General features: G+C 44.0%; 4 protein-coding genes across 4 annotated transcripts in view; 2 read left to right on the top strand and 2 right to left on the bottom strand.

Moving 5' to 3' along the window:
* Nucleotides 1-5,739, bottom strand: part of LOC311148777 (fibroblast growth factor 22-like) — a gene marked incomplete at both ends in the record, with an annotated part of 42,041 nt that extends 36,302 nt beyond the window's left edge. Inside the window, one exon of the mRNA XM_084185738.1 lies at nt 5,382-5,739. Coding sequence (XP_084041864.1) covers nt 5,382-5,739 — 358 coding nt within the window. The remainder of the gene's footprint in view (nt 1-5,381) is intronic.
* A 15,257-nt stretch (nt 5,740-20,996) lies between these two features.
* Nucleotides 20,997-74,175, top strand: LOC311148382 (DNA-directed RNA polymerase, mitochondrial-like). The gene is made up of 21 exons (XM_084185337.1): nt 20,997-21,151; nt 25,079-25,177; nt 25,289-26,124; nt 26,232-26,365; nt 31,624-31,810; nt 38,053-38,202; nt 41,050-41,217; nt 42,474-42,644; nt 43,109-43,348; nt 44,926-45,720; nt 45,877-45,999; nt 46,578-46,700; nt 47,699-47,878; nt 49,860-49,946; nt 51,233-51,346; nt 52,928-52,980; nt 54,631-54,729; nt 55,029-55,101; nt 65,485-65,576; nt 69,985-70,058; nt 73,600-74,175. The coding sequence occupies exons 1-21, from the start codon at nt 21,010-21,012 to the stop codon at nt 73,647-73,649; spliced, it is 3,990 nt and encodes a 1,329-aa protein (XP_084041463.1). The 5' UTR covers nt 20,997-21,009; the 3' UTR covers nt 73,650-74,175.
* A 12,951-nt stretch (nt 74,176-87,126) lies between these two features.
* LOC311148775 (homeobox protein DBX2-like) lies at nt 87,127-93,861 on the top strand (the record flags this gene model as incomplete). The annotated part of the gene is made up of 4 exons (XM_084185736.1): nt 87,127-87,436; nt 89,856-89,945; nt 92,772-92,956; nt 93,577-93,861. 4 exons carry the CDS (start codon nt 87,127-87,129, stop codon nt 93,859-93,861), a joined length of 870 nt encoding a protein of 289 aa, XP_084041862.1.
* A 1,447-nt stretch (nt 93,862-95,308) lies between these two features.
* Nucleotides 95,309-96,993, bottom strand: LOC311148514 (secreted frizzled-related protein 5-like; the record flags this gene model as incomplete). The annotated part of the gene is made up of 3 exons (XM_084185495.1): nt 95,309-95,897; nt 96,047-96,312; nt 96,710-96,993. The coding sequence occupies 3 exons, from the start codon at nt 96,991-96,993 to the stop codon at nt 95,587-95,589; spliced, it is 861 nt and encodes a 286-aa protein (XP_084041621.1). The 3' UTR covers nt 95,309-95,586.
* Nucleotides 96,994-139,117: the final 42,124 nt, after the last annotated feature.

The raw sequence follows: 139,117 nt of genomic DNA, 5'->3' as shown, positions 1-139,117 counted from the left end.
CACACCTCCAGGCTTTGTAAGGGCTATTTGACCAAGAAGCAGAGTGATGGAGTGCTGCATCAGATGACCTGGCCTCCATAATCCCCCGACCTCAATCCAATTGAGATGGTTTGGGATGAGTCGAACGGCAGAGTGAATGAAAAGCAGCAAACAAGTTTTCAGCATATGTGGGAACTCCTTCAAGAATGTTGGAAAAGCATTCCAGGTGAAGCTGGTTGAGAGAATGCCAAGAGTGTGCAAAGCTGTCATCAAGGCAAAGGGTGACTACTTTGAAGAATCTCAAATATAAAATATATTATGATTTGTTTAACACTTTTTTGGTTAATACATGATTCCTTATGTGTTATGTCATAGTTTTGATGTCTTCACTATTATTCTACAATGCAGAAAATAGTAAAAATAAAGAAAAAAAAACCTTGAATGAGTAGGTGTGTCCAAACTTTTGACTGGTACTGTATATATTTCTCTCTCTTTCTCTTTCTCTTTGTCTTTCTCTTTCTCTCTTGCTCTCTTTCTCTCTCTTTCTAAAAAGGTCACTATCTTATAGCTACAATAAACAGAAATAAACTGGTATTTTAGATACTAAACATGAAAGATTGTTAAGGTCTTTACAAGCAGCTATGTAGATGCCTGCAAAATATTTATCCTGTCCATTCAAATGTGCCCAATTCAAGTTCAACCCAGTCATTCTCTGGTCGGTGCGTGACAGTTTCCCCTCTCTCAAACGGGTTTAAATCATTTCCACATCATATTCTAAAGGGGTGGAAGATTTTCTTCCCGTGGGCCAGGTCCAAGTCAAATACTCATGAACTCATTGCAAAGGAAAAGTCTTACAACAAACAGCGAGATGTTGCAAAGCTAAACTCAAGGGAAATATGGTAAACAGGACACACCTCCTCCCAGTGAAAACGGCACAGATGAAGAAAGGTAAAACAGCAAATTGGCACATAGCGAAGCAGGCATATTTTAATGTAAGTGATTTCTCGGATTATACTTGTCACGTGGCCTTATTTCCTCAGGTTGAACGCGGTGTCATAGCCTGGAGGCCGCTCAACTGTTTGATGCCCTTAGCCACACACACCCTTAATTTCAACAGTGCATCCTTTTCAAGTGAGACGTGAAAATGGCTCATACATTGGCGTGCCTGCCAACTATATTTCATGGGGACCTGACCTGAGAAAAAAGGAAAAAGGAAGAAAACAAGGTTGGCCAAGCATAATCATCATATATGTATTTTCAACTGGACTAAGGCTGTCCGAGGGACATCAAACATCGTGTTGGGATTTTATTGGTCCCTAACAGCGATTTTATAAATGTATTCTTTAGGGGGTAGATCAGCTTTAATGTTGCAGATAGATTGTAACTTCCATCAATGTAATTACATTTACATACATTTTAGTCATTTAGCAGACGCTCTTATCCAGAGCGACTTACAGTTAGTGAATACATATTTTTTTTATTTTTTTTTATACTGGCCCCCCGTGGGATTGTCTGCATCACTTCCAATCTGGTGGGTCGGTTCTTGGCAGCTTTTGTTTGACTGCTGTGGTTTATAGTGTGGAGGAGGGTCCGGCCTCGACAGCTGTTGTGCTCTGCTTAATTATTATTATTATATATTTTTTTAACTAGGCAAGTCAGTTAAGAACAAATTCTTATTTACAATGACGGCCTACACCGGCCAAACCCGGACGACGCTGGGCCAATCCTGCGCCGCCCTATGGGACTCCCAATCACGGCCGGTTGTGGAATCGAACCAGGGGGTCTGTAGTGACACCTCAAGCACTGAGATGCAGTGCCTTAGACCGCTGCGCCACTCGGGAGCCCAATTAGTAAGATATGACCCATGACCTGGGACAGGATATGATGTGTAACAACTTTTAGAGCTTTTGTAAACACCTTGATTTGTTTGTCCCTTCGATCATTGTACCTCCACCATTTGCTAAAAAGAAAAACATGTTGAACCCCAATCAGTCAAAAATAAATCTCTCTCTTCTCATTATTAGTACAACATGCAAATGTTTGTGCCTTGGTGACACGGCAGTTTGTAATCATATGAAGGCCTACTTTGCCATTGTGGTTTTTGCAAGCTATCCGCCATTGGCTTGGTTTGGCAGGCACTTTATTCATGGCTGATGGGTATCTAGATAATTTGTTTTAGAAATACTTTAAAGAGCTGTGGCCTGTGGGGATTAGGTCTGGCTGCGACAATAACACGTTTCAGGAATTGATACATGACCTGTGTGCTCAGAAGCAACAGGACAGAACAGGATGCTACTGTATCAGACAGAACTCACCTTTGAAATTATTTAATAAAAATAGGCAATTGACATCTGGCCACAAATCGTGTCCAGACCAGTACAAAGTGTTACATTTTCACATATTCCACTGCGGACTCTCTCCTCCTCTCTCTCTCTCGCTATCCCTCTCTCTCTCTCTCTCTCTCTCTCTCTCTCTCTCTCTCTCTCCTCTGCTATCTCTCTCTCTCTCTCGTCTCTCTCTCTCTCTCTCTCCTCTCTCTCTCTCTCTCTCTCTCTCCCTCTCTCTCTCTCTCCTCTCTCTCTCTCTCTCTCTCTCTCTCTCTCTCTCTCTCTCTCGCTCTCTCTCTCTCTCTCTCTCTCTCTCTCTCTCTCTCTCTCTCTCTCTCTCTCTCTCTCTCTCTCTCTCTCTCTCTCTCTCTCTCTCTCTCTCTCTCTCTCTCTCTCTCTCTCTCTCTCTCTCTCTCTCTCTCTCTCTCTCTCTCTCTCTCTCTCTCTCTCTCTCTCTCTCTCTCTCTCTCTCCCTCAGTACCTTCCATCTCTCTGAGTCCCTGCCTCTTCCTTCAGCTGTTCCATACTCTGGTCCACTGGGATTGATACAATATTTTCCAACCTCAATTAGCAGACTAATTCCAACTGTTTTTACACCTGAGAGGTTGGGAGCAGGGGCTGGAAAAACTGAGTGAGGCGAGGGCGTAGCAGGGCTGTCGGGGCAACGTAGCCGTGTTGACAGACCGCAACACAGAGAACAAGGAGGTTTCTCGCACTGGACAGCATTCAGGGCCCTGCTGAGCTGTGCTTCCCCACTCACACCAGCAACATTAAAACATGTGGGAAGGAGAAAGGGGTCTGCTACGGGTGAGAGGTGTGAATGTGTGTGTGTGAATGTGTGTGTGTGTGTGTGTGTGTGTCTGTTTGTGTGTGTGCGTGTGCGTGTGCTCATGTGTGATGTGCTCATGTGTGATGTGCTCATGTGTGATGTGTTCATAGAATTTGGTTACATTACATCTATGTTTGGATAATAAAGTAATTGCTGTTTCTTTATGTTTTATTAGACACTTGAGACATTTTTGTAAACTCAAGACAAAAATCTACTGTGCCTGCCAAGCCACTTAAAGATATGTACTCTCTTTTCACCGAGACAGTCGTACTGCGGCTGCAGTCTTGTATCTGTGTCAATGGAAACTCATTAAAAATGCAGAGCTTCCGCCCAGTCATCCTTCTCCAATCTATAGCTTAGTGACCGTATCAATATCAAGGAATTCTCTAGGTGCAATGACCTGTGGTAACGTAGAACCCAAACTGGACCTGAGAATAGACCAGGCCAGATCGTCTCATTGTGAGGTATGACCACATCACGACCATAAGGTCCATTTCACTAATTTCAAGGCCGAATGACCACTGGTTTGGCAGGGTGCAGCTTTAGGGGTGCAGGCAGGTACACACCCTCACTGTGCTGTAGTGTTCATAGAGAACCGTTCTTTCCAGGGCAGGAAATGAGAGGATGGTGGTTAAAGAGTATGAGAGCATTGCATTTGGGGGCTGCACATTTTCATGGGGAACCACTCTGTACAACTGACTAAGCACTTCTGACAAGACCATGGAAAGCCACACATCTCCCAATCCAGATGCATCACTTTTGCTGCTTTCCTGCATGAAACAGTTTCATGTAGCTGCAGTCCTCTTAATAACTTCCATTGCGAAGCCAATTCCTTATTTCCACTCCTGCTCCAATCTGAATTTAAAGTGTCAAACATAAGCATGGCCTGAGAGAGTAACATTTTATGATTATGTCTGACATCTAAACCACCTACATGAAAACAAACACCAGCACAATTTAGAATTGTGATAATTCAAGTCAATGTGAATTTATGTTGTGTGTGTGTGAGGTATAAAACTGTCTGCCAGATGAGTAGTCTAGTAGCCCCGGCAGGTTCACAAATGTCAGCCGACTGTTATAAGGCTGTACACAGTGGCAGACTGACTGGGCAGTCCCTGCTGTTACCTCGGTAGCATGGAAAAACCCTGACTCACCCACTTGCGTAAAAAGGCATTAACGACTAAATACATAAATATAACCGTCAAAGGCATAAACCTCTCAAGGCTGTCCAGTGGCCACTGGGAGGTCAGTTCATGACCAGAGACAACACGTCTGTCCTGGTCAACAGTCTGAAAGACACCATTGATGGAGATCATGGAGTGAGTGACACCTATGCCCAGTGCACTGCCCTCCTCTCAAGTGTCCCTATTACTACATTTACATTTACATTTACATTTACATTTACGTCATTTAGCAGACGCTCTTATCCAGAGCGACTTACAAATTGGTGCATTCACCTTATAGACTAACATCAGATACAGTGCAATCTAATCTGGGGAAATTTAACATACTGAGATGAGATAATAACAGCTGTTGAAAGATCTGATCTGTTCAAGGCATTTTTTTGAAGATCCTTGATTGATATGTATGTGTAAGAAGACTTTACACTTTGCATGGGTATGTAGAAATTCTCTGAGTATCTAGTGTAAATTATACAGCGCTGGCGACCCCAATGCACCTGCTGTATGTGTAAGTGAAGCCAGCTCTCTGGTCTGAAGTTTTCACACACACGTGATCTTTGTTAGCGGCTGATTCCGGTTCTGTACTTAACAGTTTATATCACAGAGGCTCCTAATTATCCTGACAATTCCCCTAACAAGCACTCAACAAAATCGGTGAGAAAACTTTGAGAAATAGAATATTGCTTCCCCTTGAACCAGAGGACTTTCAACACAGTTTCGACAAGTTAATCCCCTGTGATATTGAAGCTTTTTTCCCAAGCCCAGTTTGCATGACCAACTGACGCACAAAGTCTGCCTTGCTGTAAACACAGTGCCGGGTTTCCCATGAGGTGGTTTAATCCACACTGGGTATTCCCAGTTTACCTAGCAACGCCTCCCGCTCCAAACACAACATAAATAGAAGCGACAGGCAGATACAAACCAGTGAAACTCCTATAAACCACTATAAAAGTAGCAAGATGAGAGTTCACACCACCATAAAATATAGTACAGTGTCATGGGCATCCCACCCCTTCTCCGTCACATAGGAGAGATAGAAAGAGGAGATAGTGCCAGCTTACTCACTTTCAGCGTAGTTTTTCCGTCTGGTGCCGTCCACCTTGCCCGTTTTGTCGATACAGAGAAAGAACTTGTTGGCGGAATAGAGACGCCGTAGTCGGACGTCGCCCTCTAGGTGATTGTAACTGCGTGTGTGCCGCTCCAGTGTCCATGAGCAGTTAATGCCCCTCGCCAGTACTTGGAGGGGCTCATGCCCTACCCCAGGTGGGCAGCCCCCCAGAGCCGTGCCAGCCACCAGCAGCAGGGTGAGGCACACCAGGCGGAGGGAGGCAGCGCTGGGCAGGGGCGGAAGCCCGGTGTGGGCAGTGCCAATGGCAGCGAGGTCAGGACTGAGTCCGGCGACGGGTGGCTTCCATCTGCACATGGTGGGTCAGACTCCCAAGGTGCACCTTGCACAGGCAGTAAGCATGCTGGCTGGCTGGAGACCCAGGCTGTGTGGTCCCGTCGAGTGGTCTCTCTCTCTGAAGGTGGGAAGGGGTGATGATCAAGGAAGTAGCAGACCCTGTCACTGAGGACCAGTCAACAGAGCAGAGAGGAACCTGGGCTTCCAACCAGCCCTCTGTCACAGATGAGTTGGCCTCTTTACTTGTCTGTCTAATGATAAACTCCTCTTCTTTCTCTCTCAGCCTCTATTTACTCACTATGTCCCCAAAAACTATTTATTTTGTAATTCCATTGCCAAAAGTCATCTGTTATTTTCTGTTGTTTTCCTTGTTCTGTTCCTTTTGGCTTGTGTCCTTCTTTCCAGCTGCAGAGTCAGCCAGTGTCCTGTCCTGCGATGTGTGCACCTTGCGATGCTTCTCTCTCCAGCTGGACTGGAACACGGTGCTTGTCTGTACTTGTGGCTGAGAATGACTTGAGTGAGAGAGAGTGAGTGACTGTGTGTAAGTGTGTGTAGGAGTGCAATAGGGAGAGAGAGTCACAGACAGAATGTGTGTGTGTAGAGCGAGAGAGAGAAACAGAGAGAGAGACAGAGAGGGAGAGAGTGTGTGTGTATGTCTGTGTATATGTGAGTGAGAGAGGCAGAGTGAGAGGAAGGGAGAGTGAGAGAGACAGAGTATGTATGAGGAAGAGAGAAAGAGGCAACAGCTAGTGAGTGTGAGAGAGTAAGTGAGTGAGAGAGGCAGTCAGTGAGTGAGTGTCTGGTCTGTCTGCCTGTATGAAGCAGTGAAGCAGTAAATGAATGTCCCCACTCTCTCCTGTGCAGTCCGTCCCTTCTCCTGTGTGGAATAGGAGGCTTGGGCTTGTCCTGCATTTTATCCTGGGCAGGGCTTGCATCTGGGGAGTTGAAAGGAGAGGGGTGGGGCCACAATCATTGATAACTATTTGAAATAAACGAGAGAGGCTTTGCACCATCTCCCTTTTATCATTTCTTAATGTAGCCTTTTTCTCCTAATCGTGGTTCCTAGAAAGCCATTAGGGGTTCCTAGAAAGCCATTAGGGGTTCCTAGATAGCCATTAGCCAGCTACCTGTAGGTTTTATTGCTCCATGGAAAGTGTCAACTGGAAAGTGTTAAGTCAAACACCTTTGTTGTCCCAGCGCTTGAAGATGATGAGGAATTATCCTAGGTCAGCAGTGAGAAGGTAACTCCATTATTGTAAAGTGACATGGAAGGGGGCCTTTTGTGACACCTGTGACTGGACTGTTTGTAGACACATGGGACAGATTAAAGAGGGCTTTAGTTTTTGCCGTTTTGCATCAAGATGTCGGAAACAACGTTAGAGGAGTCTTTCTGATCCCTGTGTTAATATTTCTATGAGGTGGTTTCTGATGTTCACCTCTGATTTGTGAGACCAGGGTGGTAATGGTGAACACCTTTTTAACAACTTCACACTCTGTCTGTCTGTTGTCATAATCAGGCTGTAAATCAGGACTGAGTCATTGGGTTCAAAGAAATGAATATGTCACCTCAGGGCCGGCCCTAGCTTTTGGGGCCCCTAAGCTAGATTTGGTTGCGGGGTGCCCCCACCGCGCAGGCAAACAATTTTGGTGGCCCGCCTCTTAACGGCGGAGAGAAATATTTAAGTTTTAAAATTAATTTCCTGCAATTCTACACATTTTGCCATGGGTCGTAGAGAAAAAATGTATTCCGTTCTACACACATGGGGCAGAGAGAACATTTTGCAATGTTATAATACATTTCATGCAATTCTACTTCTTTTGCAATGGGACAGAGAGAGGAAAATTGCAGTTTTACAGCTTTTTCCTGTAATTCTACACATTTTGCCATGGGGTGGAAATAAAGTTTTACAGTGTTAAAGCTAATTTCCTGCAATTCTACACATTTTGCCATGACTTATGCCATGTTAATGATATCTGAGTGGCTAACAAAATCAATGGGGGCCCCCTTGAGGTCAGAGCCCCTGGGAACGTGCCCTGTGAGCCTGTCGGTATACAGCCATGATTAGATAGCTGGCTAGACTAACTTACCAATCTAAAAATAGTTAGTTGACATGGCTAATTGAGTGGCTGTTACTGACTGACATAACAAGAGAAAAACTGCTGATGCACAACCACATTTCGAACTTGCACCTTGTGTATTCTACTAGTCTAACTGTCAACAGTAAGTTTTGAGTTCCAAAAAATATGTATATATACCTGTATATACACTGAGCGTACACAAAATTAGGAACACCTGCTCTTTCCATGACATAGACTGACCAGGTGAATCCAGGTGGAAGCTATGATCCCTCATTGATGTCACCTGTTAAATCCACTTCAATCAGTGTAGCTGAAGGGGAGGCCACGGCTGGGGGCCCTAAGCAACTGTTTATTCCTGGGGCCGGCCCTGCTGTTACCTAATGTATTCCATTCAAATTTGTCAAAACTGTCCATATACTGTCCTGTCCTCACTCCTTCAGTTTATTCCTGATGGTTTTTGAAAAGTGGCTCAAGTTTACTGTATGCTAATAATTAATAATGAAACGAGGACAAAACTGTAACTGGCTATGTGTTGACCTTTTTTTTTTACACCAAAGTAAAACCAAATGAAATATTCACTATCATCTGATTCCGCCAGCCGAGGGTGCTAGGAGCATCTGCTGTGAGAACAGCCGCAGCGCTCCACAGCACAAGTTTTAAAGTGAGTCTATCCAGTTAGTGCAGCACTTACTTCCTTTTAAAAGGGTCATGATTTCAATGATGTGTACCGCCCCAGGGCGACCACGGTGTCCAGGGGTGGAAGTGTGTTTGAGGGGTGCGTGCACAGAGAGGACAACAGTGACTTCCCAGAAGCTTGGCTGTCCCTTTACCCCCCCCTCTCCCCGTCTCTCTTCATAAAGTCCCCTGTAGCTCAGTTGGTAGAGCATGGTGCTTGCAACACCAGGGTTGTGGGTTCGTTTCCCATGGGGGGCCAGTATGAAAATGTATGCACTCACTAACTGTAAGTCGCTCTGGATAAGAGCATCTGCTAAATGACTAAAATGTAAATAAAAGACCAGTCAGACAGAGGCCAGCTGCCCTCTCTCTCCCCCCCCAGCCCTCAACCCCCTAACCCCTGGCAGCCATTCCTGTCTACCTGCTTGTTCTGGCCATTAGATACTGTGGAGTTCCTCGTCAAAACGTCTCTCTCTATTTATCTGCATGGGCCCCAGTAAAAATCTGTATTTCACCCCCAATTAAACCACTCTGCAGTGTCTCTTGACTTCCAGTAGGTTTATTCCTTCTTTCCTTCAAACTCTCTTTCTTTCCACCCTGTGGAATCCATTGTCGCTGCCTGCCTGTGCTGTTGCCAGACTGGAGGAGCCTGGGCTGGGAGAGCACAGCACACATTGGGGATGTGTTTTTTGTTAGCATTGTATGAAACTGTTTCCCCATCTTCAAAAATGTTTTAACAGTTATCAGGACAGATGAATGTTCGTAGACTTGCCTGTGTAATTGTTGTAGGGTGCTCCAGCTTTCTCTATCAGCACTGTAATGGAAAACAATATTCTTCAATGTCCTCTAAAGTGCTAGAAGACCTTCTATCACAGCTGGCTTTGCTTATGGCTGTTCAATTATGTGTGAATCTAAATACAAATATGCTAATCTAATTGTAATCAGTGAAGCTTATACATCTACAGTTGAAGTCGGAAGTTTACATACACCTTAGCCAAATACATTTAAACTCAGTTTTTCACAAATCCTGATATTTAATCCTAGTAAAAATGTCCTGTCTTAGGTCAGTTAGGATCACCACTTTATTTTAAGAATGTGAAATGTCAGAATAATAGTAGAGAGAATTATTTCTTTCAGCTTTATTTCTTTCATCACATTCCGAGAGGGTCAGAAGTTTACATACACTCAATTAGTATTTGGTAGCATTGCCTTTAAATTGTTTAACTTGGGTCAAACGTTTCAGGTAGCCTTCCACAAGCTTCCCACAATAAATTGGGTGAATTTTGGCCCATTCCTCCTGACAGAGCTGGTGTAACTGAGTCAGGTTTGTAGGCCTCCTTGCTCGCACAGCTTTTTCAGTTCTGCCCACAAATGTTCTATAGGATTGAGGTCAGGGCTTTGTGATGGCCACTCCAATACCTTGACTTTGTTGTCCTTAAGCCATTTTGCCACAACTTTGGAAGTATGCTTGGGGTCATATTCCATTTGGAAGACCCATTTGCGACCAAGCTTTAACTTCCTGACTGATGTCTTGAGATGTTGCTTCAATATATCCACATAATTTTCCTTCCTCATGATGCCATCTATTTTGTGAAGTGCACCAGTCCCTCCTGCAGCAAAGCACCCCCACAGCATGATGCTGCCACCCCCGTGCTTCACGGTTGGGATGGTGTACTTCGGCTTGCAAGCATTCCCCTTTTTCCTCCAAACATAACAATGGTCATTATGGCAAAACAGTTCTATTTGTGTTTCATCAGACCAGAGGACATTTCTCCAAAAAGTACGATCTTTGTCCACATGTGCAGTTGCAAACCGTAGTCCGGCTTTTTTATGGGGGTTTTGGAGTTGTGGCTTCTTCCTTGCTGAGCGGCCTTTCAGGTTATGTCGTTATAGAACTCGTTTTACTGTGGATATAGATACTTTTGTACTTGTTTCCTCCAGCATCTTCACAAGGTCCTTTGCTGTTGTTCTGGGATTGATTTGCACTTTTCGCACCAAAGTACGTTCATCTCTAGAAGACAGAACGCGTCTCCTTCCTCAGCGGTATGACGGCTGCGTGGTCTCATGGTGTTTATACTTGCGTAGTATTGTTTGTACAGATGAACATGGTACCTTCAGGCATTTGGAAATTGCTCGCAAGGATGAACCAGACTTGTGGAGGTCTACCATTTTTTGTCTGAGGTCTTGGCTGATTTCTTTTGATTTTCCCATGATGTCAAGCAAAGAGGCACTGAGTTTGAAGGTAGGCCTTGAAATACATCCACAGGTACACCTCCAATTGACTAAAATCATGTCAATTAGCCTATCAGAAGCTTCTAAAGCCATGACATAATTTTCAGGAATTTTCCAAGCTGTTTAAAGGCACAGTCAATTTAGTGTGTAAAGTGAATTATAAGTGAAATAATCTGTCTGTAAACAGTTGTTGGAAAAATTACTTGTGTCATGCACAAAGTCGATGTCCTAACCGACTTGCCAAAACTGTCGTTTATTAACAAGAAATTTGTGGAGTGGTTGAAAAACGTGTTTTAATGACTCCAACCTAAGTGTATGTAAACTTCCGACTTCAACTGTACCTTCAGCTGTGGCTGGTAGACTTTGCATCATGCTGTGGGTGTGTAGGCCTACATACCTTTATTTGAAACAAATGCTAAAATAACTGGGGTAAGGGGTCTTTCTATTTGATTTTAATGCATCTTTAAGCTAATTTCTATGATAACTCTTCTATTTCCACTTCATTCGTATGCCAGCTGCTTGGTCGTCCCTATTTCCACTTCATGGAGAGGGAACTCTTTCATGCGGCCTGCACCCCCAGGAAGCTCCAGTTGCCCTTCCTCTCTGAAAATTACCCATAATTAAAATCATACAATCATGCTATGTACTGTATAACTTCTTACTTAAAAGTAAGTCTGCCCTGGAGGTCAAGAACAACATTTCTGTCCGCATCTGAATGTCAGATGTGGCAGTAGATTGCTTTGTGGTGTCCTGGATCCAAGCGAGACACACACTCATGTATTGCTGTCTGTGGCTTGACTATAGACCTACAGTATCCTTAGCTATTGATACATTATTGTAGAGGTAGAATATGAATGCCCCTAAATAAAGTTGTCTTGATATTTCCATGAGGATATGGTGCTTGAAAGAATGTTGCATTGTTCAATTATTTTGTCATATTTAACCAGAACCCTGTATATTTATCACTGTGCTTTATTCTCAGTTACCAGTGCAAGACATTCTAGAATGACACATGCAGTATAACATTAAAAACAGCACGCCTATATGACAGAATCCAAGTCCATTCAAGACTTTAGTCAATGTGATGATCGTTAAGAAACAAAGCTCATTGGTTCCCTATCCTAAATTACAAGGCAAATGCTAAACTCAGAGATCAGTAGCAGGTGGGGGGCCTTCTGGTGTGACGCAGCTCTCTCTCCAAATGAGAAAGGGCTTGCTTTTTGGTAGTTTGAGCCCTCCCCTCTCCCCTCTCCCCTCTCCCCTCTCCCCTGCATAAGGCTTTCAGTCAGCTCCCACGTTGCGTCTCCAGGCCAGGGTGCGCCCTGAGCTGAGAAAGCTCTGCAGCCTGGGCACCAGAGGTGGATGTTCACAAGCAAAGGAACCTAATCTTTCCCAGCAGGGATCCAAGCGGCTCTGTAAGTGTATGAATGGAGATAATATCTCTGTAATGAGTCCTGTTTTGTACCCTCAAAGTCTTCAAAAAGGCCTGAAACTCGACCTCCCTCTTAGCACTGACAATCCCTCAGTAACAGATCCTATTATTAATTGTTTTCTCTCTCTTGCTAACTCCACTGACTCACTTCACTCCCTGTTTTTGGACTCTCTCTCTCTCTCTCTCTCTGATCTCCTTTCAGTTGATCACCCCTGACCTCTTGCTTTTTAAGTATATGATCATTCTGCTCTTTTGTTATTTATCCAAATATTAAAAGACAGATTTACATTCGTAGTATATAAGTCCCTTCACATTGCTCTAGTTAGCCTCTTTTTGTAGGCCTACCAGCTTTAGGGAAATGTACAGTTGGTAGAGCAAGGCGCTTGCAAAGCCAGGGTTGTGGGTTCGATTTCCACAGGGGGGCAGTATGAAAAAAAATAATGTATGCACTCACTAACTGTAAGTCGCTCTGGATAAGAGCGTCTGCTAAATGACTAAAATGTAAATGTACTAAATTCACAAAAGGGAAATACTGTTAAAATACAATGCCATGCTAATACATTATTACAACTTCTGTGTTTATGCAATTCGTCTGTCGTCACTTGTCGACTTCCTGCCAGTTTGGACCAATGCAGATGTTCTTGATATCTCTGTGCTGCGCACTGTGGGTGACTGAGTAAACATCCGGGACTCATTCAGGAACTGATCAGACCACCACCTCACTGTGCCCTAGTCAGAGCACGGTTCATTTGCATATCCTGCTTCATGACTATTGTCTATTGTTGGTGGCCTGGTGATAAATGGGGCACCTATCTGATGGACTGAACTGTTCTGAGAGATCCAGAAGCCATCCTCATCCTCCCAGGATGGCAGGAGCAGATCCCGAGCGATAGCACAAACTGTGGCTTTTTGAAGAAGAAGAAAATAGACATGTCAGGTGTGATTAAGTAGCCATGATTTTGCACATCTGTGATACCAAATCAGATAATCAGAGCACTGATAAAGTGAGAGACAGAGATAGCGGTATGTCGACGTAGTTACTGTAAAGACCTGTGCTGGCTCAGCATTTTACTACCCTTCAGAGGGTTTGGACAAGAACCAAAAGGATACTTTGAGTCTAACATTAAGTACGGTGATGGAAATAACTAAGCATCACAAAGGCAAACTGCTACCTGTGCCTCTGTAGTCAGAGCCATTATTCCATTAAGTAGCACTTGTAAATACCAGCATAGATGACTCCATAATTCAAACCGTCTGAATGTACCTCCCCCTCTCTGTGTGGGAAACCCTGTGAGAGTGGTATGAGTCAGTCAGAATGGTCAATATGTTTGTATTAATTCCCTGTTGACACTCTTACTTTAAATATTTGCTCAATCTGTGTGGCAAACAACAAATAAAAGAAAGTTATGTCATTAAAACATTATTTATGGCAGTATTGGCAAAAATAATATAATATAATATGCCATTTAGCAGATGCTTTTATCCAAAGCGACTTACAGTCACGTGCGCATACATTTTTACGTATGGGTGGTCCCGGGGATCGAACCGACTACCCTGGCGTTACAAGCGCCATGCTCCACCAATTGAGCTACAGAGGACCAAAAATCATGCAAGACCAGAGGTTAGGTAGAAATACTGATGTAATGTGACCAACGAAAACATAATTCCTACTGTATGTGGCCATGCATATACTGTACATATACTGTCCAGTACACACGCAATCATTTCCTAAATATGTTTTCTTGACCATTTCAACATGATGACTAATATCTGACATGTCCAAGAACGACTCCTCTAGGATGTCATGCAGTCGGACAGCCGAAAGCATGCAGCCGTCTAGAAAAACCCTAGTTTCTTTCCACAGGGGGAATGTCACTTGTTCCATCTGAGAGGCACACACACACATGCCAAAAGCATTTACCAACACAAGCCTTTCACAAAGCACCTCCGTCAAGTTTCCTGGGCCAGGTGAACTTTCAAAACAGCGTCCATCTGTAAAACAAAAAGGGAGCCCCTACAAAGGTGTGCAAAGAATCCATATGATCAAAGTGTGTGAGAATGACAGCCTTGTCCTGGCCTGGCTATTATCAGGACCATGAATGGCTGTCTTCTCCCCTTTTGTTGGCCCAGGCATTGACAGTCACTCACCCGGCAATGACTGTCACACCAGCGCAAAGAGCCAGCCGCTGACAGAGGCCGACCACATCAAACGAGCCTGTCGAGGGGCCCTTCTTGTGAACCATAGCAACAAACACCTCCTCATCCTCACCTACATCTCAGCAGCAGACACCAACCGATGTGACTGTGATCCCAGCCACCACCTCATTGCCTGGACCTCATTTCCCAGCCTGGCCTCTCAAGTAGTACTTATGTTAACTTCCAGCGCCTTACACAAAAGGCTGTACAAGTCTTAAAGAATGCTTTAGAGGTGACAAGAGGAATCTGACACTTGTTAGGTCAAACGGAATGCATGCTATTAGAAAGATGTAGAATTTATGTTCTGCATTACTTCGATTTAAGATACAATGAAAAGGGCCTATGAAAAAAGATACCATTCAGATGGAGTGTGTATCATTTTAATTGTATTGTACTGCAGAAAGCACTGTGCATTTGTTTAAAATGGTATGCTGAGCATGATATTGAATAAACAATATTCCATTTTCCAAAGATGATATCTTGTAGACTTCTAAAAATGACAAGACTCACAATAGTATTTTGCAGTGCATAGTAGAGACTGGACTGTTTATATGAATCTCAAAAGACCAGACAATGTCTCTTATTGGTTCCCTAACTAATTAGGAAGCTCAAATGAGTCAGGTAAGGTTCAGGTGCATCATTCATAACTTGAAGTTATTTACCAACATAAATTATATGATTATTTTCCATAGTATCAGGTCAACATGGTAGCCCTATTAATTGGTGTCAGAGGAAGACCCTAAAAATGTTCAGACTCCAGCCACTCAAGTCATAGACTGTTCTCTCTGTTACTGCATGGGAAGCGGTACTTATGCACCAAGTCTGGAACCAACAGGACCTGAACAGTTTTTACCCCCAAGCTATAAGACTGCTAAATAGTTAGTTAAATAGTTAACCAAATAGCTACCCGGACTATATGCATTTACCCTTTTTGCACTAACTTTTTTGAGTTATCACAGACACTGCTGCTACTGTTTACTATCTGTTGCTTTATTCCTAGTTATATGTACATATCTACCTTAATTACCTCGTACCACTGCACATCGACTCAGTACTGGTACCCCTTGTAAATAGCCAAGTTATCGTTACTAATATCTATTATTACTTTTATAATTACGTGTTTTACTTTTCAATTATTTCTCTATTTTCTTTCTCTCTGCAATGTTGGGAAGGGCCCTTTAAGTAAGCATTTCACTGTTGGTCCACACCTGTTGTTTACGAAGTACATGACAAATACATATATTATTTATTACATTGTAATTACACACTGACAACATGGAGAGTCAGTTCAAATGTGTTTTAGAAGTTGACCAGTGGTGGTTGGAAGCCATCCAAAGGTTGTGGGTCTTTATATGATGTGGCAATTTCTCACTCAAACGAAGACATGATAGTACCCGCAAGACCACTTATGTATGACCTCTAGTTTGACCTTTGTTCAACTTATTTTATGGTAAGGCTGCCACCTATAGGTGATATAGGTCACACACATGTTTGAAACCCCTTGTCCTCGCTCAATACGGAAGTGGTCAGATGACGCGGATGCTACGCTACAGGACTGTTTTGCTAGTACAGACTGGAATATGTTCCGGGATTCATCCAATGGCATTGAGGAGTATACCACCTCAGTCACCGGCTTCATCAATAAGTGCATCGACGATGTCGTCCACATAGTGACCGTGCGAACATATCACAACCAGAAGCCATGGATTATAGGCCACAAACGCACTGAGCTAAAGGCTAGAGCGTCCGCTTTCAAGGAGCGGGACACTAATCCGGAATCTTATAAGAAGTCCCGCTATGCCCTCAGATGAACCATCAAACAGGCAAAGCATCAATACAGGACTAAGATTGAATCCTACTACACGCTCGTCAGATGTGGTAGGGCTTGCAAACTATTAAGGACTACAAAGGGAAACCCAGCCACGAGCTGCCCAGTGACGCGAGCCTACCAGACGAGCTAAATGCCTTTTATGCTTGCGTCAAGGAAAGCAACACTGAAGCGTGCATGAGAGCACAGCTGTTCCGGACGACTGTGTGATCACACTCTCCGTAGCTGACGTGAGCAAGACCTTTAAACAGGTCAACATTCAAAAGGCTGCGGGGCCAGACGGGTTACCAGGACGTGTACTCAGAGAATGCGCGGACCAAATGGCAAGTGTCTTCACTGACATTTTCAACCTCTCCCTGACCGAGTCTGTAATACCTACATGTTTCAAGCAGATCACCATAGTCCTTGTGCCCAAGAAAGCGAAGGTAACCTGCTTAAATGACTACCGCCCCGTAGCACTCACGTCGGTAGCCATGAAGTACTTTGAAAGGCTGGTCATGACTCACATCAACACCATCATCCCGGAAACCCTAGACTCACTCCAATTCGCATACCGCCCCAACAGATACTCAGATGGCGCAATCTCAATCGCACTCCACACTGCCCTTGCCCACCTGGACAAAAGGAACACCTATGTGAGAATGCTGTTCATTGACTACAGCTCAGCGTTCAACACCATAGTGTCCTCAAAGCTCATCACTACGCTAAGGACCTTGGGACTAAACACCTCCCTCTGCAACTGGCCCCCAGGTAGTAAGGGTAGGCAACAACACATCTGCCACGCTGATCCTCAACACTGGGGCCCCTCAGGGGTGCGTGCATAGTCTCCTCCTGTACTCCCTGTTCACCCACGACTGCGTAGCCAAGCACGACTCCAACACCATCATTAAGTTTGCTGACGACACAACAGTGGTAGGCCTGATCACCGACAACGATGAGACTGCCAATAGGGAGGAGGTCAGAGACCTGGCAATGTGGTGCCAGGACAACAACCTCTCCCTCAATATGAGCAAGACAAACGAGCTGATTGTGGACTACAGGAAATGGAGGGCTGAACAGGCCCCCAATAACATTGACGGGGCTGTAGTGGAGCGGGTCGAGAGTTTCAAGTTCCTTGGTGTCCACATCACCAACAAACTATCATGGTCCAAATACACCAAGACAGTCGTGAAGAGGGTACGACAACCCCTTTCCCCCTCAGGAGACTGAAAAGATTTGGCATGGGTATGAAAAATTGATGCACTCACTAACTGTAAGTCGCTCTGGATAAGAGCGTCTGCTAAATGACTAAAATGTAATGCAAATGTCTCCAGATCCTCAAAAAGTTATACAGCTGCACCATCGAGAGCATCCTGACCGGTTGCATCACCGCCTGGTATGGCAACTGCTAGGCATCCGACCGTAAGACGCTACAGAGGGTAGTGCGTACGGCCCAGTACATCACTGAGGCCAAGCTTCCTGCCGTCCAGGACCTATATACTAGGCGGTGTCAGAGGAAGGTCCAAAAAATGGTCAAAGACCAGTCACCCAAGTCATAGACTGTTCTCTCTGCTACCGCACGGCAAGCGATACCGGCGCGCCAAGTCTAGGTCCAAAAGTCTCTTTAACAGCTTCTACCCCAAAGCCATAAGACTGCTGAACAATTAATGAAATGGCCACCCGGACAATTTACATTGACACTCACCCCCCCTTTGATTTTACACTGCTGCTACTTGCTGTTTATTATCTATGCATTGACACTTTACCCCTACCTACATGTACAAATTACTTTGACTAACCTGTACCCCCGCACATTGACTTAGTACCGGTACCCCCTGTATATAGCCTCATTATTGTTATTTTATTGTTTTACTTTTTATCTTATTTTTTACTTTAGTTTATTTAGTAAATATTTTCTTAACTCTATTCCTTGAACTTCATTGTTGGTTAAGGGCTTGTAAGTAAGCATTTCACGGTAAGGTCTACTGCACCTGTTGTATTCGGAGCATGTGACGAATACAATTATATATATTTTTTGACTCCACTGAGCCTTTAAACACATGTTTCATATACACTGAGTATAGAAAACATTACGAACACCTGCTCTTTCCATGACATAGTGGCCAGGTGAATCCAGGTGAAAGCTCTGATCCATTATTGATGTCACCTGTTAAAACCACTTCAATCAGTATAGTTGAAGGGGAGGAGACAGGTTAAATAATTATTTTTAAGCCTTGAGACATTTTTTTATTTAACTAGGCAAGACAAATTCTTATATACAATGACGGCCTACACCGGCCAAACCCGGACGACGCTGGGCCAATTGTGCACCGCCCTATGGGACTCCCAATCATGGCCGGTTGTGATACAGCCTGGAATCGAACCAGGGGGTCTGTAGTGATACCTCAAGCACTGAGATGCAGTGCCTTAGACCGCTGAGCCACTCGGGAGCCCAAGTGACATGGATTGTGTATGTGTACCATTCCTACGGTGACTGGGCAAGACAAAATATTTAAGTGACTTTGAACTGAGTATGGTAGTAGGTGCCAGGAGCACCGGTTTGTGTGTGTCAAGAACTGTAACGCTGCCGGGTTTTCACCCTCAACAGTTCCCCATGTGTATCAAGAATGGTCCACCACCCAAAGGACATCCAGCCAACTTGACACAACTGTTTCGACACCTTGTAGAGTCCATGCCCCAATGAATTGAGGCTGTTCTGCGGGCCAAAGGGTGTTCAACGCAATATTAGAAAGCAGTGGCGGCTCCTGAAAAAATTCTCAGGGGGGGCAATTTTTCTGATGATTTAGGTGACCTACACACATTTAAAAAAAGATATGTCCAGCAACAACATGAAGACAGGGGCAGCATATAAGTCAATGCCAGAAGCATTTATTGACTGATCTCAAAAGTGTTGGCTTACAAAAGCAAAATAAGTTATCACAGTAAAAATAATCAAGGGTGTTCTTTCACATTCCTCAACACTGCATAAACAATATGCATTTCCATAAACAAATGAAATATCAGCTGAAAATACAGCATCTTGGTATTTGTTCAGATTGCAGGATCAACAAGAGCTTTTACCAAATTTTTTGCCTCATGGTTGAATTGGAAATATGTGCACCTGAGCATAATTCACAACAAGCAAGCAGGAGCTTTTGATGGAGGCTACTGAAAACATTGATGCAAGTTATTGGTAATAAGAAATTTTTATAGACTTCCATATTCTGCCCTCTTGTATAGATTTGTGAAAATGAACAGTGATAGACATTTTGCCTGAAAACAGAATTTGAAAATAATTTCTAGAAAAAGGTAAACACAGCTATCTGTATGGCTTTGTAAAAATGAACAACCATATTCTGGCCAATTGTATAGATTTGTAAATATGAACAACCATATTCTGGCCAATTGTATAGATTTGTAAAAATGAACATGAACAGATTATTATTATTTTTTTACTTTTTTTAAAATGAAAAATAACTATTTTAAACAACATCAACTGTGAACTGATTTGGGCGTGTGTGTGTTAAAGAGACAGACAGGGAGGGACAAAGAGAGAGAGAGGCTACATTACTTGTACTGAAACTGTTCTCTTCTCTCTTTCAATGCAGCAAAGCGGTCAATGACTTTCTCATTGAAATCAGGCATGCTGAGGACTAGTTCCCTCTCCATGGAAAGCATGGCCAGTGCATTCAGACGTTCCTGGCCCATTGAATTTCGCAGGAATGTCTTAACTCGTGTCAAAGTTGAGAAACATCTCTCAGCTTCAGCTGTTGTCATGGGAGTAGTTATGAGGATGTTCAACAGAGTCACAGTCTCAGAGAACGTCTCCTGGAGGTTGTAGCTCATGAGAACCTGGTACAGTGCCAGTGCACCACAGTTTGACTTTCACGTCGTCGGCAAAAAGACCGTTCAGTCTCTCCAAAAGCACACTGGCGATTGAGACTGAGGTTGATTCCGAGATGGGAAGGAACTCAAAAAAGCGCTCCTGCACTTTGTGGTTGCTATCTATGTACCTCAGCACAAGCACCAGCTGTGTCTGTGTAGAAACGTCCGTGGTCTCGTCAGCTTGGATAGCTACGAAGTTCGCCGACTTCACCTCCTCCACAATATGTTCCCTCATGACCGCTAGCATACACTCCAGTAGCTCGTTTTGAATGGTCTTTGATGTGAACTTCTTTCAAAGAGACAATCGAGTTGCACTGAACGCTAGCCATGTTGATAGTAGTACGTGAATTGATTGACGCTGCTACCCGCTCTTTTCTTAGTTACGTTCATGGTTATGTTACGTATGACGAAAGCGCGTAAGTGCAAGCCCTCAGAAACCCATAGAGATTGTATTGAAAGCTCTGATATTTGAAAAAAATTGATTTTACATGATAGTCTATGAGAGACCCCTGGGCGATTTTCAACCTGACTGAAATCGCCCCAAAAGGGGCGGGGCCATTTGAAGCACGACTTTAGCCTGATTGGACATTTAGTGGCAGATCAGACGTCTAGATTAGAACACTGATAACTACTGTTGCCGTGATATAATGGATTAGAAAAAAATCCCTTCCTTTTCCCGTTTGGCAGTGCGTCGCCCATATCGCCCTAATGAACACACCGCCCCTGTTAGAAAGGTGTTCCTAATGTTTTGTACACTCAGTACAAATTGCACAAATTGAATATTTACATTTATATTTCTTTAACAAATAATATTCTACACTCCTTTCAATACATAAACATCACTGTCTTGTTTCAAAATCTACACTTCGATATATTAGTAGTCTTCTATCTGTGCCTGTACTCTGCGCCTTTGTGTTCGATTAGCTTTGTCTAATTCAAGATGGCAGCCTAGTGTGGAGAAGTGTAATGCGGTTATTATGTAAACATGTCACTTTTGAGACTGTGTGCCTTACCAAAGTGTCTGAGTGGTCGAATACTGTTGGAAAGAAGTGTTCGTCGTGTGTCAAATGCTGACCGTTGCCACTACTTTCTTACACACCGGAATAACGTTGAAAGACGAATATCAGGTATATCTTGTGTTGTCCCTCGCTCTAGCTAAGTTAAGTCAACGGGACGGGTGCTCAAACATGCAGAATTCATAATTCAGACAGTGCTGTCAGACCTGGAACGCGCACTGAATATCACTTGTGATATATCTCAATGTATACAGCTTGTTTGTAACGTTAGCTAAATTAACTGACCAGCCACCCCCTCAATCCTGTCGTGGTTTTTGTAGCCATGTAGCTAGCTAGTTAACTTTGAAACAGTTGTTAGCTAGCGATCATATCATGGGTGACGTTACATTACTTACATCAGAGGTCGTTGGCTGATGAAAATGCCAATATATACATTTATTTTCAAGACTTTGCTAATCCGTACTAAATGGCAAATTACTTGACTCAAGTCAACCATCTACCTATGAGTTGGAATGTTTTGAAATAGCACATTTTGTCCATGAGCCAGACCCCCACATTTGGGCTGTCATGTCTCATAGTGATTTGTTTTGAAGGTCCATGTCCCTATAGTTGGAAAATGTGTCATAGCAGTGCAGCAATGGCAGCTTTCTCTGTGTTATCAGTCTTTATTTCATTCCTCCATCACATTCATTTTCCCCCCACCTTTATTTAACCAGGTAAGCCTATGACAAACTATGGCAGTATACAACAAGCTATTGCTCGCTTATATCCTTTAATCATTGGACATTTTAGATTCACAATTATCCATCAGACACATTTTCAGAAAGTTCAGGTTAACAGAATTGTTTTACCTCTAGGGTATATATCAGAATTACCCGTTTAAATGGCTTTAAAACAGAAACCCTGATACATTTAAAACTTTGTATGACAAGTGGTTCTGAAAGGTCATGAAATTACCTTTCAAATGATATGTAATATAACCAACTTTGAAAGCACCAGCTACAGCTATTGTTTAAAAATCGCCAATATTGTGCCATTGACATAAGAATGTTGGGAGCTTAGCCATAGAAATCCATGTAATAGGGCAGCTATGTTTTTGGATTGTAACTTTGGTGAAATAGGCACCAAATTGCACATACAGAGCAAGAACAGGGTTTAAAAAGATGTGTAGATACAGGTCTATCACAGAATTCACTCATTAGCCCCACAGAAGCCCTTTCCAATATGGCTGCCAAACAACTCAATGGGCTCTTATTTCACAATTTCGCATGACTGTACCTGTATGAAATATAATTGTAGTATGCCCAAAAATATATTGAAATGTTAATAGTGATGTATAATACACAACCACATGAGCCAGGTGTGCTATATATATAAGGATGTTAAATAATTATACATTGCTTTGAACATTTCAATATATTTCTGGGCATACTACAATTGTATTTCATACAGGTATGATCATGTGGCGTTGTCCAATAAGACCCCATTGAATTGTATGGTGGACATATTGGAAAAAGGCTTCTGTGGGGTTAATGGGTGAATTCTGTGATGGCCCTGTATCTACAAATCTATTAAAAACCCTGTTCTAGCTGTGTGTGTGCAATTTGGTGCCTCTGCCACCAAAGTTAAAATCCCCAAACATTGCTGCCACATTACATGGAACTTTATGGCTACGCTTCCAACATTCTAATGGCAATGGCACAATATGGTCAATTTTTAAACAGTAGTTGTAGCTGGTGCTTTCAAAGTTGGCTATATTATATATAATTTGAAAGGTAGTTTCATGATCTTTCAGAACCACTTGTCAAACAAAGTTTAAAATGTATCAGGGTTTCATTTTAAAAGCCATTTATACAGGTACTTTTGATATGTATGAGGTCAAAGATCAAATTACTGTTGACCTGAACATTCCAAAAATATGTTTGATGGATAACTGTGAATGCAAGCTTTCCAATAATATTTGATTAAAGGGTATACGTGAGCAATAGCTTGTTGCAAACTGACATTGTTGTCATAGGGTAAAATCCCTGACCGACCACCCCTGGTTCATGTACTAATTGACGTCCACATGCTTCTGCCTAAGGAGCCTGGGCCCACCCTAAAATATTGCCTGCAAAAAATGTTTTTGCACATATACAGTACCAGTCAAAAGTTTGGACACACTTACTCATTCAAGGGTTTTTCTTTATTTTTTACTATTTTCTACATTGTAGAATAATAGTGAAGACATCAAAACTATGAAATAACACATATGGAATAATGTAGTAACCAAAAAAGTGTTAAACAAATCAAAATATATTTTATATGTGAGATTCTTCAAAGTAGCCACCCTTTGCCTTGATGACAGCTTTGCACACTCTTGGCATTCTCTCAACCAGCTTCATGAGGAATGCTTCTCCAACAGTCATGAAGGAGTTCCCACATATGCTGAGTACTTGTGGGCTACTTTTCCTTCACTCCGGTCCAACTTATCTCAATTGGGTTGAGGTTGGGTGATTGTGGAGGCCATGTCATCTGATGCAGCACTCCATCACTCTCCTTCTTGGTCAAATAGCCCTTACACAGCCTGGAGGTGTGTTTTGGGTCATTGTCCTGTTGAAAAACAAATGATAGTCCCACTAAGCGCAAACCAGATGGGATGGCGTATCGCTGCAGAATGCTGTGGTAACCATGCTGGTTAAGTGTGCCTTGAATTCTAAAAAAAATCACAGACAGTGTTACCAGCAAAGCATCCCCACACCATCACACCTCCTCCTCCATGCTTCACGGTGGGAACCACACATGTGGAGATCATCTGTTCACCTACTATGCGTCTCACAAAGACACGGCGGTTGGAACCAAAAATCTCACATTTCGACTCATCAGACCAAAGGACAGATTTCCACCTGTCTAATGTCCATTGCTCATGTTTCTTGGCCCAAGCAAGTCAATCAATCAATCAATCAAATTTGATTTATAAAGCCCTTTTTACATCAGCAGATGTCACAAAGTGCTATACAGATACCCAGCCTAACACCCCAAACAGCAAGCAATGCAGATGTAGAAGCAAGTCTCTTATTCTTATTGGTGTCCTTTAGCAGTGGTTTCTTTGCAGCAATTCGACCACGAAGGCCTGATTCACGCAGTCTCCTCTGAACAGTTGATGTTGAGATGTGTCTGTTACTTGAACTCTGTGAAGCATTTAATTGGGCTGCAATCTGAAGTGCAGTTAACTCTAATTAAGTTATCCTCTGCAGCAGAGGTAACTCTGGGTCTTCCTTTCCTGTGGTGGTCCTCATGAGAGCCAGTTTCATCATAGCACTTGATGGTTTTTGCGACTGCACTTGAAGAAACTTTTAAAATTCTTGAAATGTTCCGTACTGACTGATCTTCATGTCTTAAAGTTCCTCTTTGCTTATTTGAGCTGTTCTTGCTATAATATGGACTTGGTTTTTTACCCAATAGGGATATCTTCTGTAAACCACCCCTACCTTGTCACAACACAACTGATTGGCAGAAACGCATTAAGAAGGAAAGAAATTCCACAAATTAACTTTTAACAAGGCACACCTGTTAATTGAAATGCATTCCAGGTGACTACCTCATGAAGCTGGTTGAGAGAATGCAAAGGTGTCATCAAGGCAAAGGGTGGCTACTTTGAAGAATCTCAAATATAAAATATATTTTGGTTTGTTAAACACTTTGTTGCTTACTACATAATATAATATAATATGCCATTTAGCAGACACTTTTATCTAAAGCGACTTACAGTCATGCGCGCATAAAAACATTTTTGTGTGTGGGTGGTCCCGGGGATCGAACCCACTACCTTGGCGTTACAAGCGCCGTGCTCTACCAGCAGAGCTACAGAGGACCACATGATTCCATATGTGTTATTTCATAGTTTTGATGTCTTCACTATTATTCTAGAATGTAGAAAATAGTAAAAATAAAGAAAAACCCTTGAATGAGTAGGTGTGTCCAAACTTTTGACTGGTACTGTATATATAGTAATTCTCTGTTTTTGTCAAAGTAATGCTCACAACCGTCTTCTAACAGAGCCACCATGGACATCACAACGAAGACATGTCTCAGCTCTGATCCCAAAGAAAGAGGATGGTAAAAAACGAGTATGGGAACAATCTCAGCTGTTAGATGGTTTGTAATGAATTCCTTTTATCATGTATGTGATCCCTCAAATGCTTTTATATGTTTGTTTTCTATTATATCACAATGCTAGTATTTTCTCTCTCCCATTTTGTTTTGCAGTGCTTGAAGCCAGAATCCAGCAACTCCAATCTGACATCATTCTAGATGTCCAACATGCAAAGGTACAATTTGTCAAAGCTACCAAGTCAGGGAGAGGGGCTTCTTCAGGGAAGAGTCACAAAAAATGTTCTGGGGAGAGGACTGAGGTGCCCACGGTGGGACAGACTATTAGTAAGGGAGGGGGCAAAGATGCTTCAGCCTCCAAATCCCGCTGGATGGAGAAACTGAGTCAGGAGAAGAAGACTAAAACAAAGAAACTGAAGCAGAAGCTAGGCATAGAGAATAAACCTGTGAAAAGCAGAAAAGGCAAACTAATGCTACCAGGTACCTCACAAAAAAACATATTGACAAAAGCAGGAAAAAAGACTGCATCAACCTCTAAAAAGAGCAAGACTCTGAAAAACCAAGAGCCAACTGTGGCAGCTGCACCGGTTGCTGCTGCAACTGTGCTTATTAGAAAAGCCAAACGAAAGGGGAAAGCCTCAAAGGAGCCAGCTCCTGAGTTGTCTGAGGCTGAGGCCAGGGACCAGGAGCTGGCTGAGCTGGAGAGGAAGGCAGAGGCCAAGGCCCAGGAGATGGCTGAGGTGGAGAAGTTAGAGAGGAAGCTTAACCAGTGGGCTATGTCAGCCAGCCCGAAGCTCGTGCAGGATAACAGCGAGGACGGGGTGTACAGGGACGTCCAGACTAGTGTGCAGTGCTACCTGGAGGCCTGTGTGTTCTGTGGCGACATCGACCGAGCCCACCACCTCCTGCTCACTCACCACCGCATGATCAGCCGGCGCAACCTGCTCAACATAGGACTCTACAACATCATGATGAGGGTCTGGGCCAAAAAGGTAAGTGCTGCTCACTCTTGTATTAGAATTGTAGAATTCTAATACATTTTAGAGACTTGTGTAGAAATTCTGCATTACCTCCTTATTCTCCATGTGGACAACTACAGGGCTCTTTGAACCAGATTGGGCGTATGTTCATTCTGGTAGAAGAGGCAGGTCTGAAGCCTAACCTCAGCTCCTACTGTGCTGCATTGGAGTGTATGGGCCGAACCCCTAACTGTTCTCCAAAGGTCATCAACAGGTAGGCTAACCCACAGACACAGCCATTTACAGACCTTAACTCATTACTGTAACTCTAGGTTCATCTGGAACTTTTTGACATTAGGTAAATATGATAGTATTTGACTGTAAAACAAAACAATGCCCAGACCTTCAAGACTGCATTGGAAAGTGGGCTTAGAATGTGTAAGAGAATTGGTTGTTGTCTTGGATGATCATTACTAGATGGCCAGTGCATGTGTAGCCAGAGTTTCCCACTAGATGTCAGACTCTCCTATTAGCTTTGCGGTTCATGTTTCTCTTTATTCTAGCTTCCTCTGTGATCCAGTGTTAACGAGCGTGTCTAGACATACTGGGATTTCAACACTGTTTAAATATGAGATCATCAACATTTCTGGCCTTATTTTTTTCTACCGCTCTACCCTGGCTAGCACCTGGCCACTCAATACCCTCTAGTCTAGAGGAAGCTGCCATTATAGTTCCTGTAATACGTTGTTGACTGGGGCATTGTTGAGGGCTGAGCACGTGGGCCAGCTGTGTGTGGAGAGGTGTTATGGGTGCCAGCGAAGCGTCTTTCCTGGAAGTGAGGAGGCACTGGGCAGGACAAGTGTTGTAGTCCAGCCTCCCTGACCCCTCATTTCCTGCTCTCCTCCATCACTATCTATGGGCCTATTGTGGTCTCCACAGTAACCAAGTGGAGGAAAGTGTTTTCAAGTGGACTGGTTATTATCTGCACATCCTTCACCATGTTGTTTTATCAATGGTCAATTCAACCTTCTGGCATATCTTTCTATGCTCCTGCTATGTAGTGTTTTCAACTGTCTCGACTCTTGACCAACTGAACGGAAGCTTGGGAAGTTGTGAATACTGTAGCAGAGTAGTTGATGAGTGTCAGGATAGCAGCTACTGTCTCATCCAGGTGACTCATTCAATCTAGCCTTTTCTCCTCAAGGACAGCAGAATGGATGGTGGTCAGTACGTAAGGCATTCTGAATGAGAAGTCTCCAATGATGAGTGATATTGAGTTTAGGCCAGTAGCAGTGTCAGTGACTGCATGCTTCCTCCAGACAGATTTATTGCATAAAATTTAGAATGGAGGCACACATTACCTCAATTACCTCGACTAACTGGTGCCCCCGCACATTGACTCGGTACCGGTACCCCCTGTATATAACCTCGCTACTGTTATTTTACTGCTGCTCTTTAATTATTTGTTACTTTTATTTCTTATGTTTTTTTTATCTAATGTTATTTTTTTTACATTTGATTTGATTCAATTTTTGGATGTGTGTATATTGATGTGTATTGATGTGAATACACGGCTCATCTGTGAAAGAGACCCTAGTCTCAGTATGACTCCCTGTCAAAATATATTATGTATTTATTTTTGTTATTATACTTTTTTTATTATGAAGCATCGCCATATGTAACTTCTAGCTCTCCCAGGACTTGGTCTATCTTAATGAATGTCCCTATCTGATGTTGGCCAATCTGCTGACTGACTATACAGAGACGGGGCCAAATGGATTTCAGTCAGCCCAAATGGATTGTGATTGATACTGTATGTGTTTGGCTGTTAACAGCCTGCTGTCAGTAATTTGATGATGCTTATTGGACAAGGAAATAACACAGACTATTTGGAGGCTTGGTGAAACTCAATTTGTCAATGTCAATGTGCTGACTAGGACGTTAGGCTAATTCATTCAAAAGGACATTTAAGAAATGTATCTGCAAAAACTGGCTGGTAAAATTATTGGAATTCATAACACAAAGACTGTTCTATCAGATTTGGTTTCTAGCCTTGTTGTGTAGAACTGCAGTTTGTTTGAATACAGAGTCACTGCAGAGAATCCTGAGTTGACCCTTGGTCAGTCTGTGGTTGTGGTGAAAGTTATGTTTTCCTTTCAAGTGGTCTTTCAGACTATCATGATGCTGACCCTCTTGTCTCCAGCTATCCCTCCCTACTCTACTGTTCCCCCTGAGGATATCACCCTATGCAGCGTGGCCCAATGACAGAGCAGGTTGCAGAGCAGTAGGGGTGGATAGGGCCAGCTGGTTGGTCCATCGATCACTGTATGGTGATACCAATGACATTTGTTGTTTTGCGGTGGTGCTTTCTTGCTCACTCTTCAGCCCAGCCATTACATCTTTCTCTCACGCTGTTCTTCCTCCCCTTCCCCTGTCCGTCTCCAGTTCCCCCTCTCTCTTTCTGTCTCTGGCCGTACTGTATCTCCTGGCCTGATATGGTTGCCATTGTCCACAGTGGCACTGTGCCTGGCGACTAGCGTCCTTTTAAAGCAAATCTCATTCCTACACAACTAAAGTTTAGCTTCAGCTAGCTCAATTCAGCTTCCTCTCTCTCTCTCTATATATATATATATATACAGTGGGGAGAACAAGTATTTGATACACTGCCGATTTTGCAGGTTTTCCTACTTACAAAGCATGTAGAGGTCTGTAATTTTTATCATAGGTACACTTCAACTGTGAGAGACGGAATCTAAAACAAAAATCCAGAAAATCACATTTTATGATTTTTAAGTAATTCAATTGCATTTTATTGCATTGCAAAAATCCCAGAACCACACGGGGGGACCTAGTGAATGACCTGCAGAGAGCTGGGACCAAAGTAACAAAGCCTACCATCAGTAACACACTACGCCACCAGGGAGTGCCAGACGTGTCCCCCTGCTTAAGCCAGTACATGTCCAGGCCCGTCTGAAGTTTGCTAGAGTGCATTTGGATGATCCAGAAGAGGATTGGGAGAATGTCATATGGTCAGATGAAACCAAAATATAACTTTTTGGTAAAAACTCAACTTGTCGTGTTTGGAGGACAAAGAATGCTGAGTTGCATCCAAAGAACACCATACCTACTGTGAAGCATGGGGGTGGAAACATCATGCTTTGTGGCTGTTTTTCTGCAAAGGGACCAGGACGACTGATCCGTGTAAAGGAAAGAATGAATGGGGCCATGTATCGTGAGATTTTGAGTGAAAACCTCCTTCCATCAGCAAGGGCATTGCAGATGAAACGTGGCTGGGTTTTTCAGCATGACAATGATCCCAAACACACCGCCCGGGCAACGAAGGAGTGGCTTCGTAAGAAGCATTTCAAGGTCCTGGAGTGGCCTAGCCAGTCTCCAGATCTCAACCCCATAGAAAATCTTTGGAGGGAGTTGAAAGTCCGTGTTGCCCAGCGACAGCCCCAAAACATCACTGCTCTAGAGGAGATCTGCATGGAGGAATGGGCCAAAATAGCAGCAACAGTGTGTGAAAACCTTGTGAAGACTTACAGAAAACGTTTGACCTGTGTCATTGCCAACAAAGGGTATATAACAAAATATTGAGAAACTTTTGTTATTGACCAAATACTTATTTTCCACCATAATTTGCAAATAAATTCATTAAAAATCCTACAATGTGATTTTCTGGAAATAAAATTCTAATTTTGTCTGTCATAGTTGACGTGTACCTATGATGGAAATTACAGGCCTCTCTCATCTTTTTAAGTGGGAGAACTTGCACAATTGGTGGCTGACTAAATACTTTTTCCCCCACTGTATATATATCTCCATCATCATCATCGTTTTCTTGGTGTACACTTGTCAGCTCCCTGTGCTGATCTACACTGCGTGGGCTGATAGCAGTGTTATCCCCGCCTCTCTCTCCAGTCTCTTTGTTCCTCCAGACAACACTGAGAGAACAAGGCTGAGAAAATGACATATTAAACAGTACAGGGAGAAGACTTTAAAAGCCAATTCAATCTGTCGCTCCTGACCAGAAGTATTTTAACGATACCCAAAACATGCAAAGAAATCAGGGTGACACAAAAATGTTTGGTTCTGTTTGGTTCTGTGAATGCCTGGAGAATTTAACTGGAGTGGTGGCTGTGTGGATGGACGCTGCTAATTGTGTTAGTCTGATGAGGGGCTGATGGGTGTTTTTTTAATTATTTTTTTATAGTCATTTAGCAGACGCTCTTATCCAGAGCGACTTACATGAGCAATTAGGGTTAAGTGCCTTGCTCAAGGGCACATTTAAGCAGGATTTCCAGCACAAGGTAATTAAGGTCTTGTTATTTAATTACTGTCTTGCAGAAAGGTGTGGAGGGCAAAGGAATATTCTCTCATTGATGACAAATCTTCCCCCCTCCAATACCCCATCCGTTTGTCTGTCACAGTGTCGCAGTGTTCTCTCTTACTCCACTAGAGGGCAGTGCTAACACATAAGCCCACCATGGCCCTCTGTCTCTGGGTTACATCGAGGTGTTACACATCACATGCCACAACCTAACTTTTCCTACCTATTGACAGATGGCAGATATGTTAAGCATCCATACAGTGCTCTGAAACAGTCACATATAGGATACGTTTACCCAAGAGTAGAATAGGGTAGACACCTCATCCCATGAGTAGAGGAAAATAGAATCATTCTTGAATCTATAGTAACTCGACTAGAATGAAATAGAATAGAACATTATTTCCATTATTGGAGACAGCAATGTGTCTCTTTGGCCCCCTCCCTGCCATGCTGTCTGACACATAACATGCTTCTTCTCAGACATTCAGGTTGACTTAGCTTAGTAGTACACTTCAACTTTGTCTCTTGTTTTGTTCACAAAGGCTCCATCGGTTATCCAACGGTCCGCTTTGAATTAGCCTCCCTCCCTTTTCAGCTTCAGTTGTTGCTCCATACACTACATTCTGTATTCCACTGGCTGTGTGCACATTGCTATCTCCTGAATTGAACAGTCCATTCATGGCAGGTGTGGAGTCTCTGGATGACATCATTTGAATAAGCATGACATCGACGTTCTCCATGACCATCTGTCTGTGGACTGCCTAATATTTCCAATACTTCTGGGGCAAATATTATGTTTGTTATGCTGACATTGTCATTCAGCGTAATAAAGCCATGCATAATGATATCGGAGGTGTTTTAAATATAATGAAGTCACCATGGGGCCTCAGTAAACTAGATCAGATATTAGGGCCCATTCACCTTATGAAGACCAAGGTCAAAAAGTTTACTTCTATGTTTTTTTATGCGGATGAAAGTGCATTCCTAACTTTTTACTTCAAGCAATTAAGATAATATTACCTAAAGATTATCAACACTTGTAATCCATCCATTGCCTTTATCCATCCCCAAGGCTCTTGTGTCATCTGTAAGTAATGGATATTTGAAAGAAATAGGCCTATGGCAAAATGCAACTCTGTAGGAAATACTGAGGTTTGCTATCTTGTCTCTGACATTGTGGTTCCTGTCTTTGTCCTCAGGGTTCTGCGTCAGATGAAAGAGGATGGCCTGCGTGTGGAAGAGCTGTTCAGTCTCTGTGTGTTCAGGCAGGATGAGAGGGACATGGTGCTTAGGGCCATCAACACCGTGGAACCAGACTTTCAACCCAGCATCAACACTGTCCTGCACACCTGCTCCTCACCGCTGGTCAAAGACTTCTACACAGAGGTAGGACACATGTCAACATATGAGTAGAGTAGACGCCTCAACCCATCTGCAGAGGATGCAGCATTCAGAGACTTGGCATCTATTGCTTGACCAGACCTGTCCTTTAAAATTTTTTTTTGCTTGTGAAGCATTTTGAGATTTCTATTATGAAAGCACTATATAAATGTAATAAATTATTATTATGTATTATTATGAGTAGAGTAAAATATAATAGTTATTGAATCTATAGTGACTGGACTAGAATGAAATAGAATAGAACACCATTTCCATTGGTGGAGACAGAAATGTTTCTCTGTCCCCCTCGCTGTCATGCGGCCATGCTGTCTGACACATAACGGGCTTTTTCTCAGTCCATGGGTGTATTAATCAAATCAAATCAAGTTGTGTTGGTCACATACACATTTTTTAATTATGTCGTGCAGCAGAAACCATTTACCGTTTATGAACCAAACGGAAGCAAACAGAGCAAATTGAATGAAACCTGAATTTGACCAAATTCGTTGCAAAACGGTTTCCGTTTGGAGTAAACGGTTTGCAACAGACAAAACATTTTGCAACAGAATCAGTGTAAGGGAGAGTTGTTTTTAACTCAGTGCCAAGTTTTCACAACACCATCTCATGAGAAGTCTCAAAACTGACTGTCAGCACAAGCGCATTAGAAGAATATACACTGCTCAAAAAAATTAAGGGAACACTAAAATAACACATCCTAGATCTGAATGAATTAAATAATTGTATTAAATACTTTTTTCTTTACATAGTTGAATGTGCTGACAACAAAATCACACAAAAATGATCAATGGAAATCAAATTTATCAACCCATGGAGGTCTGGATTTGGAGTCAACCTCAAAATTTAAGTGGAAAACCACACTACAGGCTGATCCAACTTTGATGTAATGTCTTTAAAACAAGTCAAAATGAGGCTCAGTAGTGTGTGTGACCTCCACGTGCCTGTATGACCTCCCTACAACGCCTGGGCATGCTCCTGATGAGGTGGCGGATGGTCTCCTGAGGGATCTCCTCCCAGACCTGGACTAAAGCATCCGCCAACTCCTGGACAGTCTGTGGTGCAACCTGCCGTTGGTGGATGGAGCGAGACATGATGTCCCAGATGTGCTCAATTGGATTCAGGTCTGGGGAACGGGCGGGCCAGTCCATAGCATCAATGCCTTCCTCTTGCAGGAACTGCTGACACACTCCAGCCACATGAGGTCTAGCATTGTCTTGCATTAGGAGGAACCCAGGGCCAACCGCACCAGCATATGGTCTCACAATGGTCTGAGGATCTCATCTCGGTACCTAATGGCAGTCAGGCTACCTCTGGCGAGCACATGGTGGGCTGTGCGGCCCCCCCAAAGAAATGCCACCCCACACCATGACTGACGCACCGCCAAACCGGTCATGCTGGAGGATGTTGCAGGCAGCAGAACGTTCTCCACGGCGTCTCCAGAGTCTGTCACGTCTGTCACATGTGCTCAGTGTGAACCTGCTTTCATCTGTGAAGAGCACAGGGCGCCAGTGGCGAATTTGCCAATCTTGGTGTTCTCTGGCAAATGCCAAACGTCCTGCACGGTGTTGGGCTGTAAGCACAACCCCCACCTGTGGACGTCGGGCCCTCATACCACCCTCATGGAGTCTGTTTCTGACCGTTTGAGCAGACACATGCACATTTGTGGCCTGCTGGAGGTCATTTTGCAGGGCTCTGGCAGTGCTCCTCCTGCTCCTCCTTGCACAAAGGCGGAGGTAGCAGTCCTGCTGCTGGGTTGTTGCCCTCCTACGGCCTCCTCCACGTCTCCTGATGTACTGGCCTGTCTCCTGGTAGCGCCTCCATGCTCTGGACACTACGCTGACAGACACAGCAAACCTTCTTGCCACAGCTCGCATTGATGTGCCATCCTGGATGAGCTGCACTACCTGAGCCACTTGTGTGGGTTGTAGACTCCGTCTCATGCTACCACTAGAGTGAAAGCACCGCCAGCATTCAAAAGTGACCAAAACATCAGCCAGGAAGCATAGGAACTGAGAAGTGGTCTGTGGTCACCACATGCAAAACCAGTCCTTTATTGGGGGTGTCTTGCTAATTGCCTATAATTTCCACCTGTTGTCTATTCCATTTGCACAACAGCATGTGAAATGTATTGTCAATCAGTGTTGCTTCCTAAGTGGACAGTTTGATTTCACAGAAGTGTGATTACCTTGGAGCTACATTGTGTTGTTTAAGTGTTCCCTTTATTTTTTTGAGCAGTGTATATACACTAGATACTATTTGGAAATTTGATGAAGTTGTAAGAAATGCAGTTTGATCTAGTGTTTGGAGATTGTCATTGATTGGAGATACTGTGTTCTCCTGTGAGGGGGATATTTCATTTATATTATTATGCGCACACTCAGTAATGTTGGTGCCCTCTCCTGCCCTGAGCTACGGTTTAGCTGACAGTTCTGCCTTTGCCAGGGGCCCTAGCTAGAAGACAGAGATAGTGAGGAGAGGAGGAGAAGGAAAGGGAGGAGGTAGTTGTCCCATTCTGGTCCACGCTGATAGCCGGGCATCGCATGGCACTGCTCCCTGTCTGGACAATCTCTGCCCTGGGCAGCAACAACAATATGACACAATTCAAAACATGCAAAGAACAATGCACATGAACAAATACTTATTATTCAGTTCTGTCTCATGGCCCAGCATGAACTGCCATAGACACACTGAAACAGATAAGAGCGTGTGATAAATGACTAAAATGTAAATGTATGCGTCCTAATACATCAGTGTATATACTGTAGTTCCTCAGCAGCAAAGCTTGCTCTTAAAAAAAGACTTAAGAGCCCATCTACTCAACAGAGAAGGTAGTATTGTGCCATGCTTTAGTGCAATACAGCCGATGACCAAGTGATTTATCTCCTGCGTAACCTTTAGCTTTGTTTTTGCTGCTGTCCAATAGTGTCTAAGCAGCCTCTCCTTTGAGGACAGATTTACTGTGTCTCTTCCTGTGTCTCCCGGGTTAATAAAGAGACACCGTACATCAACCCCTCTATGATGTGTTAACTGATAATACCCAGATGGCCTCTTTCAATAATAAATGACAACATGTAAAAGCACACAGGCCCTCTCAGTATGTTGGCCTACTCAGTACCATTCTAGCTGGACCACTAAGCCAGCTGTGTATTTATATAATGAGATATATGCGCTGCCACTTTCTATGAGCGTTTTAATTGGGTGCCAGCCAGACCTTTGGTGCGGGTTAAGCTTAAAGCAACAGCATGTAAAGATGCAGTATAAGCATATTTCTTTTTTAATTGGCCACGGGAGGGTGATGGGATGGAAGTTAATCTGCATAGCTACTGGCTGTTAATTGAGGCTGTGTGGGTTTGGTCAGCGTTAGTTTGTGCCCTCCTTTTTTCTCTCTGTCAGGTGACTGCAGGCACAGGGGGAATGGTGGCGTGGGCCTGCCTTAGTCCATTTAGTGCCTTCACTCCAAGCACCACACACACACACACACACACACACACACACACACACACACACACACACACACACACACACACACACACAGAGAGCACTACACTGACCTTAAATGTGTTACCACCCAATTATAGATATAGAAAATGAATATCCATACTCCTTTGTAAATGCATATCATTTGATTTTCAGTTTGATCTCGGAAATTAAATGCCAATGGGTCAAGGTACCAGCCCACAGTAATTGATGGAGCACACAGGACGCGACTACACCTTATTACACTGAGTATAATGAGCCATCTGTTTGCTTTATAGTCTTGTGGAGCTGAGTGTCTAGTGATTAAGACTGGGTAATGCTCTGTGTGTTGCAGCAGACTGAGTGTCTAGTGATTAAGACTGGGTAATGCTCTGTGTGTTGACAGCAGACTGTGAGTGTCTAGTGATTAAGACTGGGTAATGCTCTGTGTGTTGCAGCAGACTGAGTGTCTAGTGATTAAGACTGGGTAATGCTCTGTGTGTTGGCAGCAGACTGAGTGTCTAGTGATTTAAGACTGGGTAATGATCTGTGTGTTGGCAGCAGACTGAGCGTCTAGTGATTAAGACTGGGTAATGCTCTGTGTGTTGACAGCAGACTGTGAGTGTCTAGTGATTAAGACTGGGTAATGCTCTGTGTGTTGCAGCAGACTGAGTGTCTAGTGATTAAGACTGGGTAATGCTCTGTGTGTTGGCAGCAGACTGAGCGTCTAGTGAAGGGTTCCCCAACTGGCCAAATTTGGACCGCGGGGGATTTGATTTGGCCCCCCAAGATTTATAAGCAATTGTTTGGGGTGTAAATACACCAGAAAATCAGCTCCAAGTGATTTTAATTATGGAAATCTGTTCCAAAGTATTCCCACGCATAATAGAGAGGTGTACACTCAGTGGCCAGTTTATCTAGTACTGGGTCGGACCCCCCTTTGCATGGAAACGTTCCTCAATTGGTATCAAGGGACCTAACGTGTGCCAGGAAAACATTCCCCACACCAGGCAGGATGAGTCCATGGACTCATGCTGCTTACGCCAAATCCTGACTCTGCCATCAGCATGACGCAACAGGAATTGGGTTTCGTCAGACCAGGTGTTGGTGATGGCGTGTCCACTGGAGCAGCTTCTTCTTGTTTTTTTTACATTTACATTTTTGTCATTTAGCAGACGCTCTTATCCAGAGCAACTTACAGTAGTGAGTCCCCCATGGGAATCGAACCCACAACCCTGGCGTTGCAAGTGCCATGTTCTACCAACTGACCCACAGGACTGACTTACCGACTTAGCAGATAGGAGTGGAACACGGTGTGGTTATCTGCTGCAATAGCCCATCCGTGACAAGGACCAACGAGTTTTGCATTCCGAGATGCCTTTCTGCACACCACTGTTGCACTGCGCCGTTATTTGCCTGTTTGTGGCCCGCCTGTTAGCTTGCACGATTCTTGCCATTCTCCTTCGACCTCTTATCGACGAGCTGTTTTCGCCCACAGGACTGCCGCTTACTGGATGTTTTTTGTTGGTTGCACCATTCTCTGTAAACCCTAGACACTGTTGTGCGTGAAAAGCCCAGGAAGCCGGCCGTTTCTAAGATACTGGAACCGGCGCGCCTGGTACCGACGATCATACCACGCTCAAAGTCGCTTAGGTCACTCGTTTTGCCCATTCTAACGTTGTCAAACAGTAACTGAATGCCTCGATGCCTGTCTGCCTGCTTTATATAGCAAGCCATGGGCACGTGACTCACTGTCTGTAGGAGCAAACCATTTTCGTGAACGGGGGAGGTGTACCTAATAAACTGGCAACCGAGAGTATGTGATCATATACATATGTAAGCAAGGTTTGAGATTATTATGTTTTAGTCAAATATTATGTATGTTTGGGCTTCTTGAAGTCAATTTGCAGTCTACAAATTATTTGTAATTATGTTCCGGCCCCATCTGCTCAATAAAAATCTGCGTTGATGTTCCCTGGTCTAGTAATTAAGTGTCACCACTTCCTCCGAAGCTGCCTCCCCTCCTTGTTCGGGCAGGCTTCGGCGTTCGTCGTCACCGGCTTACTAGCTACTGCCGCTTCATATATCATCATTCCATTTGTCTTGTCTTGTCAATTACACACCTGGTTCATATCCCCTCATTAGTACGTGTTTAAGTGTTCCCTCTGCCCCCCTTGTCCTTGTGGGTGGTTGTTCATTGTGAGGATTAGTAGCTCGGTTGAGCTCAGTATTTTGTATTGCCGGGGAATTTTCCCTGTGTGCATGTTTGTTCCAGTGCGCCTGTTTTGCGCACTGGACTGGTTACGCTGGATTACGGAATAAACTCTGTATACTGTGATTTACCCTCCTGCGCCTGACTCCTTCAAATCACGCATCACATTAAGGCTGGGTAATGCTCTGTGTGTTGGCAGCCGACTGAGATCTGTCTGCTTCTCCCTACCTCAGCTAAGGACTCTGACCTGACAGAACCCTCCCCATCACCACACACTCATATTATTTAGAACACACACACCCTCTCTTTGGCCAGGACTGTACACACACACACAGCCTGGACACACGCTCGAATGTGCACGCACACACACGCATTCCAAAATAGCTATGTGAGTGTTCTCTAAATGTATCTAATATTGACTCTAATAATAGACATTAGGTTTAATGTATGCTCCCTTCCATTGTCTCTCTCCTGTGATGTAGTATGCAAGGTAATAGTCTCTCCCTGGAAAACCCAGTCTGTATATGGCCTCTCTGAATCCTCTGACCTGTGTGTGTTTCAGAGGGCGGATGCTAAATACCCCAAGCTGGCCTTCAACCTGGAGGAGCTGCGGGAGAGGTTCAGCCGTCAGCTGAGCATGGAGCAGGCCAGCACCATCACCATTCACTCTGTGGAGGCCATGAAGCCTGTTACCCCACACATGGCCAAGATGGTAAACAAACTGCCCCACCCACCTACACGTACAGTGGGGAAAAAAAGTATTTAGTCAGCCACCAATTGTGCAAGTTCTCCCACTTAAAAAGATGAGAGAGGCCTGTAATTTTCATCATAGGTACACGTCAACTATGATTTTTAATGAATTTATTTGCAAATTATAGTGGAAAATAAGTATTTGGTCACCTACAAACAAGGAAGATTTCTGGCTCTCACAGACCTGTAACTTCTTCTTTAAGAGGCTCCTCTGTCCTCCACTCGTTACCTGTATTAATGGCACCTGTTTGAACTTGTTATCAGTATAAAAGACACCTGTCCACAACCTCAAACAGTCACACTCCAAACTCCACTATGGCCAAGACCAAAGAGCTGTCAAAGGACACCAGAAACAAAATTGTAGACCTGCACCAGGCTGGGAAGACTGAATCTGCAATAGGTAAGCAGCTTGGTTTGAAGAAATCAACTGTGGGAGCAATTATTAGGAAATGGAAGACATACAAGACCACTGATAATCTCCCTCGATCTGGGGCTCCACGCAAGATCTCACCCCGTGGGGTCAAAATGATCACTTCAGCTAGCTCAATTCAGCTTCCTCTCTCTCTCTCTCTCTCTATATATATATATACAGTGGGGAGAACAAGTATTTGATACACTGCCGATTTTGCAGGTTTTCCTACTTACAAAGCATGTAGAGGTCTGTAATTTTTATCATAGGTACACTTCAACTGTGAGAGACGGAATCTAAAACAAAAATCCAGAAAATCACATTTTATGATTTTTAAGTAATTAAATTGCATTTTATTGCATTGCAAAAATCCCAGAACCACACGGGGGGACCTAGTGAATGACCTGCAGAGAGCTGGGACCAAAGTAACAAAGCCTACCATCAGTAACACACTACGCCGCCAGGGACTCAAATCCTGCAGTGCCAGACGTGACCCCCTGCTTAAGCCAGTACATTTACATTTACATTTTAGTTATTTAGCAGACGCTCTTTTCCAGAGCGACTTACAGGAGCAATTAGGGTTAAGTGCCTTGCTCAAGGGCACATCGACAGTTTTTTCACCTAGTCGGCTCGGGGATTAGAACCAGCGACCTTTCGGTTACTGGCACTACGCTCTTAACCACTAAGCTACCTGCCGCCCAGTACATGTCCAGGCCCGTCTGAAGTTTGCTAGAGTGCATTTGGATGATCCAGAAGAGGATTGGGAGAATGTCATATGGTCAGATGAAACCAAAATAGAACTTTTTGGTAAAAACTCAACTGGATTGGAGGACAAAGAATGCTGAGTTGCATCCAAAGAACACCATACCTACTGTGAAGCATGGGGGTGGAAACATCATGCTTTGGGGCTGTTATTCTGCAAAGGGTCCAGGACGACTGATCCGTGTAAAGGAAAGAATGAATGGGGCCATGTATCGTGAGATTTTGAGTGAAAACCTCCTTCCATCAGCAAGGGCATTGAAGATGAAACGTGGCTGGGTCTTTCAGCATGACAATGATCCCAAACACACCGCCCGGGCAACGAAGGAGTGGCTTCGTAAGAAGCATTTCAAGGTCCTGGAGTGGCCTAGCCAGTCTCCAGATCTCAACCCCATAGAAAATCTTTGGAGGGAGTTGAAAGTCTGTGTTGCCCAGCGACAGCCCCAAAACATCACTGCTCTAGAGGAGATCTGCATGGAGGAATGGGCCAAAATACCAGCAACAGTGTGTGAAAACCTTGTGAAGACTTACAGAAAACGTTTGACCTGTGTCATTGCCAACAAAGGGTATATAACAAAGTATTGAGAAACGTTTGTTATTGACCAAATACTTATTTTCCACCATCATTTGCAAATAAATTCCTTAAAAATCCTACAATGTGATTTTCTGGAGAAAAAAAATCTCATTTTGTCTGTCATAGTTGACTTGTACCTATGATGAAAATTACAGGCCTCTCTCATCTTTTTAAGTGGGAGAACTTGCACAATTGGTGGCTGACTAAATACTTTTTTTCCCCACTGTATAGTCTGGCCAAACACTGAAATATATTGCTGTAGTTATACAGTATGGAATAGTGACACACTGAAATATACTATGCTTTATTTTGTATTTAATGATCCTGAAATGAACAATTATTGGATTTGTATAGGATCTCAAATCGCTTTACATTGAAGGGGTGGAATTGTATTTAATCCATTGCCAATGAGAAAATCATATATTTTCATTATGTTGATTTTTTAAATGTTCAGTCAGTGTCAGCAGTGAGAAAAGTTTTTCTCCAGACAGCAGTCAAAACTTTAAACCTTATGCGTTGAGGCCTCTCCCCTTATCTCAGTGATCTGGGGCCAGGCATTTACAGTTTAAACTCTCTCTGCATCTCCAGACAGTGTTTCAGACTGGGACGAGGGTCCCTGGTGGTTCTGCAACATTTACAGCAGAATGATAATGTATTTTAATGGGGCTGTCCTGAGGAGAGGGTGGTCATCTAGAGGCCAGGCCAGCCTATCTGCTCTGTGTCATCTGGGCTCTCTCCTCCTGGCATGGACAGGCAATATGACAGTCCCCTGGATGGAGGGGTGACCCAGTTTCACAACATGGCTGGAGACCGCTTCTGTTTGCTCACCATATCTGAATCTGAACACATGCTGAATACCACAGATGATTATTGGCTAGCTAGTGGAGTCCAAATGAAAGATCTAATGTGTTTGTTGTTTAACCTTATGTCAACTTTGAACTCATGTCCAAAGTGGATATAAGGCAGAACTTGCTTATGGAACATAGTTCGTCATGTTTTCATCCACCAGAACCACACAGTACCATGCAGTATTACCTTGCTGATGGTGGTGTATGTGACTCTTTCAGAGGGATCTGCTGGCGGAGAAGCGGATAGTGTGGCACAAAGCCCTGGTTGGGGCCCTGAGGGAGAGCAAGATGATCCTGGCCAGCAGCACCCCGAAGGCCGTCAGACTCAGCCTCTACCCCTACCTCTGTCTGCTGGACCAAAAGGACTATGTGGACATCATGATCCAGGTATAAAGCTACATTATTATTATTTTTATTATTATTATATAACCCATAATCCTCCTTAATCCTCTCAACTATCTCTGACCTTGGGTCAAATACACTGAGTGTACAAAACATGACATAGACTGACTAGGTGAAAGCTATGATCCCTTATTGATGTCACTTGTTAAATCCACTTCAATCAGTGTAGATGAAGGGGAGTGTCACAATTGTTGAGAGACGGGTCATACCAAGGTGCAGCGTGAAAAGCATACATGTTTATTAACTAAATAAACATACAACAAAACAAGAAACGACGTAACGTGAAGTCCTCCGGCTATACACATACCAGCCTAACAGGAACAACATCCCACAATACACAGTAGGCAATGGGCTACTTAAGTATGAACCCCAATCAGAGACAATGAGCGACAGCTGCCTCTGATTGGGAATCATACCCGGCCAGACATAGAAATAGACTAACTATAACCTAAACATAGAATATATAACATAGATTTCCACACCCTGACTAAACAAACAAGAGTTCTATAGGTCAGGGCGTGACAGGGAGGGGACAGGTTAAAGAAGGATTTTTAAGCCTTGAGACAATTGAGACATGGATTGTGTATGTGTGCCATTCAGAGGGTGAATGGGCAAGACAAAATATTTAAGTGCCTTTGAACGGGGTATGGTAGTAGGTGCCAGGTGCACCGTTTTGTGTCAAGAACTGCAACGCTGCTGGACTTTTCACACTCAACAGTTTCCCTGTGTGTATCAAGAATGGTCCACCACCCAAAGGACATCCAGCCAACTTGACACAACTGTGGGAAGCATTGGAGTTAACATGGGCCAGCCTCCCTGTGGAACGCTTTCGACACCTTGTGTAGAGTCCATGCCCTGATGAATTGAGGCTGTTCTGATGGCAAACGGGGGTGCAACTCAATATTTGGAAGGTGTTCCTAATGTTTTGTACACTCAATGCATATACTGTATCTCTGTTGGTTCAATTCTTACTTTTCTGAGTGGTATCAAATTGTCTGAGCTGGTTGACAAATTATATGAACGTTCTAACGTTTCATTTGGCGTTCCGCAAGGTTCTGTGTTTGGACCCTTCAGGTAAAGCCCACTGCATCCCAGCAGTATGTTGGACCTTGACTCCTTTAGACCGCTGATGTATCTAGAGTTCAGAGTTCAGGTTTATTTAGCATCTTTGTAGTTTGACATAAAATGTAATTCTATAAAATACAGATGATCCTAATAATGTTGATATTTGTCTTTGTCAGAGTCTGTCTAACTTGCCACCCAGTGGGGAGTCTCTCCACATCCTGGCCAAGGAGCTGGGCAACAGGGTCCACAACAAGTTCTGCATCCGCATGAAGAGCCACAACCAGATGGTGGAAAAGCTCAGCCATATCTACAATGAATATGCTGAGCTGCTAGCCAAAGACTCTCAGGTATGACACTCCATAGACATAGGATGAATAGAACAGGCGTCCCCATTCAAGTCAATGATGGCATAATGGGTGGACTGGTGGCCATTGCAAGAGTACCCATAGGAGCAAAGCAGGAAGTAAAAGCAGGAAGTGTACCCATCAATATGTGCTGTGATTTGTTGATTAAACTCAACTGACATTACAAACAATACATTCCATTGCATGAGCCACATCAGTTAACATAATTTGAATTAACATTCTACATTACCATGGAAACGTTGCATCAAAGGCAGGCAGCCATTGCGAGTTTACTAGTCAAATTGTCAGGGTTAGAGATTCCAAGCCTGTTCTATTCTATTTCTATGTGACACTCTTCCACCAACATCTGGTCTTTATCTGGTTTTTGTCTGCATGCAATTAGAAGATGTATTAAATAATTGACCTACTGTTTGACTTAAAGAAAACTTCCTTACTGTGCGGTGCAGGAGTTTGACGTATTGCCTAGGGAGCGATGGTGGAAGCTGGAGGCGGAGCATAGCTCTGGCCCCTCTCTGCTGGGGGACAAGACCCAATGGCCCCACACGGTGGTGGTGGAGCTGGGCACCTACCTGGTGGACCTCATGGTCAAGCACATGAAGGTGAACAGCGACATCCTCAATCCTGCCTATGACAGGAAGTTCATCCCCGTCCTCTACCACATGTACACCTTCCGCAGTAACAAACAGGTAAATCATATACTACATTTGAAGTGATTTATGCAAGTTATTTTCTCCCAATTCTTTCACCAGATTTCCCAGGTTTAGGGTCATTTTCGTGTCATGGCTTATTCTTCATATCGACATTTATGAGCGAAATCAGTCAGTAGTGCAGCAGTCAGAAGGAGCCATAACATAACATGCCGTCTGTCATAGCTGCTACGTCTGTCTTAAGCTCTCCTCTCACAGCCAGCTCCCTCATATTATTCTGTCTGCCTGCACGGTCCGGGCTCATAAGCATATGAATAATAAAACCGCTTTCCCTGCAAGAGTGGACAGCGGTGCAGTTGAGTAAAAGCCAATTCATGCTTCATCCGAAAATGTGGTCGGAGGCTATGTATGGAGGGTGTGACGCAATTGCTCCGTACCACATCGCCGTGCGCCTCCCAAATTGTTTTATAATGCGGAGGGCTCCGTATTGCTCCGCATTGACTTGATTGGTTGATGGTAGGTGGGGGCGGGAGGTCCTGTATACACACAAAATCTTTCTTCACAACAGCTCTGCTCAACAGCTCTGCGCTGCTCCGCGAAGCACAAGAAGGATGATTGCCCTGACTCCTGCAAAAACTAACTAATCATTTTTTTACTGTACCCTTAATTGGCTGGCTGATTGACTGCACTGGGATAGCTGACAAGGAAATGAAGACGCTTTCTATTTTGTCCTCTGAGCCTCGTTCCTGGTGGAAAAGAAGCGCCTGCCGGCATCTCAATCCGGTGGATTCGGTGTGCTTTGACAGTGGAGTCCGCTGTGGGGTTCAAAGCTGGTCTCTGGCCACTCCTCCCTCTGCTGTGTTGGCTCAGGGGGGTAGAGGGTAGGCCAGCAGGGGTGCAGCCTAATGATTTTACAGCATGCAGAGTTGTTAGGCTGCACAATGCTTCTCTGGTATTTTTCATGGAATCTCTGCCTGGTTGATGGACTGGACTGAATCTGTTATGATATCTCTCTGGTTGATGGACTGAATCTGTTATGATATCTCTCTCTGGTTGATGGACTGGACTGAATCTGTTATGATATATCTCTGGTTGATGGACTGGACTGAATCTGTTATGATATCTCTCTCTCTGTCTATCTGTCTATCTCTCTCTCTCTCTCTCTGTTTCTGTGTGTGTGTGTGTGTGTGTGTGTGTGTGTGTGTGTGTGTGTGTATGTGTTAGACTGCACTGTTGGTTTATACTGTATGTTTTCTACAATGCTGTGTCTGTCTGTGAGTTTGGTTGGTGAAGCCTTTCAGGTAGTAGCTAATTAATCTCCGGCTGTCACACGTGATTAATACTGCTATGAACCAGATGCCTTAGCTGGTAGCCACAGTATTTACATCATCACAATTACACGTAGTCAGGCAATAAATCAGCCACACGCGCCCTCCACCAGAAGCCATGATTAATGTGGTGGTGTTGTCACAGCAAATAAGGCTGCCTGTTCTACTGAAGCTTAATTGAAACGTTCAGCTCTGTTTTTGAGCAGACCTTTGATTGGACTGGTACTGTACCTGTGTTTTCGTATTTCATATATTTAATTGGATCTCTCATGTTGTGATTGGCTGCAGGTCGGCTTCATCAAGCCGCACCCCATCCTGACGCAGATGCAGCAGGACGCCATGGAGACCACGCTGACCTTTGACTCCTACGTGATGCCCATGCTGTGCCCGCCCGTGCCCTGGACCTCGGCCAAGTTCGGCGCCTACCTCCTCACCCCCACCAAGATGATGCGCACGGTGGTTGGCGCCAACCAGCACGAGATCCTGCTAGAGAAGTGCCATGACGCGGACCTCCACGCCGTGCTGGACTCCCTCAACCAGCTGGGCAACGCGGCCTGGAGGATCAACCAGCCCCTGCTGGACATCATCATCTCCATCTTCAACGATAAGGGCAGTGAGAAGCTGGACGTCCCGCCGCCCAACTCCGAGGCCCCCAAGATCCCCCGCTACAACCAGCAGGACTCGGCCACCTATTCCTTGGCCGAGAAGGCCCACCTGAAGAGGGAGGTGGTCAAGGCCAAGAAGAAGTGCAGTGAGATGCACAGCCTCAGGATGGACGCCCTCTATAAACTCTCCATCGCCAACCACATGAGGGACGAGGTCTTCTGGTTCCCCCACAACATGGACTTCCGCGGGCGGACGTACCCGTGCCCGCCCTACTTCAACCACCTGGGCAGCGATGTGACCAGGGCCGTCCTGGTGTTTGCGGAGGGGAAGCCCCTGGGGCCTGGCGGTCTGGACTGGCTGAAGATCCACCTGGTCAACCTGACAGGTTTGAAGAAACGCAGCTCGCTGGCAGGCAGGCTGGAGTACGCCAACACCATCATGGACGACATCCTGGACTCTGCAGACAACCCCCTCAACGTCAGTCTGCTAACAATGTGTCCTGTTTGTTATCATACTGTTACAGCGCATAGATTGTGATTGTATTATTCTACCCACTGGGAGATAATCTAACCATTGATATGTTGTATCTGATACTCTATTGTCTATGTGGTTGTGTGTGTGTTTCCACGGCAGGGTAAGAAGTGGTGGCAGAATGCAGATGAACCCTGGCAAGCCTTGGCCTGCTGTATGGAGATAGCCAACGCTGTCAGATCACCTGACCCCACACACTTCATCTCCCACTTTCCTGTGCATCAGGTAATGACAGTGACCTCTAACCCCTGCCCCTTGACCCTCCATTTAGATCTGAAAGGATTAGATGGGTATATGCAATACGGTCATAGCTCCATATTACCCTCTGAAAGAATAGGTGTACTTTTTGCTATATTGCTTACTCCTAGGGTCTAGGGGTCCATTTTGTTTTGCACGCCTCTATAGCTGCTGCCATTTACAACCTCTTAACAGGAGGTGTCTCACTTATCCGCTATACTGTTATTTTAGAGGCCTCATCAAAGTTAACAAGGCAACAGCTCCTCTGACACCATTTTGGGGAAATTGTTGTTTTTATGTCACTTTACTTTGTGCTCAGTCACTGCCCTGGCTGATCCAGGCTAAATGGTGTGTTCAGACATCAGTTAGCCTCTGTCTGTTGGCTGGGCTCTGGCTCTGTAGAGAGCTGAGCAGCCCATCGACCTTGTCTGTCTGTGCTTCTTCAGGACTCCATCCATGGCCTCGGTTAAGCTTTTATTTGCCACCCCAATAATATTTCTCTCTTCTTTTTCTCTCTCTCTCTCTCTCTCTCCAATTCTCTCCACACCCTCCTTCCTCCCCCTCAGGATGGTTCGTGTAATGGTCTCCAGCACTACGCAGCCCTGGGTCGGGATGTGATCGGTGCCACCTCTGTGAACCTGATTCCCTGCGAGGTGCCCCAGGATGTCTACAGCGGGGTGGCACAGCAGGTCAGTCAGCCTGGTCACCAGTGAGCAGTGGCGGGGTGGTTATATTGCCCTGCCCCTACCACCTATAATGTTGAAATCCATTGTGTTTTATCAATGAATAAATAATGATGTACTTGAAGAGTGTCTCACATTATCGAGCTTGCTCCTTTATTTACCTGGGGAACGAGTGTACTTTTTCCTTTGCACTTAGCACAGTCTACAATAACAGCACCTGCTCTCCTCAGACTAGTCAGAGCAGGCTTTACTTTACCTCTCACCCCAGGGCTCCCTTAGCCCCAGTCCCTGCAGCACAGAAGTCACAGCCCAAGGATTTTGCTCTGACCAAGCTACATATTTTAGAGGGGAGACAATTTGAGCCTATTGATTTTAGCACCGGTGAGAGCGGAGAGTATTTACAAAGCACAGTGTGGCCGTGCCAAAAACATCAAGTCGCATTTAGCTGGAGCATAGTACACTGCAGAGTTCTCAATGAGCTGGGCTGCTTTCAGAATGGTGCTGTGGCAGCACTTCCTGCTCCCTTCTCCTACCTCATCGTCCAGCAACTCCTAAGGAACGCTGATTAGAAAGCAGCTGATGTATTCAGCTCCGCTTCGAGTCTTGGGGAGGACAAACACCTCCAGTACATACAGAGGACCAATCATCAAGGCAACAATGTTTACAGGAACGATACACCCAGTGTATATTTAAGGTGATTGCAGTTAATTGATTCAGACTGTTCACTTCTATAACTAGTACAGTAGGTTCTGTACAGGCTATACAGCAAACTGCTGCTAATTTAAAGCGACTGGCCTATTGAGTCAGATTTGTGATAACTGTGTCAGTCACTGACAGTCTAAATCAATGTACTGTCTGCAGCACAATGTGGTGCTCTTATGCTCCCATATTATGCTATGCGACTGTCAGAGTTAATGTATGATACTCTTTTGAGTCTGTGCGGTTCCCTTTGGACAAGATGACAATCAGACTGTGTGTTTGGTGCTCTCTGTGTGTTTTTATAGGTGGAGGAGTTCCGTGCGCGGGACTCGGAGAAGGGTCTGAAGATCGCCCAGGTGCTGGAGGGCTTCATCAGCAGGAAGGTGGTGAAGCAGACGGTGATGACGGTGGTGTACGGGGTGACACGCTATGGAGGACGCCTCCAGATAGAGAAGAGGCTCAAGGAGATTGATGACTTCCCCAAGGTACGGCCTACCAGTCATCTATATAATAGAACTGCCCCATGTTTTAGCTTTATTGCTTCAATCATTTTTCCATTCCCCAATCGACCCATTGTTGGTTTTTGATGTCGCTAGCTGTGGACTTTCTGGATGAACAGTATCACATAATCATCTCCTATACCATGCGACTGTGTTACGAGAAATGTCACACATAGACCTCACTCAGACAATGACATGTGTCATACTGACGACTGTGATATGTCTTTAACTGTATCTGTCTATATTAGCCATTTAACTGTATCTGTCTATATTAGCCATTTAACTGTATCTGTCTATATTAACCATTTAACTGTATCTGTCTATATTAGCCATTTAACTGTATCTGTCTATATTAGCCATTTAACTGTATCTGTCTATATTAGCCATTGATTTTATAATTTTTTAGCTACTTCACACAAGCACATAGACCTATTATAATACGGTAGTAACCTAATCTTACACAAGCACATAGACCTATTATAATACGGTAGTAACCTAATCTTACACAAGCACATAGACCTATTATAATAGGGTAGTAACCTAATCTTACACAAGCACATAGACCTATTATAATACGGTAGTAACCTAATCTTACACAAGCACATAGACCTATTATAATACGGTAGTAACCTAATCTTACACAAGCACATAGACCTTTTATAATACGGTAGTAACCTAATCTTACACAAGCACATAAACCTATTATAATAGGGTAGTAACCTAATCTTCTTTTTTCTTGTGTGTTTCCCGTCTAACAGCCAGGGAAATGTGGGAAATTGTCTCATTAGTTCAACAGGGAATCTGGGAACAATGTAATGGGAAATTATTATTACTGTGGAATGGCTGGGGAAAACCGCCTTATCACACTGAAATGCATATAGCACTGTAATGTGACAATCATACTTATGATAGCCATTTAGTTGAGCGCAGCAATGTCATCATGAATTTATACCACTCTTTTCAGTCAAACTGCAAATTTTACTCCAAAATCGTTGATACCTATAAAAATGGTGATTGTCATAACCTACTGCAGCCATGCTCAATAGGCGGACCGCAGGCCGGATCCAGACCCAGAACGGGGTCAATACGATTCGGTCGGGATTCGACTCCTGGTATCATATGAACACACACGTAAAACTGCAGGAAATTAGCTTTAAAGCTGCAATATGTACCTTTTTGGGGGACCTGACCAAATTCACATATAAATGTGTGTTATAGATCTTTCATTCTCATTGAAAGCAAGTCTAAGAAGCGGTAGATCTGTTCTATGTGCGCAATTTCTATGCTTCCCATTCTTAAGTTTCATTTTTGCGTCTTTTACTTTCGGTTTTCTACACCAGCTTCAAACAGCTGAAAATACAATATTTTTCGTTATGGAAAATATATTTCACAGCAGTTTAGATGGTACAATGATTATATACACTATACTTGCTTGTTTTGTCACATAAGCTGAAATTAGGCGAACTATTAGAACTTTTGCAACCAGGAAATGGCGTAGCGATTTCTGCCTAGTGCATCTTTAAAACTGCAGATCTTTTCTCTTTGCCAACAAGAGGGGTGTGAACAGTTTGGGGTTCCGAGGTGGGGGTTTGTTACTTTGCCAATACATTACAATATCCATCCGGGCCTTTGCCACCTAGGAAATGTGTGTGACCGGACCTTCTGAAATAGTACTTGAGTACCCCTGACCTACTGTATTATGATAATTGCTAACAGTGGAGAAAGCCTCCCTCTATTGTCCCCCCTGGGTGTGTATAGTACAGTAGAGAAACCCCCCCCCTTTTCAAATCAACCCAGGAATGATTTTATGGAACAGCACATAATTTACCCTGTAGCGTTCCTCAGGGTTCTGTGCTTGGTCCTTTACTCGTTTTGATTATGTGCCTATAAATAAATATACTGTAAATGTGTTGGATTTGGATATATGTATTGTCGAGCCATTGAGATGTGTGTGTTGTTATTGCAGGAGTATGTATGGGACGCCTCTCACTACCTGGTCCAACAGGTGTTTAGCAGTCTGAAGGAGATGTTCACCGGCACCAGAGAGATCCAGGTACCCTGCATGACACAAATTACTAATATATCAATTTACCTGCTGCATATACCAGCTCCACAGTTGACCAGTGTACACAAATAGAGTGTGAACTTATTATTACGGACTATAGTTTACTCTACTATTAGCACAGTAGCCGTGCTCGTTCATCATATGCATTCACTTTATAGTTCACACACATTAAGGACGACATGCACCAGCACCTGGCACGGGCTCATGCATTAAAACCATTAGAGAAAGAATGATCAGGGTAGCTTAAGGTGAGGGCACACAGCCCCAGCTCATATTAAATATTCTCCCCTCATCTCGCTCCTGCTCCCAGTTCATCTCTAAATGGGTCAGGTCCTGCAGGGTCTACACAGCAGAGTCTCAAGGAGAGAGCAGCGGTGGCTAGTTACAGTACATGATCAATCCCTCTCTCTTCCCCTCCTCCCTTTACCTGGCTGGGAGTTCCTGGATGAAGGAGGGAGAGAGGAGAGGTGGGATGATTAGGAGGAAAACAGAGAGAGAGGAGGAGAGTAGAGAGGAAGAAGAGGGAGGTAGAAAGAGGGCCAGAAGGCAGGCAGATTAATGGGCCAGCTTTGGGCCTGGCTGCTGCCTGCTAGCTGGGTCCCGTGTGGCTCAGTTGGTAGAGCATGGCACTTGTAATGCCAGAGTTGTGGGTTCGATTGCCACGGGACCAGTATAAAAATATATGCACTCACTACTTTAAGTCGCTCTGGATAAGAGCGTCTGATAAATGACTAAAATGTCAAATGTAAATATTAGTCTCCTACACTGAGGCTGTGGATGAGGACCTCTAGGACCATAATAGCGCTACCATTCAAGAGCGAGCATCTGTCACCGACTCAGCAACAGCGAGGCCAGCACTGTTGCTCTGTTATGTCTAGACTAGTGTTCTATTGTCTGCAAGCAACAACGTTCCACCTGTTTCTATGACAACTCTCCATCTCCATCTGTTTTCATGGATAGATATAATCACGGAAGAAACTGCATCTAAGTTTAAACTGATCATACTTCCAAGCTGCTGAGTGAATGTAATGTGTCTGTTTTCTCACATTTTCCTCAATTTCACGAACATCCTAATTTGAACACAAATGTACTCACCAGACAACAGTGGGTGATGGAAGTTAATTGAATCCCCTAGCTCTGATGTGTATCTACAGTAGCTGGCAGCAGAGGAGTAGAATGCTGTGACCTGTGAGTGGTGTTTCAAGTCTCCTACTTTCACTCAGTGGCCACCTCTCCTTCCATTGGCTGACCTGTGGCGGTGCCCTCTGTTTCAGGACTGGCTGACGGAGAGCGCCAGGCTCATCGCCAAGTCGGGCAACACGGTGGAGTGGGTGACACCCCTGGGCCTGCCCATCATTCAGCCCTACCACCGGACCCGGACGCAGATGGTAAGACTAAATGTATCTTACTCTAGATGTTGCTTAGTTAGAGCTCAGAGAAGCATTAAAGTAACTGTCCAGTGTTTCCAGATATATATGAAATATGACCTAAATGAATGACAATACATATATTTTTTTAAAGGTAATTAAGTATGTTCAAAAGCAGCTTTTCTGTGTTGGAATGGTGTGGGCGTACTCCAACAACAGAATGGTATAGGCGTATACCGGTCATTAAAAATATTAATGTGAGTAGGCCGTTGATTGGCCAGCACATCTTCCATGAGGAAATAGTAAACATTTTTGGAACAGTCTGTTTGAGATACAAGTTTGAGGTGCGGTTTTTGAAGTGTTTTTATTTTTCTCCAATGTATGCTTTGGCCACAAATACGAGTATAGGATGAGTCGACAACATTATTTGGGTATGAGTTAACAGAATATGAACTTTTAAAAGTACGATTTTCACTGTATACAAGCTCAGACATGTCAAACGTAGTCCTTTTCAAAGGGAAATATAAGCGTATTTATACAATATATGCAAATGCATATATGTTCTATAGCTTAATCAATCTGGCTGTGGTCACCATTAATGCCAGTCACATGTCCACTGCAGAGATCATGAAAATAACAAGCAGACTAGGGTCCCTCATAAGGTCCCTTTTTCCCCCTAATTGGCCCACCTGGCAGACAGCTTGTTGTTTGGCTATTAGTGTGTCTTGAGCTGGTAGAGGGGCCTAAAAGCAGTAGCAAATTACAGGGCTCTCTTCACCTCACTTGACCTCTGCTGACCTCACTGACAGACAGGGGGAGGCAACCTCTGAAAGCTCCATCTCTCAAGTTATCCTCAGCACTTCAGGTGTCTCTATCAGCTGTGTACTGGCCTGTCTCTAACATGTATTTCTGTCTTTGTCCCGGCTCAGTGCACTGCCACCTTGAGCAGGGCACCTCGCTCCTCTACTGCGCTGCGTGTGTGTGCAGTTGTGTGTGCGTGCATGTGAGTGCGTGTGCAAACTGTGTGTGGGTTTCTGTATAAGCACTTTGTGACATCTGCTGATGTAAAAAGGGCTTTATAAATACATTTGATTTGATTTGAAAGTGATGGGCTACATTTTTCACCTCAGCCTGGTCAAACACCTCTCTTCTGTCACAGCGCCTACAGTAGCTAGCTGTGTGTTAGATGTTGTAGAGCTATTGAGCACTAGTTAGTATCATTCCTAGGGAACAAACTCTTTGTTAACATGTCTCAGTAGGCTCGTATTTAGCATGCTAGCTCAAGTCAGGTTTTATCAGTCATTCATGTCTTGTGTCCTATTATAATTTCTGTCACCTCTGTGTGGTGGGTGGGCTGGGAATCAATGGGGAGAACTTGTAGTTCAATCATGGATTCCACATTAATTTGATCTTCCATCAATTTGTTAGAAATGTCAAACATAAGAACTGACTTGGGTGGTGGAAGTCTACCCTGTTTTATTAGTGTGTTTGTTTACAGAATGTCTAATACTAATCCAGTGTCCCCTCCCCAACCAAATTACATCATCAAACCTACCTGACTCAATCATGTCCTCTTGCCTTTTCCCCTCATGTCTCCTGCAGCTGAAGTGTACCATCCAGGACCTGAGTCTCCAGATCACCCACGACTCTAAACAGTAAGTTCTTCTTCCTCCCAGTGTTTTCGACTAGCGGCCTGGTCTGTTTGGTCTGTTTCGCAAGCGTTCCCGGAAGTGTCGCAATGTTGCACCTCTGGGTTTAGAAACTCTGTGGCATGATGCTCCTTCATCGTCTCTGTGAGTGAATTTCAGGGCTCTAAAGTGCAACCATTTTACTCACATATGTGCCTAAAAATAGATGTGTGCGAACTGAAACAGTAAAGTGTGAGCACATGTGCGAGTTGTGATATATAGCAATAAAAAATCCTGCAGTAGCTATTTTCAAAGTATTTCTGCCTTTTGTTTCGTAGCTGGTAGCTAATCACACACAAAAATAAAAAATACGAATAATGTCTTATTTCTATGTGAAGAACTACGTAGAGCCCCATATATCCCACCTCGCACAGCAACAGTGCCTGGACCGCAGCAACATGCCTAGGGCACTGTGAGTGAAATGCTGAAAGATACATTTTTAGGAGCGCACAGGTATAGAAGTTGATCGAATTTACCCAAAAGTCTACTAAAGTGTGACTTTGTCCTTGTGTTTTTTGGCTATTTACATCGTTTTGTTCACACACTAGGTTGTTGTTCAATGTTAGTTTGAGCTTGCTCAACTACTACTAGCAAAGATAGGTCGGAAAATCTCTGACAGACATGTGAATCCCACGTTACCAAGGTAAAGGCCCGCCCCTTAAAGGGGCAGCTGAACATTTTTGTCTCACCCAAGTGACTCAAATATTTGAGGGTACGTTGTACTTTATTGAGCATGGAACACCCCAAAAAACATTTATTCATGAATTGTTTGTCATTTCTTGAAAACGCTTTTCCTCAAATACCTTCATTGTGCTCCTAAATGTGATCCTTGTAAAAAATAAAATAAATAATAAAGGCAGTGTAGAGCCCTGAATTTGCACATCCCATGTCATGTAGCCTAAGCGTTAACGATGAGTCAAAATCCACTTAGCCTTATTATTGTTTTCTGGTACATTCATTGATTTTATTTCGCGTTTCGTATAGCAGCCAACAGGGGCTTTCATCCAAGACTCAGTGTTATTTTCCTCGACCCGAGCATAAAGGGCATTTAGCTCGTTTAGGATTCCACCTCGTCGGAGGTCCTAGCGGGCTTTTTTGTATGCGTCCATGTCCGTGTCCCCTTGTAAGCGGTAGCTCTAGCCTTTAGCCCATGGCGGATACTGCCTGTAATCCATGGTTTTTGGTTTGGATACGTTCGTCACTGTGGGGACGACGTCATCTATGCACTTATTGATGAAGCCCGTGACTGATGTGATAAACTCCTCAATGGACATTTATATTTGTCCAACCTTTCAGTTGGAAGACAGTAGCCAAAACAGCTGCAAGCCAGCAATATGTTTAACTTTCTAGCCAACACCCAATTAGCTGCGAGCTTACACAGGACATCTAAAGGAAGTGGAAGTATAGAGTGCAGTTGTGTTGGCGAGTTACCCTGTTTTTTCTTTGTTATTAATTCATAATTCATTCTGACCTACCTGTGCGCTGATTCATGGACTAAGACACTGGCTTTTCAGATGCTTGCGTCATCATGGCCTTAATTGTGTGTGGGTGCACAAGAGAGACACACTGTCTGTGTGTGTCTTCTCTGTGAACAACTGTTCTGTTTTCTGTCCACAGGAAGCCAGACACTGTGAAACAGAAGAATGCCTTCCCTCCTAACTTTATCCACTCTCTGGACTCCACACACATGATGCTGACCGCTCTCTACTGCTACAGGTACACTAAGGACTGACCTCTAACCTCTGACCCCCACCACACAGGACTGACCTCTGATCACATTCGCTACAACACTCTTATCACCATTCAGCTGATACACTGTCTGCTCTCAAGACCCATCTGAATAACAGTTTCTGTTTGATCCCATAAACTGTTGTCATAGTATGTCACGTTGATTCAAATCTCAGTATGTCTCACAGGCTGTGTAACCTCATATTACGGTGTACAGTTTCCACCACGATTTCCTTCCACGGCGTCTAGCCCTATGTCTCATGTCTCTACTCTGTGTGCTCCTCCAGCGCCGGCCTGACGTTCGTCTCCGTCCACGACTGCTTCTGGACCCACGCCCTTACAGTCGACACTATGAACAAGGTACTGTAGTACAGTACAATCTTCACCTTCATCACTGTAACTTTTAAGATCTTAGCACACAGCTCTCCTGTATCCTACCCTTTATAGGCCTTCCTTGGTGGCCAGTCAATTACTTTACACCACTGGCTGCCTGGCCATTAATACATGCCGTTACAGCTGTTGGCAGCTGGCAGCGCCATATGTCCTGGAGTTTCGTCCTGTCACAGAGTGTCATTACGGAGTATTTATACAACGGGTGGTTCTAATCCTGAATGCTGATTGGTTAAAACCGCATTCCAGCCGGTGTCTATTCCACAAGTTAACACCGGCTAAATCTATGACGTTAAAATGCCTATTTACTCTGTTCTCCAGCTGTCCCATAGTAATGGACGTGTCAGGAGTCGGGATGAGACAGACAGGCAGGCAGCTTTTCTCAGCCAGTCGAAATCATGAATCAGCTGGCATCATTTTTATGGATATATACAAAGAACTATCAATAGAAAACAGGTAAAACGAAACGAAGTGCAGCTAGTTTGCAGTCTGTCCAACTTCAGTTTGAAGTGATTGTGCTAGCTGTGTTGTTGTCTAGCTCCTCTGAACAATAGTGTCCTGACGAGAAAGCACATTTTCTATGCCAGGCGAAATCACGCCTCATTAGCTCATTGTTATGGATCTATCCAAATAAATGTCACTAGAAAACAACTTAAACAAATGCAAATGCAGCTACTGTTGCTATTCTGGCTGCACTGTTTGACATGACAGTTAGTTAGCCGTAGTTGGCTAGCTAGCAAGCAAGGGATAAGAACGTTGCCAGCCAGTATGGCAATGGAAAATGTATAACAAAAAGACTGAATGACTGGGTCGCGTGTGTCTCTGGCAACCGAACCGATAGAACGAATGACCAGCCGGCTTGTATAGCAACCCTAGATTTGTGTCGGGACTATATCTTGTGGAAGGATGAATTAGTATGAATAAATTAATCAAAATAACGTTTTTTATTAAAATATGTAAATCATTATTTGAATATGTTGGTAACCCGTTGTATAAAAGTGATAATGCCCTCGAGACCGGTGTTTGGAGGATATATTGGCACGGTTTGCTAACAACACCCGTGCCAATATATCCTCTAAACACTGGCTTCTCGGGCATTATCACTTAAATATGGCTGTGTTGCCCTGTCCGTCAGGACTTCGAGGTGTCAACAAGACTAAATGGTTTCCACTAGATAACACAGCCACAAAGTCAAAATGTACTATATCGTAAAACATGTATTTAAGCTTAGAGTTAGGCATAAGGTTAGCAGTGTGGTTAAAGTTAGGTAAAAAAAAAAAAAAATTAGAAGATAAATTGTACGAATAGGCGCGGTTTATGACTTTGTGGCTGTGTTAACTAGTGATGACCAGACTAAATTGAGATGCTCCGGTTCTATAAAGTGGCCGAATTACCATAATGGAATTTCTGTGTGAATTATGTGAAGAAAAGAGCATCCAACTGTTATTTCTTCAGCCAATCTCCAATGATTAGCATTGAAGCGGTTATTTCACAGTATGGTTATTTCTTGTCATGTTTAAATATCAGTGCTCTTCCGTCATTACATAGCCAATTGAACACAAAGGCAAGGGGCAGCACTCTAAATAACTAGGTCAGCGCCTCAACACAGGGCCGGCCCTGGACGTTCTGCCGCCCTAGGCGAGACAAAAAACTGCCGCCCCCCTCCTATCTCCGCAAAAGTATGTACCCATCTTAATCTTTTCTTTTTATTGGCCAGTCTGAGATATGGCTTTTTCTTTGCAACTCTGCCTAGAAGGTCAGCATCCCGGAGTCGCCTCTTCACTGTTGACGTTGAGACTGGTGTTTTGCGGGTACTATTTAATGAAGCTGCCAGTTGAGGACCTGTGAGGCGTCTGTTTCTCAAACTAGACACTCTAATGTATTTGTCCTCTTGCTCAGTTGTGCACCGGGGCCTCCCACTCCTCTTTCTATTCTGGTTAGAGCCCGTTTGCGCTGTTCTGTGAAGGGAGTAGGACACAGCGTTGTACGAGATCTTCAGTTTCTTGGCAATTTCTCGCATGGAATAGCCATAATTTCTCCGAACAAGAATAGAGAGACGAGTTTCAGAAGAAAGTTCTTTGTTTCTGGCCATTCTGGCCTGTAATCGAACCCACAATTGCTGATGCTCCAGATACTCAACTAGTCTCAAGAAGGCCAGTTTTATTGCTTCTTTAATCAGCACAACAGTTTTCAGCTGTGCTAACATAATTGCAAAAGGATTTTCTAATGATCAATTAGCCTTTTAAAATGATAAACTTGGATTAGCAAACACAACGTGCCATTGGAACACAGGACTGATGGTTGCTGATAATGGGCCTCTGTACGCCTATGTAGATATTCCATAAATATCAGCTGTTTCCAGCTACAATAGCCATTTACAACATTAACAATGTCTACACTGTATTTCTGATCAATTTGATGTTATTTTAATAGACAGAAAAATTGCTTTTCTTTTGAAAACAAGGACATTTCTAAATGACCCCAAACTTTTTCTCAGCTAAAAGTCGCAGGAACAGAACATAATTGCAGCCCAATTAATAGGCCTATGCTACAAATTAAACACAATTTTTAACACATCTGGTTAGTAGGCTATATAACCAGTTCAATGTCAATAACATAGCATAATATTTTCAATCTGATTACATTGATAAAATCACCAATGTCTCTGTTAAATTCGTTTTTTATATTGCTTTGTGCATTGATTGGGGAAAAACAGCTTGCAATCAATAGAAAATGTTGCGCTGAAAAAGACTAAAAAGAAAGGTGGATAATGAAAATAGAAGTTTCAGGGAAGAATGGACAGAGAAATAGACATTCTTACCGTATTTCTCAATGTCAAACCAGAGTGTGTTGTTTGCAACGCTGTTGCAAAGAATTTCATCTTAGACATCCTTATGAATCTAAGCATGGCACTTTAAAAAGTTACCTTTCCACCCAGAAAGAGGCTCTACTGATGCAGAAAAATGTAAGTGTAGCTTGGTTCGTTCTGCGTTGTGTACTTTTAATTAGGACACTGCCACAACTGGAGGTCTGCTGGTTGGATTATTTTTATTTGCCCTGCACACGAAGAGACAACACACAATATGTTAGCCCTTGGTGCAGTCACAGCTCTCGGGCACCTGCATGAGCACATGGACACTCACTCAAACACTGTCCCAAGTACTCACAAGTTACAATAGGTACCCTAATTAGCGAGCTCGGTGAAACTTGTTAACATAAATCTTTATATTGTCCACATTGTAACAAAACCTATAGTTGCATAACAGCACTTTGTGTAACAGTACCACAGTTTTATATTGACAAATTACGGAGCCAAGGACAACATACCTTGCGAGTTGAAGGTCAGGCAGGAAAGGGTATGTGTTACCCTCACTCCTTTAAGAAAGGGTATGTGTTACCCTCACTCAATTTGAGCCTTGGTTTTAACCAAACACACCAAGCCCTTCCCAGACACGGAGGTATTTAAGGAGTGCATGTGGCAGTATTGGAGGATTTGGCTATACCGACATCTATGGATAACATAATTGTGTCTATCAAACAGGTAGGCTTACCACTTATTTTTTTGAATAGGAAGAAATAGTCTCCAATTCTATATGTAATTCTATGATTAGGCCCATAGGAAATGTTGGTGCGCGAGTGCACATATAGGAGGTCCCTTACCAAGCAGAAGGGAATTTTACTTTAACCCCTGCATCGGAGAATTACAATGTTGCAATCACTATGCAGCCAACTGCCTATAGTAGGAAACCGAGTTTCTTACTAATAATATACCACCTGTTATCACACATGGCACAACCCCACAATTGTTACAATTACAATAAAAATAACACTTTTATTTAACATATTGAGCATATAATGTAATATTCCTGTAGAACTGTAAAAAAAGAGTGAGATCATTTGAGCTTCATTTTGCTGGAGCAGTGTAAAAAAGCTTTATGTCAATTATTTACATATCGAATTTGATTGTCCATCATCAGTTTCAGCATTTATTTATTTATTTTGTGGGCCGCCTAGAGTGGCCTCTTTCCTCTGCTGTGGTGCTGCATTGCAGTCAGTGATGGTTTCTCTCGGTAGCTGTCCATGGTCCTGAAATATGAGAGAGAGAGAGAGAGAGAGAGAGAGAGAGAGAGAGAGAGAGAGAGAGAGAGAGAGAGAGAGAGAGAGAGAGAGAGAGAGAGAGAGAGAGAGAGAGAGAGAGAGAGAGAGAGAGAGAGAGAGAGAGAGAGAGAGAGAGAGAGAGAGAGAGAGAGAGAGAGAGAGAGAGAGAGAGAGAGAGAGAGAGAGAGAGAGAGAGAGAGAGAGAGAGAGAGAGAGAGAGAGAGAGAGAGAGAGAGAGAGAGAGAGAGAGAGAGAGAGAGAGAGAGAGAGCAAAAAATACAAAGTTAACAGGCGATAGATAATTGAGTAATCTTACAAATTACTCGGTGATAGAATTCATGTGAGTGTATGATCAACGTTGACCTTTTATTCAAAGCCAAGTTGCCTCGCCAAGTTGACTCGCCTGGTCTTCCTGGCAGCAACAGCATGCACTGCTTCTTGGAGGATGATTTTGTAAGACAACTCGTGCTCAATTGATATGGTGGCGAGTCCATTGAGTCCCTCTTGACTCAAAGTAGAGCACAGGTTGTTTTTGATGAGTTTGAGCTTGGAGAATGTGCGCTCTCCACTTGCCTGTCATCGGGAGTGTGAGAAGAACTCTCAGGGCAACAAAGCCATTGGGATACAAGGAGGCCATTTGGTGTCTGGATATGTACTCCAGTGCGTCAAGTGGTTTTGCCTCACTGTCCAGTCTCCTGCTCAAGACTTTGAGCTCATTACACAGCTCAATGTCCCTGGAATCCCCATACGTAAGGGCCCTCTCCAGTGTTGCACAGTCCCTGGTAAGCGCTGCAGTGTCCATGTCCTTGATGGTGGGGATGTTGTACAGGATGCTGAAAACACTGCTGTGCTCTTCGAGCTGCGTAAAGCGCTCGTTGACGGACTGGATAGCAGAATCAAGAATCTGATTAAAGGAATGTACTTTGAATTTCTGCTGAGGGTCAGTCACAGGCTCATCCTCTCCCTCGTAGCCAAACAGACTCCTTTTCTTCCTGGGACGGACCGTGGGCTGCGCTGGGCGCTGGCTGTGTAGTAGCCGATCAGGGGCGCCGGAGGGCGGCAGCCAATTGCCAAAATGCCACCCCAAATTTAAGTGCCACCATTGGTGGCCACCTTATGGGAGGGCCGGCCCTGCCTCAACATATAACATGGGATTTTATTACCCCTTAAAGATGCACTCCAGAATCTTAAGCACAACAAATTAGTCACATATAGTACAAATTGGATTTGTAACGTATCATAGAAATTGAAGATTTAAAAAAAAAAGATAAAAAATTCAGGATGTAATATATCATACTAAATGGATGACGTAGTACACCATTTGATAATGTAGTACACAACAAACGGGGCCCACCTTTGGCTTGTGACCACCACCTTCGGAACTACTGGCTGAAATTATACAAAAGTTTGAGAGTGCCCCTTTAGGTCATTCTTCAGGAATGCGTTAAAATGGCCCTGACCCGGCTGCAGTAATGATTGGCACCAATCACTCTAGCTAGTCTTCTATCCCCTTCCTCCTCCTTTTCCACCTCCTCTGCTTCTCTCCTCCTCTCCTCCCCTGTTGTCTGATTGATTGATTGCTTCTGTGGACAGGTGTCTTTTATACAGGTAACAAGCTGAGATTAGGAGCACTCCCTTTAAGAGTGTGCTCCTAATCTCAGCTCGTTACCTGTATAAAAGACACCTGGGAGCCAGAAATCTTTCTGATTGAGACGGGGTCAAATACTTATTTCCCTCATTAAAATGCAAATCAATTTATAACATTTTTGACATGCGTTTTTCTGGATTTTTTTTTTGTTATTCTATCTCTCACTGTTCAAATAAAATTACCATTAAAATTATAGACTGATCATTTCTTTGTCAGTGGGAAAACGTACAAAATCAGCAGGGGATCAAATACTTTTTTCCCTCACTGTATGTACGGCAGGACCAAATCGGAGAGATACGTAGGAGCAAGCCCATGTAATGCTTTGTAGGTTAGTAGTAAAACCTTGAAATCAGCCCTAGCCTTAACTGGAAGCCAATGTAGAGAGGCTAGCACTGGAGTAATATGATCAATTTTTTTGGTCAAGATTCTAGTAGCCGTTTTTAGCACTAACTGAAGTTTATTTAGTGCTTTATCCGGGTAGCCGGAGAGTAGAGCATTGCAGTAGTCTAATCTAGAAGTGACAAAAGCAAGGATTAGCTTGGACAATATTCTGATTTTTGCAGGAGTAAATGCAAGAACCTGTCCGTGTAGACCAATTAAGGTTTCCAATCGATCCAAAATAATGTTGTGATTGATGGTGTGAAAAGCAGCACTAAGGACTAGGAGCACGAGGACAGATGCAGAGCCTTGGTCTGATGCCATTAAAAGGTAATTTACCACCTTCACGAGTGCGGTCTCAGTGCTATGATGGGGTCTAAAACCAGACTTAAGCGTTTCGTATACAGTTTTTTGTCTTCAGGAAGGCAGTGAGTTGCTAAACAACAGCTTTTTCAAAAATGTTGAGAGGAATGGGAGATTCGATATACAGTGCCTTGCAAAAGTATTCATCCCCCTTGGCGTTGTTTTGTTGCATTACAACCTGTAATTTAAATGGATTTTTATTTGGATTTCATGAAATGGACATTCACAAAATAGTCCAAATTGGTGAAGTGAAATGAAAATAATTCTAAAAGATAAATAACAGGAAAGTGGTGTGTGCATATGTATTCACCCCCTTTGCTATGAAGCCCCTAAATAAGATCTGGTGCAACCAATTACCTTCAGAAGTCACATAATTAGTTAAATAAAGTCCACCTGTGTGCAATCTAAGTGTCACGTGATCTGTCACATGATCTCAGTATATATACACCTGTTCTGAAAGGCCCCAGAGTCTGCAACACCGCTAAGCAAGGGGTACCACCAAGCAAGCTGCACCATGAAGACCAAGGAGCTCTCCAAACAGGTCAGGGACAAAGTTGTGGAGAAGTACAGATCAGGGTTGGGTTATAAAAAGATATCCGAAACTTTTAACATCCCACGGAGCACCATTAAATCCATTATTAAAAAATTGAAAGAATATGGCACCACAACAAACCTGCCAAGAGAGGGCTGCCCACCAAAACTCACGGACCAGGCAAGGAGGGCATTCATCAGAGAGGCAACAAAGAGACCAAAGATAACCCTGAAGGAGCTGCAAAGCTCCACAGCGGAGATTGGAGTATCTGTCCATAGGACCACTTTAAGCCGTACACTCCACAGAACTGGGCTTTACGGAAGAGTGGCCAGAAAAAAAGCCATTTGGAGACTCCCCAAACATATGGAAGAAGGTACTCTGGTCAGATGAGACTAAAATTGAACTTTTTCGCCATCAAGGAAAACGCTATGTCTGGCGCAAACCCAACACCTCTCATCACCCCGGAGAACACCATTCCCACAGTGAAGCATGGTGGTGGCAGCATCATGCTGTGCGGATGTTTTTCATCGGCAGGGACTGGGAAACTTGTCAAAATTGAAGGAATGATGAATGGTGCTAAATACAGGGAAATTCTTGAGGGAAACCTGTTTCAGTCTTCCAGAGATTTGAGACTGGGACGGAGGTTCACCTTCCAGCAGGACAATGACCCTAAGCATACTGCTAAAGCAACACTTGAGTGGTTTAAGGGGAAACATTTAAATGTCTTGGAATGGCCTAGTCAAAGCCCAGACCTCAATCCAATTGAGAATCTGTGGTATCACTTAAATATTGCTGTACACCAGCGGAACCCATCCAACTTGAAGGAGCTGGAGCAGTTTTGCCTTGAAGAATGGGCAAAAATCCCAGTGGCTAGAGGTGCCAAGCATATAGAGACATACCCCAAGAGACTTGCAGCTGGAATTGCTGCAAAAGGTGGCTCTACAAAGTATTGACTTTGGGGGGGGGGGGGGGGGTGAATAGTTATGCACGCTCAAGTTTTCAGTTTTTTTGTCTTATTTCTTATTTCTTGTTTGTTTCACAATAAAAACGATTTTGCATCTTCAAAGTGGTAGGCATGTTGTGTAAATCAAATGATACAAACCCCCAAAAAATCAATTTTAATTCCAGGTTGTAAGGCAACAAAATAGGAAAAATGCCAAGGGGGGTGAATACCTTCACAAGCCACTGTAGGCCGATAGTTTTTTACATTTTCTGGGTCAAGGTTTGGCTTCTTCAAGAGAGGCTTTATTACTGCCACTTTTAGTGAGTTTGGTACACATCCAGTGGATAGGGAGCCATTTATTATGTTCAACATAGGAGGGCCAAGCACAGGAAGTAGCTCTTTCAGTAGTTTAGTTGGAATAGGGTCCAGTATGCAGCTTGAAGGTTTAGAGGCCATGACTATTTTCATGAACGTGTCAAGAGATATAAGATTAAAAAACTTGATTGATCCTAGGTCCTGGCAGTTTTGTGCAGACTCAGGACAGCTGAGCTTTGGAGAAATACGCAGATTCAAAGAGGAGTCTGTAATTTGCTTTCTAATGATCATGATCTTTTCGTCGAAGAAGTTCATGAATTCATCACTGCTGAAGTGAAAGGCATCCTCTCTTGGGGAATGCTGCTTTTTAGTAAGCTTTGCGGCAGTAACAAATAGAAATGTTGGATTGTTCTTATTCTCCTCAATTAGGTTGGAAAAATAGGATGATCGAGCAGCAGTGAGGGCTCTTCGATATTGCTCTGTACTTTCTTTCCAAGCTAGTAGGAAGACTTCCAGTTTGGTGGAGTGCCATTTCCGTTTCTGGAGGCTTGCTTCAGGGCTCTGGTATTTTCTGTATACCAGGGAGCTAGTTTCTTGTGACAAATGTTTTTTGTTTTTAGGGGTGCGACTGCAACTGCATCTAAGGTATTACGCAAGGTTACATTTAGATCCTCAGTTAGGTCGATTGTTGTACTCCGACGTCCTTGAGTAGGTGGAGGGAGTCTGGAAGGGCCTCTAGGAATCTTTGGGTTGGTGTCTGAGCAGATTATTTGTTGCGATTGCAAACGTAATAAGATGGTGGTCTGATAGTCCAGGGTTATGAGGAAAAACATTTAGATCCACAATATTTATTCCAATGGACAAAACTAGATCCAGGGTATGACTGGCAATGAGTAGGTCCGGAGACATGTTGGACAAAACCCACTAAGTCGATGATGGCTCCGAAAGGCTTTTGGAGTGGGTCTGTGGACTTTTCCATGTGAATATATAAGTCACCAAAAATTTGAATATTATCTGCCATTACTACAAGGTCTGATAGGAATTCAGGGAATTCAGTGAGGAACTCTGTATACGGCCCAGGAGGCCGTATACAGTAGCTATAAAAAGTGATTGAGTAGGCTGCATAGATTTCATGACTAGAAGCTCAAAAGACGAAAAGCAGTCATTTTTTGGGGGTAAATTGAAATGTTCTATCGTAAATGTTAGCAACACCTCCGCCTTTGCGGGATGCGCGGGGGATATGGTCACTAGTGTAACCAGGAGGAGAGGCCTCATTTAACACAGTCAATTTATCAGGCTTAAGCCATGTTTCAGTCAGGCCAATCACATCAAGATTATGATCAGTGATTAGTTCATTGACCATAACTGCCTTGGAAGTGAGGGATCTAACATTAAGTAGCCCTATGTTGAGATGTGCGATATCACAATCTCTTTCAATAATGACATGAATGGAGGAAATCTTTATTCCAGTGAGATTGCTAAGGCAAACACCGCCAGTTTTCCTCAACCTAGATCGAGGCACAGACACGGTCTCAATGGGGATAGCTGAGCTGACTACACTGACTGTGCTAGTGGCAGACTCCACTAAGCTGGCAGGCTGGCTAACAGCCTGCTGCCTGGCCTGCACCCTATCCATTGTGGAGCTAGAGGAGTTAGAGCCCTTTATATGTTCGTAGATAAGATGAGAGCACCCCTCCAGCTAGGATGGAGTCCGTCACTCCTCAGCAGGCCAGGCTTGGTCCTGTTTGTGGGTGAGTCCCAGAAAGAGGGCCAATTATCTGCAAATTCTATCTTTTGGGAGGGGCAGAAAACCGTTTTCAACTAGCGATTGAGTTGTGAGACTCTGCTGTAGAGCTCATCACTCGCCCTAACTGGGAGGGGGCCAGAGACAATTACTCAATGCCGACACATCTTTCTAGCTAATTGAGGATAGAGTGACTGATTGGACTCTCTCAGATTGCCAGATCATTCTTGAACTCCCAGTACAGTCAAATGTCAGTGTTGAATAGAGCGGTTGGTTGAGTGTTGGGAGTACAGTAGAGTGACTGAGTGTGCTGTGCTCTCTTGGGTTGCCAGGTTTGCCGGGAGCAGTTTGTGGCGCTGCACAGCCAGCCCATCCTTCAAGAGCTGTCCAACTTCCTACTGCAGAAATACTGCTCTGGGCGATCGTAAGTTTCTACAACACACACACTTATACACACACATACACACACAAACTGGACCACTGACCCTCCACACTAGTTTTTCAACCACTCCACACATTTCTTGTTAACAAACTATAGTTTTGGCAAGTCGGTTAGGACATCTACACAAGTAATATTTCCAACAATTGTTTACAGACATATTATTTAACTTATAATTAACTGTATCACAATTCCAGTGGGTCAGAAGTTTACATACACTAAGTTGACTGTGCCTTTAAACAGCTTGGAAAATACATGGCTTTAGAAGCTTCTGATAGGCTAATTGACATCATTTGAGTCAGTTGGATGTGTACCTGTGGATGTATTTCAAGGCCTACCTTCAAACTCAGTGCCTCTTTGCTTGACATCATGGGAAAATCAAAAGAAATCAGCCAAGACCTCAGAATAAAAATTGTAGACCTCCACAAGTCTGGTTCATCCTTGGGAGCAATTTCCAAATGCCTGAAGGTACCACGTTCATCTGTACAAAAAATTGTGCGCAAGTATAAACACCATGGGACCACGCATATCGCTCAGGAAGGAAGATGCGTTCTGTCTCCTAGAGATGAACGTACTTTGGTGCGAAAAGTGCAAATCAATCCCAGAACAACAGCAAAGGACCTTGTGAAGATGCTGGAGGAAACAAGTACAAAAGTATCTATATCCACAGTAAAACGAGTCCTATATCGACATAACCTGAAAGGCTGCTCAGCAAGGAAGAAGCCACGACTCCAAAACCCCCATAAAAAAGCCAGACTACGGTTTGCAACTGCACATGGGGACAAAGATCGTACTTTTTGGAGAAATGTCCTCTGGTCTGATGAAACAAAAATAGAACTGTTTGGCCATAATGACCATCGTTATCTTTGGGGGAAAAAGGGGGATGCTTGCAAGCTGAAGAACACCATCCCAACTGTGAACCACGGGGGTGGCAGCATCATGCTGTGGGGGTGCTTTGCTGCAGGAGGGACTGGTGCACTTCACAAAATAGATGGCGTCATGAGGAAGGAAAATTATGTGGATATATTGAAGCAACATTTCAAGACATCAGTCAGGAAGTTAAAGCTTGGTCGCAAATGGGTCTTCCAAATGGAATATGACCCCAAGCATACTTCCAAAGCTGTGGCAAAATGGCTTAAGGACAACAAAGTCAAGGTATTGGAGTGGCCATCACAAAGCCGTTACCTCAATCCTATAGAACATTTGTGGGCAGAACTGAAGAAGCGCGTGCGAGCAAGGAGGCCTACAAACCTGGCTCAGTTACACCAGCTCTGTCAGGAGGAATGGGCCAAAATTCACCCAACTTATTGTGGGAAGCTTGTGAAAGGCTACCCGAATTGTTTGACCCAAGTTAAACAATTTAAAGGCAATGCTACCAAATACTAATTGAGTGTATGTAAACTTCTGACCCACTGGGAATGTGATGAAAGAAATAAAAGCTGAAATAAATCTTTCTCTCTACTATTATTCTGACATTTCACATTCTTAAAATAAAGTGGTGATCCTAACTGACCTGAGTTTAAATGTATTTGGCTAAGGTGTATGTAAACTTCTGACTTCAACTGTACTTAAGCAATAAGGCCAGAGGAGGTGTGGTATGCACGACGCAACGCGGAGTGCTTGGACACAGCCCTTAGCCGTGGTATATTGGCCATATATCACAAACCCCTGAGGTGCCGTATTGCTATTATAAACTGCTTACCAACGTAACTAGAGCAGTAAAAATGAATGTTTTGTCATACCCATGGTATACGGTCGGATATACCATGGCTGTCAGCCAATCAACATTCACGGCTCGAACCACCCGTTTATAATGTAGTATTTACAGTTAACTATAGTATAAATGCTGTAGTAAAATAACTGTAGTATATACTATAGTAATGAATGTAGTGTTGTTGCGGATTGTACTATACTGTAGTATTTAGTGTAATGTTTTTGCGGACATTACTGTAGTATTTACTATAGTGTTTTTGTTTTATTATCTTTGACATAGAAGTGGAGGCTTTCTCCTTCCGGAAACCTACTGGAGAAATACTAAAAGAGCACATTTTCCATAACCTGTAGGTAGGTAGGACTGGGGTCTAAACAGAATATTATGACCCCATAATAAGACTCTCAAGAGCACGTACAGTGCCTTTCGGAAAGTATTCAGACCCCTTTACTTTACACACACAATACCCCGTAATGACAAAGCGAAAACAGGTTTTTAGAATTCTTTGGAAATTTATGAAAAATAAAAAACTGAAATAATTTATTTACATAAGTATTCAGACCCTTTGCTATGAGACTCGAAATTGAGCTCAGGTGCATCCTGTTTCCATTGATTATCCTTAAGATATTTCTACAACTTGATTGGATTCCACATGCGGTAAATTCAATTGATTGGATGATTTGTAAAGGCACACACCTGTCTATATAAGGTCCAACAGTTGACAGTGCATATCAGAGCATAAACCAAGCCATGAGGTCGAAGAAATTGTCCGTAGAGCTCCGAGACAGGATTGTGTCGTGGCACAGATCTCGAGAAGGGTACCAAAAAATGTCTGCAGCATTGAAGGTCCCCAAGAACACAGTGGCCTCCATAATTCTTAAATGGAAGAAGTTTGGAACCGCGAAGACTCTTCCTAGAGCTGGCCGCCCAGCCAAACTGAGCAATCGGGGGAGAAAGGACTTGATCAGGGAGGTGACCAAGAACCCGATGGTCACTCTGACAGAGCTCTAGAGTTCCTCTGTGGAGATGGGAGAACCTTCCAGAAGGACAACCATCTCTGCAGCACTCCACCAATCAGGCCTTTATGGTAGAGTGGCCATCCTTGATGAAAACCTGCTCCAGAGCACTCAGGACCTCAGACTGGGGTGAAGGTTCACGTTTCAACAGGACAACGACCCTAAGCACACAGCCAAGACAACGTAGGGGTGGCTTTGGGACAAGTCTCTGAATGTCCTTGAGTGGCCCAGCCAGAGCCAGACTTGAACCCGATCAAACGATCGCTGAAAATAGCTGTGCAGCGACGCTCCCCATCCAAGCTGACTGAGCTTGAGAGGATCTGTAGAGAAGAATGGGAGAACCTCCCCAAATACAGGTGTGCCAAGCTTGTAGCGTCATACCCAAGAAGACTCAAGGCTGTATTCGCTGCCGAAGGTGCTTCAACAAAGCACTGAGTAAAGGGTCTGAATACTTATGTAAATATGATATAAATGTTTTTTTTTGTATATATACATTTGCAAACATTTCTAAAAACCTGGTTTTGCTTTGTCATTATAGGGTATTGTGTCTAGATTAATGAGGGAAAAAAACGATTTATTCCATTTTTGAAAAAGGCTGCAACGTAACAAAATGTGGAAAAGGTCAAGGGGTCTGAATACCTTCCGAATGCACTGTATGTGTTTTCTGTTTCCCTCTACAATGCCCAGTGGATAAGACCAGGCACTAAATCAGACTGGCGGAAAAAGAACAATCAGTGTGATGTCCTTTTCTACACAGAAGACCATACAAAATTATTAACCTCCCAATACCTTTCTGATGCATTTCACTCACTTCAAACCATACTTCTTTCAGATTGAAATACTGTCAAAAGTACTATCATACTGATTTGTAATAGCCCCAATCCAAAAAGTCAACATTGGCCGTTGATTACTTTTTTTACTTTCATCACTTTCATTTTTTTTGTTATATCAAAATGGGGTCGCGGGCCACAAAAGTCTGGTAACCCCTGGCGTAGAATGTACAAACAGACATGTACAGTGTATGGTATAGTGTGGTCATAACTATGGTAGATAAATGGTTCTAAATCATGTACTTGTGGAGTTTCCTGCTGCAATCACACTCTCTCTCTGCATGTACCTTTTAAGCCTGGAGTCGTCATAGCTGGACTTTAATGGTGAAGCACACACACACATCGTTAAAGTAGTAATTTGAGCACTGTAGAAACTAAACATACTAAACATTAGATGGGCTTTTTACTATGCCGTCAAATACAGAAATGGCTTTAAAAGTGAACAGATTCCCAGACTGTACCTTTAAAGGTGACTGTGTTTAGAAGCTTGACAGACCACTAGTGGTTACAGTAAAAATACAGTTTTTACTGTTAGTCAGGTTGCTTGTGAAAAGTTATGTTTTTACAGTAATCACTTGGGGTTGGGTTAAGTGTACTAAGTATCCACAATTGGGCAGCCAAGCCAGCCCCTCACCACCTGTGCCAAGGCCCCGTGAGGACATAGACCCTAGGAGGAGAGGCGAGATGAGGCAGAGAGGAAGGCAGGAGCTTAGAGAGATGAGCCTGAGGAGGCCGCACCACTGCCATGATGTCTTCACTAACATGGACTCCTGACCAACCTCTCACCAAAACAACAACTTAATAAGCACTTCATCCGCTCATCCCTTCTCCTCCAGGAGCGAGGTCAAAAACAAGACGTTTCTGGAGTACCGGAGGATGCTGCTGCTGCTGGCCAAAGTGCCCCAAACAGGTCAGTGTTTCTCTCTCTCTCTCTTTCTCTCTCTGCATCGTTATATCTCTCTAGTCATCTCTCTGCACGCTACGCGACCTGTGTATTATGTTAATCAGATCCCAGGTCTAATCCCCACAGCACAGGGGATGATTGATTACAGCTTCCGTTGTTCTGTCAGCACCACGTCCGTCCGCCCGTCAGTCCTAAAGGAGGTTTTTGTGGTTGTTTAACCCCTCTCTCTGTCCACCTGAGGCTGGTTGTTACTAGCAGCTGAGTTGCATATCATTTATTACCATTAATTGTCTCCACCCGCCATGCATAATCTCCTTAAATGACTCAGGCAGGTGTGGTGGTCTGCTTTGTGTCTGAACCACACAGAGGCTATCACCACGGTAACCCCTGGCTGTCTCCTCTAACAGAATACATTGGAATACTAGCTGGACATTGTTATACAACAGGGGTACGCAAGTACTATTTGAGAAGGTCCGGTCACACAAATGTCCAAGGTGGCAAAGGTCCGGATAGAAATAGTCATTTATCGGCATAGTAACAAACCCCCACCACGCAACCCATGTGACCACAAACTGTTCAAACTGTTCACATCCCTCTTGTTAGCGGAGCGTAAAATTCTTCCAGTTTTAAAGCTAATTTCCTGCAATTCTACACAAAGTGGGATTAAAATTGATTTGTCATTTTTGCCAACGATCTACACAAAATACTCTGTAATGTGGAAGAACTTGTTATGATTAATGAAAAATACAACACTAATATACCTTGATTAGATAAGTATTCACCCCTCTGAGACAATACATGTTAGGAACACCTTTGGCAGCGATTACAGCTTTGAGGCTTCTTGGTTAAGTCTCGAAGAGCTTTGCACACCTGTATTTTACAATATTTGCCCATTATTCTTTTCTAAATTCTTTAAGCGCTGTGAAGGTGTTGAGGATCATGGCTAGACAGCAATTTTCAAGTCTTGCCATAGATTTTCAATCTGATTTAAGACAAAACTGTAACTTGGCCACTCAGGAACATTCACTGTCTTCTTGGTAAGCAACTCCAGTGTATATTTGTCCTTGTGTTTTAGTTTATTGTACTGCTGAAAGGTGAATTCCTCTCCCAACGTATGGTGGAAAGCAGACTGAACCAGGTTTTCCTCTAGGATTTTGCCTGTGCTTAGCTCCATCCTGTTTATTTTTATCCTGAAAAACTCCCCAGTCTTTGCCACCACCATGCTTGAAAATAAAGAGGCAGTTAATCATGTGTTGTGTTGGATTTGCCTCAAACATAAGGCTTTGCATTTTTCTGTATTACTTTAGTGATTTGTTGCATACAGGATTCATGTTTTGGAATATATTCTGTATATATATACAGTACCAGTAAAAAGTTTGAACACACCTACTCATTCCAGGGTTTTTCTTTATGTTTTACTATTTTCTACATTGTAGAATAATAGTGAAGACATCAAAACGATGAAATATCACATATGGAATCATGTAGTACCCAAAAAAGTGGTAATTCTAATGAACTTATCCTCTGCAGCAGAGGTAACTCTGGGTCTTCCATTCCTGTGGTGGTCCTCATGAGAGCCAGTTTCATCATAGCGCTTGATGGTTTTTGCGACTGCATTTTCTTGACATTTTCCGTATTGACTGACCTTCATGTCTTAAAGTAATGATGGACTGTTGTTTCTCTTTGCTTATTTGAGCTGTTCTTGCCATAATATGGACTTGGTCTTTTACCAAATAGGGCTATCTTCTGTATACCCCCCCTACCTTGTCACAACACAACTGATTGGCTCAAACGCATTAAGAAGGAAAGAAATGCCACAAATTAAATTTTAAGAAGGCATACCTGTTAATTGAAATGCTTTTCAGGTGACTACCTCATGAAGCTGGTTGAGAGAATGCCAAAAGTGTGCAAAGCTGTCATCAAGGCAAAGGCTGGCTATTTGAAGAATCTCAAATATAAAATATATTTTGATTTGTTTAACCCTTTTTTTTGGATACTACATGATTCCATATGTGTTATTTCATAGTTTTGATGTCTTCACTATTATTCTACAATGTAAAAAGAAAGAAAGACCCTTGAATGAGTAGGTGTGTCCAAACTTTTGGCTGGTAGTGTATATATTTTTTTCACTCTGTCATTTAGGTCATTATTGTGGAATCACTACAAAGTTGTTGATCCATCCTCAGTTTTCTCCCATCACAGCCATTGAGCAGTTTTAAAATCACCAATGTCCTAATGGTGACATCCCTGAGCAGTTTTCTTCCTGTCCTGCAGCTCAGTTCAGAAGGACGACTGTATCTATGATGTATCTGAGTGGTTTAATACATCATCCACAGCATCATTATTAACTTGACCATGCTTAAAGAGCTATTCAATGTCTGATTTGTTATTGTTGTCCATTTACCAATCACTGCCCTTCTTTATGAGGTTTTCAAAAAGCTCCCTGGTCATTGTAGTTGAATCTGTGCTTGAAATTCAATACTTGACTTACAGATGTTGTATTTATGGGGGACAGAGGAAGGGGTAGTCATTCAAAAATCATGTCAACCCCTATTATTTCACACAGTGAGCCATGTAACTTATTATATAATTTGTTAAGCCAAATGTTACTTCTGAACTAATTTAGGCTTGCCTAAACAAAGGGGGTGAATTCTTAAGCAACAACTTTTTTAGTTACTTAATTTTTATGAATTTGTAAAAATGTGTAGAATTGTTTCACTTTGACAATATGGAGTATTTTGTGTAGATCAAAGCCAAAATAAATCACAATTAAATATTTTCTTTTTTTTTTATCCAAGGGGGGTGATACCCACTGTAGTTGTGATAGAACAGCTATGCACAGAGTGGGTGCCTAAACTAGCTGTAATTTAGACAGCTCTGAAAGACAGAATCAGTATTCTGATATGGTCCCTACAGTATGGTAATCCAGAGTGGCGCAGTGGTCTAAGGCACTGCATCGCAGCGCTAGCTGTGCCACTAGAGATCCTGGTTCGAGTACAGGCTCTGTCGCAGCCGGCCGCAACCGGGAGACCCATGGGCGGCGCACAATTGGTCCAGCGTCGTCCAAGGTAGGGGAGGGTTTGGCCGGCAGGGATGTGGGTTCGTTTCCCACGGGAAAAAATAAAAATAAAAACGTATGCATTCACTAACTGTAAGTCGCTCTGGATAAGAGCGTCTGCTAAATGACTAAAATGTAATGTAAATACAGTAGTCTCACTATTAATGACATTTGTTGCCTGCTTGTCCTGCTCTGCCTGCTCCATGCTGCCCTCCCCTCCACAGCACTGCAAGGTGACTGGCTATACCTATATAATGGGAGGGGAAACATTGACTCCTATACAGCGTCTATAGAAGTCAACAGCCATGTATCAGGGAAACTGTTCACTGCAGATCCGAAGATAGAGATCAATATTAGACTTGATCAATCACTCAGAATTGGACAACAATATTTGACAGATCGAAACGTAGACAATCATCACCCATTAATGTATCCTCCACTACGTCCTACCACTTTTCACTGACGTGAGGTTGTGTTCTTGTCTCCCAGGCGACTTTGATCTCCAGCGGGTGAAGGAATCCACTTACTTCTTCAGCTGAGAGGAACAGACCGACAAACAGACCAACAGGAAGCAAAAGCCAATGGAGGGAGAAGAGTGGGATTGATAGACTGTGAGGCTGAACACTGGGAGGGCTGTGTGGGGACTGGGAGGGCTTGTCTCCCTCAGGCATCAGATGATTGATCCACAGCCCGCTAGGCGAAGCAAAGGCTTTCTGAAGCAGCTCCATCACACATAATGACCCACTCAGCCACAGACCAGTGTGGGAGGAGAGGAGGAGGAGAGGCCAGCTCTGGAGAGGAGATAAGAGGAAATGAGAGCAGCTTCCCCACTCTGGACTGGAGAGGATCTCAACAGAGCTCAATTATGGCCCAGGCTTTGACTTTCACTTCCCTTTTACTGTTGGGAGCGTGTGTTCGTGGGTGTGCGTGTGTGCATGCGCGAACGAATGACATCCCTTGTCAGAACATTTTAGCCTTGTGTATGTGTGTTATACGTGTGTGTTCCGCGTACCTGTGTATCCTCCCATCATGAACACCTTTACTATAAAGAGACTTCTAAGAGTGTGTGATCAGTGTGTTCCCTCCCTCCCTCTCTCTCTCTCTCTCTCCACCCACAGGGCTCTGATCCGCCCGTTCCATCCTCTCTCCCTCCATCCATCCCTCCCTCCCTCTCTTTCTCTCTCCACAGTGTTCTGATCCGCTTGCTCCCTCCCTCCCTCCCTCTCTGTACAGGGCACTGATTTGCCCCCTCCCTCCCTCCCTCTGTCTAACACCTGGCTGATTAAGCACATGATCCTGCCTTTCATCTATTGAGGCACCCAGGAAGAGATGCTCACTCTGACATTTAGAGCCACACCTCATTTACCTCTCAAGTTTCCACTGGAGACAGTTACTGTCATTCACAGAGAGAGAGGGAAGAAAATAGTAATAATGGGTGGATAGATGGGAAGGTGGCTGTGAGAGGGAGGACATCATGAATTGTCCTGCCAAAAAAATGGCATGTTGCAAAAAATATCTGCAGTTGTGTTGCAATTGAAAACACTAATGGGACACAATAGTAATTAACAAAACCATTTCATAAATATAGTATTACTGCACATTGTGTAACCTGCAACATGTGCCTTCTGTCTCCTGAGATTGTTTACCAAGTCCTCATAATGTTCACAAGTGATTACAAAGAAATATGATTTACTCTATAGGCATGGATACATCCTCTTATTCTGAGCAAAGCACTTTATCATTAACTCAAGTGTCTTGTTTGTTTCATATCAGAGCCATCTGTATTCATGCCTCATGCCACACTTCTTAGATTGGATCCATTTTCTGATTTAAATTGAACTGGCTGGTTTTTATTCGCCCATCCCTGCTCTGCCTCTCGTTGTGTTATAAACCTGTTGATTGTGAAAGGTCTGTTACCACTGACGTTTCAATGACAAAGCAAACGAAGCCGAGGTCATTGAATGGCGTGAAGCACTCCCTGCATGTCTCTTCTCTTCTCCCCGGCAGTGTTGATGTTCAAGGGCACAGCTCTGATTGTTACTGTGAAGTGCCTTCAGGTTCTCAGACACTTACGCATATCCTCTTTCACAACTTGGCCACTGACGCAGAGCAGAGAGCTCTGTCTGCACGACCTGAGCAGAGCACTAAGGAAAGTTGTTGATGAAAGGGTTTAAGCCGTCAGATCAATAGCACTGACTCATACAGCATTGAGTTAATAAGGACTGGACAACTACCACTAGACTCAGTCATTATTTTTCTGTCTGCAGGAACAGGATGTTGGAACAGAAGGATTTGGAAGGTAGGGACAGCTACACTGTTAGGTTTGTGTTTGGAGGTGGAAGAGGTGAGAGGGGGAAATGTTTCACTTCTGAGTGGGAGATTTTTTTGTTTACATCCCTGTTAGTGAGCATTTCTCCTTTGCCAAGATAATCCATCCACTTGACAGATGTAGCATATCAAGAAGCTAATTAAACAGCATGATCATTACACAGGTGCACTTTGTGCTGGGGACAATGAAAGGCCACTCTAAAATGTGCAGTTTTGTCACACAACACAATGCCACAGATGTCTCAAGTTTTGAGGGAGCGTGCAATTGACATGCTGACTGCAGGAATGTCCACCAGAGCTGTTGCCAGATAATTTAATGTTAATTTATCTACCATAAGCAGCCTCCAACGTCGTTTTAGAGAATTTGTCAGCACGTCCAACCGGCCTCACAACCGCAGACCACGTGTAACCATGCCAGCCCAGGACCTCAACATCCAGCTTCTTCACCTGCGGGATGGTGGTCCTTTGTAGCTCAATTGGTAGAGCATGGCACTTGTAACGCCAGGGTAGTGGGTTCGATCCTCGGGACCACCCATACGTAAAAATGTATGCACGCATGACTGTAAGTCGCTTTGGATAAAAGCGTCTGCTAAATGGCATATTATTATTATTATTATTATTATCGTCTGAGACCAGCCACACAGACAGCTAATGAAACTGAGGAGTATTTTTGTCTGTAATAAAGCCTTTTTGTGGGGAAAAACTAATTCTGATTGGCTGGGCCTGTCTCCCCACCCAAGGCTGCGCCCCTGCCCAGTCATGTGAAATCCATAGATTAGGGCCTAATTTATTTATTTTATTTGACTGATTTCCTTATATGAACTGTAACTCAGTAAAATCGTTGAAATTGTTGCATGTTGCGCTTATATTTTTGTTCAGTTCCTTCGCAAAGTATTCAGACCCTGTGACCTTTTCCACATTTTATTACGTTACAGCCTTATTCTAAAATGGATGAAATATTTTTTTCTCAGCAATCTACACACAATACCCCAATTTTTGCAAATGTATAAAAAACTGAAATACCTTATTTACATAAGTATTCAGACCCTTTGCTATGATACTCAAAATTGAGCTCAGGTGCAGCCTGTTTCCATTGATCATCTTTGAGATTTTTCTACAACTTGATTGGAGTCAACCTGTGGTAAATTCAACTGATTGGACATGATTTGGACAGGCACACACCTGGCTATATAAGGTCCCACAATTGACAGTGCATGTCAGAGCAAAAACCAAGCCATGAGGTCGAAGGAATTGTCCGTAGAGCTCCGAGACAGGATTGTGTCAAGGCACAGATCTGGGGAAGGATACCAGAAAATGTCTGCAGCATTGAAGGCCCCCAAAAAAACAGTGGCCTCCATAATTCTTAAATGGAAGAAGTTTGGAACCGCCAAGACTCTTCCTAGAGCTGGCCGCCCAGCCAAACTGAGCAATTGGGGGAGAAGAGCCTTGGTCATGGAGGTGGCCAAGAACCTGATGGTCACTGACAGAGCTCTAGAGTTCCTCTGTGGAGATGGGAGAACCTTCCAGAAGGACAACCATCTCTGCATCACTCCACCAATCAGGCCTTTATGGTAGAGTGGCCAGACAGAAGCCACTCCTCAGTAAAAGGCACATGACAGCCCGCTTGGAGTTTGCCAAAAGGCACCTAAAGACTCTCAGACCATTAGAAACAAGATTCTCCGTTCTGATGAAACCATGATTGAACTCGTTGGCCTGAATGCCAAGCGTCACGTCTGCAGGAAACCTGGCACCGCTCATTACCTGGCCAGTATGAAAAATGTATGCACTCACTAACTGTAAGTCGGTCTGGATAAGAGCGTCTGCTAAATTACTCAAATGTAAATGTAAAATACCATCCCTACGGTGAAGCATGGTGGTGGCATCATCATGCTGTGGGGATGTCTTTCAGCGGCAGGGACTGGGAGACTAGTCAGGATCGATGCAAAGATGAACGGAGCAAAGTACAGAGAGATCCTTGATGAAAACCTGCTCCAGAGCGCTCAGGACCTCAGACTGGGGCGAAGGTTCACCTTCCAACAGGACAACGACCCTAAGCACACAGCCAAGACAACGCATGAGTGGCTTCGGGACAAGTCTCTGAATGTCCTTGCGTGGCCCAGCCAGAGCCTGGACTTGAACCCAATTGAAAATCTCTGGAGAGACCTGAAAATAGCTGTGCAGCGACGCTCCCCATCCAACCTGACAGAGCTTGAGAGGATCTGCAGAGAAGAATGGGAGAAACTCCCCAAATACATTTTTACATTTTACATTTTAGTCATTTAGCAGATGCTCCTATCCAGAGCGACTTACAGTTAGTGAGTGCATGCATGTTTTTTTGTTTTTGTTTTTCATACTGGCCCCCCGTGGGAATTGAACCCACAACCCTGGCGTTGCAAGCGCCATGCTCTACCAACTGAGCTACACGGGGCCAAGCTTGTAGCATCATACACAAGAAGACTCGAGGCTGTAATCGGTGGCAAAGGTGCTTCAACAAAGTACTGAGTAAAGGGTCTGAATACTAATGTAAATGTCATATTTCAGTTTAATTTTTTTCTTTTCATACATCTGCAAAAATATATATATGTTTTTGCTTTGTCATTATGGGGTGTTGTGTGCAGATTGATGAGGGGGGAAAAAAACGATTTAATAAATTTCAGAATAAGGCTGTAATAAGGCAATATGTGGAACAAGTGAAGGTGTCTGAATACTTTCCGAATGCGATGTAATACTGAATCTCATCTGGGCCAAGGTACAGGAAATATAATTACTTTGTATTCTCCCAAGTAGACAGATGGAGGATGCATAGCCTAACCATGCTCTTGGGAGCTCACCCTCTCACTATTATCATACTGTACCAACTAGCAATACTAATATCAAAAAGGCTACAGCATTAAAAAACAATATTTTTGTATTTTTTTCATTAACCCACTGTTGATGCAGTCCCAAAAATGATGATGATGTGGTCAGTGACACTTTGCTTCTTGAAAGTCCAATATCTTGAAAATGTGACTGCTGACATGCAAAACATTTTAGGACTGTATCAACAGTGGACTAATAATACAAATACAAAATAAATAGTTTTTGAGTGGAGTTCCCCTTTAAGCAGTAATAGTCTGTTGGTAGCTGGGGGAAATTGCTATATTATCTGTCCCCAGAGCTCCTCTGGGATATAATACTGTAGAAGCCTCATAGTGACAGTTCTCCTTGATTTTCACATGTCACTTCCAATACCAGACTTGTTGTCATTAAACGATCTTCATTTGTCCTGTGCAGGAGCCATGACAGTTGACTTGTCTGCAAAGCATGTATTTGAATAATTGGGATAAGACCTATGATTTCAAACATGAAGCATTCCCAGTCTGGCACGATACAAAATGGTGAGAGATCACATAAATACAAACAATTGTTAAGATACTATTGTTAAGATACATTAATTCATATATGGTGAATTATTGATAAGCCTATGGGCTTGTTACCTACAATCTTCATGTTTGCAATACAGCTCAATGGTAAGTACAAATCCTGCTTTTGGAATGGCAAACTCTTGATATTGTTTGCTTTGTGCAATCTAGTGAGCATGGTTGGGAATTACAGAGTTTTTACCAATATATTAGTAGCAGTACTGGATCAGAACAGGTGGTGTCGCTGTGTACATGCTGGGGAGACAATTGACACTGCTATCAGCATAAGTATATTTCTACATTCATCAATATACATTTTATGTTTTTTTACTTTGGAGAGAGTGTACATCTAAGAATAAATATTCATACACCTTACTCAAGACATTATTTTGAACCAGTTCCTATGGGGCAAAACATAATCAGAAACCCAATCAAAACAAGCTCTAAATGCATCCAACAAGTTTGTAGAGTCACAGACTTGATGTAGTCATTGCGTACTAGGAATTTGGGACCAAATACTAAACTTTTGATTACTTTAATACACTATACAGTGAGGGAAAAAAGTATTTGATCCCCTGCTGATTTTGTAAGTTTGCCCACTGACAAAGACATGATCAGTCTATAATTTTAATGGTAGGTTTATTTGAACAGTGAGAGACAGAATAACAACAAAAAAATCCAGAAAAACGCATGTCAAAAATGTTATAAATTGATTTGCATTTTAATGAGGGAAATAAGTATTTGACCCCCTTTCAATCAGAAAGATTTCTGGCTCCCAGGTGTCTTTTATACAGGTAACAAGCTGAGATTAGGAGCACACTCTTAAAGGGAGTGCTCCTAATCTCAGCGTGTTACCTGTATAAAAGACACCTGTCCACAGAAGCAATCAATCAATCAGATTCCAAACTCTCCACCTTGGCCAAGACCAAAGAGCTCTCCAAGGATGTCAGGGACAAGATTGTAGACCTACACAAGGCTGGAATGGGCTACAAGACCACCGCCAAACAGCTTGGTGAGAAGGTGACAACAGTTGGTGCGATTATTCGCAAATGGAAGAAACACAAAATAACTGTCAATCTCCATCTGCCTGGGGCTCCATGCAAGATCTCACCTCGTGGAGTTGCAATGATCATGAGAACGGTGAGGAATGAGCCCAGAACTACACGGGAGGATCTTTTCAATGATCTCAAGGCAGCTGGGACCATAGTCACCAAGAAAACAAGTGGTAACACACTACGCCGTGAAGGACTGAAATCCTGCAGCGCCCGCAAGGTCCCCCTGCTCAAGAAAGCACATATACAGGCCTGTCTGAAGTTTGCCAATGAACATCTGTATGATTCAGAGGAGTACTGGGTGAAAGTGTTGTGGTCAGATGAGACCAAAATCGAGCTCTTTGGCATCAACTCAACTCGCCATGTTTGGAGGAGGAGGAATGCTGCCTATGACCCCAAGAACACCATCCTCACCGTCAAACATGGAGGTGGAAACATTATGCTTTGGGGGTGTTTTTCTGCTAAGGGGACAGGACAACTTCACTGCATCAAAGGGACGATGGACGGGGCCATGTACCGTCAAATCTTGGGTGAGAACCTCCTTCCCTCAGCCAGGGCATTGAAAATGGGTCGTGGATGGGTATTCCAGCATGACAATGACCCAAAACACACGGCCAAGGCAACAAAGGAGTGGCTCAAGAAGAAGCACATTAAGGTCCTGGAGTGGCCTAGCCAGTCTCCAGACCTTAATCCCATAGAAAATCTGTGGAGGGAGCTGAAGGTTCGAGTTGCCAAACGTCAGCCTCGAAACCTTAATGACTTGGAGAAGATCTGCAAAGAGGAGTGGGACAAAATCCCTCCTGAGATGTGTGCAAACCTGGTGGCCAACAACAAGAAACGTCTGACCTCTGTGATTGCCAACAAGGGTTTTGCCACCAATTACTAAGTCATGTTTTGCAGAGGGGTCAAATACTTATTTCCCTCATTAAAATGCAAATCAATTTATAACATTTTTGACATGTGTCTTCTGGATTTTTTTGTTGTTATTCTGTCTCTCACTGTTCAAATAAACCTACCATTAAAATTATAGACTGATCATGTCTTTGTCAGTGGGCAAATGTACAAAATCAGCAGGGGATCAAATACTTTTTTCCCTCACTGTAAGTGAATTTGTCAAAATACTGATGACTTCTTCAAATGGGGGGACTGGATACATCAAGTGCTTTCATTTCTAAACGGTAAAACAGATATGTATGACAATACCCTCAGATAAAAGGTAACATTTAGTACTGCCGCCTCATGAAACATTTGATCTCAAATCCAAAATCGTGGAGTATAGAACTACAACCCCTGACATCTGGACTGAGCTGAAGGAACTGAGAATAGAGCTGAGGAACTTTGAGGCCAGACTGAAGGACAGCGAGGACCAGGCAGAGGAGCAACGGTTTGAGTTTAGGCTGACCAAGAAGGAGGTGGAGGAGATGAAGACAGAGAATGCAGCCCAAGAAGCTGAACTGTCAGCCATGGGGGCCAGAGTGACAGCCAGTGAGAGGGAGACTGAGGAGCAGATAAAGGAGGTGAGCGTCACTAAGACTGAACTGCAGTTCCAAAGGAACAAGGCGGAGGAGCTGGAGAGAGAATGCAACCCTGAAAGCCAGAGTGACAGCCAGTGAGAGAGAGGTGGAGGAGCTCAAGACAAATAACACAGCCAGACCAAAGGTGGCTTTCTCTGCTAGTTTGGCTAATTTAGGACATGTAGGACCCTTCAATACTGACATTACATTGGTCCACAGTAGACTCTTCACCAACATTGGCACGGCCTACAACCCAACTACAGGTATCTTTACAGCACCAGTGAGAGGAGTATACTACTTCACATTCACTGACTATGATCGCTGCACTCCGCCATACATGAGTGTATTCCACAGGAGGCTGCTGAGGGGAGGACGGCTCATAATAATGGCTGGAATGGAGTTAATGGAATGGTATCAAACACATGGGAGGACAGTCCATTACTATGAACCCGTCCTCCCCCATTAAGGTGCCACCGGCCGCCTGTGGTGTGTTCATGTACCACAATACCCGGAAAGTTATGTTTCATGACATATATGATTCTAATGGATAGGATGCACCTGCATCTAATGCATTGTCTTTAGCGCTAGAGAATGGGGATGTGGTCTACATACACCTCTCCACAAAGGCTACAGGCTCTATTGTGAAATTGATTCCCAAACCTCCTTCAGTGGCTTCCTGCTCTTTCCTATGTTAGGGGGGCACCATGCTGTAACGCTGTAATTAACAGCTATCTCATGTGAGCAGTTGTGGGGTTAAGATTTACCTCTATGCTTTTCTTTTTAAAGATTACATTCTTGGATGTGTTGTTTATACCAAAGTGAATAACAGAGCATTTATTTATTTTCCCTTACCTTTAATTGCAATTTCCCAATTTTTTTAAAACCTAGTTTAGCCCCATTATGTTGGATGTAGCTGCTGGATGCAGACTAATTCAAGGTGGTAATGAAGAAGAATGCTTCCTCTCTCTGCAGCTGTTATGAAGATGTCCGGTCCTTAGGCTCGTGGATGATAATCATGCAAGTCTGAGGAGACAGCAAATACACACACATGCACACACACACAGGCACACTATAATGGATGGATGCACAGTATGTACTTAGATGACAGATTCAATTAAGTCAAAACATTGACTGCAGCTGCTAAACCACACATTTCAGTATTTATTCAGCATGGGGTTATATTTTACCTCTCTTATTTGTGGGTTTTGTCATGGCTTAGCTTTGCAGTGTTACTGCAGTGCTTGCCTGCCTGCCTCCCCTCCTCTGGCTTCCATTGTGTGGGTGTGCACAGAGCTCGCTCCCTGGCCCTCACACTGAAAGGGCCCAACCATTCATCCTCCACACTGAAGCTCATTAGAACTCTATAGAAGCACAATTGTGAGCCCCACATTAGACACTTCCTCGCTGCTGCCACAGACACCACACAAAGTGCCAGTTTGCTGCTAAGCTAAGCGCATTGTCTTCTGATTCATAGAGTCTGGACCTCCATTCATGATATTAAGTTTGAGTGGTGGAATATCAATTGAGTGTGCAATGGCCCAGTATCTTTTTAAGAGACCAGGGACAGAAAGGAGCTCAGCTGGTCTGCACGGTGCTGAATCTCAACAGGACCATTGTGGAGCTCTGAATGGGGGACCCCACTTTTTCTCTCCAATAGAGAGCAGAATGGACATCAAATGAATTCACAGGAACTTGTTTTCAGGGTATTTTCAAGAGCTGCGATCCCAATGGCTCAATTATACCTCCTTCCCTTGGAATGCTACCTTGGAATCTGTCCCATTAACAAGTTGTGAGTCCTAACGATGCTTTTCATGCCAAATATCAAGTCTTACAAGATTACAATCCGTGTACAATCCATTTGTTGATAAGCGTAGTCAATATCATCAAGGAAATAATCCTTGTTGTTACTGAGCAGAGTCATAGCCTTTTACCCCCTAGATTTATCCAAAGCGTTCAACACGGTTGATCATGAAAATTTATTTTCTAAATTGCATTATTACAGTTTTCATGATTTTATATAATTATGTTTATGATAGAGAACAATTTGTATATGCAAATGGTTGTGCATCTACCAGGGCCAAGATATCCTGTGGCATTCCACAGGGTTCGATCCTTGGACCTTTGTTATTCCTAATCTATATCAATGGCCTGATGATACCAACTTGATTTTATCACACAAGAATTTCGATTCACTAATTTTACATTTACATTTTCGTAATTTAGCAGACGCTCTTATCCAGAGCGACTTACAAATCAATGAAGCCAACTCAGGCATGGCAAAGTTTTCTGAATTGTTCCAGATAATCAAATTATCTTTAAATGTAAAATAAATCCAACTTTATTGTATTCATTGGTAAGAATAAGAAATATCGTTTTTTTTTAAAGAGCCAGAATCTCAATTGGTGGGAATAAAATGGACCAGGTTTAATTCACTAGATTCTTAGGTGTTGTAGTTGATGAAAAGTTATCTTGGAAAGATCATATGTAGCAAATTAGTATTATCAGAAAGATTAGTGGTTTGGTTCATCAGCCTTGCTTCCCAACATTATACTACAGCTTAAGTTACCCATATCTCAATTTCTGCAATATTGTCTGGGCCAGTACATATGCTTCCTACCTACACTAACTACTTGGCTCCATCTGCCCCTCTGTTTAAGAAACTCAATATATTGTCTATCTACAACATGAATATATTCCAATTATGCACCTTCATCTAAACCCTTCAATGGATTCTTCCAGATTAATTCCTAAATCTATGCATACAACACATGACACAGCAATAACCTTCACCCCCCACACTGCCGCACCTCACATAGTAAATGATTTAGCATATACAGCATATATGCTCTAGAATTCCTATCTTCACATTGCCAAAACGTCATCATCCCTCAATAACTTCAAGCGTAGACTGGGGGTCAGCCTGATGATCCAAACTACCCAGTAGTCTCCTCCATTTAGCCTAGCTCTCACTCACATACTCACATGCACACACACATAATCGAACATGTTTTTCTTGTATACTGAGTATATTATGTACATTTATACTTAGTATGTTCTGTTTAACTGATTGAACACTTTTTTTTTTTTAACTAATATTTGGGTTTCTGATTACTATTACTTTTGGGTTTCCAACCTCACCTGCACACCGTTTTTACCCGTTTTTTATCTGTACTGTTTGGTCTTTCACTTGTTTTCTTTGGTGCAAATAAATAAAACCTAAAACCCCAAACCCCAAAAATAATGAATTGTTTATCACTAAAACTGAACAATTCAAAGAAACAGACACATTGTATCATCAGTGTCTCAAACACCTTGCAGACAAAAACAACATTGCACTCATCTTGCAGGCAGTATCATCGGAGCTGCAGCGTAGTGTGCTCTATGATGTTTTTAATTTGCAAGGTCTACTTATTTAGAGATAAATAGTCCCACACTGCTGCCTGTGGCTCACTGTGTCATGAACAAATGGTTCCCGTACGCACCAGACAAAAGCCTAGGCCAGTATCACAAACAGCAGCCCATGTGGAGCATGTAAACACGCATTAGGTACACACAGAGGTAGAGAGCACAGCCTGAGCCCACTAACACCGCTCACACAAGACACTGCAGTCGCTTTTTCCACCAGTCTGGAGAATATAAAACCTCAAATCTGATTACAAGCAACCTTTGGCTCCCTGGCGGCCAGACAATGGGCCTGGCTGTCTGGGGCAATTTCCATGCCCAGCATGAGGTGTCCCCCGAACCGTGCACCCCCTCGCCTCGCTTGGCTTCGCCTGGACATGCTTGTTTACTGTTCCACAATTTAATTTCCTCCTTTTCCCCAGCTCATCTATTATGAGTCTGAGTATCATTAGCCGGAACAGTCAGCTTAGGGTTATATGATTACACATGATGCCAGCCACCCATTGGCTAATATATACCACACAAGCACACACACACATATACATTCATGCTACACACATATCACAACTATTGCTAATACTGCACAATTTAAACACTTGCCCCCCAATCTCCCCTTCTCGGATACACGTGTAAATATTGCACTATAAATTGTGCCTTCCTGTATTATACTTATGCTAAAATGTTTATTCTATTCTACTGAGCCATTTACTGTATATCCTGTAAGGCTTTAACTGTGCCTCTGAAATGTAATAAATCTATAACAACATACCCGGGTTCGAGTTCCAGTTCGGCTACCCCTGAATCAGTGGAGGCTGCTGAAGGGAGGAAGGCCCATAATAATGGCTGGAACAGAGTCAATGGAATGGCATCAAACACATGGAAACCATGTTTTTGATGTATTTGATACCATTCCACTGATTCCGCTCCAGTCATTACCAAGAGCCCGTCCTCCCCAATTAAGGTGCCACCAACCTCCTGTGCCCTGAATTTGTTGTAATATTATATACAGCTGCTTGTCTGCCTTCTTCTCACATAACCACTTCATTTGGTATTTAGTATTTAAACTACACAGTACAGTAGGGAATATTTCTATCAATGTTGACCTCTTACAAAGTGTCTCCCTTTCGTCCACATCAGAACCTGACGTTACCTGCTGTAGATCCTTCACATAGCGTCTTTTTTGTGCATATTTCTGTGAAGCTGGATGGAAGGTATTTTTTAAAACAGACAGAATTTGGCAACCGGGGGCAGAGAAATGTTCTGTCTCAAGCAGGAACCAATAGGCCTGTCAAGTCTGTGAGTGACAAACCATAGTGGAGTAGGCCAACCAAGTCACTAAAAAGAGGAGGAAAGTGGTGGGCGAATACCACTTAGACCATTACAGAGGCAATCTGAAAGACATATTCATTGGTTTGAATTCATAGAGTAAGAAATGAAATATGAATGACCTGATTAATCGTTCATTCACAACATTCATATTCTGTATCTGGTGGTCAATTAAAGTTAAGTGTAATTGCGATCAAATTCCATTCTTGACCAGAAAACATGGAGAAAAATGTCATAAATTTTTTTAAATGGATATTTAAATTCTATGTCAAGTTTGCATGATATTACACAATCAGAATAATTATAAAATGATTAACTCTTGAAAAATAAAGATATGAGAAGGCAATGTACAGGATCACATTCTATGTAGGAATTCACTTTTTTTCTATTTGGTCATCGTGCATCAAAATTAATACGTAAACAGTGACCTAGATCAAACCAAACCAAATAATATTATTATGCATTGTGTGCGCAAATGAGCTGCAAACTATTTAATTGCCTCCATGCCTTTCTATGGGACACAATGGCTGCTCTAAGGTAGCTGCAGAAAAGAGAAAACTATTTACTGCAGGACTGAGAAATATGCTTGGTGCACGTTAAACTTTGGCCAGCAGTCCATTGTATCGGGTGTCTATCATTTAATAGGCAAGTTGACATAATGAATGGAGTCGGACCCACCTTCTGCCACTCCAGAATGCACCCAGTCTTATCTGAATTGAGAATCACATTAGAGCCTCTTAGCCAATCACGCGGCAGCCCTGTAGCAAAGTGCAGACCCTGGAGGAGAAGAGAAGGAGAGAATAGAAGAAGAGAGAGAGAGAGAGCTTTTCTTTTCCTGGGACTTTAATGAAGTTGGCCCTGGTCTGGGCAGTCTTGGAGGGATTATATCTCAAACTTGTGTCTCTTCTGTCACTTGGCCCTGTGACTGTTGAGACTGATGGGCTGTGCTGTGAGGTGAGTGAGGGAGCATTCCTTAGGGTCACAGTGAACGGGATGATCGCAGGTCAGAAGCAGAAGCAGAATATGGCGGCAGGATCACCTCCTACTCACCCAGGCTTTGGCACCTCTGGGAAGAGCTTCCTCATCGACAACCTGCTGCACTCTGCATTGCCATCCTCTTCCTCAACCTCTTCCTCATCCTCTTCCTCGCCCACCTCAAATGGACCAACAAGTGGGCTCTTCAACGGGCTCCCGACCGGCCCCCACAGGAGAACCTGGGGCCCTCAGCATGTTGTCTATGAGGGCCAGAGTAAAAACTGTGAACGAGTCAAAGACAGAGGGCTTCCTCCTCGGCCAAACTCAGGTACAATGGCATATAATACACTACATGATGATAGTATTGTATTATATTAGTGATTGTGAGATCTAGTGTGTAGGCCCTTGAAACCATACATGGGGAAAATGTGATTTGATTTTGTTTGGTGTTTACGATTTATATATACATATATATATATATATATATATATATATATATATATATATATATATATATATATATATATATATATATATATATATATATATATATATATATATATATTGTCTATTTAAAATTGATACGCTTTAGATTAGACCAAACCAGTTATTTTGATTCTGTGCTCTCCCTCGTGAAAATACATGCAACATGATTTGAAACATTTAGAATCAGTCTAAATGAAAATACAGAAAATACTTATTGTTCAGAACAAATCCTATTTATATAGATTTCTCATTAAAAAGACACAGTAAGGAAGTGTAACCACTTCATCCTATCAATTTATTCTTCCATGCCTTCAGTTCAAAATATCAGATACAAATTCCATTTGCTATATTACCATTTTGGTAACACTTTATTTGGATAGTCCATCTGCAGATGCTCCACTAACTATCAGTAACATTTCAACTAACCTTAATCCTTATTCTAAACCTAACTTATCAACATATAGTTTTGTTGATAGTATGACCATCTGTAGAGCATCTACATTTTAGTCATTTAGCAGATGCTCATATCCAGAGCGACTTACAGTTAGTGAGTGAATATATTTTTCATACTGGCCCCCTGTGGGAATCGAACCCACAACCCTGGCATTGCAAGCACCATGCTCTACCAACTGAGCTACATGGGAGGCTACAGATGGACTATCTAGAAAATAAAGTGTGACTGACATTTTCTTTATGTGTTTTACTTTTAACAAAGTAAATACAATTCAAAAAAATTAGAAACTTTATCTTATCTGCAGGTTATGATGTATATTTATTACAAATAATACCCATTCTAAAAGATAACACGTAGTTATACACATGGCAATAACGAAAGTCAAACATTTTAGTTTTTACATTTTAGTTGCTCCTCTAATGTTTACCGTTTGACTACCCAAAACATGCAATATGTAATGTTTTTATTGAATGAATGGATTTTGTTACAGAGAAATGTATAAGCTTCCATCTCAAATCAAATCAAATTGTATTGGTCACGTACACATATTTAGCAATGTTATCGCGGGTGTAGCGAAATGCTTATGTTCCTAGCTCCAACAGTGCAGTAATACCAGACAATACAAAACAATACACGCAAATCCAAAAAAATTAAAAGAAAGGAATTAAGAAATAAAGAAATATTAGAACAAGCAACGTCAGAGTCCGGAATATAAATATATATGTATATGATCAGTATGAAAATGTATGCACTCACTAACTGTAAGTCGCTCTGGATAAGAGCGTCTGCTAAATGACTAAAATGTAAAATGTAAATTGTGTGTATAGACATTATGGACAGTATATGAATAGAAAAGGTGTGTACAGCAGAGGTTTTATAGGATATGCCTTGACTAGAATACAGTATATACACTGAGTGTATAAAACATTAGGAACACTTTCCTAATATTGAGTTGCACCCCCGTTTGCCCTCAGAACAGCCTCAATTCGTCGGGGCACTGACTTTATAAGGTGTTGAAAGCATTCCACGGGGATGCTGGCCCATGTTGACTCCAATGCTTCCCACAGTTGTGTCAAGTTGGCTGGATGTCCTTTGGGTGGTGGACCATTCTTGATGCACATGGGAAACTGTTGAGCGTGAAAAACCCAGCAACGTTGCAGTTCTTGACACACTCAAACCGGTGCACCTGGCACCTACTACCATACCCTGTTCAAAGGCACTTAAATATTTTGTATTGCCCATTCACCCTCTGAATGGCACACATACACAATCCATGTCTCAATTGTCTCAAGGCTTTGAAATCCTTCTTTAACCTGTCTCCTCCCCTTCATCTACACTGATTGAAGTGGATTTAAGGGATCATAGCTTTCACCTGGATTCACCTAATCAGTCTACGTCATGGAAAGAGCAGGTGTTCCTAATGTTTTGTACACTCAGTGTACATATGAAGTGGATAACATCCACCAGTAGTTATAAAGTGAGAGAGGCACTCTTAACTGCACCATTAAGTATCTCTCCTATTCCCTTTGAGCAACTGTACAGAATAATGGAACATGTGGGGAAAATCTACCAGGAAACTCCAGTATATAAAATCCAGTATAATTAAGTGTGTGGGGCTGGGTGAAGTAATACAATCCACTTAAAGAGATCCTGTCTTTCACCTTATATGTCTCTCTGCCCATGTTATTTTTTACTTTAACTCTTCCCCTCTCTCCCTATTCTCTCTCCCTTTCCCCCATATCTCTCTCTCCCCCCCTCTCTCTCTCCCTCCTTCCCCCCTCTCCCTCTCTCTCTCTCCTCTCTGCAGGCCTGTTGAGCAGTGTGTTTCTGCGGGGCCCTCAGTACGTGCTGGCAGCAGTGTGCTGTGGTGGGTCCAGCCCTCCACCTGTCTTCTCCAGTGAGTGTTTAATACTTCATCAGCGATGCCTCAGCCCCTCTCTCAGCATTAACAGCAGGGTCTCCCATACTCTCTACGGCTAATTACTGATGCAATGCCAAGCAGCTAATTCTCCACTCAACTCTCTGCACTGCTATTCATGACCATTCACGGCTATTTAGACCATTTAGGGGTGGGGTGGGAAGGAGGTTGTGGAGCGGGAGGGGGGGTGCATTTATGGGCATTGAGGCCCCCATTTGCACTCATATAGATACGCACACTGGTTCACTCAAATATGCAGAGCATCTCGTCTCTGTTAGATTAGGACTGTAATGACTAGTGGTATGCCACTGTAACATCCTGTTATTGGTCTCTGTGTGACATTCGTATTGCTTTCAGTGAGCTGAGCCTCAGCACATAGGACCGTTTGGCTGATAGTTGGTCCAACTGTGATAATTGAATCAGTGTGACCAAACTGCTAATGTTCCAACCTGCCAAAGGAGGGGATTGTTTGTGTTTATGAGGCTCTTAAAATGATTTAGTGTAGCTGATTATCAGAAAACATTTCCATGAAACCAGCATCTATATGGATTTGAGTTGTGTTATGTAATTGGATTTATTGTATAATCTGTATTAACCTTTCATAGTGAAAGTCTCATGATGAGGGAAGCATTGATTTCTCCTAACTTCTGTCAGGGTTGTGATGCTAGTTGCTAGGTCCTTTGACTCCTGACAAGTGAGGCAGAAAATATAATCCCTCAGTAGACCCCCCCCCCGGTTCCCTGAACCCTCTTAGTGGGCTGACACTTTCCCACAGTGCCCAGCAACAGGACAATGCCATGCCCAGCCGTGACCAATCAGCACTTTCACTCCCCCATCCACACACGACCCCGCTGCAATTTTTCACCGCAGCAATGAACTCTACAAAGCACAAAAACACAGAAAACAGCTATTCCTCTGCAGAAAGGGGGCTGCCCACTAGCTCTTTGTGTGGACACAGAACCCAGCTCCTCAACTCCCTCCTTTCTCCTGTCACCTCACTCTCATTCCTGTCCATTTAAAGCCCCCTGACTGGAACATAAAACACTCAATGTAAGTGTATAGACTTATTCGAGCTCATCTTCCCATAGAACCGGGCCCATACCTGCAAGAGAAAATATTTAGTGAGGAGCGCTGAGCCAGTGAGTTGTGTTCTTTCAATGAACAGCCTTTTTGGCAGGTCCCTCAGGGTTGTGCACTCAGACCAAGAGAGGGGGGACACACACGTAGCCCCCGGGAGTGACCTGTTAATCGTCCATTTAAGTGGAAGCAATTGAGGCCTGAGGAGCGCATCTAAACCGGTTACTCGCACCCCAGAGGTGGTCTGGTGGTCTGGTGGTCTGTGTGCAGATTTGTCGTGCACCCCAGAGGTGGTCTGTGTGCAGATTAAAAAGGCATTGCTCAATGGGATTTGGTAAAATGTTCCACTTGACTCTTGTTGTGCGTGAGTGAGGCAGCGTGGGATTGCTCTTCACCAAATCTCTTTCTCCCTGGTGAAAACTGGTCTCCATTCTCTCTTTAGTCACCCTCATTTTGTTAAATTAGACAGATTGAAGCAAAGTAAGTAGTGGAGAGTAAGTGTGTATAAGATTGACAGAAAATGGACACAATCCATGTAGATAGTGAGTGAGGAAGTAAGCCAGTTAGTAGATGAGTGAGTCTGCCTTTTACACTGAACAAAAATATTTATCTCAAATTGTGTGCACAAATTAGTTTATATCCTTGTTTGAGCGAGTGTGCAATTGACATGCTGACTGCAGGAATGTCCACCAGAGCTGTTGCCAGATAATTTAATGTTAATTTCTCCAACGTCATTTTAGAGAATTTGGCAGTATGTCCAACCGCCTCACAACCGCGGACCACATGTTTGGAGTCATGTGGGCGAGCGGTTTGCTGACGTCAACGTTGTGAACAAAGTGCCCCATGGTGGCAGTGGGGTTATGGTATGGGCAGGCATAAGCTACAGACAACAAACACAATTGCATTTTATCAATGGCAATTTGAATGCACAGAGATACCGTGACGACATCCTGAGGCCCATTGTGAGGCCCATTTTTTAAAGGTATCTGTGACCAACTGGGGGCTCCCGAGTGGCGCAGCAGTCTAAGGCACTGCATCTCAATGCTAGAGGTGTCACTACAGACCCTGGTTTAATTCCAGGCTGTATCACAATCCGGCTGTGATTGGGAGTCCCATAGGGCGGCGCACAATTGGCCCGGGGTAGGCCTTCATTGTAAATAAGAATTTGTTCTTAACTGACTTGCCTAGTTAAATAAAGGTTAAATAAAAAAAAATATAAAAAAAATATCTGTATTCCCAGTCATGTGAAAGCCATAGATTAGGTAGGGCCTAATTAATGTATTTCAATTGACTGATTTACTCATATGAACTGTAACTCAGTAAAATCTTTGAAAAATGTTGCATACTGCGTAACATTTTTTGTTAAGTATATAATCAGTATGACGATGTATTCAGTGCTTTGGACTGGACTGGATATGATAGCCAGAGTAATAATGCATTTGAATACCAATCTGAGCAGATCATTTGCCCATTCATTAATTTGGATGATTTTCTATTTCAGTCCACAAAATGCTTTCTTGTTATTGACTTCATTCACATTACATACATTTCCATATTAAAATATTGGTATTTGTATCTTTAGTAGGGCAATGTGCCATTGCATTCATGCAACAGAGAACATCCATAATAACACAATGCAATAAATTACATTTGCCTTTCCTCAAGTCAGGTTATTTTTAGCTGGAATACAAACATTAATATGAATGATTCTGACCTCTGACCTTCCAGAGGGAGCCAATATTCTGATGTGGTCCCCGGATACGAGTCCCAAATCCCGGCGAGGGATCCTGAGGAGGGCGGTGTTCTCTGAGGAACAGAGGAAGGAGCTGGAGAAAACATTCAAAAAACAGAAGTACATCAGCAAGACAGACAGGAACAAACTGGCAGCAGATCTCAGCCTGAAGGAATCCCAGGTAGGATACCATATGCTGTATCTACAGTCTAGGTCGGAGATCACCATTACAACCCCATTTTACATCCCATGCTACATCATATTTTTTCTCATCTCACCTCCTCATTGCATGCAAACACATCTTACTGGGTCTTACTTGGGTGCTCCAGCCTAGATTTAGTAAATATCTAGAGTCACTTCTATTGTAAGTGTCCCTCATCTTAAAATGTTATTACAATACTGCGATCACTACTGTGATAATTGTAAGAAGTAGACCAAGATGTCATACGCTCTAAGCTTTTGTCTAAAGTGCTGGGAAAGTGGTCAACATTTCAGTTGTTTGTAAAAGTTGACAGAAAATGTAGTTGAGGCGGTTACTAAAACAGCTGTAACGTTTGATTGGTAGAAGATATTTCTGTCTGATTTTACATTTGAAAAGCAGAGAAGTAGACTAAGATTGCATATGCTCTAAGTGTTTGTCTAAATTGACTTCTTACCTGTAGAGAATTATAATTGTGGCACTTCAAACAGACTGAGTTAACAGAGATAATGCTCCCTGCTGTATCATAGACTTAGATTTGACTAAACAAAACGACTGGCACCTCAATATGAACCTCTCACTGACCTGTGTGTCTACTGTAGGTGAAGATCTGGTTTCAGAACCGGAGGATGAAGTGGAGGAACTGTAAGGAGAAGGAGGCCCACAGCGGCCGCTCCCCCATGGAGGAGCTCATGTCCCGGGGCTGCAACCAGGAAGAGGAACGCAAGGGGGCACCAGAGAGCACGGGCACGCCATCAGACATCTCACCATCACAGCAGCGGGACACGGACACAGGAGTTACCACAGAGAAAGAGCCATGCAAGGAACCTGTGACTTTGCTACAGCCACTGAGTCCGCACAGACACATTATGACCTCTGACTGCTGAGAGGATGAGCGACTGAGAGAAAGATGAGCCTTAGTGTTGTGATGCATGAATGAAAAGGGACTGTCTGACCATTGGATAAAACGACTAACCCTCCATAACAACAAAATACTTGTCATTTTAATATTGTGTGGATTGCTATTGTGTAGTAACATTTTGTAGACTGATTACAAGTGTTGTTGAATGTGTTTTGGAAAGTGTTTTTGAATAATCAATACAAATCTCAAAAACAAAACTTTTATTGTACCATACACTGTACATAAACACACATTGCAGGTTAGTCAGCGACACACAACCATGTATAAATGCTTTAACATGTAAGACTGTATTCAGAATGTTTTTTTTCTTCCCCTTTTAACTGAAACAATTGTTGTAAATAAAATGATTCATTAAATACTGATTTCTTCATTCCATGTTAATATTCAAGATGTTGAGCATGCAATAGTAAGACAAGACAAACGTAATAAGTTAAAGTATTTAAAGGCCCAATGCAGCCACTTTTATCTCAATATCAAATCATTTCTGGGTAACAATTAAGTACCTTACTGTTATTAATTAAAATGGTAAAAAATAAACAACAATAGCTTCTTAGCAAAGAGCAATTTCTGAAGCAAGAATTTTGCTAGGACTGAGTGAGGGGCCTAATCGGACGAGCCTAATGGGAGGGATATGTAACCTGAAAACAAGCTGTTATTGGCAGAGAGGTTTGAAACTCTTTGTTATTGGTCTATTAACTTATGCTGTCTGGTGATGTCACCAGGCAGGCCAAAACTCCATCTGACCAAAACAGGCTGAAATTTCAGGAGGTCTTTTCAACCAGCTCTTACACTTAAACAACATTATAATTTTCACAGTATTTTTCCAACCTCATAGTGTGGAAACATATATAAAACACAAGAAAATCACGTTTTTGGCCGTACTGGCCCTTTATTATTCACAAAAGAATACAGTACATCAATAAAGATTGTGCTTGCAACGAAGGACCTCGGGGACAATGTCAAATAAATGACATATTACAAATATGCAATGCCAAATAAATGTAACAGTGTACAAATCAACTATGGCGAATGCCAGATGTTATGCTGGAACTGTGTTGTTTGTAAGACAATTTCCTTTTTGGTCTTTGTATATATAGTTTTGTCTTTGTCTTTTCATCAGCCATTCACTATATGGACATCCTGCACTTGTGAATAAACCATTCTTCATTCACCTACTTGGCTGTAAGGTTCCGGCTATTTTAAATGCTGTATGAATCATAGATAGAATAACCAACACTAATTCAATAGAAATAGGGTAAATATTGACATTTTATTATCATATCATTTTCACTCACTTAACAGAAAAATCCAACATACAAAACACATAAATACGGCATTATCTAAATAGAAAATAATACTCTTTAGAAATAATTTACATTTAGCTATGACTATGTACAGTTTTTAGAGTGCATTCTATTACTGTGTGCTATAGCTGAGCTACTATGAGGGAGCAGAGGGCAACAGAGGGTCAATGAGGGAGTCCAGCTCTAACACTGTGCTTCTCTACCCTCTGACATCAAGTCAGTAACGTCAGAAAACATCATATACTCAACCGGCCTTATATTCAAAATGTTCCATTCTGAGAACACAAACTGTATCTTGAGTCCAGTCCTGTAAGGACGCCATTCTAAGCAACACAGATTCAACAGAGATCATATTTTTCATTCTATCACTCCTATCATCCAGTCACTCAACACTTGTGGTGCTTCCACTTGCGCGTAGCTATTGTGATGCTGTTGTTCTTCTTGTGCCAGGGGAAGAGGCGGGTGAGGGCCAGGGTGCCATCGGGCTGCACGGCGCCAGTCAGCAGGTAGAGCTGGGCGCGGCCGGGCCGGACCAGTACGTTGGCACAGGGCAGGTTGATGAGCAGCCACTGCTGGAGGAGGTGCTGGGTGTCGTAGGGAAGCAGGGGGCCCTGGCGGATAAACTCTACCCGGCCCTCCACCTCAAACTCTGGCTCCCCTGAGGGCAGGCGCCGGCGAGACAGCTTGGCTGTTACAGCTGAGGGAAGAGAGAGGAGAGAAGGTGAGTATGCTAGCTTAGACAGAACTACACACATATGTATGGTACAAATACACACTAATAAACCTGCATAACATACTAATCAATGCAAACACACATACATACAGTACATTATTGCACATGCTTACCAAAATCATCCTGGCACAGGGCGTCCAGAACTGTCTTCAGTGAAGGGTGCTCCTCCACGGAAGGACATGCTTGGCATGCAGGCTTAGGCAATGCTTTGGCGAGGTGGCTGTTGCTGTGTTTGGGGTGGGGGGTCAGGCACATGTCCTCCTGGGTAGGGAAGCGGTCACAGTCCAGCGCCTCTGGCCAGACATGGCCCTGACAGGCCAGTACTGGGGCACAGTTGTCCCTGACGGCCACACACAGGCTACGGCACGGCTGGATAAACCTGGAGATGGAGAGACAGACACAGGGTTAGGTTCAAAACACAGTGGACACTGTGTGGAAATGATAGGAATGTTCCATTGTAAACACACTGAGGGTAAAAATGAAGTGATGAAGGAGCGGATTGTTCCCTCTTGAGAAGGAGTTAGCAGTGGGAAGTTCTCAAGGGGAAGGAAATAGGGAGACTCAAACAGAGAGAAAGAACAGGCAGATTGACAGAGAAGGAAGAGAGCAGCATAGTATGGAGAGAGAGAGAGAGAGAGAGAGAGAGAGAGAGAGAGAGAGAGAGAGAGAGAGAGAGAGCGAGAGAGAGATAGATAGATAGATAGAGACACAGACAGACAGACACACAGGAAGATAGAAGAGGACAGGTAAAAGGAAAACTAAAGCTATAGACTTACGCGTCGAGGCAGACAGGGGCGATGAGGGAGCAGAGGAAGGCCTGGGCCTGGGGATGGCAGCCGGTCTGCAGCAGGGGTCTCCAGTCCTCCGAACGGGGAACCACCTCGCCCTCCAGGCTGCTGTGCCCCAGCAAGTTAGGCAGCCTCATCTCCGAATAGCCCACGTCCTGGCACACACTCATCTGGTGGGGGATGGGCACGCAGCGGGTCGACTGGCCCAGGTCAAAGCCCCAGGCTGGGGGCAGGAGAACCAGGAGAGTCAGGGTGAAGGAGAAGAGATCCATAGTGAAGAGAAACAAAGTCCTGACTGAGAATCCAAGGAAGGAGAAGACAGGTGCTGCTGTTGCTTGTTGCTGTAGGAGAGGTAATGTCTCTCTGTGCCAGTGGTCCCCCTCTATATATACAGCCAGCCCAGCCCCATCAGACTGTTATCAACTACCTATCAAAGAGGCTGAGACGACGTGTGAGAGGAGACAACGGCTGGTTTTGTGATGACTGCAGACAGAGAGGGGGTAATAGGTGAATGGAGGCGGGGGGCATTATGAGAGCAATCACAGCCAAGGCATTGCAATGCAAAACTATCAGTCTCCAAGGCTTATTTTCTCCATTAAATCCATTGACTTCTACATTAGAAATACCTCCTGCTGTTTAGTTCACATACGCCACTTTGCTGAGCAGTTATGTATTCATGTATTTGCACTTTTTTCTTGTGAGCCATTGTTTTGAGTACACTGCTGTAATGACAGAAGTACATGAAACACACCTTAATATTTGAGACAAAGTTCTGAAACATTGACTGGTTATTAAATTTGACGTGAAAATATTTTACACAGTAGGCTTATTTCTTCTGCATAGACAGACAGGCAGTCTCCTCAATATTGAGTCTCTTTCATGTCTCCTCCTTTGCTAATTTGAGGGTTTCCTGAGAAGAAGGGTCCTGATCAGAGCCCAGCCCTGATCACACTCCCATTAGCAGAGTCGTGTTTCTGTCTGGCTCAACGGGCTTTGATGTGACCCTAGATTACAGTCTGATGCACATGCTAAATGCTACAACAGCAAGCTACAGCTCTGTCTACCTACTGTAGCAATCTGATCAAACTTGACTGCAGCACAGACAGTCATAGTTTTATTTCACCTTTATTTAATCAGGTAAGCCAGTTGAGAACAAGTTCTCATTTACAACTTCGACCTGGCCAAGATAAAGCAAAGCAGTGCGATACAAACAACAACACAGAGTTACATATGGGGTAAAACAAAACATAAAGTCAAAAATACAACAGAAAATATATATACAGTGTGTGCAAATGTAGTAAGTTATGGAGGTAAGGCAGTAAATAGGCCATATAACGACATACACTCCCCTCCATATTTATTTGAAACACAACCAAAACAAACTGCAAATGCATCCAACAAGTTTGTAGACCCACTGGCTCCAGGTCATCTATAAAATCTCTGCTAGGCAAATCCCTGCCTTATCTTAGCTCATTGGTCACCATAGCAACACCCACCCGTAGTATGCGCTCCAGCAGGTATATCTCACTGGTCATCCCCAAAGCCAACACCTCCTTTGGCCGCCATTCCTTCCAGTTCTCTGCTGCAAATGACTGGAACGAACTGCAAAAATCTCTGAAGCTGGAGACACTTATCTCCCTCACTAACTTTAAGCATTAGTTGTCAGAGCAGCTTACCGATCACTGCACCTGTACACAGCCCATCTGTAATTAGCCCACCTACCTCATCCCCATATTGTTAATTATTTTGCTAATTTGCACCCCAGTATCTCTATTTGCACATCTATCACTCCAGTGTTAATACAAAATTGTAATTATTTTGCACTATGGCCTATTTATTGCCTTACCTCCATAACTTACTACATTTGCACACACTGTATATAGATTTCCTATTGTGTTTTTGACTGTACGTTTTGTTTATCCCATGTGTAACTCTGTGTTGTTGTTGTTTTTATCGCAGTGCTTTGCTTTATCTTGGCCAGGTCGCAGTTGTAAATGAGAACTTGTTCTCAACTGGCTTACCTGGTTAAATAAAGGTAAAAAATTAATAAATAAAAAAAGAGTCACAAGCTTGATGTAGTCATTGCATGCTAGGAATATGGGACCAAATAATACACTTTTGACTACTTTAATACACTATAAGTTAATTTACTAGATACATGAAGGGATTTCATTTCTAAAGGTAAAAAAATATATGTATGAAAATATACCCTCAAATAAAAGGTGACATTCTGAACTGTCGCCTCATATAAAACATTTGATCTCAAATCCAAAATGCTGGAGTATATTCTCAAATTTTAGCTCCACGTTCCAAATAAATACAGAGTGGAGTGTAAATCTTGTACAATTTCTCTTGGCAATTATTTACACTTTCAAATCATAGAGCCAACTTCACTATTTTACTTTTAAAAAGCTTGTGCAAAAATTAACTACATATTTTCTTACTTTTTCTGCTTTATATGGCACTTTAGGGCAGTGGTTCCCAACTCCTGTCCTCAAGTACCCTCAACAGTAAACATTTTTATTGTAGTCCCTGACAAGCACTACATTAGGGTATAAAAACAATTCAAGCAATTCCTGGAGAAGGATTGATTATATTAATTACCACAGAAAAAGTATTTCAATACAGTTTGGGAGGAACACTGTGTCATATTGGCAGCAGACAGCCACAGGATGCTCCTACCCTCTCATCAGACAATTAGAAGAGATCTCACACTGGGATGCATACTGGTGGTCCAGGCTCCGCTTCTAATGACAGTCTGGTTCTCTCACTCCCTCCGTCTCTCACAAGCTTTTAATGGCATCACAAAAGTAAAGCACAGTTGATAAGTAACTCAATTCAATTGTTGTGTGGAATATGTCTGCCTCCACAACCACGTTCAGATGTGTATCTCTGATGGGCTTGGCCCAGAGGGCTTGAGTCAGTAATAGGGCTTGGTCTAGGACTAGTGGCAGAGGCTGAGGCTGTAGAAGTGCTAGGCAAGCCAATCTAAGCCCCAGGGCCTATATTCATAAAGCGTCTCGGAGTAGGAGTGCTGATGTAGGATCGTATTCCTTACGATATTAAATGCAAAACTGATCCTAGAGCAGTACTCCTGAGACTCTTTATGAATATAGGCCCAGTCTGGCTGGCCCCTTTCTCTCCCACAGCCTTCAGTCTCCAGTCAGAGCTCCATTGGCCCCAGCCAAGCGACACTCTTGTAAGGCTTTACTGCCTGCCCAGCCCCAGTCTGATCTGAGCCGGGGCCCTGGGTTCAGACGATGAGAGCTACTGAGGGGCCTAACTGGGCAATTAGAGTCACAGACCAATTTGTCAGAACAATAGTGCCATACGTTTAACAAGCTCCCTCTGCCATTATCCCAGCAGGGGACAGTTTTTCTTTCTAACGGCCCCCCTGCCTATCTGTAGACGCTGTGTTTGTGTTGGTAATGTGTGGCCTGCCCCTAGCTGCCTACTAATGGGGACTACGGTTCTTTTGGGCACCTGTCTATCAAAGACCAGTGTGGAGTCACAGGGGCACACTCCCACACAGACAGATATGTTCACTGTAAAACTACATTGGACAAGCTAACATACTAGTCTCTGTGTTAATGGTCATCTTATTCTAGGTGCATCCACCTATATCATCGTGGTGTGTCAACACCTGCATGGTTTTATTGTACAAAAGGTGTTCAGACAAACTGGTCATTGAATCAGTACCGCACTAGCGGAATGAGCTCTGTACACTGCCAACCACTTCTCTGCTGTTAAACCTATATGTCCATGTCAGCAAGTTCTCATTTATGAATATGGCAACACCTCTCACTTGGCAAGCAAAAAGAATGACAAATCAAAAACTCCAATATTTGTATTTAAATACTAAATAATAGTACTTGGAGCTGTGGATCATTTGTAGGTCTGTTAGCTTGGCTATCCTGAGAGTAGTCAGTCAGCATGTTGCCCCTTCCATATAGAATGCCTAAAGCATGGGAGTAAGTGGTCCCGAGTGGCACAGTGGTCTAAGGCAGTGCTTGAGGTGTCACTACAGACCCCCTGGTTCGATTCCAGGCTGTATCACAACCGGCCGTGATTGGGAGTCCCATAGGGCGGCGCACAATCGGCCCAGCGTCATCCGGTGTAGGCCGTCATTGTAAATAAGAATTTGTTCTTAACTGACTTGCCTAGTTAAATTTAAAAAATGGTTGTCTTTTCCACCCGCATGTAGTCAACACAACCTCTTAGCAAGGTTATTATAGAAAACGAAAACTAATACAAAAACTAATCATGAAAAAACAAGTTAGTCAACCAAAATAAAATAATTAACAAACCAGTTTGAAAAACTAAAACTTCACTCAAACTAGTATTGTTGATGGGGAGGGGGGGGGGGCAATTCCTTTTAAATCCAAGTCACAGAGACTATCATTTAAACCAAACCTATGATCTGACCCATCACTATGTATTACTTCCCCCCCAGTTGCAAGAAGTGATATCCCAAAAAACAAAACAAAAACACTATACAACACAAATGTCCCCTAGGCTCCCAGGCATGTTTTCTGTCCCATGAAATATAAATAAACAAACTGAAACTAAACTTAAAAACAAATATAAACACACAAAACTAATAACCCTGCCTCTTAGGTTCCTGGTTGTTGTCATATTTAGCCTGCTGGCAGTGAAGGGAGACCTTTCTATTGAGTGACTATTATTTTTAAGTGTCTCAGACACTTTTGAGCAACGTGAGTAATAGCATAAACTAGGCTGCAGGAGACAGTGTGTCTAAACACCTCGGTGGGGCAGGCAGGCAGTGTCTGTCTGTGTCTGCCTACAGGTCCACCCGGAGACTGGATGTGACAACTGAGTGCTACTGACAGGCCGACTCTCCTGTGACAGTCAGCCCTGGTGGAGCCCAGCGAGAGAGTAGAGGAGAGGGGGTGGTGGTGGGACTGAATCACAATAGGACTCTAATGAGTAGGGAGGAGACAGCTTTTATTTGAATGTGCCGCACTGCCAGGGAGCCTCAGACCCTGTTTACCTAAGGAGCTCTTTGATGTGGGACTCAGGTGCCATGGTGCGATACCAGTCCCTCTAACTCATGATAGGTTTCTCACAGGTAGTCACTGGCACCAGTCCTCTTGTATTATAACAGTATGTTTCTAAAGCACACCTTTGGAAGTGTTGCTAGATATAGACTCATTGTCAATACAACACTGATCTAGCTAGCCCTCACCTGGAACAAGAGGTCATTTATTTCGATGTATTAGGATAGGTGTCAATTACATCTACAATTCAGTCAATTCAGCAAGTGAAGTGATATACAACTCGTACAAAAGTGACACAATGTTTTATTTTATTTTATATTTCAGAATGTATTCCCTGAATTGAAAAAGGAATGGACCAGAGACCCTGTAAAGGGAGAAATTGAGTAGGACAGAGGAAGGATGGGAATGTTACCGTGGACAAGATGATGACCAGGAACTCCTGTCCCTGGAACTCCTCCACAGAGCCCAGCTTGATGTTAGACAGGCCCACCCTGTGAAGCAGCACATGTATCTTCTCTGACTGAGGAGGAGAGGAGAGGGGAGAGGTTCAGGTGTTCAGACCGGTGTTCAGGGTTAAGGGAGAGGGACCACTGTACTAGTTGTGACAGAATAATGAACTTGTTATGGGTTTTTAAAGCTTTTTACAGCAATCCTAGGCGAGTAACAAGCAAACTGTAACATAATGGTACCCTCTGTTGACGGTCTAAATGTGCACGCCATACTGACTTGTTTCCTGTAGGGAGTGATGATGCTAATGTCATTGGCAGCTACAGGATTGTAGAGCTTCTTGTCCAGCTGGCAGCAGTACAGCATCACCGGTACCACCTCTCCAGGTTTGAACCACGGCGAGTTGTTGCCCTCCCTCATCTCTATGCCCTGAGAGAAGGAAAGATTACTGGCATTATTGGTGTTCGACGTCCAAGCTCGGTGCCGACCAGATAGGAAAACCTGCATTTGTCCAAATGTTCTCAACATGTCAGTGGGAAGGGAGGAGAGAAAACGCTGATGTTGAGAAATGGGAGAACAGAGGACAGGACGAAGACACAAGGATTCAAGGAAAGACTATTGAGAAAGATCCCATTGTTTTGTTTCTATTTTGGACAGAGAAAGACAACGAGAGAGCGAGAGAAACAAATAGAGCCCTCACCCTGACTCCATTGAAGATGAGGGGGAATCCCTTGGTGGGCAGACGGCTCCAGTGACAGAGGGAGTCCACTACGGCCCTCTGGGCCCAGACACACTGCTGCCCACTGTAGAACAGTCTAGAGGGCAGGGCCAGGAGGGCCTCATGGGAACGGTAGTTATACACCAGCTTGGTCACCTGGAGGAAGAAGAGAGGACACCATGAAAATGCAATAACCTGTGGAGACATCTATTTACAATGCGATCCTGTGTGGCTCAGTCGGTAGAGCATGGCGCTTGCAACGCCTAGGGTCGTGGGCTCGATTTCCGCTGGGGCCACCCATAGGTACTGTAAGTCGCTTTGGATAAAGGCGTCTGTTAAATGGCACATATTATTATATTACAATGCAAGGCAAAACATTATGTAGAAAAAGATGCATCATCTATATTCAGTTGGTGGACTCACTATGCATGATTTTGATGATCATGGCACTGACAGGGAGAGTGTGTGTGTGTATGTGAGTACTCACCACCATTGGGTTGTATCCCCGTTCTCTTTGGTGTACAGGGAGTTGGCCATCAGTCTCTTCAGCAGGGACACCCCAAGGCCGAACGCCTGCGCCAGTGTGGACTTCACAATTGGACCCAGCTGCCGGAGGTCTCCAGCCAGAACTATGTGAAAGGTGGGGGTAGCAACAGAAAATACAGTGTCATTTATGATTTCTGTCAGTTATGTGATGTGCAATGTTTTTCCAACGGTTGCGCCACCTTAGTAAGGGCGTTCCAGGTTTTATTGTGGTTGTAGTGTACTCTGTTTAGTCTAACCTGTCTGTCTCTCTCTGACAGAAGCCCTAGGGGATCAATGCCTCTGGCTCCGTGACTTGGCCAGCCTCATCCAGAAAACAACAACGTTCATTAGTTTACTACACATTGTATTGTGAGAACCCATACCAAACATATTCCCCTAAGGAGACTGAAAAGATTTGGCATGGGTCCTCAGATCCTCAAAAGATTATACAGCTGCACCATCGAGAGCATCCTGACTGGTTGCATCACTGCCTGGTATGGCAACTGCTCGGCCTCCGACCACAAGGCACTACAGAGGGTAGTGCGTACGGTCCAGTACATCACTGGGGCCAAGCTTCCTGCCATCCAGGACCTCTATACCAGGCGGTGTCAGAGGGAGGCCTTAAAAATGGTCAAAAACTCCAGCCACCCTAGTCATAGACTGTTCTCTCTGCTACCGCACGGCAAGTGGTACCGGAGTGCCAAGTCTAGGTCCAAGAGGCTTCTAAACAGCTTCTACCCTCAAGCCATAAGACTCCTGAACATTTACAAGCATCTAGTCAAATGGCTACCCAGACTATTTGTTCCATTAAAAAATGAGGGAGGTTACCAATGGCCCAGTGCAGTCAAAAATGTGATTTTCCTGTGTTTTATATACAGTGAGGGAAAAAGGTATTTGATCCCCTGCTTATTTTGTACGTTTGCCCACTGACAAAGAAATGATGTCTATAATTTTAATGGTAGGTTTATTTGAACAGTGAGACAGAATAACAACAAAAAAATCCAGAAAAACGCATGTCAAAAATGTTATAAATTGATTTGCATTTTAATGAGGGAAATAAGTATTTGACCCCTCTGCAAAACATGACTTAGTACTTGGTGGCAAAACCCTTGTTGGCAATCACAGAGGTCAGACATTTCTTGTAGTTGGCCACCAGGTTTGCACACATCTCAGGAGGGATTTTGTCCCACTCCTCTTTGCAGATCCTCTCCAAGTCATTAAGGTTTCGAGGCTGACGTTTGGCAACTCGAACCTTCAGCTCCCTCCACAGATTTTCTATGGGATTAAGGTCTGGAGACTGGCTAGGCCACTCCAGGACCTTAATGTGCTTCTTCTTGAGCCACTCCTTTGTTGCCTTGGCCGTGTGTTTTGGGTCATTGTCATGCTGGAATACCCATCCACGGCCCATTTTCAATGCCCTGGCTGAGGGAAGGAGGTTCTCACCCAAGATTTGATGGTACATGGCCCCGTCCATCGTCCCTTTGATGCGGTGAAGTTGTCCTGTCATCTTATCAGAAAAACACCCCCAAAGCATAATGTTTCCACCTCCATGTTTGACGGTGGGGATGGTGTTCTTGGGGTCATAGGCAGCATTCCTCCTCCTCCAAACAGGGCGAGTTGAGTTGATGCCAAAGAGCTCCATTTTGGTCTCATCTGACCACAACACTTTCACCCAGTTCTCCTCTGAATCATTCAGATGTTCATTGGCAAACTTCAGACGGGCATGTATATGTGCTTTCTTGAGCAGGGGGACCTTGCGGGCGCTGCAGGATTTCATTCCTTCACGGCGTAGTGTGTTACCAATTGTTTTCTTGGTGACTATGGTCCCAGCTGCCTTTAGATCATTGACAAGATCCTCCCGTGTAGTTCTGGGCTGATTCCTCACCGTTCTCATGATCATTGCAACTCCACGAGGTGAGATCTTGCATGGAGCCCCAGGCCGAGGGAGATTGACAGTGCTTTTGTGTTTCTTCCATTTGCGAATAATCGCACCAACTGTTGTCACCTTCTCACCAAGGTGCTTGGCGATGGTCTTGTAGCCCATTCCAGCCTTGTGTAGGTCTACAATCTTGTCCCTGACATCCTTGGAGAGCTCTTTGGTCTTGGCCATGGTGGAGAGTTTAGAATCTGATTGATTGATTGCTTCTGTGGACAGGTGTCTTTTATACAGGTAACAAGCTGAGATTAGGAGCACTCCCTTTAAGAGTGTGCTCCTAATCTCAGCTCATTACCTGTATAAAAGACACCTGGGAGCCAGAAATCTTTCTGATTGAGAGGGGGTCAAATACTTATTTCCCTCATTAAAATGCAAATCAATTTATAACATTTTTGACATGCGTTTTTCTGTTATTTTTATTTTTTATTCTGTCTCGCACTGTTCAAATAAACCTACCATTAAAATTATAGACTGATCATTTCCTTGTCAGTGGGCAAACGTACAAAATCAGCAGGGGATCAAATACTTTTTTCCCTCAATGTATATTTCCACACTATGAGGTTGGAATAATACGTGAAATTGTGAAAATGATGATAATGCCGTTTTAGTGTAAGAGCCGTTTGAAAAGACGGCCTAAAATTTCAGCCTGTTTTGATGGGATGGAGTTTAGTTAATAGACCAATAGACCAAACAGCCAATAACAGCTAGTTTTCCGTTTTCCCTCCCCACTCAGACCACTCCCCGACAGTCCTAGCAAAATTCTTGCTTGAGAAATTGCTCTTTGCTAAGACCATTTTAATTGAAAACAATCACAGTAAGGTACTTAACTTTTACCCAGAAATGATTTGATACTGAGATAAAAATGGCTGCATTGGACCTTTAACATAAAGGAGCCTTGTTATCTTCTTGTCCCTTACCGCAGCCCATTCTGGTAGAACATGCCAGTGCTGGAACAGGTGCTGACCACAATCCTGTGGAAGGAAGCATGTCAGATGTCCTTCCCAGCCCGAGATTACTGCCTTATAACCTCAGGGATGGCCTACAGGAGATACAGACAGAGGCACAAACTGGTAGAGAAAATAGGATTGAGGCGGCGGCGGTGGGTGCAGTACCTCTTCATGTCAACAGGAGGCGTTGACGCGGGCCAGGCTGGCAGCGTGCAGGAACCCACTGTCATGGAGCTGGATACAGATGAGGTCAGCAGCACTGTCGGAGGGAGTGCACACAAGAACATAACTACTGGGCAGGCGGTGATATACCTACAGTATGGGAGCAATAGGATACATTTCACTGTTTATCCTGGGAACTAGAATGGAGGGCAACTGTTGTAAATAACCAAATACAACCAATCACAAGAAACTTGACTGAGCTTGTCAGATGCAATGGAATCAATGGAATATAGTAAACGTGCAACTCCTGCTCATCTGGCACTCCAGGCAGGGCAGGCTGAACCAAACAGTCATAGTATTTGAATGAAAACAAATACTATTTGAACACAGGTCTGGTTGTCAAAGCTCTTCTCTGTCCTTGCACCCCAATGGTGGAACGAGCTTCCCCCTGATGCTAGGACAGCAGAGTCCCTGCCCATCTTCCGAAAACATCTGAAACCCTACCTCTTTGAAAAGTATCTTAAATAAGACATCTCATTCTTATCCCCCCATTTAAAACATCTAAACCTTGCACTTGTCTTTTCCTACTAGCACTGACTTTGCTGATCACTTCTTTGTTGAGGAAAATGTACTACGACAGTGATATGTGGTTGTCTCACCTAGCTATCTTAAGATGAATGCACTTACTAAGTCGCTCTGGATAAGTCTTTTAAATGACTAAAATGTAAATGTAAAAGGTTGTGATATCCATTGGGTTGAGAAGTGTACAGTACAGTACCTGTCCCTGAGGGTCCAAACAGGATGTACTGGGTGGGCTGGCACACCCTTGCCAGGATATGCTTCACTGCCTCCCTCTGAGACAGGTTCAGCTGCTGGTTGAAGACCTGCCCTGGAATTGGGATGGGCTTAGATGGCAGCCTGGAATCTGAGAGGATGAAAGAGGCTCAATTCTCATTCCCCTCATTGATCAGTCTCACAAAGGTACTGAACTGTCCTAGTTGATGCTATTTATGTTCATGGCACTTCAGTAGCTGTAGTGTATAGAGAATCTGTGCTGTCAGCAGTGGCAATTTTAGCATGTAAATCTTGGTGGGGCAAAGAAAATGTGGGATGCATGCCAGCAAAGCCACTACACAACACTAAACAATACAATAATTGCACTATAACAGTGACAAACAGTGCCCACAAACTGTTAGGGCCTACATAAAGCTGTCCCAACAGCAGAGTCCCAACAGCAGTCCCAACACTTTACCACTGCTACACCTGGCTATCAGCGGAGCCTTGTATGGCAGTGAAACAGTTCATTCAGCCTCATTTACTGCCTTAAAAAAAAACATAGCTGATATGGCTGACTTGCTTAAACAAATGTGGTTTCTACTGACAATTGAGATGTACAAACTATGGCATAAGGGGACGACAAGCGTATAAGAGGCAATCAGTAATTTCGATTAAGACATTAATGAGCGAGCTAGGACGGACGTAGTCAATATAACTATTTGTTTAGCAGTTTTGAAATGTACAGCGACAGAATTCAGAACATGGGCCATTCTTACAGTGTTCTCTCTGTACACCAAGTCAGAACCGTAGGATAAATAAAGGGGGCATATAAGCAGACAATGAAAGCTCTTACAATATTCAATGATTACATTTCTCTAAAACAGGTTATAGGCTACACGTGCACCACCAAGTCAGAACACAGTGGGCGAAATTAAGAGGGGAAAATAGACCAAATTATTAGGGTGAGGCACATAGGCTACTAACAGCTTACTACATTTACATTTACATCATTTAGCAGACGCTCTTATCCAGAGCGACTTACTAATTGGTGCATTCAACTTATGATAGCCAGTGGGACAACCACTTACTTTATTTATTTATTTATTTTTGGGGGTCTCCGGAAGTGTCTCCGGAAGGTGGTCAGTGACTCCTCTGTCCTGGCGTCGTGGGGGAGCTTGTTCCACCATTGGGGTGCCAGAGCAGCGAATAGCTTTGACTGGGCTGAGCGGGAACTGTGCTTCCGTAGAGGTAGGGGAGCTAGCAGGCCATAGGTGGATGAACGTTGTGCCCTCGTTTGGGTGTAGGGTCTGATCAGAGCCTGAAGGTAAGGAGGTGCTGTTCCCCTCACAGCTCCGTAGGCAACAACCATGGTCTTGTAGTAGACGCAAGCCTCAACTGGAAGCCAGTGGAGTGTGTGGAGGAGCGGGGTGACATGAGAGAACTTGGGAAGGTTGAACACCAGACGGGCTGCAGTGTTCTGGATAAGTTGAAGGGGTTTAATGGCACAGGCAGGGAGCCCAGCCAACAGCGAGTTGCAGTAATCCAGACGGGAGATGACAAGTGCCTGGATTAGGACCTGTGCCGCTTTCTGTGTAAGGTAGGGTCGTACTCTGCGAATGTTGTAGAGCATGAACCTGCAGGAACGGGTCACCGCTTTGATGTTAGTGGAGAACGACAGGGTATTGTCCAGGGTCACGCCAAGGTTCTTTGCACTCTGGGAGGAGGACAAAATGGAGTTGTCAACCGTGATGGCGAGATCATGGAGCGGGCAGTCCTTCCTCGGGAGGAAGAGCAGCTCCGTCTTGCCGAGGTTCAGCTTGAGGTGGTGATCCGACATCCACACTGATATGTCTGCCAGACATGCAGAGATGCGATTCGCCACCTGGTTATCAGAAGGAAAAGGAGAAAATTAATTGTGTGTCATCTGCGTAGCAATGATAGGAGAGACCGTGTGAGGATATGACAGAGCCAAGTGACTTGGTGTATAGAGAGAATAGGAGAGGGCCTAGAACTGAGCCCTGGGGGACACCAGTGGTGAGAGCACGTGGTGCTGAGACAGATTCTCGCCACGCCACCTGGTAGGAGCGACCTGTCAGGTAGGACGCAATCCAAGAGTGAGCAGTGCCGGAGATGCCCAACTCGGAGAGGGTGGAGAGGAGGATCTGATGGTTCACAGTATCAAAGGCAGCAAATAGGTCTAGAAGGATAAGAGCATACACTTAGTATTACTTTCTTAGCTACAGTATACATATCTCCCTGGCATATTACATCATTTATACAGCAGCATACAATACATTTTTGGACTCACCTTGTGGTGCTGTGCTCACTTGAACAGGAAGGTGGCACAGTGGTCCTTCATGGGCATATTTTGTCATCAAAGTCTGGCATTCTCTGGATTTATGGTGCTTTCAAGACAACTGGGAACTCTGAAAAAAACAAGGTTGAATCATGATGACGTCAGTGATCTTCAGGTTGTAGCTCTAGAAAGAGCCCCGAGTTCCAGATTTACAATTCTGAGTTGGATGACCATTCAAAACGTATTTTCCCAGTCGGAGCTCGTTTTTTCCCCGAGTTCCCAGTTGTCTTGAACTCACTGAAGTCAAGTTTTTGCAGTTCCGAGTTAACAGTTGTTTTGAGCGCGGCACAAATCATGCTTCATTGACAGCATGGCCAATGTTGAATGTTTATCGTTTTAAACTTGGAAAAGAGACCCTTAATCCCAGATTTGGGACCACACAGCCACTCCACTGAATAGCAGGCTAGTGATTGCTTTGCAATGCTTGCAGTTAGCCACTGATTCCTTCCAAACCACTCATTGTTCAATTTGCGATTTCCAACTTGTTGTGTAATGTTGATGTCCGATTGCCGATGAGCACCGATACGTTTTATCTATAATTGCTCTTCATTAGACAAAGATTAAAAAGGATTTGCCAGTAGATTGTCGACTTGATTCATGATGATGACTGCTAGCTAAGATTTTGAAAGTATGATGTTGACATGATCAGTCCAATCAAAGCTACTGTAGATATAACGTGATTTGACATCATCTTATCTGTGGCCAATGACCTTCAGTCTTCTTGGATGGGCACTTCTAATGTAACTCTATGGCAGCACCCAAGGGGCTCTGCCCCACCTGCCCTGAATGACGGGTCGCCACTGGCTGTCAGAATGAAGGAGTCCCAATGCTTCAATCACCTGGTTTGGTTTGTGTGGCCTTTGAGACCATGTCAACAGAAATGCTTGATAGGGTCCCCTCTTTTATCTCCTCGTCTGACTTCTCTGGCCCCCACTCACCCGTCCATAGAGTGGCCTGAAGCATCACAGCTGTGGGGAAGAACACTGGGAAGAGGAGAGAACGCACAATAAGGGATGGACCAGACCAGACAGCAGAGGAGGCTGGTGGGAAGAGTTATAGGAGGACGGGCTTATTGTAATAGCTGGAATGGAATAAATAGAACGATACCATACACATCAAACATAGGGAAACCACATGTTTGACTCCATTCCATAAATTCCATTCCAGCCATTTGAATGATCCTGTCCTCCTATAGCTCCTCCCACCAGCCTCCTCTGCCAGACAGGAAATAAAGTTATCTGGGTTGAGAAGAAGAAATAGTGAGATGAAATAATAAATACATTGGAAATGGGATTGAGAAGAAAATGCAACCCAAACTCACCACTCTCTCCTAAGTGCTTGGTCTGGTCGAGCTCTAAGTGACATCGCCTCATGGTCAACACAAATATTAATATTCATAATCCATATACTGTCAAACCTTCACTTTCTCTATGCTAGAGGAACAGAGATCAACACTTATGTACTGACACAGTAAGGATCCTTCCCGAGAACTAGGGTTGTGACAAATGAAAACATTTCTTAGCATTTAAACTGCACTTTTTTTTATTGTTTAAACAAAAGCATTAAATGACGTGAATTCACAATTCAGATATGGTTCTGCTAGGGGGCAATGCAGTTCAGTCTACCTCCGTTTTGGCTATACCTACCGGTCGTCACTAGTTCCCACAGCCACAAAGTTATAAAGGCTGCCTTTTTCTACGATTTCTCTTCTTAAAATTTGATTTTAAACCTATCCCTAAACTTAACCACACTGCTGACCTCCTTATGCCTAACCCTAACCTTAAATTAAGACCAAAAATATACATTTTGTTTTCATTAATTTTTACGATATAGCCTATTTTGACTTTGTGGCTGTGGTAACTAGGGGAAACCCTACCAGACGGCGCTCACCTTACTGCTGTTCCCCACCTACTAAGCAACGATGGTTTTAATACCGTTTTAGGTTCTCTGTTGTGTGCCTCTCCTCCATGTTCTCAGTTGTCAGTACATGGGACTTCAGTCCCACTTCTCATCAATGTGATGGCTCGTTGCAGTGATGTATGACAGCGTGTTCAGAGACATCCAACAATCTATTGTTAATGCCACATATGGTGTTTCAGAGCTCTTGCTTTGTACTTGCTGAGCAACCATTGTACAATTTCTCCATCAGGGCTGTCACGGTTTTTCGACATGGCATCTTGTAGTCTGGTTCTAGATATGCCTTTATGGTATTGACAATGGCTGTATATCAACTACAATCATTTTTGTAATCAGCACTGATTTTCTCACTCCGTCCCTTATCGCACTGCTTCCATCAACGGGTTGGGTCGCATGGTGCCTCCCTTTCAGCATTGCACCTGTACTGCCACTGTAGCTCAATTCAACCTCGCAAAGTTTGCATTTCATCACCTTCTCATTTAACTTCTCAAAGTATTGTCATACAGGACTTTGCTGCTGTCTCTTTCCTGTCTCACTCTTCCATGTTTCCAACTGTTAATGACGATGACGTGCGGATCGCTTTATGTCCGTGGCAAATAATTTGAAAGATGCATATCTCCTCCTACTAACGTTACAACAACAAAAATAAAAAAAATTTTTTGGTTAGGGATTTTTTCTAAACGTTAATGATCCCAATGTCGTTTAAACGTTCACACCCCTACCCAGAACCAGGAAGGTACCTGTTGAAGGTGAACTCCACGTCTAGAGGCTCTCCCAGGTAGCCATGCTGAAACTCAGTGTTCACCCTCAGACTCACTTCCTCATCATTGATCTGTGGATATGGGCCACAAACAGTGTTCAGGTCAATGTGAACAAAGCAGGAGAAGAAACATCAGAGCTGCAAGCAAAATACTAAGAAGATCAAAACCTCAGAATACCCGATGTACTCCATCACCACACCTCCACTGATTGGCTTCTTCATTGAGCAGACCAAACACTGTATAAAATGTATCAATTCAAGTACATGTCTTGTGCTACAATAGGGACATGTAGCAGCTATAGCCATAATTATAGGACTAAACACATACCAATGAAGAGGCCTGCCCTCAGCTAGGCCCAGCACCTCCAGGTTAAGGTAGACAACTCCTCTCCTGAGGAGGGCTCCAGTGATCCTGAACTCCCTCAGCTCCCTCTCAGCCTGCAGCTCCTCCAGCCACAGCAGGGACGAGAAACGGAAACGCACGTTAGCCGCCGACAGAGTCTGGCAGAGAGAGACTGAGGGGGAGGGGGGGGGGGAGAGAGAGAGAGAAGCTGATCTGGTGTTCCCCTAGATTATTTTCCAGTAGAAGTGCAAAGGCCTCCATATCAAAATCAAGAGCCTCCCAATAAGATTGTTTAATTGAAACCAATCAGAGCCAAATTCCTGTAGGCAGGTGGCAATAAAGCCTTCCATTGATGATAGAAGACTTGAGCCAACTTGATTCTCCCTTACCTCTCCTAGACATGGCTCGGCCACCAGAACATCATACAGTCCCATAGAGCTTGGGGCACGGGGTAGTTACCCAGGAAGTTAGGTAGGTGGCCTGTGAAATACAAAATAAGAAGTCATAGGCTAGTGACTTTATCTAGCTACACAGGAGAGAGGTGTAATTCAACAATGTGGACCAAACTGTCATCATTCAACATGTCCAACAAGGGTACAGTAACTAGGATAGGGGGGGGGGAAGCATTTCTGATTATACAGAACGTTGGTGGACAGTGTAATCAAGATGATCTTTATTCCATAGGGAAATGTGGTTAGTAGGCCGAACATACTGTACTTCATTACAAAGTACAGAACAGAGACAGTGAGGTGGATGTGAAGCCATCACAGTGACCACCTGGGCAGCCTGAGGAGGGGGCAGTGGGGCTGCCGGGCAGTAGGGAGCCAATGGCTGGAGAACACTCTCCTCTTTACTGCCTACTGTGACCGAAAGGCGCCTCCCGATGGTGAAAGAGGGGAAGTGCAGCAGCAGCTCTGCACAACGCCTCAAGTTCCTAGAGTAGGATGGAGGGACACAAATCATTGTTTCAAAAACCTGAATGTCCATAAGAAATTGATTCAGTCAGATAATAGCTCAGTTGGTAGAGCATGGCATTTGCAATGCCAGGGTTGTGGGTTCGATTCCCACGGGGGGCCAGTATGAAAATGTATGCACTCACTAACTGTAAGTCGCTCTGGATAAGAGCGTCTGCTAAATGACAAAAATGTAAGAGAGCATTATACATGTGATGCCACCAGAAATTGATGACTGTAGCAGATTTATGTTGTAGTGGCTAGCTAAGCATGACTTAATTGGCTCGGCAGCCCACTTTCACAGATAACTTCTCCCCTGGTACGATCTCCACGTCTCTCTCCTCTGTTTGTACGGCAGGCTTGTGAACAGTGTCCTGATGAGCCTCGCCATTCTCTACAACCACATCTCCATCGATCTCGCTCATCTCCTTCCCAACACTATTGAGCAGTGCAGTAGGCCCAGTAGACCTAGAGGCCCGGGAAGCCTGGACCGGGGCTAGACAGGGCCCACTATGGGGGTGCGCTTTCCGGATAGGCCCTGAATACTCCCATATAGGATCTGTGTTAGAGCAGGGTGCTGTAGGACTCCATTTCTTTGTACCGGTGGGTCTGTCACAGTACCTAGGGTGAACTGCTCCTCTGTTCAGTCTATGGGTCTCTGAGTCTTGGTTCCTGTCAATAGAAAATGTATATGTGCCATGATTTGGTGGATAAAACTCACAATAAAATGATATTCAGCAACTCTTGGTAGGACAATGGTGCTACAAAAGGTGCTTAAATGTTATTAAAATCAACACATCAGGGTATTTACAGATTTACAGGGTGGTTCTATGTCATTTAAGACAGGTAGACACTGTATGAATGCTGCCAGTACTAGGTCAATCCCAGAGGCGGAAATCAATAGTCTCCTGGAGGACAAGGGGGACCTGGTGGTCAGCGACAAGACCACCAGCTCCCGGCTCTCTCCCAGTCCCGAAGTGTCTCTTGTCGCTGACCACCAGGTCCCCTTGTCCTCCAGGAGACTATTGATTTCCGCCTCTGGGATTGACCTAGTCCTGGCAGCATTCATACTGTCAGAGGAAAAAGGCTAGAGTAAAGGTGGAGGTTAGTGGCCGAGTCATAATTCATTATCAGCCTTTAAAGTGGCAAACTGCAGTTAAATTTTTGTAAGAAAAAAATTATGTATACAGTTTACAGTAGGTATAAAAGGTGCGGTGAAATGCTTTCGTGTTAGCTCCCTCAACATTGCAGTACAATATCAATAGTAGTCAAAAATCTATCAAAAATAACAAGTAATTAGGGGAGGTAATGTATAGTAACACAACTGATATGTACACAATACGATATACAGCATCAATTATTAATGTGCTATGTATGACTGTGTTACAAAAGTTCAAACAATAACAAAGTGGCAACCCCGCCACTGTTTTGGTAGAAAGCTGAGGGTATAGACAGATCGCTGGATGTAAGGACTGACCATCCATGATATAAATATTTGTTTGAACCATGTTGAGCTATACAGTGTTTGTTCACATTTACAAATGCTACATCCAAAAATGGATGTAGCATTCCTCTCCGCATTCTTCTCCACCTGAGGGACAAGAACGCAGACTAAACAGGAGGCAAAATGACAAATAATGGATGTGTCGGAATACACTTCAACAGCCTCCTGTCCTCCTAGTCTCTAGTCATTGACAACTGGTGATTTGAAGTGTCCCATGCCTGTTGTGAGGAATTTTGTTGAAACCTATAGCCTAGTCATTTCATCTGTTTATGGTAAGGAAGGACAGGATACAGGGTATGGAAAGTAATCAGACACAGACAAGGACTCATCTTCATACATAACAAAACATACTGGTAAAAGTGAGGCCTTGGTCAAAGTGTCTCACCCTCAGTGCTCTCAACCCTCCTTGGGCATGATCTCGTACTGCCAGGCCATTGACGGCATCCCCGACCCTGAGCGGCACCCTTCCTAGCACCTCTCCAGTGGTGAAGTAGACGGCGTCGTCGATCATTCCGTAGTCATGGCACAGCAGAGTAACCACGCCGCAGCGCAGGTGTCGGATCTCCTCCATCGCTGACACACAAAAGAACAATGACTGATCATTGCATTACAGACATTGGATTGAAAAGCATCATTGTCAAGGGTTTTGTGGAAATCATTTGGAGGTTTTTGACACAAAAGTACTTCAATTCCTTTGATAACAGGTGGGTCGTAGATGCTGGCGGTGTTGGATCTCTCTTTTATTCTGGGATTCATAGCATTAATTTGCTGTTGACTGAAACATGACAGGTGCATTGAGAAGCTGTCAGGCTGCTTGGTGAGCTCATGTGTAGAATTACCTGCCCCATAGAACCCATTCTCTTCATCCTCCTCTACCTTCCTCTCACACTCCACTGCTGTTACCATGTCTGCAAATAGAGCCCCACAGTGGAGGTGTTATAACACCCATAAAACCTAGCGGTCAAACAGGGAAATGGTTCCAATCGCTTTTACACCATTCATTTTCCCATAGGGGATGTTAGAAACACTTAAAATAAAGGCTGTGTTTCGTGTAAGCATACCCTGGCATGACGTTTTGATAACCATGTAAATATCTCTCGGACAAGGTAATTTTGATCAATATATTCGGCTTTATTTACTCTCATATTCGAAAATGCTCATTAGCATCAAAGCAGACATTTACATTTACATCATTTAGCAGACGCTCTTATCCAGAGCGACTTACAGTTAGTGAGTGCATACAGTGAGGGAAAAAAGTATTTGATCCCCTGCTGATTTTGTAAGTTTGCCCACTGACAAAGAAATTATCAGTCTTTTTTAGACCAAAGAAATGTAGACCAAAGATCTCTCCAAGGATGTCAGGGACAAGATTGTAGACCTACACAAGGCTGGAATGGGCTACAAGACCATCGCCAAGCAGCTTGGTGAAAAGGTGACAACAGTTGGTGCGATTATTTGCAAATGGAAGAAACACAAAATAACTGTCAATCTCCCTCGGCCTGGGGCTCCATGCAAGATCTCACCTCATGGAGTTGCAATGATCAAGAGAACGGTGAGAAATCAGCCCAGAACTACACGGGAGGATCTTGTCAATGATCTCAAGGCAGCTGGGACCATAGTCACCAAGAAAACAATTGGTAACACACTACGCCGTGAAGGACTGAAATCCTGCAGCGCCCGCAAGGTCCCCCTGCTCAAGAAAGCACATATACAGGCCCGTCTGAAGTTTGCCAATGAACATCTGAATGATTCAGAGGAGAACTGGGTGAAAGTGTTGTGGTCAGATGAGACCAAAATCGAGCTCTTTGGCATCAACTCAACTTGCCGTGTTTAGAGGAGGAGGAATGCTGCCTATGACCCCAAGAACACCATCCCCACCGTCAAACATGGAGGTGGAAACATTATGCTTTGGGGGTGTTTTTTTGCTAAGGGGACAGGAAAACTTCACCACATCAAAGGGACGATGGACGGGGCCATGTACCGTCAAATCTTGGGTGAGAACCTCCTTCCCTCATCCAGGGCATTGGAAATGGGTTGTGGATGGGTATTCCAGCATGATAATGACCCAAAACACACGGCCAAGGCAACAAAGGAGTGGCTCAAGAAGAAGCACATTAAGGTCCTGGAGTGGCCTAGCCAGTCTCCAGACCTTAATCCCATAGATAATCTTGGAGAGGATCTGCAAAGAGGAGTGGGACAAAATCCCTCCTGAGGTGTGTGCAAACCTGGTGGCCAACTACAAGAAACGTCTGACCTCTGTGATTGCCAACAAGGGTTTTGCCACCAAGTACTAAGTCATGTTTTGCAAATCAATTTATAACATTTTTGACATGCGTCTTTCTGGATTTTTTTGTTGTTATTCTGTCTCTCACTGTTCAAATAAACCTACCATTAAAATTATAGACTGATCATGTCTTTGTCAGTGGGCAAATGTACAAAATCAGCAAGGGATCAAATACTTTTTTCCCTCACTGTAACTGATCAACAATTATAGGTACAAGCTAATAACAAGGTATATATGCTATCTTATTGAACAAGCAACTTAACTCAAATAATGATGTGTGCGCTAGTCATCTCTCTCCAGCTCTCTCCAGGTTGTTGTGCTGCTTGGGTGGCCTGCTGCTGCCTGTGCACGAGCTGAGCGCCTGCTGCTGATGTCACTCACAATGCACTTTTGCAGCCAGGCACGTGTGTTGTGACTGCGTGTGTGACAGAGAAAGTCGTTTTTGTGTCATTTAGAGGGAAAATGCATGCATTTTAGCGTTTGAGTCACTTTTCAAAAGTTGCTAAAAGTTCCAAATACATTTTTAAAAGTAGCTAAATTTGTTGCTAGGTGCTGTTTGAAAGAAATGTTGCCAAGATAGTCTGAAAAGTGGCTAAATTTACATTTACATTACATTTATGTCATTTAGCAGACGCTCTTATCCAGAGCGACTTACATTTTTATTATTATTTTTATTTATTTTTTCATACCCCCTGTGGGAATCGAACCCACAACCCTGGCGTTGCAAACACCATGCTCTATCAACTGAGCTACATCCCTACCGGCCATTCCCTCCCCTACCCTGGACGACGCTGGGCCAATTGCGCGCCGCCCAATGGGTCTCCCGGTCACGGCCGGCTACGACAGAGCCGCAACAAAATTGCATTACTGATTATTACTATCTAACAGCAGTTAGTATGGAAATGTTTTGTAGCCTTTGTTTTGTCCCGTTTCAACAGAAGTAAATTAACTTGACTAGCTTTCGCCATTTGATGTACCATTACAGTAGAGAGAGAGAGCTGGCCAAAAGTTGGCTAACGTTAGCTATTCTTTTTGCCTCAATCACACTGGACCTGAATCAAACAATGAAACCATCAGCCAAACGATTTGAATATTGATATTCTGACGTTTATTTCAGTGCAATGTGAGTTTTTATTAGTCAGTATGGCAATGTAATGTTTTTGATCAGTCAGTTTCCCTAGCTAATTCCCTACTTTTCACAGTGACACATTAATAAACAGCTCTAACGTTACAGGCTTCATTGTCATGGTGCAAAGTAGAGGTCTGCATAGGACTCATTTCTTCATCCTGCTCCTGCCAGCACCTGCTGGCTTTCTGTCCGACTCCCACCCACTGGTCCCAAACCCAACCGCAGTCCCGCAGCCCCGCAATGTTATTTTAGGTGTATGTGACACAGCTCACTTGCCAGCCATGGTCCCAGCAATCTTGCAGTAGGCAGTATCAAATGCACAAAAATAACTTAAGAAATAGTTTAAATTACCAGATATTTTCACATTGGTCCTTATATCTGTATTACTGGGCCATGTCAGCCAATATGCTAGCTGTAGTTTGAAGAGAGAGGAATATGAGAGACTTGCACTTTTTCTTGAGCAATTTGTATAGTCTACCTTTTAGGAGTGGGAAGATTTTCAGACAGAGAAATATGGGTGATCAGTATTTATGTCTGTTTCTAGGCAATGTAGTAAAGTATTTAGGAAGTATATTTCCTTGGAAAGATAACTTCCCCATGTTTCTCCGCCCATCCATATGCTATAACCTTCTATTTAATTGAGACCACGCGTGCTCCTGATCTCGCAGGTATGGCTACTGAACTTGAGGCAGCAAGAATGATGACAGAGATACTTGCTACGTTTTGCATAGCATATAGGATGTAGCCTACCTTTTAGGAGGACAATTTGCAGGCAGAGACAAATAAATGGGTAATCAATACTTATTGAAAATGAAAAGGCGCAACACTCGTTCACCATAGTAACCTATGTGCTTGTTGTGCCTTTTCCTTTTCAATGATGATAAGATGTTTTGATTGCACTTCGACTCACGTTGGTTGAGCGCACTCCACTTCTTTCAATTATCAATAGTAAACTACAGTCTAATCATATTGAAGTTAATTTCGTATTTACGTTATCTGCCACGTGATTCTTCGCTCATGTAGACAGCCTACTCTATTTCAATGAGACCACACATACTAGGCGCACTTGAACTCTCACGCCCAACTAGGAGAGGTATGCTACTGAAGTTGAAGCAGCGAATTCTGAGTGTTTGAATAATGCGAAAAATATGTGCTTTTAATACAATAGGTAGGCTAACACATACAAAGCAGAAAGAGGACCATTTCCAAATAATCTGTGGGATGACAAAAATATCCTCTGTCTGACCGCCCGCAGCTTGAAAAATGCTGACCGAGCCTCAATGATCTCTCTAGGGACCCGCAGGTCCCTCAGCCATCCCACGGAAATGCAGCCCTGTAGTGCACAGTCAGTACACAACACTGCTCATCATGTCTTAGCAGGATCAGATGGCGACAGGGGTCCCAGCAGAGTCAGACAGCCAGGGAAGACCAGTCAACGGACCTCAGATGAATTTTGCAGTATATTAACATATCAGTGAATGATACAAAGTTCCATCTTGAATTGATGGGAAGACCTACTGGAGCTACAGGACAGTAGTTTAAGCTTAAAGCTACAGTCTGGAATCTGGGAATAATGGTCATTTCAATGATTTAACCATTGATTCTATTCTTGGATAATATGTATAAATATATGTATAAATGTACACCAAGGTAAGTCTTCGTCATGCCTCATTTTAGGAGGATCAGATGGTGACAGGGCTCTCAGCAGGGTCAGGCAGCAAGGGAAGACCAGTCTGTGACAGAGCTGAGGTGAATTTTTGCAGATACAACACTTTATTCTCTCTATGCAGCAAACACTGGACAAGCCAGATGCTATTTTAAGGCAGTCGGACAAACCTCCAAAGTTGATTTCCAAACTGTATCAAGGGTTGATAGAGGCTTTTCCCGTGACACAAAACATGTCAAACAAAAATGTGAGGAAGACCTGGTAGAAGCTATTGATGATGATGAATGGATACAGATATGTTTGAATGCCCATTCATTTTAGTCATTTAGCAGACGCTCTTATCCAGAGCGACTTACAGTTAGTGAGTGCATACATTTTTTTTTTTTTCATACTGGTCCCCCATGGGAAACGAACCCACAACCCTGGCGTTGCAAACACCATGCTCTACCAACTGAGCTACACGGGACCATTCATGTTCATATAATCTCAGACATAAATTACTGCAGTTGAAGACCATCAATTGAAAGGAAAGGAAACTGAATTACATGCACTCAGAAATGTCATTCATCTGCTGGAGTTATAAAACACAAAAGGGGACATACAGTGCATTCGGAAAGTATTCAGACCCCTTGACTTTTTCCACATTTTGTTATGTTCCAGCCTTATTCTAAAATTGATTAAATAAATGTTTTTCCTTATCAATTCATACACAATACCCCATAAATGACAAAGCAAAAGCAGGTTTTTAGAAATGTTTGCAAATGTATAAAAAATAAAAACAGATATCGTATTTACATAAGTATTCAGACCCTTTGTTATGAGACTCGAAATTGAGCTCAGGTGCATCCTGTTTTCATTGATCATTCTTGAGATGTTTCTACAGCTTGATTGGAGTCCACATGTGGTAAATTCAATTGATTGGATATGATTTGGAAAGGCACATACCTGTCTATATAAGGTCCCACAATTGAGAGTGCACGTCAGAGCAAAAACAAAGCCATGAGGTAGAAGGAATTGGCCGTAGAGCTTTGAGACAAGATTGTGTCGAGGCTAAGGTCCCTAAGAACACAGTGGCCTCCATAATTCTTAAATGGAAGAAGTTTGGAACCACCAAGAGCTGGCCGCCCGGCCAAACTAAACAATCAGGGGAGAAGGGCCTTGGTCAGGGAGGAGACCAGGAACCCGATGGTCACTCTGACAGAGCTCCAGAGTTCCTCTGTGGAGATGGGAGAACCTTCCAGAAGGACAACCATCTCTGCAGCACTCCATCAATCAGGCCTTTATGGTAGAGTGGTCAGACGGAAGCCACTCCTCAGTGAAAGGCACATGACAGCCTGCTTGGAGTTTGCCAAAAGGCACCTAAAGGACTCTCAGACCATGAGAAACATGATTCTCTGGTCTGATGAAACCAAGATTGAACTCTTTGGCCTGAATGCTAAGCGTCGAGTCTGGAGGAAACCTGGCACCATCCCTATGGTGAAGCATGGTGGTGGTATCATCATGCTGTGGGAATGTTTTTCAGCGGCAGGGACTGGGAAACTAGACAGGATCGAGGGAAAGATGAACGGAGCAAAGTACAGAGAGATCCTTGATGAAAACCTACTCCAGAGCTCTCAGGACCTCAGACTGGGGCGAAGGTTCACCATCCAACACGACAACGACGCTAAGCACACAGCCAAGACAACAAAGGAGTGGCTTCGGGACAAGTTTCTGAATGTCCTTGAGTTGCCCAGCCAGAGCCCTTGACTTGAACCCGATCGAACATCTCTGGAGAGACCTGAAAATAGCTGTGCAGCGCCCCCCATCAATCAATGGAAAAACTCCCTAGAAAAGGAAAAACTCCCTAGAAAGGCAGGAACCTAGGAAGAAACCTATAGAGGAACCAGGCTCTGAAGGGTGGCCAGTCCTCTTCTGGCTGTGCTGGGTGGAGATTATAAGAGTACATGTCCATTAAGGCCAGATTGTTCTTCAAGATGTTCAAACATTCATAGTAGACCAGCAGGGTCAAATAATAGCCATAGTGGTTGTAGAGGGTGCAACAGGTCAGTACCTCAGGAGTAAATGTCATTTGGCTTTTCATAACCAAGCATTCAGCGGTTGAGACAGGTGCGGTAGAGAGAGAGAGTCGAAAACAGAGACGGGGGGTCGGGGGACACTGTGGCCCCGTCCGACGCACAAGCCCAAGGGGACGCAAAACCGGACAGGAGATTAACATCAGTGATTCAACCAACTCAAGTGACGCACCCCTCCTAGGGAGGGCATGGAAGAGCACTAGTAAGCCAGTGACTCAGCCCCCATAATAGGGTCAGAAGCAGAGAATCCCAGTTGAGAGAGGGGAGCCGGCCAGGCAGAGACAGCAAGGGTGGTTTTTCGCTCCAGTTCCTTGCCGTTCACCTTCGCACCCCTGGGCCAGTCTACACTCAATCATAGGACCTGCTGAAGAGATGAGTCTTCAGTAAAGACTTAAAAGTCGAGACAGAGTCTGCGTCTCTCACATGGATAGGCAGACCATTCCATAAAAATGGAGCTCTATAGGAGAAAGCGCTGCCTCCAGCTTTTTGCTTAGAAATTCTAGGGACAATAAGGAGGCCTGCATCTTGTGACCGTAGTGTACGTGTAGGTATATACGGCAGGAACAAATCGAAGACATAGGTAGGAGCAAGCCCATGTAATGTTTTGTAGGTTAGCAGTAGAACCTTGAAATCAGCCCGTGTAGAGGAAGCCAGTGTAGAGAGGCTAGCACTGGAGTAATATGATATATATTTTTGGTCCTAGTCAAGATTCTAGCAGCCGTGTTTAGCACTAACTTAAGTTTATTTAGCGCTTACTCTGGGTAGCCAGAGAATAGAGCATTGCGGTAGTCTAATCTAGAAGTGACAAAAGCATGGAGTAGCTTTTCTGCATCATTTTTGGACAAAACCTTTCTGATTTTTGCAATGTTACGAAGATGGAAAAAAGCTGTCCTTTAAATATTCTTGATGTTTGTCAAAAGAGAGATCAACGTCCAGAGTAATGCTGAGGTCCTTCACAATTTTATTTGAGACGACTGTACAACCATCAAGATTAATTGTCAGATCCAGAAACAGCAGATCTCTTTGTTTCTTGTGACCTAGAACTAGCATCTCTGAGTTTAAAATCAAAACATTTGCCGCCATCCATTTCCTTATGTCTGAAATACAGGCTTCCAGGGTAAGCAATTTTGGGGATTCACCTTTTTTCATCGAAATGGACAGCTGTGTGTTGTCTGCAGATGCAGAGCCTTGGTCTGACGCAATTAAAAGGTAATTTACCACCTTCACGAGTACAGTCTCAGTGCTATGATGGGGTCGAAAACCAGACTGAAGCGTTCATATACATTATTTGTCATCAGGAAGGCAGTTTTTTCAAAAATTTCTGAGAGGAATGGCAGATTCAATATAGGCCGATTGTTTTTTAAAATTTTCCGGGTCAAGGTTTGGCTTTTTCAGGGGAGGCTTTATTACTGCCACGTTTAGTGAGTTTGGTACAATCCGGAGGTTAGGGAGCCATTTGCTATGTTCAACATAGGAACGCCAAGCACAGGAAGTAGCTCTTTCAGCAGTTTAGTTCGAATAGGGTCCCCATCCAACCTGACAGAGCATGAGAGGATCTGCAGAGGAGAATGGGAGAAACTCCCCAAATACAGGTGTGCCAAGCTTGTAGCGTCATACCCCAGAAGACTTAAGGCTGTTATCGCTGCCAAAGGTGCTTCAACAAAGTACTGAGTAAAGGGTCTGAATACTTATGTAGATATGATATTTCCGGGTTTCTTTTGTATACATGTGCAAAAATTTAGAAAAACCTGTTCTTGCTTTGTCATTATGGGGTATTGTGTGTAGATTGATGGGGGGAAAAAGAATAATTAGTAACAAACTCCCCACACCTGGTTGTCTAGGGCTTAATTGAAAGGAAAAAACACAACAACTGCTGACATTTGGCCCTCCATGGAATGAGTTTGACACCCCTGCTCTACATGTACACTCGACTGACCTGTTGGTTGTCCACATCATGCTGTATCCGCAAACTCTATGCCGCAACATTTTGATTTTTTTCTGTCGTGCCTTTATTAAAGTTTCAATGCAGCCATTTTTATCTCTATCAAATCATTTCTGGGTAACAATTAAGTACCTTACTGTGATTGTTTTCCATTAAAATGGTGAAAAAGAATCAAATAGCTTCTTAGCAAAGGGCAATGTGTCAAGGGCTGATGTAATGTGGTGTGGGAGTCAGGCGCAGGACACCGAAGCTAGTCCAACAGTCTTTACTAGTGAAACACTAGGCAAAATACAAAAACGGCCTCAACACAACACAGAGGCGAGCGATTACGCAAACTGTGCGTAAAACAACAAAAACAACAAACATAGAAAAACACGCAGCACTAACGGACAGGCGTAACAATAACACACAAACTAACCAACACAAAGCAGGCAACTTATAGGACACATAATCAGACACAAACGGACACAGGTGCAATAGACAGACAAAACCAATCTAACATCGAAACGTCTAACGGTGGTAGCTAGTACTCCGGGGATGGCGAACGCCGAAGCCTGCACGAGCAAGGAGGAGGAGCAGCCTCGGCAGAATCCATGACAGTACCCCCCCCCCCTTGACGCGCGGCTCCAGCCGTGCGCCGACCCCGGCCTCGGGGACGACCAGGAGGACGCGGAGCCGGGCGCGTGGGATGACCACGGTGGAACTCAGTCAGGAGAGATGGATCTAGGATATCCCTCCTAGGCACCCAGCACCGTTCCTCCAGACCGTACCCCTCCCACTCCACGAGATACTGGAGACCCCGCATCCGACGTCTCGAGTCCAAGATGGTCCTGACCGTGTACGCCGGAGCTCCCTCGATGTCCAGTGGGGGCGGAGGGGTCTCTCCTATCTCACCTTCTTGGAGTGGACCAGCTACCACCGGCCTGAGAAGAGACACATGGAACGAGGGGTTAATATTCTTATAATCAATAGGCAGTTGTAACCTGTAACACACCTCGTTCAATCTCCTCAGGACTTTAAAAGGCCCCACAAACCGCCGACCCAGCTTCCGGCAGGGCAGGCGGAGGGGCAGGTTTCGAGTCGAGAGCCAGACTCGATCTCCCGGTGCGTACACCGGACCCTCACTGCGGTGGCGATCGGCGCTCGCCTTCTGTCGACGGATGGCCCGCTGCAGATGGACATGAGCAGCGTTCCACGTCTCCTCCGAGCGCCGAATCCACTCGTCCACCGCAGGAGCCTCGATCTGGCTCTCGTGCCATGGTGCCAGAACCGGCTGATACCCTAACACACACTGGAAAGGGGTTAGATTGGTGGAGGAGTGGCGGAGAGAGTTCTGTGCCATCTCTGCCCAGGGGATATACCTTGACCACTCCTCCGGCCGGCCCTGGCAATAGGACCTCAGAAACCTACCCACATCCTGGTTGACTTGTTCTACCTGCCCGTTGCTCTCTGGGTGGTAACCCGAGGTAAGGCTCACCGAGACCCCCAAGCATTCCATGAACACCCCCCAGACTCTGGAGGTGAACTGGGTGCCTCGGTCAGACACTATATCCTCGGGAACCCCATAGTGCCGGAAAATGTGGGTAAATAGGGCCTCAGCGGTCTGTAGGGCAGTAGGGAGACCCGGCATTGGGAGGAGACGACAGGCCTTGGAACACCGATCCACAACGACCAAAATGGTGGTATTCCCCTGGGAGGGGGGAAGGTCGGTCACAAAATCCACCGAAAGGTGGGACCATGGTCGTTGTGGAACGGGCAGGGGATGTAACTTTCCCCTGGGCAGGTGTCTAGGCGCCTTACACTGGGCGCACACAGAGCAGGAGGAGACATAAACCCTCACATCCCTAGCTAACGTTGGCCACCAGTATTTCACGCTAAGGCAGTGCACTGTCCGGCCAATACCGGGATGTCCAGAGGAGGGTGATGTATGAGCCCAATAAATAAGCCGATCACGAACCTCGAGCGGAACGTACGTCCGCCCCACAGGACACTCTGGGGGAGTAGGGTCGGTACGCAATGCCCGCTCGATCTCCGCATCGACCTCCCACACCACCGGAGCCACCAGACAAGACTCCGGCAGTATGGGAGTAGGCTCAATGGACCTCTCCTCTGTGTCATACCGCCGGGACAGGGCGTCTGCCTTACCGTTCTGGGATCCTGGGATGTATGTGATCTTAAAAACAAACCGGGTCAGGAACATGTTCCACCTAGCCTGACGAGGGTTCAATCTCCTAGCTGCCCGGATGTACTCCAGGTTACGGTGGTCAGTCAGAATGAGGAAAGGGTGTTGAGCCCCCTCAAGCCAATGCCTCCACACCTTTAGGGCCTGAACCACAGCTAACAGCTCCCTGTCCCCTACGTCATAATTACGCTCCGCCGGGCTGAGCTTCTTAGAATAGAACGCACAGGGGCGGAGTTTGGGTGGCGTGCCGGACCGTTGCGACAGGACTGCCCCAATACCGGCCTCGGACGCGTCTACCTCAACTTGGAATGGTAAAGCGGGGTCCGGATGCGCCAGCACCGGAGCCGAAGTGAACAGGTTCTTCAGTTTAACAAATGCCCTGTCCGCTTCAGCTGACCACTGCAAACACACCGGACCCCCCTTTAGCAGGGACGTAATGGGAGCTGCCACCTGTCCAAAGCCCCGGATAAACCTCCGGTAGTAATTAGCAAAACCCAAAAACTGCTGCACCTCTTTTACAGTGGTTGGAGTTTGCCAATTACGCACGGCCGACACACAGTCAACCTCTATCTTCACACCAGACGCGGACAACCGATAACCCAAAAAGGAGATGGACTCCTGGAAAAACAAGCATTTCTCTGCCTTGACATACAAGTCATGCTCCAACAGCCTCCTCAACACTCGGCGCACCAGGGCTACATGCTCGGCTCGTGTAGAAGAGTACACTAGGATGTCGTCGATGTATACTACCACACCCTGCCCATGCATGTCCCGGAAAATCTCGTCCACAAAGGATTGGAAGACTGAAGGAGCATTCATTAACCCGTATGGCATGACGAGATACTCGTAATGACCCGAGGTGGTGCTAAATGCTGTTTTCCATTCATCCCCCTCCCTAATGCGCACCAGATTGTACGCGCTCCTGAGATCCAACTTTGTGAAGAACCGCGCTCCGCGTAATGACTCCGTCATAGTCGCAATCAGAGGAAGAGGGTAACTGTACTTAACCGTGATCTGATTGAGACTACGGTAATCAATACACGGGCGCAAACCCCCGTCCTTCTACTTCACAAAGAAGAAACTCGAGGAAACCAGGGAAGTGGAGGACCGTATGTATCCCTGTTCCAAGGACTCGGCTATGTAAGTCTCCATAGCCGCTGTCTCCTCTTGACAGGGGATACACACGGCTCCGCGGAAGTGCCGCTCCTGTTTGGAGATCTATCGCACAATCTCCCTGTCTATGAGGTGGCAGCCGTGTTGCCCTAGTTTTGCTGAACACAAGTGCTAAATCCTCATATTCAGGGGGAATGCGCATTGCGGGCACTTGGTTCGGACTCTCCACCGAAGTCGCCCCTAAGGAAACACCTAAACATCTCCCTACACACTGGGCAGACCACTCCATAAGAGCCCTCTGTTGCCACGCAATGGTAGGATCATGGGCGCTTAACCAGGGAAGCCCCAGCACCACGGGATACGCAGGAGAGTCGATCAGATAAAACTGAATGATCTCCTCATGACCCCCCTGCGTAGTCATCTTAAGTGGTGCTGTGACTTCTCTGATCAACCCCGACCCCAGCTGGCTGTCTAGGGCATGAACATGAAAACGCTCATCCAGATGCAGCGCTCCTAGTAGCCGGGGACTTTAATGCAGGGAAACTTAAATCCGTTCTACCTCATTTCTACCAGCATGTTAAATGTGCAACCAGAGGGGAAAAAACTCTAGACCACCTTTACTCCACACACAGAGACGCATACAAAGCTCTCCCTCGCCCTCCATTTGGCAAATCTGACCATAACTCTATCCTCCTGATTCCTGCTTATAAGCAAAAACTGAAGCAGGAAGCACCAGTGATTCGGCTAATAAAAAAGTGGTCAGATGACGCAGATGCTAAGCTACAGGACTGTTTTGCTAGCACAGACTGGAACATGTTCCGGGATTCTTCAGACAGCATTGAGGAGTACACCACATCAGTCACTGGCTTCATCAATAAGTGCATCGATGATGTCGTCCCCACAGTGACCGTACGTACATACCCCAACCAGAAGCCATGGATTACAGGAAACATCCGCACTGAGCTAAAGGGTAGAGCTGCCGCTTTCAAGGAACGGGACTCTAACCCGGACGCTTATAAGAAATCCCGCTATGACCTCCGACGAACCATCAAACAGGCAAAGAGTCAATACAGGTCTAAGATTGAATCATACTACACTGGCTCTGACGCTCGTCGGATGTGGCAGGGCTTGAAAACTATTACAGACTACAAAGGGAAGCACAGCCGCGAGCTGCCCAGTGACACAAGCCTACCAGACGAGCTAAACCACTTCTATGCTCGCTTCGAGGCAAGCAACACTGAAGCATGCATGAGAGCACCAGCTGTTCCGGACGACTATGTGATCACGCTCTCCGTAGCCGATGTGAGTAAGACTTTTAAGCAGGTCAACATTCACAAGGCCGCAGGGCCAGACGGATTACCAGGACGTGTACTCCGAGCATGTGCTGACCAACTGGCAAGTGTCTTCACTGACATTTTCAACATGTCCCTGACTGAGTCTGTAATACCAACATGTTTCAAGCAGACCACCATAGTCCCCGTGCCCAAGAACTCTAAGATAACCTGCCTAAATGACTACCGACCCGTAGCACTGACGTCTGTAGCCATGAAGTGCTTTGAAAGACTGGTCATGGCTCACATCAACAGCATAATCCCAGAAACCCTAGACCCACTCCAATTTGCATACCGCCCCAACAGATCCACAGATGATGCAATCTCTATCGCACTCCACACTGCCCTTTCCCACCTGGACAAGAGGAACACCTACGTGAGAATGCTATTCATTGACTACAGCTCAGCATTCAACACCATAGTGCCCTCTAAGCTCATCACTAAGCTAAGGATCCTGGGACTAAACACCTCCCTCTGCAACTGGATCCTGGACTTCCTGACGGGCCGCCCCCAGGTGGTAAGGGTAGGTAACAACACATCTGCCACACTGATCCTCAACACGGGGGCCCCTCAGGGGTGCGTGCTCAGTCCCCTCCTGTACTCTCTGTTCACCCATGACTGCATGGCCAGGCACGACTCCAACACCATCATTAAGTTTGCCGACGACACAACAGTGGTAGGCCTGATCACCGACAACGATGAGACAGCCTATAGGGAGGAGGTCAGAGATCTGGCCGTGTGGTGCCAGGACAACAACCTCTCCCTCAACGTGACCAAGACAAAGGAGATGATTGTGGACTACAGGAAAAAAAAGAGGACTGAGCACGCCCCCATTCTCATCGACGGGGCTGTAGTGGAACAGGTTGAGAGCTTCAAGTTCCTTGGTGTCCACATCACCAACGAACTATCATGGTCCAAACACACCAAGACAGTCGTGAAGAGGGCACGACAAAGCCTATTCCCCCTCAGGAGACTAAAAAGATTTGGCATGGGTCCTCAGATCCTCAAAAAATTCTACAGCTGCACCATCGAGAGCATCCTGACTGGTTGCATCACCGCCTGGTATGGCAACTGCTTGGCCTCTGACCGCAAGGCACTACAGAGGGTAGTGCGTACGGCCCAGTACATCACTGGGGCAAAGCTCCCTGCCATCCAGGACCTCTATACCAGGCGGTGTCAGAGGAAGGCCCTCAAAATTGTCAAAGACTCCAGCCACCCTAGTCATAGACTGTTCTCTCTGCTACCGCACGGCAAGCGGTACCGGAGTGCCAAGTCTAGGTCCAAAAGACTTCTCAACAGCTTCTACCCCCAAGCCATAAGACTCCTGAACAGCTAATCATGGCTACCCGGACTATTTGCACTGCCCCCCCACCCCATCCTTTTTACGCTGCTGCTACTCTGTTAAGTATTTATGCATAGTCACTTTAACTCTACCCACATGTACATATTACCTCAACTACCTCAACTAGCCGGTGCCCCCGCACATTGACATTGACTATGCAACGGTACCCCCCTGTATATATAGCCTCCCTACTGTCACTTTATTTTACTGTATATATAGCCTCCCTACTGTCACTTTATTTTACTTCTGCTCTTTTTTTCTCAACACTTTTTTGTTGTTGTTTTATTCTTACTTTTTTGTTTAAAATAAATGCACTGTTGGTTAAGGGCTGTAAGTAAGGATTTCACTGTAATGTCTGCACCTGTTGTATTCGGCGCATGTGACCAATAAAATTTGATTTGATTTGATTTGATTTGAAAGGGGGCTTCCACCGGCCGAAGGGGAATTCCTAACCTAGAACAAAATTCATGATCAACAAAATTCCCAGCTGCGCCTGAATCTACTAGCGCCTTATGCTGGGAATGAGGTGCCACCTGTGGAAATCTCACAGGTATACACAGGTGACCAACAGAGAGCTCTGGGTAAGTGGGGCGCCTACTCACCTGAAATGACTCCCCAGTGCGTGGCCTGTTGTCCCCTCTCCCAGGAGACCCTCCCCAGCACCTAGCCGCAGTGTGCCCTCCACGGCCACAGTTGGTGCAGGGGACTGCCCCCCTCGGGCTCTCTCTCCTCCTCTCCCTAGCGCCAGCACCCCCGAGCTCCATGGGAATCGGCTCGGAGGTGCTGGAGGGAGGAATGGACGACCCCCATTCGGGACGTCCGCGGGTAGCCAGCAGGGTGTCGAGACGGATGGAAATGTCTACCAACTGGTCGAAGGATAGGTTGGTGTCCCTGCAGGCCAGCTCACGACGAACGTCCTCTCGTAGGCTACACCGATAATGGTCGATGAGGGCCCTCTCATTCCACCCCGCATCAGCCGCTAAAGTCCGGAACTCCAGGGCGAACTCCTGTGCACTCCTCTTCCCCTGTCGGAGGTGGAACAGACGCTCCCCCGCCGCCTTCCCCTCAGGTGGATGATCGAACACAGCCCAAAAGCGGCGGGAGAACTCCGCGTAGGTGATGGTGGCGGCGTCTATTCCCCTCCATTCGGTGTTGGCCCACTCCAACGCCTTGCCGGATAGACAGGAGATGAGGGCGGAGACGCTCTCGTATCCCGAGGGCGGCGGGTGTATGGTGGCCAAGTAGAGTTCCACCTGCAGGAGGAACCCCTGACACCCGGCTGCAGTACCATCATATGCCCTCGGGAGCGAGAGCCGAATGCCACTGGGTTCCGGTGCTGGGAGAGGAGGACTGGCCGATGGTGATGGTAAGGTGTGCGACGGCGTGGGCACCTCTCCAGTAACCAAACGGCGCAGAGTGTTGGACACCTCGTTCATGGCGGCCCCAAGTTGCCGGATCATGGTGTCTTGATCGCTGATCCGATCTTCCAGCGACTTGGGTGCCGCCGCTGCTCCTGCTGACTCCATTTGGTGTGTTATTCTGTCAAGGGCTGATGTCATGTGGTGTGGGAGTCAGGCGCAGGACACCGAAGCTAGTCCAACAGTCTTTACTAGTGAAACACTAGGCAAAATACAAAAACGGCCTCAACACAACACAGAGGCGAGCGATTACGCAAACTGTGCGTAAAACAACGAAAACAACAAACATAGAAAAACACGCAGCACTAACGGACAGGCGTAACAATAACACACAAACTAACCAACACAAAGCAGGCAACTTATAGGACACATAATCAGACACAAACGGACACAGGTGCAATAGACAGACAAAACCAATCTAACATCGAAACATCTAACGGTGGTAGCTAGTACTCCGGGGACGGCGAACGCCGAAGCCTGCCCGAGCAAGGAGGAGGAGCAGCCTCGGCAGAATCCGTGACACAATGTCTCAAGCAAGACTTTAATGTTATTGTAAAGTCGATTTTTCCGGTTCCTTACCGTACTGTCAACTACGTTATGCGATTACTGATTTGTAAATACAGAGCACAACCATGCAGAGAACCATGACCAGAACGCAACTTTCTCCACCCAGAACTAAATTTGTTTGCTATTGTGACATCTTGGTGATCTCTTGTATAGGTCGTTATGCATTGAATTAGAATACTAGAACGGGTTTGAACCTTCTTTGACAGTCCAAAGATCATCCATGTTGGTCAGGGAGTTGGTCAACCATGGTTTGCCAGTGCTGTGATAAGATATTGTGTAAAACAATGAATGTGAAGACTTTAGCTAGCCAGCCAGCCAGTTTTAGAGGAATAATTCCATTACATTTGGGATTTAACAGCCAACGTACAAACATTCCATTCAAACAATGCAGTCAATCCACAGCCATACACTGGCTCAAATCAGTTGATAATAGGACTTAGACAAGTTGTAAATGCAACAAGTACTGATATTGTATCATAAAGTAGCACTCACAGCTTTCCAAGAAAACAAAATCTGAGACATTTATCGTCTGTTTACATATATTGTATAGGCTATTTATACAGAAGATATGTATAAAACCCGTATAAACTGTATTTATAATTATATGACAATATTTTAGGTTGACTGTAATTCCTGTTGCGTTTATATTTTTGTTCAGTATAGTTCATCCCCTGAAAGTTAACTTGTTAACTAGCCATATTGACGGAATCTGTTATTACCTATCTAGCCAATTTGACGTGGTCCATCAATCAATGTAGCCTGTCATGTCTGTCAGCAGCAATTGTGATTAAACACTCTTAAAAACATGGGATAATGTTAGCTAACTTTGCTAGGTAGGCCTACTTTGGTTGGAGAAAAACGTACATTAGGTCTACCTACCACCATGTTCAGCCAACTGTACAAGGTTTCTACCGGTATCTTGCAAAGTAAACATTATCAGCTACCAGTACATCGGCAAATGCGCTCTTCTGCTGCTTGAAAGGCAGACCCCACAAAGGAGGGGAAATGAACCACTCATACTTGTCAGGTATATATCACTCAAATATCAAATTAATGGTGGCCAATATTGAGATATATCATGAGGCTACCCTCACGTATCTGAAATTACATACTGATCATATATCACAAATAGATAATTTTTTTATTCACAAAAGTAGTGCACTGGGCCTTTACTAGTCCTGTATTAGCAGACCGAAATAGGCGTCTGTAGCACAGGCAAAATAAATCTCACCATCTCCAAACATCTTCCTGCAACTATGACTGATCATGAAAAGCATGCAGTTACTTGCTGTAGAACTCCGATGCTAGAGCTAAATGTGCGCAATTGTTTTGCATGGAATCATCTGAAATAGAGCTAAATGTGTGCAATTGTTTTGCATGGAATAATCTGAAATGTGTAATAATAATAATATACCATTTAGCAGACGCTTTTATCCAAAGCGACTTACAGTCATGCGTGCATCATTTTTTTTTGTGTATGGGTGGTCCCGGGGATCGAACCCACTACCCTGGCATTACAAGCGCTGTGCTCTACCAGCTGAGCTACAGAGGACCATCATTGTAGTTTGACAATGCTCTTCAAGAGGTGATGCTACAACCAAACAGTTAACATATATTTAACAATCCCTTAAAAATGGCATGCAGTTGTCAATGCTTTAAATCGGAACGCTCTGCACCTTATTGTGACATTTTATCGATAACAACCTATTAAGTAATTTACGGCATGGTGATGTTACCATGGAAGGCCAAAACTCCATCCCACCAAAACAGGCTGAAATTTCAGGTGGTCTTTTCAAAAGGCTCTTACAGTAAAGTGGCATTATCATAATTTTCACCATTTCACAGTATTTTTCCAACCTCATAGTGTGAAAATGCATAGAAAACACAGGACAATTTAGTTTTTGACTGCACTGGGCCTTTAACAATTTTCTGACTACCACTGTGAAAGCTAGCCCATGCTTCCTCACTGGTCAGTAGTAAATAATGTGGTGTTTAACTCAATATTAGGAACGTGTTCTTATTGTTTTATACACTCAGTGTATTCTTAACTATATATCGGATGGCCTGGTGGCCTTCTAAACCTGAGTATATGAATAATATTGACAACACAAAATACATAATTTGCTACCTCTGTATAACTGTTGAAGCTGTAATAAAATTGTAATGTATCTAAACCTGCCTCATCTGGTGATTTTTCAACCTGCGTTAGAGAAAACGGTTTTTCTTCAAGGTTGAGTTCCTTTTACTCATTAAACAGAAGGGTGTGTAGTCCACTCTAGTGGCCCTGACCTTAACTTACCAAACTTGTATAGGTTAGTATGCCAGGTCATATCAGATCACGGCGGCAGGTAGCCTGGCAGGTAGGAGCCTTGGGCCATTAACCGAAAGATTGCTATATCGAATCCCCGAGCTGACAAGGCCAAATCTGTCGTTCTGCCTCTGAGCAAGCAGTTCACTCCCAACAACTGCTCCACAGGCACCGATGATGTAGATGTCAATTAAGGCAATTCTCTGATTCAGAGGGGTTCGGTTAAATGCGGAAGATACATTTCAGTTGAATGCATTCAGTTGTACAACTGACTGGGTATCCCCCTTTCAAGTAAAACAAATATACAGGGGTGCCACTTTGGTTTTAGAAGTGGGTGGGGGGACATAACCTGGCGGAGGGTCTGGGGGTCCTCCCCCAGAATTTTCCTCCCCCAACCAAAAACACCCCACTCAGCTTTAGGATCTTTGTGAAACATTAATTATTGGTTTCGGGTGTGTTAGGCCAAGGCCAGAGTGACAACCCACAGGACGGCAGACCCCCAGGGCCAAGAATGAGCAGCCCAGCAGCTAGGGATTGCCTAAATAGGTATCTCCCCTGAAGTGGGCATGTTTTCAATACAGACTCCTTTAGTCGTACTGTATTCCATATAAGGCATCCAAACCTTATGAAAGTTGACCAGTATACCCTTAATTAATCTTGTACTAAATCAAATCTAGTGATACATAACTTGACATTGTGGGAGAATAACCAACTTTCCAATTAATGGCAATGCATTTCTTAGCTGCTATAAATGCTTGGTTACACAGTTTCTTCTGATAACAGTCTCCAGTATCAACATTTCCAAGAAAACAAACAAAAACAGGGAGAAGGGAGAATCTGTAGACATGCTGAGATAAAATAACATACTCATTGCCAGATTTCAGCCAGCCTTCACAAGACCATAACATATGCAAATATTTCTCCTTTTGTGTTTTACACCTCCAGCAGAGGAGGTTTCACTGGCATATAGTACGTTCTATGGATGGTCTTAAACTGCAGTAATTTATGTCTGAGAAGATACGAACATGACTGGGCATTCAAACATATCTGTATCCATTCATCATCATCAATAGCTTCTACCAGGTCTTCCTCACATTTTTGTTTGACATGTTTTGTGTCATCGGGAAAAGCCTCTATCAACCCTTGATACAGTTTGGAAATCAACTTTGGAGGTTTGTCCGACTGCCTTAAAATAGCATCTGGCTTGTCCAGTGTTTGCTGCACAGAGAGAAATAAAGTGTTGTATCTGCAAAATTTCACCTCACCTCTGTCACAGACTGGTCTTCCCTGGCTGCCTGACCCTGCTGAGAGCCCTGTCACCATCTGATCCTCCTAAAATGAGGCATGACGAAGACTTACCTTGGTGTACATCTATATATTATATTTTCCAAGAATAGAATCAATGGTTAAATCATTGAAATGACCATTATTCCCTGATTCCAGACTGTAGCTTTAAGCTTAAACTACTGTCCTGTAGCTACTGTAGGTCTACCCATCAATTCAAGATGGAACTTTGCATCACTCACTGATATTGTGCTGGGAACCCCTGTCACCATCTGATCCTGCTAAGACATGATGAGCATAGTGTTGTGTACTGACTGCACTAGAGAGCTGCATTCCCCCGGGTTGCCTGCGGAACCTGAGGTCCCGACAGAGATCATTGCAGCACGGTCTGCATTTTTCATGCTGAGGGCGGGAGCGGACGGTCAGACATTTCTTGTCATCCCACCGACTATTTGGAAACTGTCCTCTTTCTGCTTTGTATGTGTTAGCCTACCTATTGTATTAAAAGCATTTATTTTTCTCATTATTCAGAATTCGCTGCTTCTTCATTAGCCTACCTCTCCTAGCTGGGCGTGAGAGTTCAAGTGCGCCTAGTATGTGTGGTCTCATTGAAATAGAGTAGGCTGCCTACATGGGCGGAGAATCACGTGGTAGTTAACTTGAATATGAAATTTACTTAAATATGATTAGACTGTAGTTTACTACAGTGTCTGTAAATAAATATTGATAATGGAAAGAAGTGGAGGGCGCTATAGGTTAGGGTACATACACTGCATTCGGAAAGTATTCAGACCCTTTCACTTATTCCACATTGTGTTACGTTACAGCCTTATTCTAAAATGGATTAAATTGTTTTATTCCTCATCAATCTACACACAATACCCCATAATGACAAAGCAAAAACATGTTTTTAGAAATATCACATTTACATAAGTAATCAGACCCTTTACTCAAAACTTTGTTGAAGCACCTTTGGCACCGATTACAGCCTCGAGTCTTCTTGGGTATGATGCTACAAGCTTGGAACACCTGTATTTGGGGAGTTTCTCCCATTCTTCTCTGCAGATCCTCTCAAGCTCTGTTAGGTTGGATGGGGAGCATGGCTGCACAGCTATTTTCAGGTCTCTCAAGAGATGTTCGATCGGGTTCAAGTCAGGGCTCTGGATGGGCCACTCAAGGACATTCAGAGACTTGTCCCAAAGCCACTCCTGCGTTGTCGTGGCTGTGTGCTTAGGGTTATTGTCCTGTTGGAAGGTGAACCTTCACCCCAATCTGAGGTCCTGAGCGCTCTGGAGCAGGTTTTCATCAAGGATCTCTCTGTACTTTGCTCCGTTCATCTTTCCCTCGATGCTGACTAGTTACCCAGTCCCTGCCACTGAAAAACATCCCCACAGCATGATGCTGCCACCACCATGCTTCACCATAGGGATGGTGCCTGGTTTCCTCCAGACGTGACGCTTGGCTTGGTTTCATCAGACCAGAGAATCTTGTTTCTCATGGTCTGAGAGTCTTTAGGTGCCTTTTGGCAAACTCCAAGTGGGCTGTCATGTGCCTTTTACTGAGGAGTGGCTTCCGTCTGGCCACTCTACCATAAAGACCTGATTGATGGAGTGCTGCAGAGATGGTTGTCCTTCTGGAAGGTTCTCCCATCTCCACAGAGGAACTCTGGAGCTCTGTCAGAGTGACCATCAGGTTCTTGGTCTCCTCCCTGACCAAGGCCCTTCTCCCCCGATTGCTCAGCTCTAGGAAGAGTCTTGGTGGTTCCAAACTTCTTCCATTTAAGAATAATGGAGGCCACTGTGTTCTTGCGGACCTTCAATGCTGCAGAATTGTTTTGGTACCCTTCCCCAGAAGGACAATTCCTTCGACCTCATGGCTTGGTTTTTGCTCTGACATGCACTGTCAACTGTGGGACCTTTTATAGACAGGTGTGTGCCTTTCCAAATCAAATCCAAAATAAAATAAAATTGTATTTGTCACATGCACCGAATATAGCAGGTGTAGACCTTACCGTGAAATGCTTACTAACCAACAATGCAGTTCAAGAAATAGAGTTAAGAAAATATTTACTAAATAAACTAAAGTCAAAAATAAAATAAAAGTAATACAATAAAATAACAGGGGGTACCGGTACCAAGTCAATGTGCTGGGGTACAGGTTAGTCAAGGTAATTTGTACAGTCTGGGTGGCCATTTTATGAATTGTTCAGCAGTCTTATGGCTTGGGGATAGAAGCTGTTAAGGAGCGTTTTGGACCTAGACTTGGCGCTCCAGTACCGCTTGCCGTGCGGTAGCAGAGAGAACAGTCTATGACTTAGGTGACTGGAGTCTTTGACAATTTTTTGGAACTTCCTCTGACACCGCCTAGTAAATAGGTCCTGGATGGCAGGAATCTTGGCCCCAGTGATGTACTGGGCCGTACGCACTATCCTCTGTAGCGCTTTACGGTCAGATGCCGAGCAGTTGCCATACCAGGCGGTGATGCAACCGGTCAGGATGCTCTCGATGGTGCAGCTGTATAACTTTTTGAGGATCAGGGTACCCATGCCAAATCGTTTCAGTCTCCTGAGGGGGAAAAGGTGTTGTCGTGCCCTCTTCATGACTGTCTTGGTGTGTTCGGACCATGATAGTTTGTTGGGGATGTGGACACCAAGGAACTTGAAACTCTCGACCTGCTCCACTACAGCTCACAATAATGTCCAATCAATTGAATTTACCACAGGTGGACTCCAATCAAGTTGTAGAAACATCTCAAGGATGACCAATGGAAACAGGATACACCTGAGCTCAATTTTGAGTCTCATAGCAAAGGGTCTGAATACTTATGTAAATAAGGTATTTCTGTTTTTAATTTTTAATACATTTGCACAAAAAAAAACTGTTTTCGCTTTGTCGTTATGGGGTATTGTGTGTAGGTTGATGAAGGGAAAAATTAATTTAATCCATTTTAGAATAAGGATGTAATGTAACAAAATGTGGAAAAAGTGAATGTGTCTGAAAACTTTCCGAATGCACTGTAGGTTAGGCTACTATGGTATTTTCAATAAGTATTGATTATCCATTTATTTGTCTCTGCCTGCAAATTGTCCTCCTGAAAGGTAGGCTATATCCTATAGGCCTATGCAAGACGTAGCAAGTGTCGCTGTCATCATTCTTGCTGCTTCAAGTTCAGTAGCCATACCTGCGAGATCAGGTGCGCGTTGTCTCAATTAAATAGAGTAGGCTATAGCCTATGCTTGGGCCGAGAAGCAGTTATCTTTCTAAGGAAATGTACTTCCTAAATAGGCCTATGATTGGGCTATAGTTTACTACATTGCCTAGAAATAGGCCTAAATATTGATCACCCATATTTCTCCATCTGAAAATCTTCCCACTCCTAAAAGGTAGGCTATAAAA

This window comes from Coregonus lavaretus, assembly GCF_964263955.1.
Source record: "Coregonus lavaretus genome assembly, chromosome: 21".
Lineage (NCBI taxonomy): Eukaryota > Metazoa > Chordata > Actinopteri > Salmoniformes > Salmonidae > Coregonus > Coregonus lavaretus.
The sequence above is the reverse complement of the archived record's forward strand: the minus strand, read 5'-3'. Positions and strand labels throughout refer to the sequence as shown.

What these genes read in the sequence shown, in the direction of transcription:
- LOC311148382 (XM_084185337.1), top strand. Translation starts at nt 21,010, where the DNA reads ATGTCACTTTTGAGACTGTGTGCCTTACCAAAGTGTCTGAGTGGTCGA. An exon ending in CCCACTTTCCTGTGCATCAG is followed by an intron (nt 46,000 to 46,577) that starts GTAATGACAGTG and finishes CCTCCCCCTCAG; the next exon opens with GATGGTTCGTGTAATGGTCT. An exon ending in AGATTGATGACTTCCCCAAG is followed by an intron (nt 47,879 to 49,859) that starts GTACGGCCTACC and finishes TTGTTATTGCAG; the next exon opens with GAGTATGTATGGGACGCCTC.